The 144,179-nt window shown below is 37.3% G+C and overlaps 4 protein-coding genes and 2 non-coding genes across 14 annotated transcripts; 2 read left to right on the top strand and 4 right to left on the bottom strand.

Annotated features, from left to right (window-relative positions):
- The first annotated feature begins 5,545 nt into the window (after positions 1-5,545).
- On the top strand, positions 5,546-15,271 carry LOC130981638 (pentatricopeptide repeat-containing protein At3g29230-like). 6 transcript variants are annotated; one of them, XM_057905237.1, is made up of 10 exons: positions 5,546-5,900; positions 7,795-7,946; positions 9,051-12,423; positions 12,565-12,721; positions 12,808-13,024; positions 13,233-13,365; positions 13,649-13,850; positions 13,972-14,142; positions 14,765-14,974; positions 15,206-15,271. In XM_057905237.1, the coding sequence occupies exon 3, from the start codon at positions 10,271-10,273 to the stop codon at positions 12,110-12,112; it is 1,842 nt and encodes a 613-aa protein (XP_057761220.1). In that variant the 5' UTR covers positions 5,546-5,900; positions 7,795-7,946; positions 9,051-10,270; the 3' UTR covers positions 12,113-12,423; positions 12,565-12,721; positions 12,808-13,024; positions 13,233-13,365; positions 13,649-13,850; positions 13,972-14,142; positions 14,765-14,974; positions 15,206-15,271. The 6 variants fall into 6 exon arrangements, with proteins under 6 accessions (XP_057761220.1, XP_057761218.1, XP_057761219.1 ...); XM_057905235.1 differs by having other exon boundaries at positions 5,546-5,969; positions 9,968-12,423; XM_057905236.1 differs by having other exon boundaries at positions 5,546-5,969; positions 12,813-13,024.
- Positions 15,272-16,190: 919 nt separating this feature from the next.
- On the bottom strand, positions 16,191-17,396 carry LOC130981287 (F-box protein At5g07610-like). Its single transcript, XM_057904888.1, has 2 exons — positions 16,914-17,396; positions 16,191-16,832 (listed from the first exon to the last, which is right to left on the bottom strand). The coding sequence occupies exons 1-2, from the start codon at positions 17,394-17,396 to the stop codon at positions 16,191-16,193; spliced, it is 1,125 nt and encodes a 374-aa protein (XP_057760871.1).
- Positions 17,397-56,781: 39,385 nt separating this feature from the next.
- On the top strand, positions 56,782-60,136 carry LOC130982360 (2-oxoglutarate-Fe(II) type oxidoreductase hxnY-like). 3 transcript variants are annotated; one of them, XM_057906335.1, is made up of 11 exons: positions 56,782-57,009; positions 57,091-57,236; positions 57,421-57,519; positions 57,724-57,775; positions 58,011-58,132; positions 58,219-58,319; positions 58,401-58,459; positions 58,730-58,786; positions 59,179-59,224; positions 59,354-59,433; positions 59,570-60,136. In XM_057906335.1, the coding sequence occupies exons 2-11, from the start codon at positions 57,221-57,223 to the stop codon at positions 59,667-59,669; spliced, it is 732 nt and encodes a 243-aa protein (XP_057762318.1). In that variant the 5' UTR covers positions 56,782-57,009; positions 57,091-57,220; the 3' UTR covers positions 59,670-60,136. The 3 variants fall into 3 exon arrangements, with proteins under 3 accessions (XP_057762318.1, XP_057762316.1, XP_057762317.1); XM_057906333.1 differs by having other exon boundaries at positions 57,091-57,286; positions 57,418-57,519; XM_057906334.1 differs by having other exon boundaries at positions 56,830-57,009; positions 57,091-57,286.
- A 1,416-nt stretch (positions 60,137-61,552) lies between these two features.
- On the bottom strand, positions 61,553-66,759 carry LOC130982359 (NADP-dependent malic enzyme). 2 transcript variants are annotated; one of them, XM_057906332.1, is made up of 19 exons: positions 66,461-66,746; positions 66,122-66,242; positions 65,515-65,589; positions 65,145-65,296; positions 64,957-65,062; positions 64,725-64,790; positions 64,544-64,639; positions 64,379-64,450; positions 64,209-64,292; positions 64,023-64,121; positions 63,817-63,864; positions 63,650-63,703; positions 63,461-63,559; positions 63,240-63,329; positions 63,069-63,146; positions 62,883-62,957; positions 62,549-62,639; positions 62,328-62,456; positions 61,553-61,909 (listed from the first exon to the last, which is right to left on the bottom strand). In XM_057906332.1, the coding sequence occupies exons 1-19, from the start codon at positions 66,610-66,612 to the stop codon at positions 61,821-61,823; spliced, it is 1,776 nt and encodes a 591-aa protein (XP_057762315.1). In that variant the 5' UTR covers positions 66,613-66,746; the 3' UTR covers positions 61,553-61,820. The 2 variants fall into 2 exon arrangements, 1 of the variants encoding a protein (XP_057762315.1); XR_009087151.1 differs by lacking the exons at positions 61,553-61,909; positions 62,328-62,456 and having other exon boundaries at positions 62,721-62,957; positions 66,461-66,759.
- Positions 66,760-99,553: 32,794 nt separating this feature from the next.
- LOC130983670 (small nucleolar RNA R71) lies at positions 99,554-99,661 on the bottom strand. The gene has a single exon (XR_009087650.1). It is a non-coding gene; the product is annotated as a small nucleolar RNA R71 (small nucleolar RNA).
- Positions 99,662-125,328: 25,667 nt separating this feature from the next.
- LOC130983473 (small nucleolar RNA R71) lies at positions 125,329-125,432 on the bottom strand. Its single transcript, XR_009087460.1, has one exon. It is a non-coding gene; the product is annotated as a small nucleolar RNA R71 (small nucleolar RNA).
- Positions 125,433-144,179: the final 18,747 nt, after the last annotated feature.

Raw genomic sequence — 144,179 nt, 5'->3', positions numbered from 1 at the left:
AAATAAACGTGGAGTAGGTTGTGCCTTTGTGGTGATTGGATAGGGAGGCAACGAAGGTTAGAAGTTACAAAAATTAGGGTTCTCCATCATGAAACTTAAAAATATGTGTGATAAATGTAAAAAAATGATAATTATTATTACACCCCCATATAGGCCATATTCATAAATTATATATTGTGCATATCTAAAAAGCTCAAAAGAGTTGAGCTTATTAAAAAGAGATCCCTAAAATTGGTCCAATAAAGTAAAAAAGCATTTCGCCCCTAACTTACCTCTTAAACATTAATATTAGGATAATCATCCGCACACCTAATAAATTGAACATTTGACATATCTATTGTTCACATTGTTTAGTATTTTTATTGTCTACTTATACTTTTTCTTATTTTATTTTAATACTTAATCTTGGATTAAAATATTTTAAGTTGAATAAATTGATAAAATAATAAAATAAAAAATTAATTTTTAAAAATAAAATAATAAAATATATGTTTTATAAAAATTACAAGTTTAATGATGTTAATTTTTATTTTATAAAATTAAGTTTATTCCACCTCCACGGTCTCTCTTCCACCTCTATGTTAGCATATTGATAGCCACTAGCCACAACTAATTATATAGCAAAATTCGGTACTCATTTCGCATGATTTGGTGCCCATTTCGTGCCTGTCCCCTTTTTTGGTACTTTAAACGGGACATGAAGTCCAAGAAGCAAAAGAGACTACACTGTAACTATGCGGGGTAAAACAACCCCTCTAGTATTATCATCAACAATCATTCTAAGGATACCAAAAGGTAGATCCACAAAATGGTAACCAGGTTCTCTTTCTGTACTTAGCTTAGCTAAGCAGTCAGCCACCTGTCCTCTTTAATTGCCTATTTCGTAGGCACCAGTAGCGTCTTAGCTCCATGGACCCATTTTGTGCTCGCCAAAAAAGAAATGACTTTGTCATGTCAGCACCATTTCGTGGGTGCCATTATTGATTTGGAGGCAAAACTGATTTTGGGGAAGGCTACCTTGAAATGGTTATGCTTATTTTTAGAATACTTTTTTATCCCTGCATATTTAGGGAATAAATATTTTTTTTCATTTATATAAAAAAGCCAATTCTGCTTGGTATGTCTAAAACGAGCTCAACCATTATGTGCTTATTAAATGAGGCACACTTATATAGATCATTAGATTTTATTAAATGAAAATCAAAGGCTAATATAAAACAAGAGTATTGATGGACTCTAATAAATATAGAATATCCTAGTACATAAATAAATGCTTTAAATGGTAATACTTTAATACACAATACTTTAAACGGCAACAAAATCTTTTATTTTTAAATAATTAAATATAAAATATATGAGTATTTTTTATTTATTAAAATTAATTATTGCAAAAAAATTTATAATATTAAAAAATTATATTAAAATAATATTTTAAACTACAACTAACATAAAAATATAAAATAATTAAAATTTTATTTTATATTATTTGACAAATAATTAGATTATTATATTTAAAATTTATTAACTAACTAAGTTTATTAAATATATTATTATATAATATAATTTTTTATAAGAATATTTTAAAAATATAATTTATTTAAAATATTATATATAATACATGAAAATATTAATTTTTTTATTTTTTTTCAATTTATTTAGAAAAACATAATAAATAATATAATTTTAAATACATATCTAAATAAAAAAGTTAATATTTTCATGTATTTTATATAACTTTTTAAATAAATTTTACTTTTACAAATATTTTGATAAAAAATTATATAATATAATAATATATTTAATAAAATATTTAGTTAATAAATTTTAAATATAATAATCTAATTATTTGTCAAGTAATATAAAATAAATTTTAATTATTTTATATTTTTATATTATAGCTTAAAATATCATTTTAATATTATAAAAAAAATTTGCATAATAATTAATCTTAATGAATAAAAAAATTTATATTTTTTAGAACAAAAAGTTTCTACCTTTATTTATATAGTAAAATATGTGATAATCTTCTTAATATATATTAGGGGTGGCAAAACGAGTCGAGTCCGTCGGGCTGACCCGCCGAACTCGCTAAAAAAGGTGGGTCAGACTAGGATTTAAAACCGATCAAATTAAAAGAATTTACCAAACCCACAAAATTTTTATGCAAAGTTTTTTTATAATATTAAAAGATTATATAAAAATGATATTTTAAATAGTTATATTGTAATAGATTTAATATGTTTTCTGATTTCAATATTATTATATGATTATAATTATTTAATATATAAAAAATTATTAAAAAGTATATATATAGGGGTGGTAAACGGGCCTAAAGCTGTCGGGTCGACCCGCGTAACCCGCCAAAAAAGGCGGGTTGGGTTGAAAAATTGGGACCGCCAAATAGCAAAAGTCCGCCTAACCCGCACCGCTTAAACCACGGGCTTTGGCGGGGCGGGGCGGGTTTTCCCGCCGGGCTTATTATTTTTAGCAAGGGGTATTTTTACAATTTTTTTTTGCCAAAATCCAACTTCTCCCAACCTAACTTACAAGAGAATGAAGATGAAATAGAGTGTTTTAGATTATATTTATTTTGTTTTAGAGACAATATTTATAATTATGTTTTAGATTATGTTTATTTTGCTTTGGAAACAATATTTATAATTATGTTTTGTATTAAAACTTGGTTTATATTTATATTTATTAGATATTTATAATTACAAAGACTTTACTGTTTGTGAATATAAAAATTATAATTTGTTTATACTTTTTAAAAATTATAATAGTTAAAAGTAAAAAATAGGAGAGATTTTTTTATGCATTTATATATATTATTTAATAGTTAAAAGTAAAAAAAAAAAGATATATGACGGGCTATGCCCGCCATTAGACGGGGAGAGCTAGGATTTTGGGACTGCCTCACTAGGCGGGGCGGGGCGGGCTTCCCCGCTTGCCACCCCTATATATATATATATATATATATATATATATAGGGGTGGCAATGCAGGCCGACTCTTCCCAACCCTCCACGCCTCACCTAGGCCCGTACCTTAAGCGGGGCGGGCCAGCCCGCCCTGCCAACTAAAGCGGGTACAAAATGCTAGTCGTTTGACTTTGTTTTTTTTTTTGAAAAATAAAATTAATTAAAATTAACTAAAAAATAATAATTAAACAATTAATTACAAATAAAAAATAGTCAAATTATAATATAACTTTTTATTATTATTTTTAAAATTTTTATCTCCAATAATTTTGTTTAAAATAATATTTATCAATAGAACCATCTTTATTTTAAAAAATAAGTAACATAATTTGAACATATATACGAAATTATAAAATAAAATAAATAAAGTCACATAATTAGAAGTTAGAACATATATACATAATTTAGCGAATTTTTTTAATTTGACAGGTTTCAAATTCTAACCCAACCCACATTTTTTAGCGAGTTCGGCGGGTCGGCCCGACGAATTCGACCCGTTTTACCACCCTAATATATATATATAAGAAGATTATCACATATTTTATTATATAAAGATAAAAAATTTTTGTTTGAAAAAATATAAAATATAAATACAAAAAATATAAGTTTTTTTATTCATTAAGATTAATTATTATATACAAATTTTTTTATAATATTAAAATGATGTTTTAAACTACAACATAAAAATATAAAATAAATAAAGTTTATTTTATATTACTTGACAAATAATTAGTTTATTATATTTAAAATTTATCAACTAATTACTTTGTTAAATATAATATTATATAGTATAATTTTTATCAAAATATTTGTAAAAGTAAAATTTATTTAAAACGTTATATATAATACATGAAAATATTAACTTTTTTATTTAGGTATGTATTTAGAATTATATTATTTATTTTATTTTTTTAAATTAAAAAATAAAAAAATAATATTTTCATGTATTATATATAATATTTTAAATAAATTATTTTTTAAAAATATTTATAAAAATTATATTATATAATAATATCTCTAATAAAAGTAGTTAGTTAATAAATTTTGAATATAATAATCTAATTATTTATCAAGTAATATAAAATAAATTTTAATGATTTTATCGTTTTATGTTACTATTTAAAATATTATTTTAATATAATTTTTCAATATTATAAAAAAGTTTTGCATAATAATTAATTTTATTAAATAAAAAATACTCATATATTTTATATTTAGTTATTTAAGAATAAAAGATTTTGTTGCCGTTTAAAGTATTGTGTATTAAAGTATTGCCATTTAAAGCATTTATTTATGTATTATGATATTCTATATTTATTAGAGTCCATCAATGCTCTTGTTTTATATTAGTCTTTGATTTTCATATAATAAAATCTAATGACCTATATAAATGTGGCCCATTCAATAAACACATAATGGTTAAGCTCATTTTAGACATACCCAATCTTTTAGACCATTTACAAAAAAAAGGTTGTTGCTACGTGTCATCGGGTATGTCTAAAATGAGCTCAACACTTATGTGCTTATTGAATGTGCCACATTTATATAGACCATTAGATTTTATTAGATTAAAATAAAAGACTAATATAAAAGAAGAGTATTGATAGACTCTAATTAATATAGAATATCATAGTACATAAATAAATTCTTTAAATGATAATACTTTAATACACAATACTTTAAATGACAACAAAATCTTTTATTTTTAAATAATTAAATATAAAATATATAAATACAAAATATCTGAATATTTTTTATTTATTAAAATTAATTATTATACAAAATTTTTTTATAATATTAAAAAATTATATTAAAATAATATTTAAATTGTAACATAAAAATATAAAATAATTAGAATTTTATTTTATATTACTTGACAAACAACTAAATTATTATATTCAAAATTTATTAATTAATTACTTTTATTAAAAATATTATTATATAATATAATTTTTTATAAAAATATTTTAAAATATAATTTTTTATATTTTTTATGTTATAATTTAAAATATTATTTTAATATAATTTTTTAATATTATAAAAAATTTTGTATAATAGTTAATTTTAATAAATAAAAAATATTTAGATATTTTGTATTTATATATTTTATATTTAATTATTTAAGAATAAAAAATTCTGTTGTCATTTAAAGTATTGTGTATTAAAGTATTGTCATCTAAAATATTTATTTATGTACTATAATATTCTGTATTTATTAGAACCCATCAATATTCTTTTTTTATATTAACTTTTAATTTTAATCTAATAAAATTTAATAATCTATATAAATGTGATATATTTAATAAACACATAAATGTTGAGTTTATTTTATACATAACCGAATTGGAGGGTTGATATGCCTTGGTTTTTGTTGAAATTAGTGAATATTTAAATGGATATAGTGTTTTTTGGAGATTTATTAGATTCTGAAAATCGACCAGTCAAACTACAAAGTACAAATCGATAAGAATCACGGTTCAATCATTGTCAAAACCGCAAAAATAGAAAATTGGAGTTGAACCGTTAAACCGGTGAAAACTGGTCAATTAAACTGAACACCTGACGGGTTTTCTGAATTTGACCAAAAATGCTGCCGTTTTGTGAGCTGATCCCCTAACCCCCTAACCTTACCAAGCCAGCAACCCTAACTCACTACAGCGGAGCAGCAGCAGCACACACTCCCTCCCCCCATCACCCTCGACCTCGTTGTTCCTTTCAACGCAGCGAGCTCACTCCCTTACTTCCGTTCAGCCGCCGGACTGCTCCTTCCGCCGTCGCAAGTTGGAGCTTCGAAGCTCACTCGCTCACTCCTGCTCGTGCAGCTAACGTTTCAGCAGCGGAAGCACAGTCGCTGGGCTCGCCTTCTGCCTCCGTCGCGAAGCTCTGTTCCATCGTCGCTGGCGCCATCTCTGTTCCACTGGTCAGCGCTGCTCCCCCTCTTTCTCAGGATCTGCTCTGCTATGCTCTGTTCTATGCTTCTAGCTTCTAGGTATTTTTTCAAAACAATAATTGTTGAATAATCTGTGAACTTGTTATAGATTGAAAATTGTTAATTAATTTGTGAAGAGGAGAGCGTGAGAGAGAGGGGGTGAGGATTACGCCAGGAGCATTTTTGGTATTCCAGAAAAAAAGAGAGCAAATTAGAGAAGGATAGTGTATTTTGGGTTTCTTTTTGTTCACTGCTTGGAACTTTGTTGCTAGAATTGTACATGTCTAAAGATGTGCCTTCTGATATAATGATTTGCTAAATTGTCTGACAACTGTAACAGTCTAACTACATTGAGTAGCATTATGCTAGACTATCATTTTTTGGTTTCAACTTTCAATTTTTCTTCAAGAGGATTTACTTGAGTGATAATCCTTGTTAATCTTTGAAAAAGTTTGTTAATTTTTGTTAAAATTCTGATTGGTATACTGTGTCCTGAAAATATTACTATCTTTTGTTAAATGATGTTGATTTGTTGAATGTAGTCAGTCTTTTATCAGGGAAAGAACAAATTGGTTAATTCAATGATGACTATTCTGATGAGTTCAATAATAATCAGCCTTGCTGTAAGTTGAATTTATTGCTGAAAATATCATTGAGCATTGTTGATGAAAATTATTAATAGAGTTGAATTTGTTGCTAATTATCATTAGTGGACCTTATATTTGTTGTTGTCTTACTGAAATAATCACTTAGCTAAATTTTTTATTATTGTAAATTATCTTTAGAGCTAAATTTTTTGTTGATGAAAATTAGGATAGTTGAATTTGTTAAAAATTATTAGTAAGTTGAATTTGTTGCTGTAAGTTTAGTATTTGATTCTTAGTATTGATGAAAATGATCATAATTGAATTTGTTTTTAATTCAATAAAAGAATAGATAAATTAAATTAACTCAATTAACTAGATAAATAGATGATTGAATATTTATTATTGGTTTGGTTAATTCAATGAATTTTTTTATTTCTTGTAATGATCTTAATCAGTTCAATAGGGATATAATGATGAATGAGTAATAAATTGTTATTAATTGATAAGATCAAAGGTTATATTAGATTGTGGTTGATGTAATGTTTTAAATTTGGAAGATATTTAAAGTTCATATTAGGCTATAATTATGTTTTAGGATGTTTATTAATAATTTATTTATTATTTTATTATAAAACAGTTTTTTCGGTTAGACTACAATTAAACCGGTTGGACTAATAAACCAATAAATCAGTGATTAGAGTAGTTCGATAATCGGTTCGGTTTTCAGTACCTTGGTTTTGATTAGTGTGTTTTTGTTTTTTGGGTATGCTAGTGGTAGAAGACTTGATATGAGGATTTGGACATCGTAATGAATATTCGTTCTCTGTTCTTAGTTCTGATCAGAGCATTGATTTTTTTGGGAATTCTGCTAGTGCTACTCATATTGAAATTTGAATCATTGAATGGTTAGTTCTTTTTTGGATTGAATGTTTACTGATTAATTGATTCATTTTGGTTCTGTTTTCATTCTTTGTATTGTGCTGTGTTCTTGCTTTGAATAATTAGCATGGTTATGAAAATCGGATCGGACCGGTTAGTCGAATCGGTTTAACCGGGAACCGGCGCTACAAACAATCCGGTCCACTATCTAAAACCATTGAAAGAAAAACCGTTCAAAACCGTTGAACCGGCCAAAAATCGGTCGGTTGGACTTGATCGGTAACCGGCCAGTTCGAATAAAACGACGCCGTTTTCGATTTGTAAAAAAAAAAAAAAGAAACAGATCCTTGAAGTGTGAACCAAACCCCCCCCCCTTATTCCCCCAATTCATTCGTCACTCACTCACACCTGGACTGCAGAACTCTGAACTCTGAAGCAAAGGGACCCTAGCCCTTCTTCGCCGCCGCCGTCCCCAGGTCAGCGCCGCCGCTTCTTCCTCTTCCCCGTGTCCAGAACCCAGTTGCTTGGCACGTCCTCTTCATCTTCGCTGGCTTCTCGGCACAGAACCCAGGTTAGTGGCTTCTCGTCTTCATCTTCACCGAGGGCTCGGTCTTCTTGGTTTGAAGTTCCGAAATTGTTGTTCTTCGGTCTTCTTCTTCGGTATTCTTCAATTTTTGTTCCATTTTTCTTCAATTCTTCTTCTTCGGTCTTGGTTTGAAGTTTGGTTCTGAATGTTTTGTAAATTGTAATTTCCTGTTGTTGATGGATCTGTCTTGTACTCTTGAATTTGCTGGTTGCTGATGGTTGAAATTTTACAAATGTGCAAATTTGTATCGTATGATTTTGAACTTCTGATTGCTCTGTTACTCTGTTAAATCATGTGTATTAAAATAAACTTACTCTGTTATATCATTTGTATCAACCAGAACACCTAATACTTACTCTTTTACTCTGTTTTAGTGTTTTCTAATTGCTCGATGGCTCTGATAGTGTTTTACTGGTTCACCAGTTGCTGATGGCTCCTAATTTTTTTGTTCATATTTGCTCATGGTCTGTGCCTGTGCCTGTTTTTAATTTGTGGCTTAGGCTGTTTTTACTGGTTCATATTTTTTTATTTTTCATTGATTTCTGTGGCTTAGACTGTTTTTACTAGTTCATATTTTTTTATTTTTCATTGTGCTGTGGCTGTTTATAATTTCTGTGGCTTAGGCTGTTTTTACTGGTTCATATTTTTTTATTTTTCATTGTGCTGTGGCTGTTTATAATTGCTCGATGTCTCTGATGGTGTTTTACTGGTTTTGTGCTTCTACTCATTGATTTTGTGCTGCTGCTGTTTTTTCAGTTTCTAAAATTTTTGTTGAAATTTTCTTGCTGTTGCAAAAATTAGAAATCAAATCATTATTGAAATTTTTTTATTTTTGTTTATCTTTATTGATTTCAGGTTTCGTGTGGTTACTTTATGCTTGTTTTATAATGTTTGTTGCTGGATGCTTGATTGTTCTTGATTCTTGGCTCTGTTTAGCCTCTTGTTTTCATGAATCAGCATTTAGTCAAGCAAAGCCACATAACTTTGTGTTAAAAAGCATAATATTCATTACTTTAAAAGTTGTTATTGGTTTGAGATGGAAACTTGATCTTTGTAAACACTCATTAATATGTTTACAACTTATTTCAGATTGCTGCACTAAATCAATTGAGAAATATATTTGGAATTTTGGATTGGACAAACACGAAGCAGAAGCCATTTCACTTGATGTTAGTTTAGAAGAAGTCATTTTGGAGTGAAATCAGTTTTACATCTTATTAGTTTGGTGCTTGTTGACTGTACTAGATTAGTAGGAAAATCTTCGCCAAAAGCTATAATTATATTTTAGGATGTATATTTATAATTTATTTATTATTTTATTCTAAAACGGTTTTTTCGTTGAACCACGGTTAAACCGGTTAGACCAGTAAATCAGTGAACCAGTGACTTAAGCGGTTTGATGACCGGTCCGGTTTTCAGCACCTTGATAATTAGCTTTGCTCATTGCTGTGTACTGTGATGTACTCTGTTTTGTTACTTTTATTGTGTGCTGTGCTGAAAAAAATTGTGCTGAAATTGTCCTCAAAACCTGAAATTTTGATAATCCTTGTTAATCTTTGGAAAAGTTTGTTGCTGCTGCGTAATATTTTATTGTGTTATTGTGTTTTAATTGTTGGTGTTGTTGCTGAGTTACTTTCAATTGTTCCTGTTGGTGTTGTTGCTTTATTTTTAATTTTAATTGGTGGTGTTGTTTTAATTCTAAGTCATTCAATTTTTCTGTTAGGTATTATGCCTCTAGCTTTATTTTATTGTCATTCATCAATGATTAATTGAACTCTAATTCATTTTATTGTCTCTAATTCATTTGTCTTAGTTTAGGGTGGGATATATGAGTTTTTAAATATGGTGATATGGTGAAAAAGTTTTATTTATCTGAGTTTTGGCAAATGTTCCATTATTTATCTGAGTTTTGCAAATACTAGACATTAAAGCTTGAATAATATTTTGATGTTTGTAATTTTTAGGGTGTTTATTTATAATTTATTTTTTATTTTAATATAAAACAGTTTTTCCGGTTGAACCACTATTGGACCAGTAAACCAGTGAACTAGTGACCAGAACGATTCGATGAGCGGTCCGGTTTTCAGAACCTTATTCTTTTCTGTTTTCCCTGTTTCAGTTTTTATAAAATTTCAAATGTAAATAAAACTTTTATGTTAATTTTGTTTTGTGTCTATTATAAAAATATATTAAATTTGTTAATAAATTAATATATTTTTATAATAATAAACCCTGGTGGGCATAATTCGAGGGGTTTTGCGACATTTCATTTCAAAACCCTTTCACTGTAAAGCCACTGTCAGCGACAGATGCAATTGCCTGCTGCGGCGGCGCGTGCGCCCACATGGTTTTCCACGCGCCGCCTTCTCGATGAAAAGCTCTCCGACCTCCACCGCTGCTCAAACCTCAACACCGTGAAGCAAATCCAAGCTCAAGTCTTCAAGAACGACCTCCACCAAGACCCTTACGTCGCACCGAAACTCGTCGCCGCCTTCTCCCTCTCCCGCCACCTCCCCTCCGCCGTCAACGCATTCAACCTCGTAACCAACCCAAACACCCACCTTTACAACACTCTCATCAGAGCTCAGGCCCAAAACAAGGCTCACCCTTCCGTCGCATTTGAAACCTTCTTCCAGATGCAGAGGAATGGTGTTTTTTCAGATAGCTTCACCTACACGTGTCTGTTGAAATCTTTTGACGGTTATAGCTGTTTTCGGATGGTGCAGATGATCCACACGCATGTGGTGAAGTTTGGGTTTTTCGGGAGTGATATATTTGTGCCGAACTCGTTGATAGATTCATATTGTAAATGTGGGGGTGCTGGAATGGATGCGGCAATTCAGTTGTTTTTGGAGATGGAGGAACGGGATGTGGTGACTTGGAACTCTCTGATTGGTGGGTTGGTGAGAGGTGGTGAGTTTGAGAAAGCCTGCAAGGTGTTTGATGAAATGCCTGAGAGGGATGTGGTTAGTTGGAACATCATGTTGGATGGGTATGCTAAGGCTGGGCAGATGGGGAAGGCGTTTGAGATGTTTGAGGGAATGCCCGAGAGGAATGTTGTGTCATGGGCTTCAATGGTTTGGGGTTATTGTAGAGCCGGGGATATGAATATGGCGAGGATGTTGTTCGATAAGTGTCCTGGGAAGAACTTGGTGATTTGGACCACTATGATATCTGGGTATGCTGAGAAGGGGCTTGTTAATGAGGCAACAAAGTTGTATGATAAGATGGAGGGAGTTGGGATGAGGATTGATGATGGGTTTCTGATAAGTATTTTGGCTGCATGTGCCGAGTCTGGAATGTCTGCATTGGGGAAAAGAATTCATGCTTCTGTTGAGAGGCGGAGGTTGAGGTGTAGCACTAAGGTGTTGAACGCATTCATCGATATGTATGCGAAGTGTGGTTGTGTGGATGTTGCCCTTGGTGTCTTTAGTAGGATTGAAAAGAAAGATTTGGTGTCTTGGAATTCCATGATTCAAGGGTTAGGCATACATGGACGTGGTGAGAAAGCACTTGAGCTTTTCACGAGGATGGTACATGAGGGTTTTGAACCGGACAAATATACGTTCATTGGTCTTTTATGTGCTTGCACCCATGCAGGCCTTGTCAATGAAGGGCGTAATTACTTCTATTCAATGGAGAAAGTGCATGGGATTGTTCCTCAAGTTGAGCACTATGGTTGTATGATTGATCTTCTTGGTCGAGGGGGAAACCTGGAGGAAGCTTTTCAGCTTGTGCGCAGCATGCCTATGGAGCCAAATGAAATAGTCTTGGGAACTCTTTTGGGGGCTTGTAGAATGCATAATGATGTAGATCTTGCAAAAGCTGTGTGCGAACACTTGTTTGAGTTGGCACCACTGGATCCTGGAAATTTCAACCTTTTGTCAAACATTTATGCTCAAGCAGGGGATTGGGTGAATGTTGCTAGTGTAAGGTGGCAAATGAAGAACACAGGAAGCCAAAAGCCTTCTGGAGCTAGTTCCATTGAGGTAGAAGAGGAAGTGCATGAATTTACAGCATTTGATCAGTCACACCCTAAATCAGATGATATATATAGAATGATTGACAGATTGATAAAGGACATTAGGCAGGTTGGATATGTTCCAAAGGCTTACGTCAGCCGAAGTGATGCTTATAGTTTTAACTTTTAAGGAATGAATATGATGATTTAATTGTATACGTTGCTGTTGTATTAAAAGTAAGGATGTCATCATATACTTTGCAGCTGCAGCTGCAGCTGCTGGTTTAGCAAAACAGAGAAATTGTATGCAGGGATCAGCTTGTGCTTACAGTGGCAGCAGCACCGTTGTAAAGCCAATGAGAGGGAACAGTTTGTGGTAGTTGTAAAAAAGAAGCTATTCAAATATAATATACTGAGTGGCAATTCCACTCAAATGCACTTGTTAATTCCATTCTTGCTGAGCATTATTGATTTGATTTGAGACATTCACTTGAGCATAAGGTTATTTCTGGAGCTATATGTTATCTCTTATTTTATTTTAGTATGAGCACTTCTTGTATCTGATTCTGCATGTTTTGTAGTTGTGGATATGTGCCTGAGAGAACTCTCACTCAATCCCCTCCCCCCTTCTTTTTGTGTCAGATTTGCAGAGTACTCATGGACTCTGTGAAATCCGGTTATATTCATGAGTGGAACAACTCAATTGAAGGGATTCACTTCAAAGTTTCTTACCCTAGTCCCTGAGTTACAAGCAACTGAAGCTATTGGAATTTTCTAGTTTCAACAAAGTTCCTTACAAGTATATTCTTGCTTCAATTTTCAACTTGTTTCTTTTCCATTCTGATTTTGGAACCAGGTTTTCAGTTTTTTGGTGTCATGTTTTAGATCAGTCACATGTACGAGGAGCATGGACTGCTTGTTGCTCAATCATGTGGAGAGCTTGCACGATTTGTACGGCCTGAGATTCGGGATTCTCTTATTTTATCTATTGTGCACTGGCCAGCAATTAATAGAGGATTCTGCTGTTGTTGTTCGAGAGGCTGCGGCTTGTAATCTGGCTATGCTGCTTCCACTTTTCCCAGACATGGATAAATATTTCAAGGTTAGCTCACTTAATTTGCTTGAGGCAATCATGGAGAAGATTACTGACTTGAGACTTGACTACAATATAAGCTCTAGAACAAGTTGTTAAGGCATGGTCTAGGAATGGAGCCTTCTCCACTTGTCATAATATAAAAAAAAAAATTTAAGTAACTAATAATTAAGACTGAACAGTTGATACAGTTCTCTGTTGTTTTCTTTGTTGATAGGTGGAGGAGTTGATGTTTCAATTGGTATGTGACCCATCAGGAGTGGATGCATGTTGAATGCTTCCCTAATTTTATAGTGCTGGCTTGCATGTTACCACAGAAAGAAGATAATCTTCGGAGCCGAATTTCAAAGGTTACTTTCCTTCTCTTTTTTCAATTGTTTTGAGTGGCTCTTGCTCAAATTGATGTTCAAGTTTCTGCTAATCAGTATTGTGTAAATTCAGTTTCTTTTATCCGTTTCTGAAAGGTTTGGGGATTCGTACATGACATGCATAATGCTACCTGTATTTTTAACAGCAGTTGGGGATAATGCTGATTTGACATATTTTCCTAGTTCCATCCGTTCTTTTAATGGTTCTTGAATCTCCTCTCTAAAGGTTCAAATAATTGTTTTGTATTTGATTATTCGCTTGCAGGTTTGAGACTAAGGTCCGCTGTTGTTGATAGGCTCTCTACGATGTGTGTCTTACCACTTTTGTTGGCTGGTGTTATGGGTGCTCCTGGAAAACAAGAACTGTTAGCAGAATATTTGAGGAAGCTGCTACTAGAAGAAAACCACATGGAAAATCCACCAACAAAGCACACTTCTGAGATTATCAATGCTATCCGTTTCATCTGGTTTGAATACCACCACATACATTATTCAAATATAATTGCACTTTTTCACCCAATGTTCTTATGGAGCTTTCTTTCTATTAATTTTTGTGTATGATAATTATGGAGCTTCTTTATAACGCAGCGTATATGAAGAAAACCATGGTTTGATATTTACTATACGAAGAAAACCATGGTTTGATATTTACTATACTTTGGAAAGCTTGATGCTACTATGGATGAGGTTGTTGCTGCTGCTACTGCTGCTAATGCTCATAACTTTGTTAGGCAGCTCCCTCAGCGATATGAAACCAAGGTAAAATAAAAAAGATGTTTTATATTGATATTTAACTTGCATTTAACAGAACAAATTCACAATTGTGGCTTAAGACAAAACATTTTGAATTTTGTTTAAGGTTATTGTGTTTAGAATCTTTTAATTTATCAGTAATATGACTAATGTGATTTGATAAAAACTGTGATTGTCACTTTAGCACAACTTTTTGTTTAAACTTAAAACTACTAAAAGGAATATGAGATCTTATAATTTAACAAAAAATTTCTATCTATTTTTGGGTTCAGAAAAAAACTGAGACATGAATATCACTCATTTTATTCTCATGATCAACTTTTTAAAAATTATTTATAGTTTTAGGTACTTAACTTTTGATTTTAGGGACACAAGAATTAAAAAAAAAAAAGGCCTAGCAAACTATTTTAGTATTTTTCTATATTCTAAAGGGCCTAAATTTCTAGGCAACAAAATTAAACAGATATATTTACTCTATTTTATCAAAGAATTAATGCTCCCAAATAGTGCAATCCTTTCAAGAGAAATAAATTCGTGTTCCATTACTCAATGGTTCAAACTAGCTCAACTTGGATGCTTTAGCTATACACAATTTTATTGTTGATCTGTATCATTGAGTAACATGCAGATAATAACCTAATTGATGATGGCAAAGTAGATTGGAGAAAGGGGAGCACTTCTTTCAGGAGGACAAAAGCAGCGAATAGCAATTGCAAGAGCCATCATAAAGAATCCAGTGATTCTTCTTCTTGATGAAGCAACCAGTGCTCTTGACTCTGAATCTGAATTACTTGTCCAAAATGCCCTTGATCATGCCTCATTGGGCAGGACTACATTGGTAAGTTCAATAATCCATTTAATACTTAGTCAAAAGACACAATTATTAACACTCATCAAAATTATGCTTGAAACTAGTTGATTAGTTCACACATCAATTTTGTTAGGTGGCATAACATAAGGCATTAGACATTATACATGCTTTTAATGTTTGATATCTTAGCCTTGTTTGATAACAGAGAAATGTTAAGTGACTAACATCTTTGGTTGACAACAACTTCACTTTGATCAGGTTGTTGCACACAAGCTATCAACTGTCCGAAATGCAGATGTCATAGCCGTTGTCAACGCCGGTTCCATCATTGAAATCGGCACGCACAACGAGCTCATAACCCATCCAAACGGCCACTATGCAAAGCTAGCAAAACTCCAGACACAACTCAGCTTTGATGATCAACAAGAAATATCCAATGCTGTTTCTTCTGCAGCAAGAAGCAGTGCTGGTAGAACCAGCACAGCAAGATCAACAAGCCCTGCAATTTTCCAAAAATCACCAATCCCTATTGATGATAACACCATAACCCCAGAATCATCTCTTGTTTCTCACCCTTCACCTTCTTTTCCAAGGCTTCTATCTCTGAATGCACCTGAATGGAAACAATGTTTAATTGGTACTTTTTCCGCAATAGCTTTCGGCTCAGTGCAGCCCATATATGCCTTAACAATTGGTGGCATGATTTCTGCATTTTTCGCGGAAAGCCATAGTGAAATGATTCACAGAATCAGGACTTACTCTTTGATTTTCACTTCTCTTTCTCTTGCTTCCATCACACTCAACCTCTTGCAGCACTACAATTTCGCATACATGGGAGCAAGATTAACAAAAAGGATACGGCAGAGAATGCTTGAGAATATCTTAACATTCGAAACGGCTTGGTTTGATGAAAATAATTCCAGTGCACTTGATGTTCAATCAGAACAAGTTGTGCAAGAAGCATTAGACAGGATCATGGTGGGAAGAACCACCATTGTTGTAGCACATAGGCTCAACACCATCAAAGAACTTGACTCGATTGCATGTCTCAGAGGGTAAGGTTCTTGAGCAAGGAACCTATGCTCAACTTAGGCACAAGAGGTGCCTTCTTCAATCTTGCATGCCATCAAATCCAAAATTAGGTAGCAATAATAATGTAATTATTATAATGAAAATTTACATGTCTTGTAATCCCTAAAATAAGTAATAATCCTATCACTAATCAGTACTTTGAACTTTAAATCTAAAGTTGTACCAAGCTCTCAATATGCTCAAATGATATAGGAGGACTTTCAGCTGATTCGTTCCAGGGCACGTAGCGAGAATAAATCTGTTTAAAGGTGTGGTCTTTTAACCGGAAAACAACAACATTATAGTTTACAACCAACACCAAAGACATGCCGCTGCAATAATCTTCACTATCTTGAATAAGGTGAAGCACTCTGACGCTGGCAATGAAATCATTCGGCCAATACATTGGAGGAAGATCAAGTGTGTGCAGAAGAACCCACCTAGAATAGTCCATAGCCATTTGATACACTCTTATCATGTTGCTTCTCTCAGGAGAACTAAATCCAACCAAATTCAAGTGGCCACATGCAGCTGCAGGAATGTAAAAGTAATCAAGAGTCGGCAAGGGAGGCATGTTATCATCCCTCAACCGCTCTTCTTTAAAGTCAAAACGGAGACTCAGACATCTTCGCATACGAATCCGGATCAACGAAGCCAATCCAGTGCACTGAACCGTTGAAGTAAACTCCGTTATGAAGTTCGAACTTGGCTGGAGCCATGAGAGGGGACCCACACGGCCTCCAAGAACCAGGCTCGGCTTCATCAGTCGAAGAGTATACCATTGTTTCAAAGCGCGAGCGGCTTGAATTTTTAACTGCTTTAAATTTCCATACGCAGATAGCAACGTACGCAGACGACGAAGTTGAGGGATCAAAAGCGAAGTTCATATACAAACCATGGCGATGAAGCATTCAGTGGTTGGGTTACAGACAAAGAACGATTCTATTGGTAAGAATTCTCGATTTTTGTGGTGGTGTAATATTCTGCAAAGTAAGAGGCCATTGAATGATTGCACAATGTAGGCGAGGTCCTTCGGGTGGATTTCGACGGAGTCGAAGGGAGATGATGAGCCGTGACTTCCGTTCTCTAAGGATAACGGCTTGATGTCTTTATGGTTATTGAAGTAACGGTTTTTATTATCATCATCTTCTCCGGGTTCCAAGAAAATGCTAGAGACCTTGGTGATGTTGGCGTGGCGGAAGACATGGCGGTGGCAGAAATAAGGGGAGGAGATTATTGTGGACCATCGCTTGGAGACGCATTTGAATCTGATTAACGTTTTGGCGCCAAGGTGAAACAGGATTTCAGTCAACAAATCCTCGTTCTCTTGGATTTTTTCTGGTGAAGATGATGATTTGGATACTTTTATTCTGCTCATTGCTCTTGTGAGTTAATTACTTAATTTACCCACTATACTTTGCGGCCGGTATATAAATCTTCCCGATGCATCTGTGTTGTACAACTTTCTTTTATATGGTGTGAAAGAACAACAAACTCTAACCAGTGTGTTTGAAAACCCTGGAATTCAATTTCCATTCTGAAAAGAAAAATAAATTAAATTGTTTTAAAAGTAAACTGCTAAAAAATGATATTTAAAAAATATGAAAAAATGACATATTAAATATATTTTTTAAAAAATAATTTTAAATATTAAATTTTGATATAAATTTTTATAATTATTATTTAAAAAATAAGATATTTTTATTCTTAAATTTAATAATTTTGTCAAGTAAATTTTAAAAAAGCAAGCAAAATGATCATTTTTTTAAAGAATAAAAAAAATTTAGAGATTAAATTTTGTTCTTGATTTTTTGTGTACTTTTTAAATATTTATTGAAATATTGTTACAAAATTTTGAAAATTAGAAAAATATGAAGATGAGTAGTTGAATTTATTGCATATGAAAAGAAGATTTAGTAATTTTATGTGTTAGAAATATAGTGAAATTTAGAATTGAATTTATATTATTATTGAGTTGAATTCTAAATTTTTTCTTGATTATATTTTGTTTATTATAACTTGTGGTAGATTATTCAATTTTTTATTGTATAGTAGTGTAATATATTGTTCTATATGTTGTTGTATATATATTGTTGTATATATGTTGAAAATTTTTGCTTGTGATTATATATATATATATATATATATATATATTGTTTTATGTTAACTATTTTATATTTTTATTTATGTGGAATCTGATTAACCGGTTCAATTTATGATTTAATGGTTGAATTAGTAATTTAGTAATTTGATCAGTTTGATCATCAGTTTAATTTTAACAACTATGATTGGGATATGAATGGATGGATGCCCATTTAATAGATTATGACTTTCTTCACAATATTGGGCGGCTAATTTTTTCAATAGAGAAATTTAAATTTTCAAAAAAGACTAAACTTAATGAAGTTTGAAAAAATTTTTTTTTGTAAGTATATAAATAGAAATAGAGTATGAGGCATATGACACAACAACAACAATAAACAATTCTCTTTTTCTTTTACATATACGCTGCCACATACATTAGTGAATATATATATATATATATATATATATTGTATTAAAATAATAATATTAGTAAATATTAGGGTTAAGTACAATTTTTTTTTTAAGGTAGAGGCTGAAAATTTTTTTCGTCCCCAACTTTTTTTTACATACAAAATCATCTCTAAGGTTTGAGTTGATTTTAAAATCGTCTTTCGGACAATTATACTTTTCTCCTTCTTCACCAAAATATACTCAACAACAATAACAAATCAGAAGCAAAATGCCAAAAATAATGAAGCCATCTCTTTTATTTTCTTCTTCAGCAACAACAATAAACAAAAAACAGAAACTGAAGCAACAGAAGCATAAACAAAAATAGAATTAAAAACAAAAACAGAATTGAAAACAAAAGCAAAAGCATCAAAATTAAAAACATCAAAAACAAAAACAGAATCAGAATAAAAAGAAACAAAAGTAGAAGAATAATGAATTAACAAAATAAGATACAGAATCAAAAAATAGAATCAGAAGCATCTTTGCTTCCTTTTCTTCTTTTTCATAACAATGCAAGCAACAACAACAATAAAATTCATGGTTTTAAAACCGGACTGGTCGGTTCAACCGGATTAACCGAGAACCGATCACTTAGTCGGTCCGGATAAAATCAAAAACCGCTTAATAAAAAATCGGTAAAAAATTAGTCGAACCGACAATTAACCGGTGAACTGATAGAACCGTCCAGTTTTTTAGTGGGTATTTGGTTTAAAAATATAACCCTAAACGGCGTCGTTTTGTATCTTAAAAAAAAAAAGAAAGGAAAAAAATAAAATAAAACCACACACCCCACGTCCCTACCCCTATCTCTTCTCTCTCACTCTCACATTCACCGCAATCCCTAATTTAACCAACTAACCCTATCAGAGCCCCCAGCCGCCACCACTCTTCTCTTCCCCATCGTCTTTGTGCTCGTCGCGAAGCCCCACCAGCCACCGTCACCCCCAGCCGCCGCCATTGTTCTCCTCCTCACCGTCTCTGTGCTCGTTGTGAAGCCCGCTTCTGTGATCGTCGTCGTCGGCAGTGACAGAGGGTACCGTCGTCGTCATCCTCCTCGATCCTCTTCTCCTCTACGTCACGAGAATGGTTGCTCAATCCTCTTCAAGTGCGTCCTCTCCTCCGTGAATCTCTGCCCGGAGCCTCGCCGTGGAATCTCTGCTCGGTTCCTCGCCGTCGCAAACTGATCCTCTTCTGAGCTCACTGTCACCGTCGTTCCTCCCTCGCCGTGTCTCCAGTAAGCCGCTGCTTCTTTAGTTTCGATTTCTAGGATTCTGGGTGCTGAGTTTGATTTTTTGTACTAGATTCTGAGTTGGGATTGTGTTCTGGGTTGCGTTGTTGCTTAATGTGATTCTGAATTTAATTTGGATTGTTTCACTTGGTTTTTCTATTTTTGGATTTGGAGATTGAGTTGTCTGTATTCTGAGTTTTTGTTGAAAAGCATTGAATTTGTTGAACCTAGTTAGGGTTTGGTTAGTTATAAGAGGCTTGTTGCACAATAAGAGATTTCATCAATGTGTTATTCAATTGAATTGTATATTAGCAGCCCAAAAAGGGATAATTGAATTGTATAAGAGAATAATTAGCCTTGACTTGACAATGTTTCCTGCAAGATCACTTCTTTGATGCAGCAATAGCCAGTAAAGTCCTAATCTTCACAAACTGAAGTTAAGGTTTCCTCCAAATCTATCCAATATTTATTCTTGAGCAAAGCCTGGAACAGGACGATAGGAATAATAGCCTACCTCAGGGTTGTCTGGAACTGGATCATGGCTTGAGTCTGGAGAGGGAGAAGCGTTGGTTTATTGATCTCTTTTAGGTCCTGGCTGAGCTTCAACAAGATCTGGTGTTAGACGAAGTTTCTTTCTGGTATACACTAATTTTTAGCAGTTTGAGTGGAAATTCTGTCTCAGTTAGTTGTTTTAAAGTCATCAATAAATTTAACTCAATCTGAATAGTGAGTACTATCAATGAACTTTTCATCTTCAATTTTATTATATCTTAAATTTTTAATATACTAATGGATATATTATAGTAACATGTATTATTCCCCAATGGTCATAATCATAATAATATATTCTTTAAAGAACAATATTTAAAATTGTGAAATTATGAACCTCTAATGTCTTTAATATATCGAGTGAAGAAAACTACTAATGTTTAATCTTGAGATATAACACCAGTCTCATGTTGAAGTATAACTTTAAAATTATTTTCATATTAAATTTTTTTACTTAAAAATTAATGAATTTAAATATGTAAAATTATATATTAAATTTGTAATAATTTTATTTAATATTTAATTAAACCGGTTGAACTCCGGTCGAACTATTGAACCAATGAACCAATCACTTTATCGGTTCTTAACCGGTCTGGTTCTCGCAATCTTGATAAAATTAGAAGCACAACCAATGTAATAAACATAACAAATAGAATAAAAAATGCATAGCTCAGAGAATTGATTTTGTTTTCTCAGATATACAAAACTCAGATAAATGAGGTACTGTGCATTGCAGCAGATCAAAGAAATCAGAATACAAAGAGATCAAAAATAAATCAAAAGCATGTGAAATTAGAAGCAGAAGAAATAATGAATAATAAAATCAGAATCAGAAGATCAAACCAGAAACAATACAAATTAGAAGCAGAAGTAGAACGAATCAGAAACAGAATCAGAACCCTAAGAAGGACCAGCAGTGAGGAGTAGCGGCAAGGACGCAAAGCGATGGCGAGGACCAGAAGCATCGGCAGCAGTGGCAAAGCGCGACGGCGACGAGGTACCCTTCTTTCTCTCCCTGGCCATGCGTTTTCTCTCTCTCTTCACGAGCTCTTCGACGGCGGCAAGGCGTGACGAGGACCAGCGGCGAGCGGCGACGAGCAGCAGCGACCGACGAGAGGAGGATGAGCAAAACGACGAAGCTTCCCCTTCCCCCTGGGTGTGATTCCTTTCCCTCGTGCGTGATTCCCTTTTCCTTTCTCACCCGTTTTCTTTTTTTTTATTATTATTATTTAATAATTTTTTTAATGAGGAGTAATTTAGTAATAAAAATTAAAATTTTAGTAAAAAAGACTATTTTAAAATTAACTTAAATTTTAGGGACGATTTTATATGCACAAAAAATTGGAGAAAAAAAATTTTAAATCCCTATCTTAAGGACCAAAATCGTACTTAATCCTAAATATTAATACTAGAATTATTTATTTATATTTTTTTATTTTATATTTATTTTTTATTTATTTATTTTATAACACTTTATGAGTTATGACCTTATTTTTTTTATTTCCATTTTTTTTTCACACCACACCTCCCACGGTCCCGTCCCTTGTTCTTTACCGTTTGTGTAGCACCGATTTCAGGTATTGTCTCTGTAAAAAAAAATCTGTGTTTATTTCTTTTATATTTTAGTTTTTAGTTTTGTGTCTGTCCTATTATAATGTCGTTATCTTTAGTATTTTATATTTTTACTCATATTTTTTATTTTTTATGTCGCAAGATCACACTAAGTAATCCTTAAAAATATTTGTAGGTATTGAAAAAAAATATATATTAAACTGGTCTCTAAAAAATTATAATGCTACACATAAATTCTTTAAAACATGTTCATTGACTTCATTCTTTTCGTAAGTCTTCTATATTATCAGTCAATGCAACACTTCAAGGACTTATTTAATATTTTTTTCGAGAAATTTTTGCCTTATAAAATTTTTTAAAACGCTTATTCAATATATGTGTTTTCCGACTTTTCTCGGAAGCCTATAAATTTATTACGAAATTCTTAAAGAACGTACTTATTTTATTATTTAATTTTTTTATAAATTTAATTTTAATATATTAAAATATATTTACACAATCACACAATTATATTCATTTATTTAAATGACTATTTATATAATCAATATAAACTATAATTATTTTTACTAATATTATATTATATAATTAAATATACATATAAAATTATTTTATATTGATTGTATGCAAAAATTAAATTATTTTTATTTATAATATTTTTAATAAAAACACTTGTCAAAAAATAACTTAAAAAAATAGATTTACTCATAATGAACACCAAGCAATTTTTTAGGTAATGGGCATAAAAAGTTGAAGTTGGATTTTTTAAATTTTAAATTTATACTTTAGAGGGTAAAGTGTGATTTTCTACTCTTGAATGGTTTCTCTCTTATATTTATTTTTGGTCCCAACTATAAAATAAATGGTGAGAGATCATATTTTATTCTCTAAAGTGAAATTCAAATTTTAGAGAATGCAAATTCCAAAAAGTCACCGTTGGTAAAAAAATATAGAAGTAAAACTTCACCCTCGCTCTTGATAATTTTGCAAAATTTTTACTTGTTCTTAAAAAAAAAGAGTATAATGTCATCGCAATCCTTATTCATAATTTTTATTGGACATTCTAGCTCTTATGCGAAACTTTTCAGCAATAAGAGGACGACATTTTTATGTGTCACATAATGTTTCTACATATCGGTAGTAATTTCTTTTGAGATAGTTTGTCCCTTACACAATCAACAAAACTTTTTAGTATGAAAATGGATTAATCACTCCCTCTCCATTACGGAAAGGATTTGAAACCCTAATAAAGAAGAATGAGTTGTACAAAGCAATCATTAGCTTCAAATCGACGTTAATGGTTGACTATCGAAAAGTTGATGCATTATGGAGAAACCAAGGTGAACACCATCGAAACAGAAAAGAATAAGAAATTCGAACACTCACATTGCAATTGTGAAAATTCCATTGTTGTTATTTGGTTTAGGAGGTGTTGGCTTAAATGTTTTTGTAGATACAATTCATTTAGCAACGGGTGTGATACGAAAAAAGCTCAAATAGGACAAACGTGGCTATACAACGGGCTGTTTTGCTCTCTATAGTCTTGTTATTGGTGTGATTCCTACTGGTATTTCATTTTAAGTTATGGAATTGGATTAAGGATTAACATTGGCTTCTTGAACCTGGTAAACAAGTCAAATTAATGACAAATTCCAATTCTTAAATCTATAAACACTATGAGAATAATATATTATATTTCAATACCTCACCTGGTAGTGTAGATTGAGAAACTAGAATATCATATACTCTTTGTTGTGGTAGCTTTGTAATTTTTTTTATTGGTTATTTCTTCTTCTTCTTAGCTTTAGTCTATACGCACAACCAAATTTAAAATTTAGGCTAAAGATGTTTGTAAAGTTTCAAATACAAAATTGAAAAAGTATAGGAAAATAATGATAATTGTAATCAATATGAACAATGGAATAAAAAAACAAAAGAAAATTAAAATTATAAAACAGATTATTAATTAATTATTTTTAATTTCAGATTTTGAAATTTAAAAAAATAAGGAGTAGCAATTAAACCAAATCACAATTGGTACAGTTACTTCTAATATCACGCTAACCTCTCATTCTCTGTTTGCGATCTCCCGTCCACGGCAACTTGCTCGCCACCACAGACTCACCCCGGCGCCGCTGCACCTTCCCCCATCCATTCCAACGCTGCCCAACCTCCCGCCGATGCCGCCGAAGCATCTCCTCGTTCCGCTTGTGCTCCGTAGCAACGTCAGATTGCGTCGCAGCAGCCCCGTGCATCCTCCTTCACACTCCCCTGCCGGTTACTGTGCAGACCCCACCGCAGCCACCACCTTAATTGTCGTAGTTCACCACCACCATCAACAACAACGACGACCACCTCGACACCAACACATTATTCAAAGCCATGCAGAATCTCCATTCTGTTCTCGCCTCCCACACCCTCGATCGCAAGATCAAGGTCACAACGCTGCACAGCATGGTGGTTCTCGCTTCTTCCTTCGTTCCTTCCTCCACCACCTTCGCCATAAACCTCACAATGCTGCACAGCATGGCAGTTCTCGCTTCTTCCTTCCCTCCTTCTTCCACCACCTACGTTGTGAACCTTGTTCCCGTAATGATCGACATTGTTACCTTCTTAGCCAATACTGGTGCTCCCTTCATGACCAACGCTCACCTCGTCTACACTTTCTCAGTAACGTTTTCGGTGTTCATGATCCAAAAGGCTACGTCTACAACAGTATGCTGAACGCGCAGATCGATGCTATGAGAAAGTATGCATCAGAAGTTTTATATATGCATGCAGATGTTTATTTGTCATGCAAATGAGATGTTTATTCTTATTATAAATGGGATGTTTGTTCTTTCTATAAAATGAAATGTTTGCTCTTAACGCAAATAGGATGTTTGTTCTTAATACGGCTCTCGAGGTTGGGGACGGCGGGAGATGACAGCACTTAGGAAGGGATTTGGATTAGAAGGGAGTGTAATTAGGGTTAAAAGGGAGGGAATGGTCAAAATTTTCACATTGGGCTAATAAAAGGTTTTTTTTGAACTTGAGTTGAGGTGTTTTTTTTTTAATCCTCAGTGGGCTAATAAATCAACCCATTATTCACATTGTTCAGATTTTCTATTGTCTACCTAATGAAATTGTACAAAATTATATACAAATAGCACTTACAATAGGATCAATTGTTTCACTCTCTAATGGTGTACCATTTGTCACATCTGGATTAACTTCATTTAGTCTTGGAGCATTATTTGTTGAAGACACATTTTGATGTTACAAAACAGATAAAACAAATACAATTAATTCCTAATTGACTTTATTTTAGACAATTAAATCCCTAGAGATTTTGATAAGGGACTCTTAAATCCCTATCAATTTTATTCAAAGACACTTAAAACCATAAACACTATAAACTTAGGTCTATATAGTATCTACTGTTCAACTGGCTGGACTGATTGCTGTTGTCCTGATGGATTGTCAGTAGCCTTAGTAGTTCTTTTTTTTTCTCTTTTGTTGTCAGTTGGGATCTCTTGGAATTCCTTTACATATTTTGTAATAGTAAAATTTTTTCAGTTGGGATCTCTTGGAATTCCTTTACATATTTTGTAATAGTAAAATTTTTTTTCACATTTACTGTGTGTAACTTGGAATAACCTCTTCATCACTTTTGTGCCATTTTTTTAGCCAATTGGCTCTCAAATACTTTGTCAACTTTTCTTCTTATTAGTTTTCTTCTTAATTTTGGATGTCAGCTCTTTGCTGTTACTATATTGTCACGTTGTCATTCGTCCTTCGTCACAGTAGCTCTCATTGAAAATTTTTTTGCGTAAATTAGGATTTTTTTTTAGAATTTTCTGTAATTATTGATATCAATATAAGGGAGATGAATGAGAAGAATTTGTCTATATAACACTGCTATTGTGAAATGCAATATTTTAACCTCATCAAAATGTCAACGTTTTGCATATTGTATCAGGGGCCAATTTATCTCAAACGAATTGTTCAATGACATATAGAAACATTATCTTACATGTAGGATTGTCTCTATTTTCTACTAACGAAAAATTTGACAGAAGAGTTATAATGTCTAGTAATGACATTATACTTTTTTTTAAGGGGAGGAAAGAAATTTTATGAAATTGTCAGAGGTCAAATGAGATTTTACTCAAAATATAGTATTACAATGAGTAAAGTATCAATTTGCTTTTGTCTTTTTTTATTTTTTATTTTTTGAATGACAATACAATTCCTAATAAAATGATAATCGATTTCGGCTTTTATTTTTATTTTTGTGAGACAACACAGTCCTTCAATCAGTATTACCGTTATCTGTTAACAAAATTTGCTAACATATTATGTTAATATGTTGAGTTAGATATTAAATATCAATATACAATGTTAAATCTAAATTGGTAAGAGACTTCATTAAGAGACTTCATATTAATAGTATTATGAGATTATAATTAAAATTTGAAGTTTCTTGTACTATTTTGTAAAGTTACATAATAATTAATATATTATAAGACATTAAACAAGTGTATTTTTAATGTTTAAAACACAGTAAATTTTTTATTTTTTTTATTATTATTTTTTATGTGAAAAAACTCAAATCTACTAAAAAAATTGTCAAAATTACAAAATAAAAAATTATTAAATGTAACATCAAGTCAACAATATTGACTAACACTCGTTTTGAAAAACGTTAGTCAATTATTAACAATATTATAGTATTTACATATATAAATATATATATATATATTTTAATCTAAATCATTATATATAATTATACATACATACAACTTTTGAAGTTTATTATAAGTGATGACTCCGCCTTAATCATTAGTTATACTATATAAGTAATTGGATTTCAATGTATAAAAAATTTGTCCATATCAAAAGCGCAGTAAAAATATTACAATTTATTATATATGTCATATGTCAAATAATATATTTATTATAACACCTAAGTTTCTAAAAATCAAATAATAAATTAATTATAATTTATTTTTTTATTTAGAAAATTATTTTTTTAAATAATTAAAATAAATTTTATAATATTTTAAATTTAAATTTTATTAAGATTTTTAAATAATTTTTATTATAATAAAATATTTTAAAAAAATATAAAAGAATTATTGTTACTATTATTATTATTATTATTATTATTATTATTATTATTATTATTATTATTATTATTATTATTATTATTATTATATTATTTTTTTCTTGAAATTAAAAAAAGAAAATCTACAACCATGGCTTATATATATATATATATATATATATATATATATAATTGAAACACGTTTATAAGCATATGTACAAATAAATTTATATATATAATCAAGGGAAAAGAAAATGGAAACGTAGTTTTAATACACATAGGTTTATAACTTTGACACCTAATGCAACCTTAACCACCACAAATTTTTGTCTAACACTATCAACCCCTAATCAATCTTTCCTTTTCTTTTCATTCATTACCAAGTGGAGCTTGAAAAGAAAATAAAAGAACGAGAGAGAATCCAAGAGAGAAAAACGTGATTCTACGGCACCTCCGAGCTTCCAAGTTTGATTTCTTGCAATTCGTAACTCTAATAAAAAAATTTAATCCGATAAAGATATTTATATCATCTTTTTTTACACATTAACGTTATTTTTGTTCGATAGAAGTTGACAGTGACGTAGTTTCTTTTTCCTTAAGTTCAGCCAATTAGATTTTTAACAGATATAAACGATTTCTGACGTTTTCCTCTTCAGCAGTTCGGTCAAAAAATTTTTGCAAAATTTTCGTTTACTTTAATTTCGTACGGAGGTAGAGGCTTTATTTTTAAAATTATAAATTTTTATTTCATGAATGCTCAAAAACTTAATGAGTAATTGCAAATAATTTATGATTGTCTGGATTGGTTGGATAATAAATTTTTGTTGAATTTGTAACTGTAAAAATAATTAAATTTGATGAATATGTGTTTGATTTCTTGAATGTTTGAGGATGCTAAAGATTTTGATTTATAGCTGGTTGTGTTGAGAATTGTCGAAACTTTTTCTGTGAATAAATTATATGTATCTTTTGGTAAAATGATGTAAAAATTAAGAATAATGTATGGATTGAGATAAGTTAAGGAATGATAAAAGTGAGGGAGCTGTGAGGGTGGTGAAGTCTATTTTAAGCAGAGGTTCTGCCAAGTTCTTTAAAATATACAAAAAAGTGATTTTATTTTGGAAACTTGATTTACAAACTTATTTTGGAAATGACTCTATGATTAAAAAAGAATTGGTTTACATATTTACTCATATTGAGAACAGAATTTTTGTATTAAGAATTCGATTTATTGGAAATGATCTTTGAGAATTGAAAATGGATTTATAGTATTGAATTTGTTTTGTTTGAATTATCAAGAAGGATTTTGAGAATTGAAAATGGTTTGGTCCATCTTTGAAGGGTGGCAAGGCCCGAATTTTAGAGAAAATACTGTAGAAATTTTTATAAAATTCCGAGACTTGTTTAAAGCGTTATTCAAAAGAAAATTTGGTTTAAGAATTGTATTAATTGATTTCGATTTATTAAGAAAAAGATTCTTGTTTTTAGTTCAATCTATTGAGAAAATATTTTGTTTTAAGTTAGGAATTGAGTTCGATTTATTAAGAAAGTGACTTTTATCTTGATGTTAAAGAAGTTTGGGTATTTGGAAATTAAAGGTTTTAATGCTAAGACTGAAAGTATACCTATGAGGTGATGTGGAGGTAAGAGCGATTGATTATTTGGTGATGCAGAGGTATGTGTAATTAAGCGGTGATACGGAGGGACGTTTAATAATATAAGTGGTGTGGAGGTGTGTGTATGTAATTGGTGATGTAGAGGCATAATAAAGAAGAAGAAAATGAGAAGCCATGTATAAAAGAGATAACTGAAACGGATAATGAATCATGAAAAGTGCTAGTGCGAAAGTGCCCGCCTGACTGATAGCCTAAGATTGCTAATGCGGGAATATCCGTCTAACTGATAGCATATTGTATGTTGAATGGGCTTTTGTGCCAAATTGTTAATACGAAAGTGCCCGCCTAACTAATAGCCTGAGATTGCTAATGCGGGAATGTTCGCCTAATTGATAGCCTGTCTCTTACGTGATGCCAAGATATCTTAACTAACATGGGTTTGCCCATAATGTTAATTTTGCCTAATTGATAGGGTATAGAGATCATATCTGGGGTTCTCCCCGAGTAACGTCGGGTTGCGGATATACAATCGACGCATAAGCCACAAGAAAAAGTAATATTTGTAACAAAAAAAAAATTGTTACAAAAAATCAATGAAACAAAAAGATTTTGTAACAGAAAAAGGGGCCGTTGCAGTATGTTCCGTTACAAAAAATTTTTGTAACAAAAAAGGAACTGTTACAATTTAAAGTAATATTTTATAACAAATTTTCTGATACAGAAAACCAAAAGTCGTTACAAAAGTGATAACAAATCTTGATCTTCAAAATATTTTGTGACAATATATTTTTTCTTATCATAAAATTTTGTTACAAAATGTAACATGATTCTGTAACATTTTTTTCTTTAGTAAAAAAATACTATTTATTTTGTAATAATTTTTTAATACAAATTACTCACATAATTTGCCAAATTATATTAATTTTTAATTAATTAATATATTAACTAATTTACTCAGCAAGTCAACATTTATATAATATATAATAACATAGATAGTTCAAATATCTTTTATTTAACTAAGATTGTTTTATATATCTTCAACATATAAATTTTAAAGTACAAATTAACAAGCCACATTGAAGAACCCTAATGAACTAGATAGATACATATAAACTACTGATTACAAACTCCATCATGTTTATACAGCTCCTTTCTCATGGAGAAGCTTCTAATGAGTGTCACACACCTGAAAAGACCACCAACCAAAAAACACTAGCTTAAAAAACAAGATTTATTTTTCCTTTAAAAATAAACTGAAAAAACAAAAAATTATACTCGTATTATTCAACAATAAATACAAACTCTGAAATTCTTACCATATCCTTTTCCAACTCTTTTTTAGTTGAGCAACATACTCAGCAATTTTTTTGATGGCTTCCACCTATCAATGTAACAATTGAAGAGTAGAGTTTAGACCTTGACAAAACAATTTATTAAAAAAAATCTGCATAATCTCACACTATTTTCTTAAATAACCATAATAATTATGATCATTTATACTAACTATTTCCATATTATGATAGAATATTTTTGCAAGAATCATTTGTCATTGTTTAACATAAGAAACAAGATATAGAAAACAAGATATAAAAAACCAAAACAAAAATTAGAAACAAGATATAACATTAATTATAACTTAGATTTTTTGTCAATAAGAGCACGAAAAAAGATAAATACCTACCAATTTTCAAAAATAGTAAATCATTATGTATCAAGTTGTATAACCTTGGTGATTGTAGAACAAGCCTCTCAACATCTCTAATGTATAAAATGATGGGAGCAGTTTAAAGAAGTTTAAGAAAATCTATGTAACAGAGTAGGTTGTTATCAAATATGAGATAATAGAAATTTAAGGAAATTAAATCACCTTGTAAAGTGACTGAACAAATAACTTTTCATCAAAACACAAGCTACTCATGCGCTTTAAAGGAGCTACAAACAAAATCTGAAATAATAATCATAATATTGCAACACAATAAGAAGCAACACTACTTATATTAGATGCAGTAGAGCCATTCCTAACATTTTTCAAACCTTCAGCACCAACACTTTGTTGATGTAAAGTACATATAAGATCAAAAGATAGTTATAAAATAAAATTAGCAATTAATATCTAGGACAAGATCAATAACAAGATGATGCCAATTAATGCAATTCTAAAAAAATTGTCTAGAAAATTTGAGCTTTACTTTCTCTAGTACCTGTAGTTTCAAATTGTTCAGTCAGCACAAACATGTGAGGAAATCACACAGTCAACATAACCAAACGGTTCAATTCAAATTAAATGAGACCTGCAACATTGGAAACAAGACACTTTGCAGAGCATGGTTCTTCAAGTCCTGTCACTTAAGGTTTGAAGCTCCATGAACAACGGCAGAGTTTTGCCAATATCAACAATCTGCTGAAATTCAAAACCCTATTGCATTACCAACCAAAGGCATAAGCACATGCTCTGCCAATTTCAACAATCTGCTGAAATTCAAAACCTTATTGCATTACCAACCAAAGGCATAAGCACATGCTTATCAAACCATCAATATCCTCATCACAGAAACTATACACCCATCCTAAAATTTTCATTCAACGAAAAAATCAATATACTTGGCAAAGGAACAAAAAAATTTACAGCAATAAAAGATTTAGCTAAGTGATTTTTTAAGCAACACAATAACAAATTCAACTATTCAAGTATTAAACTCAACCCAGTGATGTTATCCAGCAACAAAATTCAACCCATTGATGTTATCCAACAAATAAATTCAACTCAATGATGTTATCCAGCAACAAAAATATTTGCTCAGGTTCATCAATAATTCTAAAATACCAAATACTACAGCAACAACAACAACCACCAGTCCACTATCATAAAATTCTAATTTCAAACCCTAAGATACACTGAAAGTCTGAAAGAACTAGGTCGAAGGGAGCTCACCTAAGAAGCTGAGCAACTGAACTAATGGCAGAAACAAGAAGACCACCACCACCACCACTCAAGGGAGCAGTTGCTGTTAGTGACCACCCAGACGGCGACGCAGCTCAAAACAGAACCAAATAGAGCGAATGACGACGCGCGCTCCATCACTGCGACCGTGAAGCACGACAGCGGTGTCTTCCCTCTCTCAACAGCGTTATTCTCTCCGTCGGCCTTCCTCCATCCACAAGCTTTTCTCTCAGCGAACCCGGGCAGCAGAAACGAAGGAGCTCCATCGTGCTTCTCTCTTGCAAGCTGACAAGAACGACGGTGACACGGATTTCGGCGACGGCTCCATCATCGGCAGTGGCGGTGACTGATGCAATGATGGCTCCTACGGCTGTGCGGCGGAACCTCCTTTCTCTTCCTCGCGAGTTTGTTCCCCTCTCTCTCCCAACGCTCCTGTCGACAACGACGACGATGGTGAGGCATGACGGCAAGCTGGACGCGATGACACGGCAGCAAATCCCGCGGCGCCATTCCTCCCCCTCTCTTCTTCTCCTTCCTCAGTGGAGTTGGAGGCGCAGAGACGAGGTTGAGTGAGGCTCAAAGTAAAAAAGTGATGAATTAGGGTTTTTCTTTTTCTACAGCTTTACATTTTTTTTTACATTTTGGCTTTTGGTTTCTTATTTTTTCTAACTTTTATATTTAATTATTATTGTTTATATTTATAATTTAATGAAATTTTTTAAGTTTCACAAATTAATTTTTAGTTAACATTAAAAATTTTATTATTAATAAAAATTATATATTAATTTTAAAAAAAACATAAAATAATATCTATAATTTTTAAAAATTAATGAATATAAACAATATTTAGAAAATTTTAATTTTTGAAACAAAATAAAAATATTCTGAATAGAATTATATAAATAATTTTTCTTACTCTTAAAGAGTTCAATATTTTAAAATAAATTTTTTTGTTATAAAATATACTTATATTTTGTGATAAGCAAATAATTTGTTACAAACAATATTAAATTTTGTGACAAATTAATTTTTTGTTACAAAATAATTAGAATTTTTGAAACAAAAAGATATTTTGTTACAAAATATTTCGAATTTTTGTAACTACTTTATTTTTTGTTGCAAAATATTATAATATTTTATAACAAAACACCAGTTCGTTACAAAAACTAACATTATTTGTAACAAAAAATATCAGGTTGTTACAAAATATAATAATATTTTGTAACAAAACACCAGTTCATTACAAAAACTAGCATATTATGTAACAACTTATAATGTTACAAAACATTATTCTTCTATAACAATTACCAATTATCATTACAAAAAATCATCTTTTTGTAACAATTTTAAATTTGATACAAAATTTTTGTTACAAATGTTCCATTTTCTTGTAGTGAGCTCATAGTCTGCTTAGAATAGACATGCATCATATTGTTTGTGTATTTGCATTTGGTTGTGTTTTGCTTGTTGTATTTTTTCTGTAATTGTGCTGGTTGTCTTATTCTACCTTGCTTGTGTGTTCAATTGGGTGTATTGAAGTAATTAAGAATTAATGTTGTAAGTGAGTTTTGTTTTAAGTTTAGAAATTTTAAAGAAAGCAAATAATTGTCTAAAGTAAAATTAAAAAGTATTTTCAAAGGCTTGATAAAAGAATAGTTTTACTGAGTAAAGTCAATTATTCGCTTTTCGTTCATTACTTTTACGCCATTCACCTTTTCTATTGAGAACATGCGAGGACGACGTTCTCACCCCCTACAGATCTTCTGTTTCAGCGACAGGTTCAGACATCCCTTGGCAAGGAGCCGCGATTAATCCACAGAATTTTATATACATATGTTCATATTTTTTGGATTCTGGTTTAATCTTAGATTTTATTTTTCCCTCGTCATTCATTGTTCTGAAAAATTTCAGAGGGATAGAACTTGTATTTAAGGATCTTGGAATAAGTCTATGTATATATTGCTATGTGAATATATATATTTTTGTGATTAAGAGATTTAAAGTGAAGACTTTTTGTTTTCCTGATTAAGATTCCGGTTCGTATTCGTAAATGCTCGCTAGTAGTGCTCAAGCTTTTAGTACGATCATGAGGTGCTAAAAGTTAGGGTGTTACATTATAGTATCAGAGCAGTTCATTCCTGTTAGAGCCTTAGGAATAAACTGACTATGCTTCACTGCATACTCTTAGTGTTTGTCATGCGATAGGATTTGTCTTACTGACAAGAGTTTAGATTTTATATGCATGATTGTCTGTTGATTAACGCTGTTAGATTACTATTGCATACCTCATGGTATTAAGTTTGGCCAACTTAATACTAATGATTTATGTATATGGAAATACTAACGGGTTGTCATAGACGAAATTGAAGTAATAAGTAAGCGAACTACGGAATTTGGGAATGTTAGAAGTTACGTTTTAATGATTCGTTTTGAAGTATATCCTTTATTCGTGCTACACGAACTCGTGTCATCTCTTCTTTCATTATTTTCATTGAAATTCTTGCCTTGAATTTTCTAAAAATGTGATCTGATTATTTTCCGATCAAACTTTATTGTCCACATGTACCTTTGTTTACTTACAAACCTAATTGTCTATTTGACTTCTTCCAAATATTATCTTTGATATTCTTGTACTTCTTTTCATGAATCTTATTTTCTTTAGTTTGATTTTAAACTTGTTACAATATAATAATTTTTTAGGGTAAAAATTTTTGTAAGGTGGATAGAATATAACATCCCAAATTTTCAAAAATTAAATAATGAGTTAATTATGATCAATTTTTTATTTAAAAAAATTATTTTTTAAAAAAAATAATTAAATTAAATTTTATGATATTTTAAATTTAAAATCTATTAAAATTTTTAAATAATTTTTATTATAATAAAATATTTTAAAAAATATATAATAATAATAATAATAATAATAATAATAATAATTTATTATATTATTATTATTATTATTATTATTATTATTATTATTATTATTATTATTATATTTTTTTTGGAAACTAAAAGAAAGAAAATCCACAATGGTAGGTGGCTTATATATACATGTACACATATATATATATGAAATTGAAACACGTTTATAAGCATATGTACAAATAAATTTATATATATAATCAAGGGAAAAGAAAATGGAAACGTGGCTTTAATACACATAGGTATATATAACTTTGACACCTAATGCAACCTTAACCACCAAAAATTTTTGTCTAATACTATCATTCCCTAATCAATCTTCCTTTTCTTTTCATTCATTACCAAGTGGAGCCTGAAAAGAAATTAAAAGAAAGAGAGAAAATCTGTAACACCCTACCATACAGAGTCTTATGCTTAAGTTATAATTTAGAGATGGCAAGGTATTACGACCTCTAAAATAAAAATTTAGTACGAATAGTAGTAAGAATGATTGATTATAACTAGGAGCCTTTGTAGAAAAAGGGGTAAACAAAAATTGCAACTCAAAAGCGCAACACTCCGATCGATAACGTAACGAACAAGAATAAACCAGCACGAGATTATATATATACAAAGGAGTGTCAAAAACAGGAATATCAAGACTCAAAATCCGGCTGCGAGATAACTGGTCCGAGCATAGCAATATATACATAAAATAAGGAAAACCCCAAAGAAAACCCAAAGGGACACAAATACAGAAACCTATTCTCCAAAATCTCCCATAAGAGGAGTCATCACAGTTTGTATTATTAATGGAGATAAAAGTATCTAAGCAAAACATATAAACTAAACAGAGCCCCCAAGAACAAAGGATCTCGCTAAACCGAAGTCTCCAGCAGCCTCAGCGAGAACCTCACGTCCTGCATCTGAAAACCACAAAATCCGCATGGGTGAGAACCAGAGGTCCCCAACATGGTAACAGCTTCCACATATAATACATAATATAGAGGAAAGTCGAAGGCAATCCTAGAACTTCCTCCAGAATAATATCAAAGCTTATAAACAAGCTAAACCATAAAGGGCATCTGACTAAGACTTCAGTCTAACTAATACTTTCCTTTCCAATTCCTTCAAACCTCCCAACCACCATCAGGAGTATAATGTAGCAAACACAGTTATATCAAACCAGAAATATACAAATAGGAGCAATTAAGGTATTTAGACAATTAGCAAGTAATATGCAGTCAAATAGGCAATCTCAAACAATTCATATATTATGCATATGATGAATGCCTGTCCCTAGTGGCTGATGATATCATCTGTCGGTTTTAGAGCCAACCCGACAAGTCCTGGTAGCTAACCATTGGACTGTCCCTCTGTCACGCATCCCCAACTCGAGTTATACTCATCATAAGCTTGATCATAATCATGATCTATATCCATCACCTTCACTGGTGAATATTTGCGGGGGCGAGCTCATCCGGGTCTTTCACAGTGCCCGGCCACACTTATGACATAGGGTCAAAAGAGCTTCGAGTCTCAACCTGGAGCACATGGTGGCTAGCCACTGCTTCCTCCCAGGAAAACTCTCATCTCCAACAGTGGAAGTGTAACATTCACAATTCATTCAACAACATATATGCATTTATACATAGCCATAATCATGGCTCCGCCGTAACACGGAAATAATCTAGCCATCCGGCTCACGGTTAAATCCATAACCAGCCATCTCATTAACAATTACGGCCTTTCGGCCCATGGCATAACAAGCACTTCCACCGCCATCCTCCGCCTCTCACATAATCATCTTTGATCCTCAGTGATCATTCATTTTTCCCTTGCTTCACTCGCAAGTTACCACACCCCCTAGCTCCTTTTCTAATAGCTAGGCATATCGTAATGATTTGAGACATAAGTGGTGAGATTGAAGGCTTAGAAGTATGAGATTTGGCTTTTAAAACTCAAAAATCAACTTTGGGATGAAAACAGGGCCACGCGTACGCGCACTTCACGCGTACGCGTGGATAGCCACAAAAACTCATCGACGCATATGCGTCATGCACGCTAACGCGTGGATTGAAAATTAGCCAATCGACGCGCACGCGTCAACCACGCGTACGCGTGGGTGCTCTCGTGCCCCAAGCACAAAACTGGCACAGTTTTGGCACAACTCTCTGGAAAATGGCTGGGCATTGGGTGCAGCACAATCGACGCGCCCGCGCACATCACGCGCACGCCTTGATGGCGCTTCCTGGAAGAACGGCGCGTACGCGCCAAGTGCGCCTACGCGCGGGGGTCATTCTGCTAAAAATTTTCTAAGTTAAAAGCTGCAGAATTCATAGATTCAACCCCCAATCTTCCAACGGACATAACTTTCTCATTTTAAATCGTTTTTCACCCGTTCTTCGAACGGCATGGACATCCCGGATCCAATTTCATTTCTAAATAGATTTGGCACAAAACAGAGATCCGTAGTCCAAGTTATGTCCTGTCAAAGTATGCCCAAAAACCATGTTTTTCATACAAAACCACAAAGTGCCATTTTCAAAACAAGCCATTTTCAACTCTTTTCAAAATCAATCAAAACATACCAATTTCATCCCTTTTCTTTGAAATCAATCAAAATATATCAAATTCAACATCAAGCCTCCTCAACTCACACATTGACACTTTACCACAATTTACAAAATCACTATCCCATCATTTTAACCCACTTCACCCAAGTGGCTCAAACTCAAACCCATTGACATATCATATACTCTTCCTCATACCAATTTTCAACAACACCAATTTCAATAAATCATCATTGTACACAATCAATATCATACTCACCATCAACATGGTTCCACCCACAATTCAACCATAATCAATCATCAAGCATATATCACAACATGCATATTTCTCATATATCATACCATTAAGGCATCAATAATCATCATCACATATATGACCACATCATATATATCAACCATTCAACAACATCAACAATTCAATACCTATCTTAGGGCCTCTAGCCTAAGTATTTCCTACCACATTACATATTAGATACGGGAAACCGAGACCATACCTTAGCCGATTTCCCAAGCTCAACCGGAGCACTTCCAAACCACTTTTCCTCAAGCTCTCAAGGCCTCAACACCTCCAAGAACAGATTTTTTACCACCAAACCCTTTTTAAACTTTTCAATATCACCAATCAAGCTCCAATATTCACATATACACAACCTAAGCCACAATCATCACACCCATACACAACATCTCAAAACTCAGACATCATAAAACCACAAATTACACTAGGGTTGAGAATCTTACCACACCCAAGGTCCAAGGAGACAATACTAACCTTCTCCTTCAAGAGAGTTGGGTCCTATAACATCAAAGAGCCTAAAATCTCAACATTTTTGCTCATGAAACTCGAAAACAAGGCTGGAAATTCGAAGATCAAAACGTAGATTACCTCAAGATTTATTGTATGGGTTTTGTAGAGCTCTCTGCGGTGAACACATGGCCACAAACGGAGCGGCAATCGGAGCTCTAGATCAAAAGTTATGGTTGTTTGAAGATCAAGTGAGAGATAGAAGTTTGTGAGAGTGTTCTTCCCCCATTTCCTCTCTTTTTCAGCGTGTGTGAGTGTTGTGTGAGGAGAGAGAGTGCTGAAAACTAGGGTTTTGGTTTAGTTATGTTGGGCCAAGGGCACACTTTGGGTCCGATTGGCCCGGTTTAGCCCGTTCGGTCCAATCTTGATCCGAATTCTATAAAATTGGTACCGAAATTTTCGTCTCAATCTCCTCTATCACATTTAGCCATAAAAATCACATTTAGGGTTTTCTAGAATAAATTCTCATTTATGGGTTAATTAGCCATTAATTAACCGGGTTTTACATTCTACCCACCTAATTGGGAATTTTGCCCACAAAATTCAAATGCAATTACCTGAGAATAAATGCGGATAATCCGTTCGCATCTCCGACTCAAGTTCCCAAGTGTGTTCCTCAACACTGCCTCGACTCCATGCTACTTTGACTAATGAAACCTCTTTTCCACGCAACCGTTTGATACTAGTATCATCAATTCTTACCGGAGCCACTGGAAGCGTCAAATCTTCTCTTAACTGAACCGATTCAGGTTCCAACACATGGCTAGCATCAGGAGTGTACTTTCGAAGCTGCGACACGTGAAACACGTCGTGCAGGTTCGAAAGATGAGGTGGTAGAGCCATCCGATACGCCACCGGCCCAATCCTCTCCAGGATCTGAAACGGACCAATGTATCGAGGATTCAACTTCTTTGCTTTAATCGCCCTACCTACTCCCGTAGTCGGAGTAACCTTAAGGAAAATATGGTCTCCTTCCTCAAATTCTAAGGGCTTTAGCCTCTGATCGGCATAACTCTTTTGACGACTCTGCGCCGTAAGCATCCTATCTCGGATTTTCTTGACTTGTTCAGTAGTCTCAGCTATCATTTCCGGCCCCAACAAGCCTTTCTCTCCAGCTTCATACCAACATAGTGGAGATTGACATTTTCTCCCATACAAGGCCTCATACGGAGCCATTCAGATGCTCGCATGATAACTATTATTGTATGCAAACTCCACTAATGGCATATACCGATCCCAACTCGCCGGTTGGTCCAAAACATAAGCTCTCAACATATCCTCTAGTGTTTGGATTGTCCTCTCGGATTGACCATCTGTTTGAGGATGGTAAGCCGTGCTCAAGCTTAGTCAGGTTCCAAAAGCCTTTTGAAATGCACCCCAAAACCTTGAAGTGAAACGAGGATCTCTATCAGAGATTATAGTAGCAGGTACACCATGAAGTCTCACAATCTCCTTTATGTATAACCGTGCTAGCTCCTCAAGGGTGTAAGTCATACGAATGGGTAAAAAGTGAGCTGACTTCGTCAGTCGGTCCACAATCACCCAGATAACATCAAAACCAGCCCTAGTCCTTGGCAATCCCGACACGAAGTCCATTGTAATACTTTCCCACTTCCATTGTGGAATCTCTAAAGGTTGCAACATCCCGGAAGGTCTTTGATGTTCAATCTTTACCTTTTGACAAGTTAAGCACTTTGAAACATATTCTGCCACATCATTTTTCATACCCGGCCACCAAAACATCGCTTTTAAATCATGGTACATCTTAGTACTTCCCGGGTGAATGGAGAATCCACTTTTGTGTGCCTCTTTTAAGATATCATGCCTCAAAGTGCCAACATCCGACACAATGATCCTACCCTTGAACCTCCATAACCCATCTTTTTCTTCTGACACTCTCCACTGTTTCCCTTGCTCAATAGCCGGTAACACCTTCCATAATGCTTCATCATTTTGAGGAGCCTTTAGGAGTTCAGACTTAAAGTCACTTGAGATTTCTAATCGGCTCAAACACAAAGTTTCGGATACTTCTCGAGCACCAATTTTCAGACTCTCGAATCCCTTGAGCAACTTCTCCTCTTGAAGCATCATCCAAGCCGCATATAATGACTTCCGACTTAATGCATCCGCCACGACGTTCGCCTTTCCCGGATTGTAATTCAACTCAAAGTCGTAGTCTTTCAATAATTCCATCCACCTTCTCTGCCTCATATTAAGCTCTTTCTGATCAAAGAGGTACTTCAAGCTCTTATGATCAGAGAAAACTTGGAACTTAACCCCATAGAGATAATGCCTCCACACCTTCAAGGCAAACACAACCGCAGCGAGTTCCAAATCGTGCGTAGGGTAACTAACCTCGTGAGGTCTCAACTGTCGTGAGGCATATGCCACCACATTATGGTGCTGCATCAGCACGCACCCTAAACCCTTTAATGAGGCATCACAGTACACCTCAAATGGCTCGTTCGGCTCAGGTAACACTAACACAGGTGCAGTGGTCAACTTTTTCTTCAATGTCTGAAAGCTCTCCTCGCACTCAGGAGTCCAAACAAACGGAGTGTCTTTGCGGGTTAACTTTGTCATTGGCAAAGCTATCTGTGAAAAGTCCTTGATAAACCTTCGGTAATAGCCAGCTAAGCCCAAAAGACTCCTTATCTCTGTTACGGTGGTTGGTTGCTTCCAATCCATCACAGCTTCCACCTTAGTTGGATCTACGGCTATTCCCTTCTTACTCACCACGTGGCCCAAAAACTTCACATCACTCTTCCAAAACTCACATTTAGACAGTTTCGCATAGAGTTTCTTCTCCTTTAGAATCTGCAACACGGTCCTCAAGTGTTCCTGATGTTCTTCTTCAGTCTTTGAATAAATCAGTATGTCATCAATGAAGCAACAACGAATTTATCCAGAAACGGATGGAAAACTCTATTCATGTAATCCATAAACACTGCAGGAGCATTCGTCAATCCAAAGGACATCACAGTGTACTCGTAATGACCATAACGAGTCCTAAAAGCGGTCTTAGGGATATCCTCACCCCTCACCCTTATATGGTGATAACCGGATCACAAATCGATCTTGGAGAAAACCCCAACTCCTTGTAACTGATCCATGAGATCATCAATTCTCGGCAATGGGTACTTATTCTTTATTATAACCTTGTTCAACTGCCTGTAATCCACACAGAGCCGCATACTCCCATCTTTCTTCTTTACCAGTAACACTGGAGCACCCCACGGAGAGACACTTGGTCGTATAAAATTCTTTCCCAACAAATCCTCTAACTGAGACTTTAGCTCGTTCATCTCTAACGGTGACATCCTATAAGGAGCGCTTGAGATTGGTCCCGCCCCGGGCACCAACTCAATAGCAAACTCAACCTCTCGATTAGGTGGAAACTCATCAATATCATCGGGAAACACTTCCGGAAACTCACACACAACCGGAATCTGCTCCAACCTTTGATCATCACCCAAAACACCCGCGGTTAACAATAGGATACCCTGACATTCGATTCCAGAACAATTCACTATCATCGAATTCAAGTAATAATTATTCACCATGACCGGCCCTTCTGTATCTTCCGGCATAAAGTACACCGACTTTGTAGAACAATCAAGCAGGACATGGTTCTTAGATAACCAGTCCAATCCCAAGATAAGATCAAGACCGATCATCGGCAAGCAGATTAAATTATGAACAAAATCGCGCTGCTTGAATCTAAAGGAAACTTTCGGGCATCCTAGCCTAGTTACCCTGGCTTCATGGGTAGCATTATACACTCTTAGATCATAACCTAAGGTTACAATCTTCAACCCTAACTCATGGGCTTTCTCAAATGCAATGAATGAATGCGATGCTCCCGAATCAAATAAAGCATTTAAAGTTTGACCAGCCATTTCACAGTTACCTCGAATAAGTGTCTCAGATCCCTCAGCACCTATAACTGAAGTGGTGAACACCTGACCAGTCTGTTGTGCTTTCCCGCACCTTGTTTCTGCTTCTCTGGACAGCTTGCGGCTTTATGCCCCGCTTTTCCACAATTGTAGCACAAGCCCCATCTGGCCTTGCATGGTGCTCCTGGATGGTGACTCCCACATCTAGTACAAGCTTGATCATTCTGAGGCTGCTTCCCAAATTTTTTCCCTTGGGAGTTGGGCCTCCTGAAAGAGCTTCCCCTCTTGAAAGGCGGACCTCTAGGTGCAAAGCTCTTCCCTCGGTTCTATGGGAATGATCCTTTGTGGCTTCCTTTCTCAGTGCTTGCCCTTTTCACACACTCTTCAGCAACCCTACACTTGTTCACCAATTCGGAGAAAGTCCTGATCTCCATTGGTCCCACTGAACCAAAGATATCACTCCGGAGTCCTCCTTCATACTTAACACACTTCCATTCCTCATATTCTACCGGAGTCCTTTGGCACATACGAGAGAACCTGAACAGCTCCTCAAACTTGTCAGTATACTCTAATATGGACATGGTACCCTGCTTCAGCTGTAACAATTCAAGCTCCTTGGCCGTCCTAGCAGAAGTCGGAAAGTACTTCTTATAGAACTCCTCTTGGAAGACATTCCAGGTGATATAGTCGTCACCCTGCTGCAGAAGACGTCGGATACCTTGCCACCAATGCGATGCTTCACCGGTGAGCATATAAGTAGCAAACTCGACACGCTGTCCTTCAGGCACCACTTGCGCTTGCAGTGCTCGCTCTATAGCCTGAAACCATGTATCAGTCTCAGTCAGGCTAGTAGTTCCCTTGAACTTAGGTGGATTAACCTTCAAAAAGTTTGCCAGTGTCATCGGGCCCTGAACTCCACCTCCATCATTACCATGGTTGTTCATCTGTTGACCAAGAGCCTCAGCAGTGGCTTGCATAGCAGCAGCCATATTCTCCAACGCAGTCATAAAGTTCATCGGGTCATTAGGGTTATCCTCCGGCACACGAGCATTAGTACGACCTCTCACACTACCTCTACCGCGTCCACGAGGCGCCATCTGGTTCCTATACACACCAAACAATCGATATTAAGTTGATCAGTCTCAATATCGGAAGTCTAGTACTTCAAGGTCCCAAATGCATGCTCATGAACATTTATGCCAATTATATCAAGCAGATATACTAATAGCACATAACACACACACACACACAGAGAATGCACAGAAGCATAGTCCGTCCATCCCTTAGGCTCTACAGGAACGAACTGCTCTGATACCATAATGTAACACCCTACAATACAGAGTCTTATGCTTAAGTCATAATTCAGAGATGGCAAGGTATTACGACCTCTAAAATAAAAATTTAGTACGAATAGTAGTAAGAATGATTGATTATAACTAGGAGCCTTTGTAGAAAAAGGGGTAAACAAAAATCGCAACTCAAAAGCGCAACACTCCGATCGATAACGTAACGAACAAGAATAAACCAGCACGAGATTATACATATACAAAGGAGTGTCAAAAACAGGAATATCAAGACTCAAAATCCGGCTGCGAAGATAACTGGTCCGAGCATAGCAATATATACATATGGTAAAATAAGGAAAACCCCAAAGAAAACCCAAAGGGACACAAATACAGAAACCTATTCTCCAAAATCTCCCATAAGAGGAGTCATCACAGTTTGTATTATTTAATGGAGATAAAAGTATCTAAACAAAACATATAAACTAAACAGAGCCCCCAAGAACAAAGGATCTTCGCTAAACCAGAAGTCTCCAGCAGGCCTCAGCGAGAAACCTCACGTCCTGCATCTGAAAACCACAAAATCCGCATGGGTGAGAACCAGAGGTCCCCAGCATGGTAACAGCTTCCACATATATAATACATAATAATAGAGGAAAGCTGAAGGCAATCCTAGAACTTCCTCCAGAATAATATCAAAGCTTATAAACAAGCTAAACCATAAAGGGCATCTGACTAAAGATACTTCAGTCTAACTAATACTTCCCTTTCCAATTCCTTCAAACCTCCCAACCACCATCAGGAGTATAATGTAGCAAACACAGTTATATCAAACCAGAAATATACAAATAGGAGTAATTAAGGCATTTAGATAATTAGCAAGTAGTATGCAGTCAAATAGGCAATCTCAAACAATTCATATAGTATGCATATGATGAATGCCTGTCCCTAGTGGCTGATGATATCATCTGTCGGTTTTAGAGCCAACCCGACAAGTCCTGGTAGCTAACCATTGGACTGTCCCTCTGTCACGCATCCCCAACTCGAGTTATACTCATCATAAGCTTGATCATAATCATGATCTATATCCATCATCTTCACTGGTGAATATTTGCGGGGGCGAGCTCATCCGGGTCTTTCACAGTGCCCGGCCACACTTATGACATAGGGTCAAAAGAGCTTCGAGTCTCAACCTGGAGCACATGGTGGCTAGCCACTGCTTCCTCCCAGGGAAACTCTCATCTCCAACAGTGAAAGTGTAACATTCACAATTCATTCAACAACATATATGCATTTATACATAGCCATAATCATGGCTCCGCCGTAACACGGAAATAATCTAGCCATCTGGCTCACGGTTAAATCCATAACCAGCCATCTTATTAACAATTACGACCTTTCGGCCCATGGCATAACAAGCACTTCCACCGCCATCCTCCGCCTCTCACATAATCATCTTTGATCCTCAGTGATCATTCATTTTTCCCTTGCTTCACTCGCAAGTTACCACACTCCCTAGCTCCTTTTCTAATAGATAGGCATATCATAATGATTTGAGACATAAGTGGTGAGATCGGAGGCTTAGAAGTATGAGATTTGGCTTTTAAAACTCAAAAATCAACTTTGGGATGAAAACAGGGCCACGCGTACGCGCACTTCACACGTACGCGTGGATAGCCACAAAAACTCATCGACGCGTATGCATCATGCACGCTAACGCGTGGATTGAAAATTAGCCAATCGACGCGCACGCGTCAACCACGCGTACGCGTGGGTGCTCTCGTGCCCCAAGCACAAAACTGGCACAGTTCTGGCACAACTCTCTGGAAAATGGCTGGGCATTGGGTGCAGCACAATCGGCGCGCCCGCGCACATCACGCGCACGCGTGGATGGCGCTTCATGGAAGAACGGCGCGTACGCGCCAAGTGCGCCTACGCGCGGGGGTCATTCTGCTAAAAATTTTCTAAGTTAAAAGCTGCAGAATTCACAGATTCAACCCCCAATCTTCCAACGGACATAACTTTCTCATTTTAAATCGTTTTTTACCCGTTCTTCGAACGGCATGGACATCCCGGATCCAATTTCATTTCTAAACAGATTTGGTACAAAACAGAGATCCGTAGTTCAAGTTATGTCCCGTCAAAGTATGCCCAAAAACCATATTTTTCATACAAAACCACAAAGTGCCATTTTCAAAACAAGCCATTTTCAACTCTTTTCAAAATCAATCAAAACATACCAATTTCATCCCTTTTCTTTGAAATCAATCAAAATATATCAAATTCAACATCAAGCCTCCTCAACTCACACATTGTCACTTTACCACAATTTACAAAATCACTATCCCATCATTTTAACCCACTTCACCCAAGTGGCTCAAACTCAAACCCATTGACATATCATATACTCTTCCTCATGCCAATTTTCAACAACACCAATTCCAATAAATCATCATTGTACACAATCAATATCATACTCACCATCAACATGGTTCCACCCACAATTCAACCATAATCAATCATCAAGCATATATCACAACATGCATATTTCTCATACATCATACCATTAAGGCATCAATAATCATCATCACATATATGACCACATCATATATATCAACCATTCAACAACATCAACAATTCAATACCTATCTTAGGGCCTCTAGCCTAAGTATTTCCTACCACATTACATATTAGATACGGGAAACCGAAACCATACCTTAGCCGATTTTCCAAGCTCAACTGGAGCACTTCCAAATCACTTTTCCTCAAGCTCTCAAGGCCTCAACACCTCCAAGAACAGATTTTTCACCACCAAACCCTTTTCAAGCTTTTCAATATCACCAATCAAGCTCCAATATTCACATATACACAACCTAAGCCACAATCATCACACCCATACACAACATCTCAAAACCCAGACATCATAAAACCACAAATTACACTAGGGTTGAGAATTTTACCACACCCAAGGTCCAAGGAGACAAGATTAACCTTCTCCTTCAAGAGAGTTGGGTCATGTAACATCAAAGAGCCCAAAATCTCAACATTTTTGCTCATGAAACTCGAAAACAATGCTGGAAATTCGAAGAGCAAAACGTGGCTTACCTCAAGATTTATTGTATGGGTTTTGTAGAGCTCTCCGCGGTGAATGCGTGGCCGCAAACGGAGCTCTAAATCAAAAGTTATGGTGGTTTGAAGATCAAGTGAGAGATAGAAGTTTGTGAGAGTGTTCTTCCCCCATTTCCTCTCTTTTTCAGCATGTGTGAGTGTTGTGTGAGGAGAGAGAGTGCTGAAAACTAGGGTTTTGGTTTAGTTATGTTGGGCCAAGGGCCCACTTTGGGTCCGATTGGCCCGGTTTGGCCCGTTCGGTCCAATCTTGGTCTGAATTCTATAAAATTAGTACCGAAATTCTCGTCTCAATCTCCTCTATCACATTTAGCCATAAAAATCACATTTAGGATTTTCTAGAATAAATTCTCATTTATGGGTTAATTAGCCGTTAATTAACCGGGTTTTACAGAATCCAAGAGAGAAAAACGTGATTTCATGGCACCTCCGAGCTTCCGAGTTTGATTTTTTACAATTCGTAACTCCAATAAAAAAATCTAATTTATTAAAAATGTTTGTATCCTCTTTCTTTACACGTTGATGTTATTTTTGTCTGGTAAAAATTGATGGTAACGTAGTTCCTCTTCTCCTTGAGTTTAGCCAATTGGAATTCTAACAGACACAGACGATTTCTGACGTTTTTCTCTTCAGCAGCTCCGTCAGAAAACTTCTACAGAATCTTCGTTCACTTTGATTTCGTACAGAAGTAGGGATTCATTTTTAATTCATGAATGCTCAAAGGCTTAATGAGTAATTGTAAATAATTTATGACTGGATTGGTTGTATAATGAATTTTTGTTGAATTTGTGACTGTAAAAATAATTGAATTTGATGAATATATGTTTGATTTCTTGAATGTTTGAGGATACTAAAAATTCTTATTTATAGCTAGTTGTGTTGAGAATTGTCGAAACTGTGGCTATGAATAAATTATGTGTATGATTTGGTGAAATGATGTAAAAATTGAGAATAATGTATGGATTGAGATAAGTTAAGGAATGATAACAGTGAGAAAGCTGTGAGGGTGATGAAGTCTATTTTAAGCAGAGGTTCTGCTAAGTTCTCGTAAAATATACGAAAAAGTGATTTTATTTTGAAAACCTGATTTACAAACTTATTTTGGGAAATGACTTTATGATTGAAAAAGAATTGGTTACATATTTACTCATATTGAGAAAAGGATTTTTGTATTAAGAATTCGATTTATTGGAAATGATCTTTGAGAATTGAAATTGGATTTATAGTATTGAATTTGATTTGTTTGAATTATCAAGAAGGATTTTGAGAATTGAAAATGGTTTGGTAAGGATCTTTGAAGGGTGGCAAAGCCCGAATTTTAGAGAAAATACTGTAAAATTTTTTATAAAACTCCGAGACTTGTTTAAAGCGTTATTCAAAAGAAAATTTGGTTTAAGAATTGTATTAATCGATTTCGATTTATTAAGAAAAGATTCTTGTTTTCAGTTCAACCTATTGAAAAAATATTTTGTTTTAAGTTAGGAATTGAGTTCGATTTATTAAGAAAGTGAGTTTTATCTTGATTAAATGTTAAAGAAGTTTGGGTATTTGGAAATTAAAGGTTTTGATGCTAAGACTGAAAGTATACCTATAAGATGATGTGGAGGTAAGAACGATTGATTATTTGGTGATACAGAGGTATGTGTAATTAAGTGGTCATATGGAGGGACATTTAATAATATAGGTAATGTGGAGGTGTGTGTATGTAATTGGTGATGTGGAGGCATAATAAAGAAGAAGAAAATGAGAAGCCATGTATGAAAGTGATAATTGAAATGGATAATGAATCATGAAAAGTGCTAATGCGGAAGTGCCTGCCTGGTTGATAGCCTGGGATTGCTAATGCGAAAATGTACGCTAACTGATAGCATATTGTATGTTGAATGGGCCTTTGTGCCAAATTGCTAATGCGAAAGTACCCGCTTAACTGATAGTCTGAGATTGCTAATGCGGGAATGTTCGCCTAATTGACAGCCTGTCTCTTACCGTGATGCCAAGATATCCTAACTGACATGGGTTCGCCCATGATGATAATTGTGCCTAATTGACACAGTAAAAAGACCATATTCGGAGTTCTCCCCGAGTAACGTTGGGTTGCAGGTAGACAATCGACGAATGAGCTCATGACCTGCTTAGGACAGACATGCATCATATTGTTTGCGTATTTGTATTTGGCTGTGTTTTGGTTGTTGTATTTTTTCTGTGATTGTGTTGGTTGTCTTATTCTGTCTTATTTGTGTGTTCAATTGGGTCTCTGGTACTATTAGTATTATATATTGAAGTAATTAAGAATTATTGTTGTAAGTGAGTTTGTTTTAAGTTCAGAAATTTTAAAGAAAATAAATAATTATCTAAAGTAAAATTAAAAAGTATTTTCAAAGGTTTGATAAAAGAATAGTTTTATTTAGTAAAGTCAATTATCCACATTTCATTCATTACTTTTACTGCATTCACCTTTCCTACTGAGAACATGTGAGGACGACGTTCTCATCCCCTACAGATCTTCTGTTTCAACGACAGGTTCAGGAAGCCCTTGGCAAGGAGCCGTGACTAATCCACAGAGTTATATATATATATATATTCGTATTTTCTAGATTTTGGTTTAATCTTAAATTTTATTTTTTCCTCCTCAATCATTATTTTGGAAAATTTCAGAGAGATAGAACTTGTATTTGAGGATCTTAAAATAAGTTTATGTATATATTGCTATGTGAATATATATACTTTTGTGATTAAAAGATTTAAAGTGAAGACTTTTCGTTTTCCTGATTAAGATTCCGGTTCGTATTTGTAAAGGCACGCTATTAAATAAAGCTAGTATAAAATAAAAAGGTTTAGAAGTAAGTAGCGTTCGAACTTTTAGTACGATCATGAAATACTAAAAGTTAGGGTGTTACATTTATTAGTTTCTATTTATTATATAAATTATCTAGATCACATTATTAATAATATATTAAAAAATTATTATTTATAAAAAAATATATTATTAATATTTTCAACGTATTATAGTTTTTATTATTTATATATATTTAAGAATTACACTGAAAATTATTTATTTAGTGTCATAATAAATAATTTTTTTAAATTTAAATAATTTATTAATTAGTTTATATTTATTATATCATATATTAAAGAATTTATTAAAAAATATTAATTTAATAAATATTATGACAATAAAAAATTAAATTAAAAAAAAAATATTGTATTAATTTTTTTAAGATAAATAAATTTTTAACAAATAAATTTTTAACTAATTTAATATTAAAACACATTCTTTTATTTGAATGAATATGAATAAATAAATTTGTGACTAATTTAAATTTAAAAATAAATAGGTCACTGACTATTCTATATTGACACTTAACATCCAACTCAATATGTTAATATGACACATCAGTATCTTTCGTTAACAGATAATAGTGATACTGACAAAAGAGTTGCATTGTTGGTGCCATTTGAAAAAAGGAAAAAGTCAGACTGATACTTTACTCTATTACTATTACTTTCATTAAGGCTCCTTCAGACTATGAAGCTATCCAGAACAGGTTACTGAAAACTTGTTGTGACAGTCATGACAAGTTTGATCACCCTCTTCCTTTATGGAAGAATCAAGAGTTCTTCATTAAATTGCCCTTTAAGAAGAATGAAGACATCAACCCTACCAAGGCAACCCATTCGGGAATGAATCCTGAAGATCTGAAGTTAGCAAGAGAAGAATGTGCTTCGTTATTGAAGCAAGGTTTGATTGAACCAACAACTTCCAACTGGGCATGCCAAGCATTCTATGTGGAAAAGAGGTCTGAACAGATCAGAGGAAAGAAGAGATTGGTGATTGATTACAAACCCTTAAACCTCTTCTTACAAGACGACAAGTTTCCACTACCAAGGATCGACGCCATAACTCCTCGGCTTAGTGAGGCTAAACTTTTCAGTAAGTTTGACCTTAAAGCAGGTTTTTGGCAATTGGGTATCCACCCCAGTGACAGATATAAAACGGGCTTTTGCATACCTGATGCACAGTACCAATGGACTGTCATGCCATTTGGACTAAAGGTAGCCCCATCATTATTCCAAAAAACTATGATCAGAATCTTTGAGCTCATACTCCACTCAGCTCTCATCTATGTAGATGACATCCTACTGTTCTCAAAGGACGACCCAACCCATCAGGCCCTTCAGATCCAGTTTACTGAAATTGTGGAAAAATATGGAATAATGCTATCTGAAAAAAAGAGCCTTATTGGTCAGGCCCAAATTGATTTTTTGGGAATGACTTTCAATAATGGTTTCTTCCAGCCTGGAGAGCACATCTCAAAAGAACTGTTAAACTTTCCTGATGATCACCTGACAACAAAACAGGTCCAACAGTTCTTAGGCATCATCAATTACATCCGTGACTTTCTTCCGGATGTGACGAGACACACAAGCCAGTTGTCAAAGTTACTAAAGAAGCGACCCCCACCTTGGGGCCCTGAACAGACAACAGCTGTCAAGCACCTGAAAGAAGTAGCACAAAAACCCCCACCATTGAAGATTCCTAGCAATGGACAACGCATCTTGCAAACTGATGCTAGTGATAACTACTGGGGAGCTGTTCTCCTTGAAGAGATTGATGGAAAGAGACACTACTGTGCGCATGCTAGCGGACAGTTCAAGGAGTCAGAAAAACACTACCATGCTACATACAAGGAGATCCTCGCAGTCAAAAGAGGAATCGAGAAGTTCAGCTTTCACTTGAGTGCATATCATTTCATTGTGGAAATGGACAATACATCCTTTCCATCCATGCTGGACACCAAAGGGAAGATACTACCAAACTCACAGCTTCTAAGATGGAAAGATTGGTTTTCACGATATAAATTCACAGTAAGACACATCAAAGGAAACCACAACACCATAGCTGACTACCTTTCCAGACCAACCAAAGAACTTCCCCCCAAAGTTCTTCACATCCTAGCCATGAATAGGGTTTCACCACCAACCTTCCCTCTTTCAGACTGCCCTCAAGACCACAAGTTCTATAGAAGAGAACCTGGACCTTTTCCTTTTTCCCTTCGACTTAGGACTGCTGCTGAGGTCAAGACCCTAGCTGAAGAATGCCTGTTTTACTGGTTACACAGGCTCCTCCTTGTTACCCAAATCACAGCAAAACCTCAACATTTTCACCCGAAAACACCTTATCATATCATACCCACCATTAAAGGTGAAATTCCTGAAGAAATGCTGTGGTTCATGTGGGCGCTCTCTGCTCAGTATGATTGCGCCATCATAGTTCCTGGAATTGCTATGTACAGATTCCTCTGTGACAAAAGCTTCTCAGGAACAAATCTTGAGAAACTTCTCAAGATGTTTGCACCTATTCCATTTTGGAGAGGAAAACTTTTCAGTGCGCTAACAAACCATGACGTTTGGAACATTTCTGATAAGCTGAGACACAGGTTTTACTATGCCTTTGTCTTAAGAAGGCTATTTGCTTCCCGTCAAGGGGTCCTTTACACCAGAAACAACATCAACATTGTTGGTTATTCAAAGATATGGCCAACAGATGAGAAACACTGTCTCAACAATCTGGCCAAACATCTCACCCTCCACAACAATCCCAACGTTGATGTACTCACAGGAGCCATTGAAGGACTCTCACTTTCATCAGAAGAGGAAGCTTCCTCCTCCAGAACTGTACAGGAAGAATTAAGAGAATTCCAAGCCAACTTTCTTGCTTCATCTGTAATTTATCCTACACCGCCACTCTACCAGGATGAACACCCATGGAATTCTCCTCTGGCCACTTATGGCTATGGAAATATTGAAGATGAGGAACCAGGATCAAGGGTCTATCCAATACCGCCAAGTCCAACATATGTGGATGCTGGTATTGAAGACGATGATACTGAGGATCAATACACAGAAGGACCACATGACCTTGTGGATGACATTGATGAACATGAGCCCATTACGAAATACAATCCGTGAAGAATGGGACCCAGCAATAATCATAATGTCCAGAAGTAATTATGATATTTTGTCTTTTATAATCATGTTAAATATGGTGTGACATAAAGTAAGTTTGTCTTTTATAATCATAAAGAAGAGTGATGTGAGATAAAGTTGTCATAATGTAATCAGAGATAAGATTCCTTCTTATCTCTTAGTAGTGTGGTCCACGTGTCTGTATTTAAGTAGTTTGCTTAAAGTTATTTGTCTTGTTGTAATGATGGATAAGATTCTTTCTTATCCTCCACTATCTAAGAGCCTCTATATATAGAGGGCTCTCCCATTGTAAAAAACCAGAAGTTGATCTTTCAATATAACCATTGTAAGATATTCACCATGAATACTCTCTAAATCTCTCTCTCTCTGAAATCTTGAGTCTCCAATATGCTTATCTTTGCTTACTAGTTTCACGTATGCTCTAGGCTTGCCTCATTTTTGAGGATCCTGCCTATCAGAAATGAAACTGATCCGATCCATGAGAAGTTCCAGTATTGGAAAGAAAGAACATATCGGCATCCATGACGATCTTGTCATAAGGTCCCTTGAATCCCCAATTGAGATGAGTTTAGTGGGAAATCGGGATAGAGATGACAGGATGTATTGGTCCCTTGGTATGTTCTTTCAGAAGTACGTCTGGATGCACCTCTTGGTATCAGAGCCTAATGAACTAAAGCAAAGAGAAGGTATATTGGAGATAATGGAGAGTAAGAGAGAATTTGACATATTCATGACACATAGTACCACTAAATCATTCAACCTTTCTCTGTACTTGTGAGGAGGAAGGTTATCGAAGGTGAAGTAGTGGTTGCCTGCTTTTGTCTGAGTGGACGTAGTCTGTGGAGGATTATCATCTTCTTCTTCTACGACTATTCCATCTCCTTCTTCTTCTGAGGTTGGATTGGCCTGATTAACCATTGCTATTGCAGAGAGATCTGCAATTTGTTCTTCCTCAGATGATTCTTCAACCGAAAAGTCTGATGAGTCAGACGTTACTTCTTCAAACGAATCACTTGAAGTAATGCCTGCATTAAGCATTCCGATTGTGTCCTTTTCGGGTGCCTGTTCTTCTTTTCCCTTGGAAGTTGTCTCAGTTTTTTCTCCAGAGATTTCTCCTCTGAGAAATTCTCTTTCTGACCATGATGGGTTATGCGTCCTTTTTTGTGAAGGTCCTGTAGGTTGAACTGGATGTGGCTTAGGCTTTGTGTGAAGTCTTCGGGCAAGATGGTAATGGGTCTTGAAGATGTTGTCATAGTCAGGTTCATTTATGGTTGGCTGTGGTGGAGGAATGTAAGTGGGTGTATACATGGGATACTGTGGTGGATATAAGGCTAATGGATCTATAGCCAAAGCTTGTGGCTTGGGTTGTCTGGCTTGGTCTTGTTCGATTTGTCTGATCTGGGCTTTAATACGAGTAAGCTCTTGGTCTTTCTTTTGGAAATCTGGGCCAAAGTAATGGGTTTGGATGTAAGCTTTTAGGTCTTGGTCAAGTTTTTGGGCTTGTATGGTCAGTCTACTTTTTAGCTCATCAACTTGGGTTTGAACTGAGTACACTTGTGAGGACAGATTGTCTGTCTTATCAACTAATGTTTCCAAGGTGTGATCGATTCTCAACAGGACTTTGTTTTGGCTAACATCATTCTCTGTTTGCCAATTCAGGACTTCATCTTGAGGTGAAGTGGACTGAACTCCTTGTGGAGTTACTCCTTTTGGGACTATGTATGGCCTTCGAGTAATCCTTTGACTGTCAGTGGAAACCTGTAGAGGAGGAAACTCCTGCTCATAAGGTTTGAGGGTTGCTATGCATGGCACAGCAATAGGATCTAAGAATTGAGGCCTGAGGGTCTTCTTTTTCTTCTTCTTTAGGTAAAACCTTGGTGATTCTTCAGGTTTATCTGGGGGATAGAACTTTGGAGGAGCAGTACAGCTCTGCTTCCTGTTCTTCTTGGACTTCTTCTTTTTGTAGTAGTCCTCATCTTCTGATTCTCCCCAAGCATCACAGTCGCAGTCGCAATCTGAATCACACATACTGTGATCAACATCCCATATGAAATGGCCATTGACATGTGAGACATAGACTGGCTTTCCTTCTTCATAGTAGTGAATTGGGGGGTCATCTTGATCACTGGTATGTTGAACAGTGAGAGGAGAGATCATATAGATTCTCCTGGAAGATGACTGTCTAGAAAAGGATGCTCGTCCTTCTGTTCCTGGCCTTTGAAAAACCATTCTGACTGTTCCGTCAGTTTCTCGTGTGACTACTGGTGGTGCTGTTGTTTGGACATCAAGAGTGCTTTGTGGAAAAGCTCTCTCATAGTTAGTGATCCATTCTAGTGGTACTATGGCCGCAAGCTCTTCTGGAGGAATCATCCTTGGAATGTTCACTATGGCCGGACCATGGTTCTTGTCAGTGAACATCAAAAGCGCATCATGGGTGGTGTTTGGAAGATTCAGATCCAAAGCGTGATCTTGGATTCTGTACAACACCTGGTGATGGAGTGTTGCTTGTTCAGCACTGACGTCTTGTGTAACACCAATCAACTGGATCTGTATCCGGATCCTTTGGGAAAGGGTCGGATCTGTAAGCCGGATAGTGAAATCTGGCGAGATTGTAAGAATCACACTTCCATTAGTGAGAGTGGATACAAGTGCTCCAATAAGCGCATGTTGGTATTCCTTGAAGGTGGTATCTAAAAGTGCGATCTTTGCGGTGACAGGCAGTCCTTTTCTGCCATGTAAAGTCAGAATCAACCTTATGGCTCCAAGGTGCAGGTGAGTATATCCTTGTGACAAGTATTCACGAATGAGTTCTTGAGGGATCTCAATCGTAACATACTGTTCTGCAGAGGTGGCTTGAAGACCACACTGTTGCAAACGGGAAGTTTGAATCACTTCCTTAACAGGAGGTGATGATCTCCTTCTTATGAGGTGGCGAATACTAAATTGCTTTTGCCGGTGGTAGAAAGTGTATGGATTTATGAGAGGTTGTTGAGTAGCAGGGATCTTTGAATCTTCTGGAACATGGGTGATTTCAACAAGGTTTTCTATCTTGTTGGATAGGGTTTTATGAACAGATGGTGGTAAATGATCAAGAGAAAGTTCTGTATTATGAAAGATAGGTTGGCTAGATTCAGGATGTGTCATGAATATGTCAAATTCACTCTGAAAAAATATGGAATAATGCTATCTGAAAAAAAGAGCCTTATTGGTCAGGCCCAAATTGATTTTTTGGGAATGACTTTCAATAATGGTTTCTTCCAGTCTGGAGAGCACATCTCAAAAGAACTGTTAAACTTTCCTGATGATCACCTGACAACAAAACAGGTCCAACAGTTCTTAGGCATCATCAATTACATCCGTGACTTTCTTCCGGATGTGACGAGACACACAAGCCAGTTGTCAAAGTTACTAAAGAAGAAGTCCAAGAAGAACAGGAAGCAGAGCTGTACTGCTCCTCCAAAGTTCTATCCCCCAGATAAACCTGAAGAATCACCAAGGTTTTACCTAAAGAAGAAGAAAAAGAAGACCCTCAGGCCTCAATTCTTAGATCCTATTGCTGTGCCATGCATAGCAACCCTCAAACCTGTAGAGGAGGAAATAAAACACATAAAATAAAAATAAAAAATTAATATTTTTATATTTTATTTTATGATAAATTAAATAATAAAATAAATTATAAAAATTCAATTAATTTTTATTATTTTTATATAAAAAATAATAGAAATAATAAAAAATATATTATATTTTTTATTAATATATTTTATTTTTCATAAAAAAAATTATAAAATATATTAATTTAATATCTTTAAATATAATATCTGTATTTATATTTTAATTATTAAATATAATTTTATAATTTTATATTCCTATCTCAGTACCCCTTGTAATTAAGCATCCATGTTAGTGTTGGACATGTTTAATTTTGATTCTGTAGTCAGAAAATGCCTACCCGTAGCACTCCACTCTGATCTGTCCATCGTTCGCGGAAGCATCTACATTTTGTCTTGCTTGTACTTGTTGCAACTTGCAAGGAGGTTTCGTCCCTCTCTTCACTTTCTTGTACTTATTAAGTTTTTATAGAAGAGTTTAATAATAAGATTATTATTAATAAAAATGTTAAACTTTTATTTGATAAATACACGATAAATGAAGAATATAGTTTTTTGGTAAGAAAAGCATGCAGTAACAAAGAAGATGCATATTCAAACCACATTTATAGTAATTTGTCAACAAACTATAATTTAAATAACATAATTTTCTCATACTCACTTAAAAATTGTAAATTTGAGTCTCATTCTTAATTTTAGAAAAAAAAAAACACCAAAAATAAAAAAAGGGGGAAAAAATATACACATGCTCAAAATAAGTTAGATTAGATACGATGATATAGCAATGTAAAAAGTGATGCGTGATTCTGTGATTCTGGTCTAAATCTTATTTGAGAACCTTGAAATCTAATATTAATTATTTTTTACGAAAAATGCATGGATTAGTTTGCTTAAGTAGCAATATTACACAATAATTGTACCACCCCACCCAAAAAAACTAAAAGAATTTCCCAACCAAGAGATGTGAATTTCTAAATAAGCAATAAAAAAATATTTAATTAAATAAAGAAAAAAACTATGGCTGCTGATGAGTGGTGGTGGCAACGGTTTGTGGACATTGTGGTCTTCTGCTAATATATATAAAACAAAGTGCAATTCACTTTTTTCTTTTTCTGCATAGCAAAAACCATTGAAAAACAAAAACTTAGAGGTTGTCCTTCATTTTTCTACGTCTTCTTTGTTCCAAGTTCCAGCATGGTTAACGCAGATTCTCTCACCTCTTCCCTCAGTTGTGTCGACCTCTCCAACCCTGACATAAACCAATCCGTTAATTCGCTCAAACAGGTTTGGTTCTTCCTCCATGATCATCAAGGTTCTATTTTCTTTTATTTCAATCCCTTTAACCATTTTGTTTGTTGATAATAGGCATGCTTGGATTCTGGTTTCTTCTACGTTGTGAATCATGGAATAAGCCAGGAATTCATGGACGAGGTTTTTGCAGAGAGCAAGAGATTCTTCTCTCTTCCACATAAGGAGAAGATGAAGCTCCTCAGGAATGAGAAGCATAGGGGGTATACTCCTGTTCTTGATGAACTACTTGATCCTGAAAACCAAGTTCATGGTATATAATTATATATGCCTCTGTGTTGCATGTTTGGCTCTTGTTCTTCAACTATGTTTTGTTAGTATTATTGTTGTTCTTGTTTGTGTTGAAGCTTGATATGCTTTGTTTTATGTTCCTGGTGGATTAAGTAGGAGATTACAAAGAGGGATATTATATTGGAGTTGAAGTAGCTGAAGATGATCCAAAATCACATAAACCTTTCTATGGACCAAATCGATGGCCTTCGTCAGGTAAAAATCAGTAGCTGAAAATGTTATTATGCTAATAAAGTAAAATCTTTTTGTCAATTTCCATTCCAGTAAAGAGAAAACAACAGAAATGAAAATAGGAAACAAAAACAGAAACCAAATAGACTAAAACCCAGCAAAAGTGTCCATTTCATTGGCTTTTATATGCTGCTTCTTTTTTAAAAAATTATTTTTGATGTCATGCAGGTATTCTGCCAAAATGGAGGGAGACTATGGAAAAATACCATGAACAAGCATTGTAAGTTTCAATTGAAGTTATTCAGTTATACTAAGATACAATTATACCACTTTCTTTTGTTTATTTGTGCTGCATATGGAGCTACCTAATGTTACATTGTTACAAACTTTTCTGTATTTTTGTGGTGAAACATGTGACTTTTATGTGGAATATATGTTTGCCTTATAACAAAAAGTGCCTTCTTCTATTAACTTCTTCATCTTTTGCTCCAATTTATGTTGTTGGGGGAATGCAGAGAAGTTGGAAAAAAAGTTGCAAGGATAATTGCCCTTGCTCTTGGTTTGGATGCCAATTTCTTTGATCAGCCGAAAATGCTCGGAGAGCCAATTGCAGTTCTGCGTTTGCTGCACTATGAAGGTTTTGAATCATTATTATTCTGTCTTATACTCATGTTGCTTTTGTTTAATTACTCATGTTGCTGTGATCTTCCTTGTTCAATAAAGGTAGAATATCAGATCCCACAAAAGGATTATTTGGAGCTGGAGCTCATACTGATTATGGGTTAATTACACTATTGGCGACGGATGAGATCTCAGGTCTTCAAGTAAGTAGGCAACGGATGTTTCTTTTGATGTTCCATATATGTTTGGTACTTAATAATGAACTTAAATATTCTTTATTGCAGATATGTAAAGATAGGGATGCTAAGCCTCAGAAATGGGAGGATGTGCCGCCAATGAAGGGGTTAGTTTCTACACCCTTTTAGCTTTTACAGGTTAAGAACAAGAATGATCTGTGCATTATGAAACAATTCAACCAAAACAAAATAGTAATTATCTTCCAGAACTAGTATATTTGTATACCTTAAAATTCATTTTGAGCTGCATGTTATCAAACACAAAACATCATTGGCTGAAAAGGCATGAAGATCTGCAATGTGTTAAAACATGATGATTTTTTGCATGCCCTTCTCATGAACTATTTACATTATTTTTCTGCTTGTTTTTGTTGCAGAGCATTCATAGTGAATATCGGTGACATGCTGGAGCGCTGGAGCAACTGTGTTTTCAAGTAAGAAACTTTAGCATTTTTGAACTCGATGCAATGCATATTAATTCTGCCTGCAAACTTATTTCATTCACCTTATTCACTTAAAACGATTGAAATTGCGTTTGCCGATGGTTGATCACTAGTATATACACAAGGGTACAAGAATTTTGAAACCTTATGTGACATCCTGTGTCTTCTATAGCTGCTAGAATGAAATTCACAAGCTTAAATTGAAGCAGAGATCACATGCTTAAGAACTTGATTAGTACTTTTTATGTGCACTTAAGGGACTTTAAACCACAACTAAGCAAATAAAGTGATTTTGGCCTCGGTGTATCTTTGTAGTATGTCATTTTTTAGTTGAATTTTCGACATCATATATTCAACAAGTTGCTTTGCATTTTCTTGATCAGGTCTACACTGCACAGAGTTCTGGGAAATGGTAAAGAGAGATATTCTGTAAGCCTCAGCTCTTTGTTCTTGTTCAACTTCTTTATTTTGCATTTCCTCTCATTTTTTAATGGCGACTATATAAATCGTTATGAATCATTTCCAATTTGCTTACGCCAATGTTGTTTTTGTTTACAGATTCCATTCTTTTTGGAGCCTAGTCATGAATGTCTAGTGGAATGCTTGCCAACATGCAAATCTGCCACAAATCCTGCCAAGTGAGTGAAAAATGCCATTTAACTTGACACTAACATTGTTTTCTTAGAAACTTAGGATATGATCATATGAACCAAATGCTACCTAAATAAATCATAAATGTCATACATCCCTTCATTCTTTTCTCTCTTGTTACAGGTTTCCTCCTATCCTATGCCAGGACTACCTGAGCCAACGATACAACGATACTCACGCCAATCTTACTATTTACAAGAAACAGCAAAATCTTCAATACTAAAATCCTTTGGACCCAAGAACAGTACTACTCATGCAGAATTGGACATTTCAATGTAAGCTTAAAATCTTAAGTATCAAATCTTTTGGAGGTATGAATCCTAAAGAGAATGGAAATTGCTGTTTTGTTAACCTACAAGCATAGTGCATTAGCTACCTTATATGTATAGATTTAGTTTTTACATGGTAGGTAGTTGGTTTGATGTTTACTAAAGCTAAAGGGGAAAAAGAAACATATATATGAAATTAACAGTTGTATTTTATTTTATTTTTTTGTTTGGTTCAAGCTCAAATTTAGGAATTATAGGAGGAAGGATAGTAGGATTTGCTTCCACTTCCATTGTGCTTTTCAAACTTTTAGCACATTCAATTTCTAATGTAGGACTTGCAAGTGAAATTTATCTTCTATATTTTTCATTTATCATTAGATAATTATTTTCGGTATACAATGGTAGGCTTTATTTGTGATTACTTTGTGTTCTTGTGTTTCATTCAACACTATTCTTTTAGCTTTATGATGTGGTAGTAGTCAAATGACGTGAGAATATAGAATTCAAGTTATTCAACAAAGTATTTTTTTTTTTGTTATTCTTTTCCCTCAAAGTGTTTCTCTATTTAGTGGGTCTATATTCTAAGTAACAATACTCCACCTCTATTGAATGTTAAAGCACTAGTGGGAAAAAAAGAAGAAAAGGAAATATATTGATTTAGTAGCAATATTATGTTCATTTTTATTTATTATTTTTAGAATAAAAGCTCAAGATAGATTTATCATAAAAATATAAATAATTATAGAAAAACTAATTTTTAATTAGTTAATATTAATTTATTTTTAAAAATTGTAAAAATGTTCATTTTTAAGAATTTAAAATTTAGAATTAAAATTTTAAGATTTAAAAATTAGAATTTAGTATAAAAATAGATAATTTTAAAAAAAGTAATTGATATTGATGGGAAAAAAGTTAGCTCCCTGTGTTCTAAAATATTCACAAGCCTATTGAGTATAGCTAGGTGATGTGGACGAGTGATAACAAGTTGTTATAGAAGCTGGATGCCCAACATGGCAAGTTGGCAACATAACCATTCTAATAACATTTGGGATTAAGTACGATTTTGGTTTCGATTAAGTACGATTTTGGTTTCTAACGTATAGGACGAAAATACTTTTTATTTTTAACCTTTTTGCATACAAAATCGTCCATAAGATTTAACTTGTTTTAAAATCGTCCTTACTTTATGGACCAAAATCATACGGAAGTAGCGACAAAAACGGAGATAGAGTTGGATTGTTGACAGCTTTTTATTCTTTTTTCTTTTTCCATCTTCTTTTTTCCTTTTTCTTGCTTTGCAAGAACAAAAACGCTCTCTTCTTATTTTTATTTTATAATTTTTATTACAGGTAATTTGGTCTAAAATTTTAGTATTTAAGTAAAAATGACAATTTTGTTGCCAAGAAAAGAAAGAAAAACAAAACATACAAAAAAAATAGTAGTACTAACTACATCCTCTTAATCTAAAGGAACCAAAACTATCAAAAGACAAAGTTTGTAAGATGTATGAGGGGAGCAACTCGAAAGTATGGAGGTCAAAAGGTAAATCATGACCTTTCTTTGCTAGAATTAGCTTCTCGAAAAAGTATGGTTCCAAATTTCCAATGAACCAGATGGATACAATTTACCATATTATAAATATCTTCAAGGAGAGTAGCACACGGATGGTGGAGAGGTGAGCCATCTTTGATGAAATTTATGGCCATCAATGAATTTGATTCAATGATGATTTTGTATTGTATGAAAAAAAAGGTTGGAGACAAAAATAGCATATATCTTAAAACCAAAATCATACTTCTAACGTTTTATAGAGATTGAATGTATTATCATAAATCAATGGAAAAATTCTTGCATAAGCACAAGATTTATATATTATATATTTTGCAATTTGCATTGACATTACATTACATGAGATGAAACAAGGATGTGTAACCAAGAATACAAGGCACTTATTTGTTCATGACTTCATGCTAAAACCATACAAACCCTTACTCTTGCTTAAGCTACATCAAACAACACATATAGCCAGACATATTATGTTTATTAATTAATTAATATTTGTGATTCTTACCACCAAGGTCAATATATAGTAACTTGGGCCATGATCACCTGTAGTTGCGGTATGTTGGGGTATACATGCAGCTCTCTGCATACTTCACAAGATTCTCAGGACGAGGAAGGCGTGTTGCCAACCCTATTAAAACAACGACTTATTAATAATTAATAAAATTCTGAAAACCAAATCGGTATTTGAATTGGTGAATTTATCAGAAGTCTACAAATTTAACTAAAGTATTCTTTTTAAACAATTCATTTATTTTTAAAACTAACTTTTCCTAAAAAAAAATATTGATTTAATAAAAATATTGTGTATATCAAAAATCAGTCATTATGTATTTATGTATAAATACATATATTGTTTAATTGTACTTCAATATATATTCTATATAGATAACTGATTTTTCTGTCATATCATAGTTTGTTGATTCAATTGGTTCACCTATTTTCAAGTAAGTGATCGATTTTTGGTTAACTCGGTTTACATTTAATTAGATATTGAAGTGAAATGATGCATGAATAATAAGAGTGTTCTTTTTTTTTTGAAGGCATACCTAGTTCATATGCCTTGGCAGCAACATTTGCAGCTATATTAGCCGAAATTGTTCTTATGTTAGAAAATGGCGGGTAAATCAAACCCTTCTTGTAGTCCTCCTCTGCCACTAGTTTAGCCAACGCTTCCGCTGAACACAAGAATGTAAATCATTCATCATCAAATTATTTCACATGATTTGATCCTTAACCATTCATTCTTTTCAACGTGACTACTACTTACATGCTGCCAGAAGCATATCATCATGTACTCGGATCGCTCCGGAGATCACCAACCCCAAACCAAAGCCAGGGAAGATGTAAGCATTGTTCGCCTAATTTGACAAAACCCAAGAATTGAATCAGATATGATGTTGTGTTATGTTGTGTTGTTTAACCAAGAGGAAGAGGATTACAAAATTCAAAGGTGAGGACTTAGATGCAGCCGTTTTCATATGAAATTGATAGTTCAAAACTGTTAGATGAGAATTTAGACAAATATATTAAATTATTTGACCATTCTCAACTAACAACTTCACGTGAAGACAACTACACGTGAGTTTTCACCAATTCAACACCTGGCCGGAGTAGTAAACTTTTCCTTCGTACTCAAAAGGATCAAATGGACTCCCACTAGCAAAAATCGCACGGCCCTGTGTAGAAGACGAATCAAAGAATTAAGACTAGACATTGAAGCAAAGGGCTTTCAAGTTTCAACCACATAAGAAACGGATAGATGTGGTTATCAATCATTTTGTTTTTACCTCACTCCATTGGTAAGCCTCTTCGGCTGTGCACTCGGATTGCGAAGTTGGATTCGAGAGGGCCATAACAAGAGGTTTCTGCAGGCCAAGCATGATAGAGACTCAATTGATAAATAAGATTGTATATCTATGTAAACAAGTACAAGAGAAGGAGGGAAAAAAAGAGTTTACTTCATTGATTGAAGACACAGCTTCAATGACTTCCTTTGTGAATGTTTTTCCAACTCCTGATGATCCAATCAAAACTGTAGGCTTGATTACCTGAACATGTGAACCAATCAAGGTTAGAGACATTTGTTTTACACAATCATTTTATTGTCTGATCTAATGAGGCCTTACAATGTTAGACCAAATTGATTTTGGTAACATGTTTAACAGACATATTCCGATACCTTAACAGCTTCTAAGAGAGTTCCAACTGGCTCATGATCATGAGCCCAAGGCTTCTTGAAGTGTTGAAGCGAGTTCTGTCTTGAACCAACAATTAATCCCTGAAAAAGAGAAAAAGAAATGAAACAGTTTGTTATTAAAGAAGGAAAATTAAACTAAAAAGTAGAGTATTATCATGGTTTTTCAACTACCTTTGAGTCTACAAGCCATATCTTCTTGCGAGTTTCCTCTATCGGTTTCTTTGTCTGCACAAAGAAATAGAATAGCCCCATAGATTGTAATTTAAAATTCACTCCATAAATCAATATAAGACTACTGTGTCAGCAATGAAGATTGAAGTCTTTATTATTATTATCACCTGCTTTGACATCTCAAGAGCTATAAGTTCTGCTATTCCAGTTCCTGCCTGAAATCATGGCAAAAACATAAGATGAATTAACTAGTCAAGTGCAAATATATACATATATAAAGGATATTTTAAAAGTAGAAAATAGAAATAGTATCTGTTTTCACTCTTTTTCCCCCCAGATACCAAGCAAGCTTTTATGATTGTCAATTTATTACCTCGCCGGCACCGAGGAACAGGAAAGTGTGGTCGGCCAAAGTTCCACCAATCAGCTTCAATGCTGCCACGACCCCGGCAAGAACAACAGATGCAGTCCCCTGAGATAGATTATAAAACATTCATGATTTGAAATTTTGAACCGAACAATCTTCATGGTATAGATGCTAAGATGCTACTTATAGTACCTGAATATCATCATTGAAGACTAGATGAGATGTGCCGTATTTCGCAAGCAACTCGAAAGCATTGTGATTTGCAAAATCTTCAAACTGCAGAAAAAACATTTAAGATAACAGAAACTCAATTGAGTGATTCAGGTTCATAACATCATAAAAACTTGTTTAAAATTCACAACCTGTACAAGAACTTTTTCGCCATAGTTTTGTTTTACAGCAGCCATGAACTCACTCAGAAGTTCAGAATATGCCTATATAGAAACCAGATATCATCAAAATCACTTCATATCAATGCAAATGAAAGTGATATGCAGATATCAAGGCATGTATGTAATTACACCAACCTGCCCAGTTGCTCTTTTCTGTCGAAGTCCGATGTAACACTCGTCGTTCAGCAAATTCTCATTGTTTGTCCCAACATCAATTGTGATAGGCAAACACTAACCGAACATAAACAGAGGAAATGAGACATATACAATGGTATAATGAGAAGAAAAAAGTTAGTAGAAGATTGAAAATGCATACTGCTGATGGACGAAGGCCTCCTAGTGCTGTGTACAAAGCCAATTTTCCAACAGGAATTCCCATTCCCTGAAATGAAACACATCTTACATAAACTATATGAAGCCTAAGTTACCTATTTTACTATACATCATGTTTTCATTGAATTAATGTATCTATATACTAAAAAGTAACAGCTTCAGATAAAACAGAATGATAGGAGTCTAGTAGTTATAGTAAATCAAGGAACGAATACCTGACATCCAAGGTCTCCGAGTCCTAAAATTCGCTCGCCATCTGTGACAACAATAACTTGAATACTCCTCTCAGGCCAATTTTTCAGTACCTCAAGGATCTTGCCCCTGAAAGAAAGCCAAAAGCTCTTATGATGATATGATACTGAATCAAACACAGTACAAAGTTGCATACAAGAAAGAAATATACTTCTCTTTCAAACTTATGTAAAGACCCTGAGGACGCTTGAAGATGCTCCCATATTTCTGGCAAGCCTCGCCGACGGTGGGAGTATACACAATTGGGAGCAGTTCCTCTACATTGTCAACAAGAAGCTTGTAAAACAGCCTTTCATTTGTTTCCTGCAACATGAAGATTTTTTTTTTGTCAGTTCAATAATAAGATTCAAGTTTTCATTTGGTCTTTCTTAAGTAGTGCTTTCGGTATCAAATATTTGCAATTATATATCACTTTCATTCATCCCAGGAAACAACCTTAATAGCATGAACTTAAAAAGTTAAAAACACAAATATACTATCTCATGCTGTGTAATTTAAACATGATGAGTTGAAAAACCTACCTGAAGTTCCATCATAGCCATGTATTTTTGTAAAGGGACCTGATATTGTCTGATGTTGTTCATCAGCTGTTTCCCCTGTGATCAAAAGTAGAAGAAATAATTAAAAAAAAAGAGAGAGAGAGAGAAAAGGAAAGAGTAAAAGTATACACTAACCACCTTAGAAAATTTAAGTTATATAAGACTTGTATTTCAAAACAAATTAAGCAGTGTTGCATGCAGTGATCATTGTAAATCACTCGGTTTGTGTAGTTCTACTGAATTTTTAATTAGATTTTTATAATTTAAAAATTTATAATTTAATCTTTATATTAAATAAAATTTTGTAATTTAATATTTATAATTGCTATTTTTTAGGAAAACAAAATAAGTCTAGAATATTTTTAAAAAAAATTACTAATTCATCTTATATCAAACACAAAAATTAATATTTAAAAAAATTATATATTTTTAAAAAAAAATATAGTTAAAAGGATTTAATTGAAAGTTTTATTTATTATAAATACTCAATTATAAATATTTAAATTATAAAAACTTAATTAAAATTATGATAAAACTATAAAAACCAATAGAGCAATTAATCCTTATATAACGATGATTGAGTTCAAACCTGAAGTTGCTGGGAGACAACTGTAGGAGGCAAGAGTCCACGGAGATAATGTGCATCCCTCTCTTTCTCAGTGAAAGCAAGTCCTTTGTTGTATTGTGGATCCCTCAGCAAAGTGTATCCACTATAATTTCATATCACAAATAAATACAGTTAATTAAAAAAGGAATAGTTATTAGCTAACTAAGAATCAAAATAAAAAACTTGATTTCATTCATGCAACTATTAGTAGTCACTTATAATTGTGCTATGTTTATAACTAATAATAGAAGCTATGAAGGTAAAATAAAAAAAGCAGAGAAAGCATACAAAGTTAGTTAATAACCGTTTTTTGAGACTGACCTGGCTACTGAGAAAGACCATGGGGTGACAAGCTGGTCCTCGGTGGCACGATCCTCGCCGTAGACATCCTCAACGCCGCCACTAACGGTGGATCTTGGGCTGAGATCAAGCACTGACTCACCCTCTCTCAAGGCCTTCAGTGTACTCTCCATGAATAATGATCTTCTTCCAACCACACAAAAAAAAGGTTGAGATATTTCTTTTTGCTCTCTAAAACAATGGCAATGTTTCACTGATTGTAATCACAACGCTTTTATAGTGATAAGACTGCACCACAATGAAAATCAATCATGGCTTGGTGATCAAAGTCAAGGGGAAGAAAATTCAACAAGTGGTTGTGTTTGTTTTATTAGTGTCGTTTTTTATTTGAAAAAGAAACATGTAACCATGTGAGTGACAGAGAATTAAAGGATATATAGTGTGAATAACATGCTAGTAGTACTTTTGTTACCTTAATAGATTAATCATCTTTTTTTCTCCCCCTTTTTTGTTGCTTTTGCATTATTTTATATGATAGTGGAGTTAGTCTTTTAATAATTATTTGTTATTGTACCAATTTTTGTTGTTTTTGGTATATACCATATATATTTGTTTTTTGGTATATATATATATATATATATATATATATATAGATATATATATATCTACATTAAAGCCATTGCTTATAAGATTTTTCAAGGTCTTTCAATTTTCATCTCTAATTGTTTTGACTGCCAGTATAGAAATTTTGTACATGAATCTCAACAGACATACCAATTATGAAATAAGTCATTGGCAACATCTTTTTTTTTTTAATTGGTTAATTATTAATATCAATGAACTTTTTTAAATTATTTTTTATTATAAATTCTAACCTCGAAATCCTAAATCCTTTTGAAAAACACAGTTAAAAAAATATTTTGTCAATAAAAAATAAAAAGTTAACTAATTAAAAATTAATTTTTTATACTTATCTTTTTTTTATTATACCATAAAAATCATATTACAGTTTATTTTTCTAATAACTAAAATTGTGCATCCATCTTATTTATAAGACATTTTTACAAAACCATATTTGAGGAGAATAAAAGGAGTATTACTAGAGTGAAGATAATTAAATTGCATATCATCAAGGGAAGAGGGAGATTGTAAAAGAAAGAGGGTTTTGTCTATCTGTATTCAACATTGGAGGGAAAATAAACAATTGAAGGACATGATTATTTGTCAACAAAATGCTTTAGCTACCTACTATGGTAAAAATTAAGCATGATCCATCGTTTATGGATAGCTAGTCATCATTGTCAAAATCAATAGGGATAAAATTTGGTTGAAAATGTTTAAAAAAAGGTTCATTCCAAAAGGAAACAAAAAAAAGCTTTATTTATAAACATAAAAAAATAGGAAAAAAAAAAAAGAAAAGGGGTTTGGTATTCTCTTGTTGGATGACCATTCTTTAAGAGGAAAAATTTATGATAAAAAGAGGTTTTTATGCAGAAAGAATTAAAAATTATATTTTATTTTAAAAAAAATAATAAAATTAAAAAGATATATATGCACTTCTTTAGAAACAATAAAACACGTGTTTTTCAAGTTAAACTCTATTTTAATTTTTGAAATTGATAAATTGTATTGATTTAGTTCTTAAAATTTTAATTGCATTAAATTAATTTTTCAGACAAAAAAAATGCACCAAGTTAATCCCTCTCCCATTTTTCGTCTCCGGAGCACTAACGCTATTAATGACATAACCAATTCTTACTATATTAGACATAATAGTAATTAGATGACATGGCATAAAAGTGTATTAGCTCTAATTTGGTACTTATTCTTTTTTATAACCCAAATTTTTTCTTCTACTTCTTTCTCTTTTTTTTCTTCTCATTTTTTTAGTTCTTCTTCTTTGTTATGCACTTTTCCAATTTTGGGATTATGCTTGCAACTGAAAATCAAAGTTCCATGCAATCAAACACAAAAATCTTCGGTCGAAATAGAGCATTGAGAGTTTCAAAATGGTCTGGGTGTGACTGCCATCCTATTTTTTAGTGGTCAACACTAGAGTTCAACCTTAACAAACCATTCTTTGGGAATGATTTTGTTTCAATGTGTTTAGAATTGATGTATAATAGAAGAAAAAAAATATCATTGTCAAATATTCAAGTTGTTAGTCCTGTTATAAACATAAAGTAAATTCTTTTTTTCAAATTGTTAGTTTTTAGGTTAATTAGAGGAGTTTTGCTAATATGTTATGCATTAGGAGCTTGATTAGGGTTAGAGTTGAATGTGGTAGAGGGTTTATTGTTGTGGGACAGGGGTTATTATCTCCAGGATTTGTTGATTTTATGTTGTTAGAAGATGAGGTATTATTGACAAAGACCGTGGGCTTATTATTAGGTTAATTGGGATTAGAGTTGGATGTGGTAGTAGGTTCATTGTGTTGGTTATTAGTACCAATATTTTTTTTTCTCCTCACTAACTTCTATGACGAAACAAAAGATTCTTACAGTGACAAACGAACTCTCTAGACGAGTGTATGATCTACGCATGTTCTAATAGTTTCCTAAAATCCTATTGTAACTACGAGTCATTAATTTCTGTCACTCATAGAGGAGAGAATTTTTTTTCTACATCACTGATGCAGAAGTTGAAGATGAAGAAAAGAGACCAAAGAGGAATAACGTTTTATTTCTCATCAAAGACAAACAATATTGTTTCAAGAAGTGTTTTACGTCAAATTATAAACGACATCATTTTTTTACGTTCAGCATGAGAAGAATTGGCCACGTTATTAATAGCGTCAATACTCTAGTGATAAAAAATAAGAGAAAAATTAATATGGTACATTTTCTAAAATTTGTAAGACTAATTTAGTATAATTAGGATCTCGAAAACTAAATTAATGCAATTTACTAATCTTGAAAATTAAAATGGGTTTAATTCCATATTTTCCACGTGTTAGTTAAAGGTTCATGCACTTGAAAAAAAAATGATTAGAAAGGAAAGTGGGACAGGGCTGCCAAATGAAATGAAACTAATTTAAAATATAAAAGGGATATTTAATTTCCATAATTAACAATGATGTAATTGGACCGTCATCATATGTAGAGGTGAACGTGAATCGGATCAAATCAGATATGGCCAAAATTTCAATCTAATCTGCACTAAAATCATTAGATCGATCAATATCCGTAGTTTTTAAGCTTGATCCGATCCAATCCGCACATTTACAGATCGGATCGAATCGGATAGCGAATATATCCGCAAACCACAAAAATATTTTTAAAAGATTATTTTTATTAAAAAATATCAATAAATTTTTTTTATTCTTTTAAATAAGTTTACTCTTAAAATAATATTAAATATATTTTTCTTAAAAAATAAACTAAAATAATACAACATATATGATAATTATTAGTTGAAATAAAACATAAAAAGAATATTTACTTATTAATTTCTTTATATTTGCGGATATGCGGATATGTGAATCGGATATTCGGGTACCTACACAAAATTCGCAATCCGATTCTATATTAGTGTGCAGATTTGATCTGATTCGATCTAATAGTCTTACAAATCAGATCTATATCTATAATTTTCAGATTGAATAGATAAATACCGCAGATTTACAGATCGAATATGATCCATGAACACCCCTAATCATAGAGACTTTGGGAGTGCGTTAACTTTAATCTCAATTTAAAAGGAAACTTTAGGGTAAGCCAAAAGATGATAGATGCTTATTAATTTTTTTTTCTTTTTAAAACAATAATACATGAAAACTTTCCCCGGCTGTTAATGAAATAAATATATTTTATATTTTATATCATATAAATTATCGTATTATGATATCATGACGGAGGGAGCATTTAGTTGAAATTTGATATAATTTTAATTTGTACCTCCAATATTATTGATCTTTCAGTGATTAATTTTAATTTAATATTAATTTTTTCAATGATTATTAAAGTTAATCTTACATAATATTTAATTAGTTGGTACGACCACACATGACAGCTGTGTATCGGATATTTTGGTGCAAAAGAATACTATTTTGTTTGTTTATGATATTGTTATGACATCCTTTTTGGTCCGCATCAATCAAGAACTTTGATACTATGTATCATGACTCATGAGCTTATCATCATAGATATATTGGATAAAAAAAAAACTGGTAGACAATAATTGTTGACGGTGTCCCATATCTTTATGCAAAACTATAGCCGATGTAACTTTTAATTAAACAAAAACTATAGCTCCTAAATTTTTTTAATAAAATCTTTAGTAAGAAGATGATATAGAATATGATAGAGTTTAGTTGGCTACAGTTCTAAATACCATACTAAGTGTGCTGTATTCAAGTCTTAGCTCTTCTATATTTACTATTTTTCTTTAAATAATTGATAAGACTAATGGACTATCATACTATTTTTTTTTTTTTAATTGAGTGGACTAATGTACTAATTAGAATGGACTTTTGTAAAGTAATCGACACAATAAAACTCATCATCATTATCATTATAACAATTAGTTTATTTTTTAATACTATTTATGTCTTATTAATTTTATTTTAATTTTTTTATACAACAATATTAAAATATTCTTTAACTATTGGCGTCATTTTATTGATGTAGACTAATAGAAAATTTTTACAAGTTTGCAAAGTCTTACTCTTTTAAACTGTTTTAAGTAATTATATTTTTTCATACCATCTTTAAAAAATTGAATAATTCTCTTATATTTAATTAATTTAGTATTATTTTATGCTTTGTTAGTTTCTTAATTAAATTTTTTCTAAAAAAAATATTCAATATTCAATAAATATTATAATTTTTAATATCTATCATATTGACTATAAAAACTTTAGTTTTAATTTAATTATTGAATATTTCAAATCATTCCAGACCCAAAAAATACCATTCTAAAATATTTTAAAATATTTATCTATAAAATTATTTATTTATTATCATCTTAGTTATAAACTCTAAAAAAAGTTATATTTATAAAATTTGTTTTTTATATAAATATTATTATGTATTTTTTATGTTGTTTTAGCCTCCTCAAAAATATTTTTAAAACTCTAACACTAAGTTGGATTTAGTTTGAAAATTACTTGATCACCTAATTTTATTGTTTTAACTAATAACATTACAATTTTTTCTAAATTTTCAGCTTAAGAAATATTGTTTTAACCAATAACATTACAAGTTTTTCTAAATTTTCAGTTAATTTCTTAAGCTACAAAAATAATATGGCATGTACATTTAGTTGGGTCAACTACAAATTTAGACATGTTATATTCCTATCATATCATAGTATCACACATCCTATAATAATGCATAGAAGTTAAGAAGGTTTGAGGGTCATAAGAATTTCATTAATTAATTATTAATATTTAAAAATAGGAATAAAATATATTGTTAAATTAATAAACTAACAGTTTGTTTAAAAACTTTTAATGATACATAATTGAATGAATTCTATTAAAAATTGAATTTCAATCATAATTAAATTAAATTTTGGTGTTTAAAGTGAATGAATAAAATCACATAATTAAATTGAACTCCAATGTTCGAAATATTTATTGAATGAATTAAAGTTTTATACTGGACAACTTTACGTACTCTTCGTTAACATAACATTATATTTAAATAATAAATATATTTATTTATTAAATTATATGACATAATTAAAAAGATTATATTTTTAATTAATTTTTTCAATTAAAAATTGATCATCTCTTTCAAAAAAAATAAAAATTGGATTAATCTAAAAGCATTCATTTAAAAACAAAGTTATTAACCGAACAAAATAAATCATAATTGTCATAACTGAACTGATAATTGAACCGGTCAGGTTATTGATTTACTGGTTGAACTAACAGAACCGGTCTTACGTAAATAAAAAATAAAAATAATCACAAATCTAAAATTAAAATTTAAAATACATATTTTTACTATTATTTTAAAAAGAATCAAATTTCAACAAATTATTGTAACACCTTACTACACAGAGTTGTACGCTTAAGTCGTAGAAAAGAGGTAGTGTGGTGTTACGGACCTCTAATCATAAAATACATACGTATAATAGTGGAAAAATATAATATACTGGGAGTCTTGAAAAACGGGTAAAGCAAAATCGCAAAATAAAAAGCGCAACACTCAAGAAACGGAATAACTTGCGCGCTAAAAAACCTAAAGATCGTAGATATAAATAAGCGAAGAGTGGATAGATAGTCAAGAATACAACATAACTAGCTCCTAACTCAGCCTGCGAAGCCAAGGTTGGCTGGAGAATATTTACATACATATACAAGTATCCCAAAATACCCAAAATACAAAAATACAACCTTAACTCTCCTTTAACCTCTATGAGGGATAAAATAATCAAGTTTCTTGGAGAGAAAGCTAAGTACATATATATACAAACTGATAATCAAAAGAACCCAGGGACTACTCCGCTTCAAGAATCCAGACACCTAGCGAGGAGCCTCTCGACCTGCATCTGAGAACAACAACACAGTATGGGGTGAGAATCGGAGGTTCTCAGCATGGTAAATGTGCCACACATATAACATATAAGGTATTGGGAATGCCAGAGGCAATCCTAGAACGCCAGAGGCAATCCTAGAACGCCATCACTCAATCATAAAGCTTATATCTAAACGGAATCCATGAAAAGGGTAGGTATTCTAAGGAATTCTAAACTTATCTACTTAAACTTAACTATAACACCGAACCGATCCACCTTTCCTCCGCTCCTCCATCACCAATGATTTAGCAGAGACAAACAACCAAACAATTTCAAACACAAGTAGTAAACAGGTAGTGCAGGTAACAAATATAACAGTTAGCATATTATATATTCAGTTAGGCAATCCCAAGTAATGCATAACAGACAAAACAAACAGAATGCACATGATGTATGTCTGTCCTATAGCTGATGAGGCTCATTTATCGGTTATATATCCAGCCAACCCGATAAGTTCGAAAACCTTAGATTGTCCTTCGTCGCGCATCCCCATGAGTCTATGCATAGATTTCTCATTTATTCATCATTTATACAATCATTCATTTATTTATATCTTACTCAATGGGGGATATCAATTCCCAAGAATTTATACGTGCCCGGTCACCCTTACGACGTAAGGTCAACAGAGTATCGAGTTTCAACCTGAAACACGTGGTGGCAAGCCATGGTTCTGTTACCCAGGAAAACTCGTATCTCATATATCATTAAATTTATAAGCCGCATAATATTCAAACCATTCACATTCATCATAGAATCATTCATCTTAGCCATAGCAACATGTATTCATTTAGCTTTCACATCATTCTCTTATAATTCATCACGTTTACCCTTTTCTTTATCCCCAAGTTACCTCAATTTCCTAGCTTCAACTAATTACTAAGCTTACTAATAAGGTCTAGGGTTAAAAGGGTAAAAATAGAGGCTTAGAGGTTCGAAACCATGTTTGAATAATAAAAATACAAGTGCTGGAAAAACAAAGTGTGTACGTGCGCACAATTTGTGAAAAGCAGAGCGTGTGCGTACGCACGAAGGTGTATATGTGCACACTAGCCAGGAACTACAAGGTGTGCGTGCGCCTCACATGTGTAAGCGCTACCAGCAGTATGCGTGCCCCTGTGTGTGCGTGCGCACCATGGCGTGCGTATGCACATTTTCTGTAAAATACCAGGTGTGCATACGTACGCACAAGTTGTTGCTACTGCTGGGTGCATGCGCACATCAGTGTGCGTAGACACACACCAGAAATCCTGATTCTGCTGCACTTTAAAAATTTTTAGTTTTGTGCACAAGATTTTCGGCGTCCATAACTTTCTCTACAAAATTCAGTTTTCTACAAAATTTATACTATTCTCAAGCTTATAAAACCCTATTTGATTTGAAACAAATCCATCTTCATCTAAAATTATAGATTCGAGTTATGGACCACCAAAATTCATTAAAATTAATTTTTTCCAAAAATTACCAAACTCCTATTTTTACCAAAACCTCATTCCATATCTGAACATTTCACAACCAAAGCATTACCAATACACAACTCCACACCTTCCATTCATTTTACAACACACCACATCCAATATTCTCAATCATTCAATAACTCCCTGCAAATACACATACACCTTCACAATTCCTCAACCCAAATCAATGACAAATATACTCACGTATATACATAGTTCTCTTGTCACACATACCAACATATACACTTAACCCTTTTATTCAATAATTACCAACAATAAATACTCCACACCACTCTCATGAATGGCTTAACATTTACATCAAGAATTGCTAATTTATATCAAATACACTAAGTCAACTTCCATCAAACTCAATTGAATTCATCATCAAACACCAACACCACACTTTCAACAAAATCATCAATCACTACTCATTCTCAATATCATTTAATAAATCCATCAAAGTTACTAAACATCAACATAAATACACATTTCAACTTAGCCTAGGGTCGTCTAGCCTAAGTTTTTACAGAGCATTACATATTAAACACGCGAAACCTAAACCATATCTTGGCTGATTTCCGTGTTGGTCCAAGGCAACACTTAAGTCATACACACAGCCCCACAATTCACAAAACCACCAAGACCTTGACGCCAATCCTTCACCAAACCTTCAAATGTCCACAATTCAATCCCAATACTTGTATATATACACCTAGTTCACACCTATCATACATATATGATTCAAAATTCAGAATTCACCTACTCAAAACCAAGAATTGGCCAAGGCAAGAATCCTCAACCGTACCCACGGACCAAGAGAGCTAAAACCCACAAGCTCTACAAGCTAATTTAAACCTATGATGAGTTTGGAAAACTCCAAATTCAATTTGATGATGATCAAATAATATTAAAACAATTAACTACAAAATTATTAAGTAGATTTTCAAGTTATATTTGCTTATTAATAATTTTGTTATTTTGCAGATGATGTATATTGGGCATAAAAGCAAATCAAAGCCAAATTATGCTAAGAAAATATAATCAACATTGTGCAAAATTGTTATGTTGAGTGGCTGAATTATTTACTGGGCTAGGAAAACCAATTTGAAGCCAACAAGGTGGTTGGTCCGAAACCAAAAAGAAAATGGGGCACAATGTTTTCATTACTCATTTAACACAATGAAATTCATTTCTTTAATTAAATTATTGCATGCTTCAACGGATCCCACTATCATCATTTGATGGATTTCAAATTTTGATTTAACGCACTTAATGCAGACATTGGAAATAGGAAAGAGAAAATGCAAAGTGATTTGATGGCATCAAGTGTAGCTTACATGCTACTATACTAGAAGCATGGGGAGTTAATCTTAATTGATTTCTTTTGATAACACTCATTACTCCCATAGCTTTGCTTTTCTTTCTACTCTCTTCTCTCTCCTCAGACTCGGTCACTTCAATCAGGAAAACATGGAAGCATTTGCAAGTTATCAGAGGCAAGAAGAAGAAGCTAGAAGCCATTGTGATGATGGCGGTAAGAAAAAGAAAATCTGAAGTATGGTGTGGCTGAGATCCTTCCACTAATGGTAAGAAGTGGTGAGAAAATCTCAAACTTTCCATACCCGAAAATGGAAGAAGATCCATTCGGTCAGAGAAAAAAGATCCTTAGAGGCATGGCTCGTCTCTACTTTTGATCAACCACCACAGGAGGTAGCTACTGTAGCTACGTGGAGGAAGAGGCAGAAGTTAGAGCAGATAGAGCTGTCATCATCAAGAACTCATCAAGGGCTAGGAATCCTTCTTGGAGTGCAAGTCAAGATGGAAGGCCCGGATTGATGAAGATTGGTGATAAAGGAATACTCAGAGGTAATTGCATGTTGAATTTTACATTCGGTTATCTCTCCTCTCTTTCTGGGCGAACCAGTTTTTGCATGAAGAAGAAGAAGTTTAGCTTGGTTCAAGAGTTTCAACCTTAGAGACTTCCCCTTCTATAAATAAGGGAGAACAGCCAGGGCTTGAGGCAAGGAGAAAAGGAAAAGAGTGAAAGCACAGTGTTCTCATAGCTACCTAAGCTAACAGAAGTTCTTCTCCTTCAATGTTCTTTATTTTGTATTTTTCTGTTTAGTTTTGTCTGTCTTGAGTCTCATGGAAAAAAGGCAAACAGTGAGGTTTGTATGAAAAATCTATAGAGAGGAAAAAAGCAGAGTGTACAAAATTAAAAGAAAAAGTCATAGATGTCCTTAGAGGTCCTTTGTACATCTGTGTTGTGTTTCATGATTCTGTGGGAATCCTCTTGCAAGTTGGGTTAGCACTTAGCAGTTGAAAGCTTGGTAGGTGACCAAGTCAAGTTCAGGATTGGGTTAGATTCTGGACTTGTCCCAGATAGGAAGGGTAGTTCCTAGGGAGAATTGGTGTTTGTAATCAAGATGATTATAGTGAAATTCCATCATTGTTGTGATGGAGACTGGATGTAGGCTGCATGGCACTTGGCAACTGAACCAGGATACTTCTTGGTGTGATTCTCTCTCTCTCTCTCTTCTACTCCATTTCTGTTTCTACTACATAGGAGATAAAACTGAAAAAGATCTCTTGCCTGGTTATGGGACAAAAAGAAAAAATCTCGTGGCTAGATACGAGACAAAAAGCAAAAAGTCTCCTGAAGTTATTTCAAAGGCCAGCAAGAGTTGTTAAGCAAAAAAGGGGGCTAAGATTCAACCCCCCTTCTCTTAGCCATTGATAACCATCAATTGGTATCAGAGCTTAGTCTCAAAGAGATCAAGCTTTGCAGCTTGGAGAAAAGATCCAGATGGCAGAGAACAGTGGCTCAAGCCTGGTGTCCTACAATCTAACAGAAGGACAGTCAAGCAACAGACCTCCTCTTTTCAATGGGAAAAACTACACCTATTGGAAGGAGAGAATGAAGATTTTTGTGCAAGCAGTAGATTACAGACTGTGGAAGATCATCGTAGAGGGTCCTCAATTTCCAACCACCACAAGTGCTGAAGGAGTAGTCTCTCTTAAAGCCGAAGCCAGTTGGATCGAAGAAGACAGAAAGAAGGTGGAGCTCAATGTCAAGGCTATCAACCTGCTCAACTATGCAATCAGCTTCGAGGAATACCGATGGGTATCACGATGCACAACGACAAAGGAAATCTGGGACAAACTTCAAGTAACTCATGAAGGAACCACCATTGTGAAAAAGACCAAGATAGATATGCTGAACAGAGAGTATGAAATATTCACAATGAATGAAGGAGAATCTATTGATGAATTGTTTGAAAGATTCAACATCATCATTGTTGGCTTGGATGCTATGGGGATCAAGTATCCTGAATCTGTGCTTGTGAGAAGAGTGTTGAGATGTCTCAAAAAAGAGTGAAAAACTAAGGCATTAATAATATCTGAGAGCAGTAGTCTTGATTCTATGACATATGATGATCTGAGAGGAAATCTACTTCCTTTTGAAAACACTTATTTAAAAAAAGATTCAAAAAGAAAATGAATAGCTCTTACATCTGTTTCTAACTCCCTGGATGATGAATCCAGTGACAGTTCTTCTGAAAATGAATTTGTTTTGTTTGCAAAAAAAAATTCAGAAAAATGGTGAAGCTCAAGGAAAGAAGCAAGGGAAGCAGCTCAAGAAAACAGAAGAAAAACTTCAACAAGGTGACATGCTATAACTGCAAAGAGACCGGGCATTTCAAATCATATTGCCCTAAGTTGAAGAAAGAGGAGAAGCCAAAGAAGGGAAAGAAGAAAGGACTGATGGGTTCCTGGAAGGACTTGGAAAACGACTCAGAAGATGATGATGAATCAGAAACCAAGTCCTAACCATGTCTCATGGCAGATCACGTTGAATAGGTAGTATTTCATAACCTTGACACTGAAGATCTTCATCTTATGATAGACCACCTTTCTGAAAAAAATTAGATGATTCTTACTTGATAACCAAGATCTTGAACAATAAATCACCATTCTTAAAGCTGAAAATGGCTTTCTCAAGGAAAAATTAAGGGAGGTTGAAGCTGTTGTTGAACTTGTTGAAGAAAATAAGCAGTTAAAAGCCCAACTTAAAAGCTGTGAAAGCAATCATTCTGTTGTTGCATATGTAAAATGTTTTAAAGAAAATGAAGAGTTGCTTAAAGAGGTTAAAAGGCTTAAAGAAGACCTAGCCAAGTTCACTTACAGTTCTAAAAATCTAAATCAAATCTTGGCTAGTCATAAACCTCTCTATGATAAAGCTGGTCTGGGTTTTCATAAAACTTCCAAATCTGTTGAAAAACCTTTTTTGAAAATGTGGCTTCATCTTCTAATGATACAAGATTTCAAAACCCAACAAGCTTTAGCAAAACAGCAACTCCAAGATTTTGTAGACTATGCAATAGGAATGGCCATTTTCCCATTCAATGTTTCTTTGGTAAAAGAATGATTGGTAACAAAGTTTTCAAAGTTGTTTTTTTACTACAATAGATTGGGACATATAAGATGGTTTAACGTGAAAGGATCCAAGAAGATTTGGATACCTAAGGTCACTTGAGCTCATTTTGTAGGTATGCCTAGCATCCAAGTGAAAGGACAATATGTGGTACATGGACAGCGGATGCTTGATGAGCAGATAATTTATCCGCTTTTTGGCATTGTTTTTAGTATGTTTTTAGTATGTTTTAGTTAGTTTTTAGTATATTTTTATTAATTTTTAGTTAAAATTCACTTTTCTGGACTTTACTATGAGTTTTTGTGTTTTTCTGTGATTTCAAGTATTTTCTGGCTGAAATTGAGGGTCCTGAGCAAAAATCTGATTCAGAGGCTGAAAAGGACTGCAGATGCTGTTGGATTCTGACCTCCCTGCACTCGAAGTGAATTTTCTGGAGCTACAAAAGCCCAATTGGCGCGCTCTCAATGGCTTTGGAAAGTAGACATTCTGGGCTTTCCAGCAATGTATAATAGTTCATACTTTGCCCGAGATTTGATGGCCCAAACCGGCATTGCAAATCAGCTTCAGAATTCCCAGCGTTTAACGCCGGAACTGGCATAAAAATTGGAGTTAAACGCCCAAACTGGCATAAAAGCTGGCGTTTAACTCCAGAAAAAGTCTCTACACATGAAAGCTTCAATGCTCAGCCCAAGCACACACTAAGTGGACCCCGGAAGTGGATTTTTACGTCATTTACTCATTTATGTATACCCTAGGTTACTAGTTCACTATTAATAGGATCTTTTGACATTGTATCTACACCTTATGACACTTTACACGTTTCTCATTGTATCTTCTACGGCATGAGTCTCTAAACCCCATGGTTGGGGGTGAGGAGCTCTGCTGTGTCTTGATGGATTAATGCAATTATTATTGTTTTTAATTCAATCATGCTTGCTTCCATTCTAAGATATCACTTGTTCTTAAACCTGATGAATGTGATGATCCGTGACACTCATCATCATTCTCAACTATGAACGTGTGCTTGACAACCACCTCCGTTCTACCTTAGATTGAGTAGATATCTCTTGGATTCTTTAATCGGAATCTTCGTGGTATAAGCTAGAATTGATGGCGGCATTCAAGAGAATCCGGAAGGTCTAAACCTTGTCTATGGTATTCTGAGTAGGATTCAAGGATTGAATGACTGTGACAAGCTTCAAACTCCTGAGGGCTGGGTGTTAGTGACAGACGCAAAAGAATCACTGGATTCTATTCCAACCCGATTGAGAACCGACAGATGATTAGCCGTGCTGTGACAGAGCGCGTTGAACATTTTCACTGAGAGGATGGGAGGTAGCCATTGACAACGGTGAAACCCTACATACAGCTTGCCATGGAAGGAGCCTTGCGTGTTTGAAGAAGAAGACAGTAGGAAAGCAGAGGTTCAGAAGACAGAGCATCTCCAAAACCTCAACCTGTTCCCCATTACTGCAAAACAAGTACTTATTTCATGTTCTTTTGCTTTTTACAATCAACCCTGATAATTATTGATATCCTGACTAAGAGTTACAAGATAACTATAGCTTGCTTCAAGCCGACAATCTCCGTGGGATCGACCCTTACTCACGTAAGGTATTACTTGGACGACCCAGTGCACTTGCTGTTAGTTGTGCGGGATTGCAAAAGTATGATTGCAATTTCGTGCACCAAGTTTTTGGCGCCGTTGCCGGGGATTGTTGAGTTTGGACAACTGACGGTCTATCTTGTTGCTTAGATTAGGACTGTTTTATTTTTGTTGGTTTAGAGTCTTTTAATTGAGTTTAGTTTCATATTTTAAGTTTGGTGTCAATTGCATGCTTTTGTTTTCCTTTTAATTTTTCGAATTTGCATGTTCTTAGTCCTTTCTTGTTCTTTAAAAATTCTAAGTTTGGTGTCTACTTTGTGTTTTTCCTTTAAAATTTTCGAAAATTTGTGTTTGATTTTCTAAAAATTTTAAGTTTGGTGTCATTTTGTTGTTTTTCTCTTTCCTCTTTTCATAAATCAAATCTTTTTCAAAATAATTTTCAATCATATATTTTCAATTGCTAATTCCAAAATCTTTTTAATTAACTAATTGATTTGGTTCTCATTTGCTTTGATCTTATTTTCTTTTAATTTTCGAAATTTTATTTTCCATTTATTTTATTTTATTTTTTTTCGGTCACTTTTAGTAAAAAAAAAAATATACTTTACTTGTGAATCCATATCATATTCCCTTTCTCCATTATGGACCTAAGTGGAATTGAATAGTCCAGAAGGACTCTGGGGTCATATGCTAACCCCATTACAGCTGCATATGGGAGTAGCATCTGTATACCTCCCATCAAAGCAAGCAGCTTTGAGCTAAATCCTCAACTCATTATCATGGTGCAGCAAAATTGCCAGTATTCCGGTCTTCCACAGGATGAACCTACTGAGTTTCTGGCACAGTTCTTACAAATTGCTGACACAGTACGTGATAAAGAGGTGGATCAGGATGTCTACAGACTATTACTGTTTCCATTTGCTGTAAAAGATCAAGCTAAGAGGTGGTTGAATAACCAACCTACAGCAAGCATAAAAACATGGAGACAGTTATCAGACAAATTTCTGAATCAATTTTACCCTCCAAAAAGGATGACACAGCTAAGGCTGGACATCCAAGGCTTTAAACAAGAGGATAATGAATCCCTTTATAATGCCTGGGAGAGGTATAGAGGTATGCTAAGAAAATGCCCCTCTGAAATGTTTTCAGAGTGGGTACAGTTAGACATCTTCTACTATGGGCTTACAGAAAAAGCTCAGATGTCTCTAGACCACTCAGCTGTTGGATCTATACATATGAGGAAGACGATTGAAGAGGCTCAAGAGCTTATAGATACTGTTGCTAGAAATCAACATTTGTACTCTAGCAATGAGTTCTATACAAAAGAAGAAGTTATGGCAGTAGCCACTGATCCTAATCCTCAAGAACAGATGATTGAGCTTAATCAGCAATTACACCTGATGACAAAATAGTTAGCAGAATTTAAAGAGATGCTCCAAGAAACTAAAATTGCTAACAAGAACATAGAATCACAGTTGAATCAGGCAAAACAGCAGCTATCTAAACAGATAACAGAAGAATGCCAAGCAGTTCAACTGAGGAGTGGAAAGACATTGAATAACACTGTTCAAAGTAGCAAAAAGCCAATAAAGGAACAATTGACAGAGGATAGCCAAACCACTATCCAAAATCCCTCTGAGGACAGTAAGAGCCCAGAGAGGAATACTCTTGGCGTTCAAACGCCAGAAGAGGGGGGAAAGCTGGCGTTAAACGCCCATTCCCTGCCCAGTTCTGGCGTTCAAACGCCAGAAAAGGGGGAAAAGTTGGCGTTAAACGCCCATTTTCCACCCAATCCTGGCGTTCAAACGCCAATGGGGAATCAGACACCTGAGAGTGCTGATAGTAACCCCTCTAAAAAGGCTTCTCCAACCACTTCTGTAAGGAATAAACCTGCAGCAACTAAGGTTGAAGAATATAAAGCCAAGATGCCTTATCCTCAGAAACTCCGCCAAGCGGAGCAGGATAAGCAATTTGCCCGCTTTGCAGACTACCTAAGGACTCTTGAAATAAAGATTCCGTTTGCAGAGGCACTTGAGCAAATACCTTCTTATGCTAAGTTCATGAAAGAGATCTTAAGTCATAAGAAGGATTGGAGAGAAACTGAAAAAGTATTTCTCACTGAAGAATGCAGTGCAGTCATTCTGAAAAGCTTACCAGAAAAGCTTCAAGATCCAGGAAGCTTTATGATACCATGCACATTAGAAGGTGCTTGCACCAAGACAGCCCTGTGTGACCTTGGAGCAAGCATCAATCTAATACCTGCATCCACTATCAGAAAGCTTGGGTTGACTGAAGAAGTCAAACCAACCCAGATATGCCTCCAACTTGCTGATGGCTCCATTAAATATCCATCAGGCATAATTGAGGACATGATTGTCAAGGTTGGGCCATTCGCCTTTCCAACTGACTTTGTAGTACTAGAAATGGAGGAGCATAAGAGTGCAGCTCTCATTCTAGGAAGACCTTTCCTAGCAACTGGACGAACTCTCATTGATGTACAAAAAGGGGAAGTAACCCTGAGAGTCAATGAGGATGAGTTCAAGTTGAATGCTGTAAAAGCTATGCAGCATCCAGACACATCAAATGACTGTATGGGCGCTGACATTATTGACTCTTTGGTGGAAGAGATCAATATGACTGAGAGTCTCGAATCAGAGCTAGAGGACATCTTTAAAGATGTTCAGCCTAATTTGGAGGAATCAGAGAGAATAATAGAACCTCTGAAAATCCCTCAGGAAGAGGAGAAACCTCCCAAACCCGAGCTCAAACCATTACCACCATCCCTGAAATATGCATTTCTGGGAGAAGGTGATACCTTTCCTGTAATCATAAGCTCTGCTTTAAATCCACAGGAAGAGGAAGCACTGATTCAAGTGCTAAGGACACACAAGACAGCTCTTGGGTTGTCCATAAGTGATCTTAAAGGCATTAGCCCAGCAAGATGCATGCACAAGATCCTATTGGAGGATAATGCCAAACCAGTGGTCCAACCACAAAGGCGGCTAAATCCAGCCATGAAGGAGGTAGTGCAGAAAGAGGTCACTAAATTACTAGAGGCTGGGATTATTTATCCTATTTCTGATAGCCCCTGGGTGAGCCCTGTCCAAGTTGTCCTCAAGAAGGGAGGCATGACAGTAGTTCATAATGAAAAAAATGAACTGGTTCCTACAAGAACAGTCACAGGGTGGCGTATGTGTATTGACTACAGAAGGCTCAATACAGCCACCAGAAAGGATCATTTTCCTTTACCATTCATAGACCAAATGCTAGAAAGACTAGCTGTTCATGATTATTACTGCTTTTTGGATGGCTATTCAGGTTACAACCAAATTGCAGTAGATCCTCAAGACCAAGAGAAAACAGCATTTACTTGCCCTTCTGGCGTGTTTGCCTATAGGAGGATGCCTTTTGGTCTATGTAATGCTCCTGCAACCTTTCAGAGATGCATGCTATCCATCTTCTCTGATATGGTGGAGAAATTCCTGGAAGTCTTCATGGATGACTTCTCAGTATATGGAGACTCATTCAGCTCCTGTCTTAACCACCTAGCACTTGTCCTGAAAAGGTGCCAAGAGACTAACCTGGTTTTAAACTGGGAGAAATGTCACTTTATGGTGACTGAAGAAATTGTCCTTGGGCACAAAATTTCAAGCAAGGGAATAGAGGTGGATAAGGCAAAGGTAGAGGTAATTGAAAAATTACCACCACCTGCCAATGTTAAGGCAATCAGAAGCTTTCTGGGGCATGCAGGATTCTACAGAAGGTTTATAAAGGATTTTTTGAAAATTGCAAAACCTTTGAGCAACCTGCTAGCTGCTGACACACCATTTGTGTTTGACACACAGTGTCTGCAGGCATTTGAGACCCTGAAAGCCAAGCTGGTCACAGCACCAGTCATCTCTGCACCAGACTGGACATTGCCATTCGAACTAATGTGTGATGCCAGTGACCATGCCATTGGTGCAGTGTTGGGACAGAGGCATAACAAGCTTTTGCACGTCATTTATTATGCCAGCCGTGTTCTAAATGATTCACAGAAGAACTACACAACCACAGAAAAAGAGTTACTTGCAGTGGTCTATGCCATTGACAAGTTTAGATCCTATCTAGTGGGATCAAAGGTGATTGTGTACACTGACCATGCTGCTCTTAAGTACTTACTCACAAAGCATGATTCAAAACCCAGGCTTATAAGATGGGTGTTGCTTCTGCAAGAGTTTGATATAGAAATAAGAGACAGAAAAGGGACAGAGAACCAAGTAGCTGGTCATCTGTCCCGAATAGAACCAGTAGCCGGGGCGTCCCTCCCTTCTACTGAGATCTCTGAGACTTTCCCAGATGAGCAACTCTTTGCCATTCAGGAAGCTCCATGGTTTGCAGATATTGCAAATTATAAAGCTGTGAGGTTCATACCACAGGAGTACAGCAGGGTGCAAAGAAAGAAATTAATTTCAGACGCCAAGTACTACCTATGGGATGAGCCATATCTCTTTAAGAGATGTGCAGACGGAATGATCCGCAGATGTGTACCCAGAGAAGAAGCACAAAGGATCCTGTGGCATTGCCATGGATCACAGTATGGGGGACATTTCGGAAGTGAGCGAACAGCCACTAAAGTCCTCCAATGTGGCTTCTACCGGCCTACTCTCTATAGAGATGCCCGGGAGTTTGTGCGTAACTGTGACAGTTGCCAAAGAGCTGGTAACCTGCCTCATGGATACGCCATGCCTCAACAAGGGATCCTAGAGATTGAATTGTTTGATGTATGGGGAATTGACTTTATGGGTCCATTCCCACCATCATACTCAAACACTTATATTCTGGTGGCAGTGAACTATGTATCTAAATGGGTAGAAGCAATTGCTACACCCACTAATGATACTAAGACCGTGCTGAAATTCCTCCAGAAATACATCTTCAGCAGGTTTGGTGTTCCCAGAGTACTAATCAGTGATGGGGGTACTCATTTCTGCAATAAACAGCTGTACTCTGCTATGGTCCGATATGGAATTAGCCACAAAGTGGTAACCCCGTATCATCCACAGACAAATGGGCAAGCTGAAGTCTCTAACAGAGAGCTAAAAAGAATCCTAGAACGGACTGTAATTGCCCGTAGAAAGGATTGGGCAAAGAGCTTGGATGATGCTCTGTGGGCATACAGGACAGCATTCAAAACTCCAATAGGAACCTCTCCATACCAACTTGTGTATGGCAAGGCCTGTCATCTGCCCGTGGAACTGGAACATAAAGCCTACTGGGCAACCAGATTCCTAAACCTGGATGCTAAGTTAGCTGGTGAAAAAAGATTGCTCCAGCTAAATGAGCTAGATGAATTTAGACTCAGTGCCTTTGAAAATGCTAAAATTTATAAGGAAAAGGCAAAGAAGTGGCATGACAAGAAGTTGTCATCCAGAGTCTTTGAGCCAGGACAAAAAGTTCTGCTCTTCAACTCTAGGCTCAGATTGTTCCCAGGAAAACTTAAATCCCGCTGGAGGGGTCCGTATGTGATTACAGGAGTATCACCATATGGATATGTTGAGCTTCAGGATACTGATTCTGACAAGAAGTTCATTGTTAATGGACAGAGGATCAAGCATTATCTTGAAAGCAATTTTGAGCAAGAATGCTCAAAACTGAGACTTGAGTGATTCTCAGTGAAGGTCCAGCTAAAGACAATAAAGAAGCGCTTGCTGGGAGGCAACCCAGTGATTAGCAGGTTATCTGTTTTGTTTAATCAAGGTTCAATCCATATTCTCAAAGGGCAAATATCAAAATTGAAGGAATTCACAGAGTTACAGAAGGATTCAATACAAAAAGCAGAGAAAAAGAGCTTGCTGGCGAAAAAACGCCAGTAAAGGGTACTTTGGGCGTTAAACGCCAGAATGGGCACCATTCTAGGCGTTTAACGCTAGTAAAGGTGCCATTTTGGGCATTAAACGCCAGAATGGGCACCATTCTGGGCGTTTAACGCTAGGTGTGCAGCATCCTGGGCGTTTAACGCCAGCCAGGGTACCTGGCTGGGCGTTAAACGACCACAATGGCCAACAATTGGGCGTTAAACGCCAGAATGGATGCCATTCTGTGCGTTTAACGCCAGAAAGGTGGGGGACAGGGATTTTGCTTTCTGATTAAATTTTTTTCAAACTTTCCTTTTTTTGATCCATAATTTTCTACATAAACACATTTCAAACTTTCATCATTCACCTTCAAATTTTCAAAAATTAAAATCATTCTTCAAATCTCCCTCAAATCCTTTCCAAATCTTCTTCAAAAACTCAAATATTTCTCAAATTCTCTCCATATCTTCTCAAATCTCCTTCAAAATTTTTGAAATCTCTCCCCCTCCCTTATAAATACATGTTCGGCCACCCCTTTCTCCCCACCATTTGAATTTGCTCTCCTCCTCTCTCCCCTCTTTCCTTTATTTTGCTTGAGGGCAAGCAAACCTCTAAGTTTGGTGTGCTTTTCTGTGATCACTAAGCCAAGATTCATCAAGATCATGGCTCCTAAGGGAAAACAAACCAATTTAAGAGGCAAGAAAGAGAATAATCCAAAGAGTCTTTGGAATCAAGAGAAGTTTTTAACCAAAGAACATGAAGACCATTATCACAAAATAATGGGTCTGAGGTCAGTGATCCCGGAAGTCAAATTCGATCTAAAAGAAGATGAATATCCGGGGATCCAAGAGCAAATTCGAAACAGAGGATGGGAAGTTCTAACCAATCCTGAGACAAAGGTTGGAAGAAATATGGTTCAGGAATTCTACTCAAATCTGTGGCTGACAGATAAGCAGAGAATGATTGGAACTGCTTTCCATGCTTACACAACCATGGTCAGAGGGAAAGTTATTTACTTCCATCTGGACAAAATAAGAGAGGTCTTCAAATTGCCTCAACTGCAAGATGATCCTGAATCCTTTAATAGGAGAATGGTGAGAGCAGATAAGGGGTTGGATCAAGTTCTAGAGGACATTTGCCTCCCTGGAACTAAGTGGATAACCAATTCAAAAGGTGTCCCAAACCAACTCAAGAGGGGAGACCTCAAACCAATTGCAAGAGGCTGGCTAGACTTTATTGGGCGTTCCATATTGCCCACTAGCAACCGTTTTGAGGTCACTATCAAGAGAGCAGTGATGATTCATTGCATTATTCTTGGAAAAGAAGTGGAGGTTCATCATCTGATTGCTTGTGAGATCTACACAATTGCAAATAAGAATTCCACTGAAGCCAAACTAGCTTACCCAAGCTTGATCTCCTTGCTCTGTAAAGAGGCTGGGGTGAAAATGGGAGTAGATGAATTCATACCCATTGAACATCCAATCACCAAGAAGTCAATGGAAGGACAAATGCAAGACAACTCTATCAAAAAGAGGGCGCAGGAGTTCCTCCCTGAATTTCCTGAAATTGACTACTGGGCCAGCCTAGAAGCATCTATCACCAAGTTGCAAGAAACTATGGAGTAACTTAAGGAAGAACAGCAGAATCAGAACTGCATGCTCTGCAAATTGCTGAAGGAACAAGAGAAGCAGGGGCGTGAACTTCAAGAGTTGAAACGCCAAAAGCTCTCCCCTCAAGTTGAGGGAGCATCCACTTCTCATAATCAAGGTTGTTGAGTCCTAACTCTGTGATAACCTCTATCATTAGGAGCCTATTTAAATTTTTGTTTTCTATTACTACTAGTCTTATCTTATATCTATTTTTGAGTCTTGTTCTTAATTCATGATTAATAAAATTTAAAGTTCATATCTTAAAGTTATGAATGTCCTATGAATCCATCACCTCTCTTAAATGAAAAGTGCTTTAATCACAAAAGAACAAGAAGTACAGGATTTCGAATTCATCTTTGAAACTAGTTGAATTAGTTTGATGTGGTGACAATACTTTTTATTTTCTGAATGAATGCTTGAACAGTGCATATGTCTTTTGAATTTGTTGTTTTAAGAATGTTAAAATTGTTGGCTCTTGAAAGAATGATGGAAAAGGAGAACTGTTATTGAGGATCTGAAAAATTATCAAATTGATTCTTGAAGCAAGAAAAAGCAGTGAATACAAAAAAAAAACGAAAAAGAAAAGAAAGAGAAAAAGAAAAAGAAAGAAATAAAGTTGCGATCCAAGGCAAAAAGAGTGTGCTTAAGAACCCTGGACACCTCTAATTGGGGACTCTAGCAAAGCTGAGTCACAATCTGAAAAGGTTCACCCAATTATGTATCTGTGGCATGTATGTATCCGGTGGTAATACTGGAAGACAGAGTGCTTTGGGCCACAGCCAAGACTCATAAAGTAGCTATGTTTAAGAATCATCATACTTAACTAGGAGAATCAATAACACTATCTGAGTTCTGAGTTCCTATGGATGCCAATCATTCTAAACTTCAAAGGATAAAGTGAGATGCCAAAACTGTTCAGAAGCAAAAAGCTACTAGTCCCGCTCATCTAATTGGAGCTAAGTTTCTTTGATATTTTGGAGTCTATAGTATATTCTCTTCTTTTTATTCTATTTTGATTTTCAGTTGCTTGGGGACAAGCAACAATTTAAGTTTGGTGTTGTGATGAGCGGATAATTTATACGCTTTTTGGCATTATTTTTAGTATGTTTTTAGTATGTTTTAGTTATTTTTTAGTATATTTTTATTAGTTTTTAGTTAAAATTCACTTTTCTGGACTTTACTATGAGTTTGTGTGTTTTTCTATGATTTCAGGTATTTTCTGGCTGAAATTGAGGGTCCTGAGCAAAAATCTGATTCAGAGGCTGAAAAGGACTGCAGATGCTGTTGGATTCTGACCTTCCTGCACTCGAAGTAAATTTTATGGAGCTACAGAAGCCCAATTGGCGCGCTCTCAACGGCGTTGGAAAGTAGACATCCTGGGCTTTCCAGAAATGTATAATAGTCCATACTTTGCCCGAGATTTGATAGCCCAAACCGGCGTTGTAAATCAGCTTCAGAATTCCCAGCGTTTAACGCCGGAACTGGCATAAAAATTGGAGTTAAACGCCCAAACTGGCATAAAAGCTGGCATTTAACTCCAAAAAAAGTCTCTACACATGAAAGCTTCAATGCTCAGCCCAAGCACACACTAAGTGGACCCCGGAAGTGGATTTTTACGTCATTTACTCATTTATGTATACCCTAGGTTACTAGTTCACTATTAATAGGATCTTTTGACATTGTATCTACACCTTATGACACTTTACACGTTTCTCATTGTATCTTCTACGGCATGAGTCTCCAAACCCTATGGTTGGGGGTGAGGAGCTCTGCTGTGTCTTGATGGATTAATGCAATTACTATTGTTTTTCATTCAATCATGCTTGCTTCCATTCTAAGATATCACTTGTTCTTAAACCTGATGAATGTGATGATCCGTGACACTCATCATCATTCTCAACTATGAACGTGTGCCTGACAACCACCTCCGTTCTACCTTAGATTGAGTAGATATCTCTTGGATTCTTTAATCAGAATCTTCGTGGTATAAGCTAGAATTGATGGCGGCATTCAAGAGAATCCGGAAGGTCTAAACCTTATCTGTGGTATTCTGAGTAGGATTCAAGGATTGAATGACTGTGACAAGCTTCAAACTCCTGAGGGCTAGGCGTTAGTGACAGACGCAAAAGAATCACTGGATTCTATTCCAACCCGATTGAGAACCGACAGATGATTAGCCGTGCTGTGACAGAGCGCGTTGAACATTTTCACTGAGAGGATGGGAGGTAGCCATTGACAACGGTGAAACCCTACATACAGCTTGCCATGGAAGGAGCCTTGCGTGTTTGAAGAAGAAGACAGTAGGAAAGCAGAGGTTCAGAAGACAGAGCATCTCCAAAACCTCAACCTGTTCCCCATTACTGCAAAACAAGTACTTATTTCATGTTCTTTTGCTTTTTATAATCAACCCTGATAATTATTGATATCCTAACTAAGAGTTACAAGATAACCATAGCTTGCTTCAAGCCGACAATTTTCGTGAGATCGACCCTTACTCACGTAAGGTATTACTTGGACGACCCAGTGCACTTACTGGTTAGTTGTGCGGGATTGCAAAAGTGTGATTGCAATTTCGTGCACCAATGCTCTAGGCATATGACCGGAAAGGCAACCTTCTTCATTAAGCTTGATAAGTATGATGGATGGTTTGTTACTTTCGGTGATGATGGTAAAGGAAAAATAGTGGCCATTGGAAAAGTTGGTAAAAGTTTCTCTTCTTCTATAAATGATGTTCTTCTTCTTGATGGTTTGAAACACAATTTACTAAGTGTTAGCTAATTATGTGATCTTGGATATGAAGTTATTTTTAGAAAATTGGTGTGCTTAGTTATTTGTGAAAAATCTGGGGATATTTTGTTTGAGGCTAAAAGGTGCAATAATGTGTATGCATTGACTCTTGAGGATTTGAAAGATCAAAAAGTGACATGTTTTACATCTCTTGAATCTGAAAAATGGATTTGGCATAAGAAATTGGGTCATGCTAGCATGTACCAAATTTCTAAGCTAGTCAAGAAAAACTTGGTTAGAGGAATTCCATATATTAAATTTGATAAGGATCTTACTTGTGATGCTTGTCAATTAGGCAAACAAGTAAAATCCTCTTTTAAACCAAAAGATGGAATTTCAACTAAGAGGCCATTAGAAATGTTACATATTGATCTTTTTGGTCCAACAAGAACTCAAAATTTAGGAGGTAAATACTATGGGTTAGTGGTGGTGGATGATTACTCTAGATTTGATTGGGTACTTTTTCTTGCTCATAAGAATGATGCTTTTAATGCCTTCTCAATCCTTTGCAAAAGAATTCAAAATGAAAAAGATTTGAAAATAGCCCACTTGAGAAGTGATCACGGGAAAGAATTTGAAAATTAAGACTTTGAAAAATTTTGTGATGATTTTGGAATTGCTCATAACTTTTCACGCCCTAGAACCCCTCAACAAAATGGGGTGGTTGAGAGAAGGAATAGAAGCCTTCAAGAAATGACTAGGAATATGCTATGTAAAAATGAGGTTCCAAAATTTCTATGGGCTGAAGCTGTAAATACAGCTTGTTACATTTTGAATAGGAATATCATTAGAAAAGAGTTAAAGAAAACTCCTTATGAGCTATGGAAAGGAACCCCTCCTAATCTTAAGTATTTCCATGTTTTTGGATGCAAATGTTTTGTACTTAACAATAAAGAAAATCTTGGTAAGTTTGATCCAAAATCCTATGAGGGGATGTTTGTTGGATACTCCACCACTAGCAAGGCTTATAGAATTTACCTCAAAGAACATAGAACCATAGAGGAATCTTGATAAACCACTATTTTATGGTTTATATTGTGTTTAATTGTGTGGTTTTATCATGATCCTTACCCACTTATTCATTAATTTAGCATGCATTTATATTTCCTTCCTGAAATTATTACATGATTGAAAAACCGCTTCCTCGAGACTTTTAATTATGCATTTTAATTCTCCTCTATTCCATTCGATGCCGTAATCTGTGTATTAAGTGTTTCAGGCTTTATAGGCATGAATGAGATGGAGATTGGAAAGGAAGCTAGCAAAAATGGAAGGAACTCGAGAAATTGAGAAGATAACCAGCGAGAAGTGACGTGGCCGCATGGCTCACGCGTTCACGCGAAAGAGGAGAAATCGCAATGACGCGGCCGCATGGCTCACGTGACCGCGCGGATTGGGAAAGCACAAGTGACGCGGAAGCGTAGACGACGCGAACGCGTGGCAGGAAAAAACGCGAATGACGCGTTCGCATGGATGACGCGATCGCGCGACGTGCGCGATCTGCATAATTTGCAAAATTTGCTGGGGGCGATTTTCGACCCTATTTTGACCCAGTTTTCGGCCCAGAATAGCAGGCTAGAGCCAGAGAACATGCAGAAACTGGGGACAACAATTCATTCTAGACAGTTTTAGTTTGAGATCTAGTTTTTACTCCTCCTCTAGGTTTTTCTCTCTACACATTCATAGTTCTTAGGATTTTATTTTTCTACCACTTTTTGCATTGGGATACTGAGAAGAGTTATTACCTCATCAAGACTTCGTCATTCTAGTTCGTTTTCTTTACTTGGCTTTACTCTTTGATGAGCGGATAATTTATACGCTTTTTGGCATTGTTTTTAGTATGTTTTTAGTATCTTTTAGTTAGTTTTTAATATATTTTTAGTAGTTTTTAGTTAAAATTCACTTTTCTGGACTTTACTATGAGTTTGTGTGTTTTTCTGTGATTTCAGGTATTTTCTGACTGAAATTGAAGGTTCTGAGCAAAAATCTGATTCAGAGACTGAAAAGGACTGCAGATGCTGTTGGATTCTGACCTCCCTGCACTCGAAGTGGATTTTTTGGAGCTACAGAAGCCCAATTGGCGCGCTCTCAACGGCATTGGAAAGTAGACATCCTGGGCTTTCCAGAAATATATAATAGTCCATACTTTGCCCAAGATCTGATGGCCCAAACCGGCGTAGCAATTCGGCCTCAGGAATTCCAGCGTTAAACGCCGGAACTGGCATAAAACTTGGAGTTAAACGCCCAAACTGGCATAAAAGCTGGCGTTTAACTCCAGAAAAGGTCTCTACACGAAAATGCTTCATTGCTCAGCCCAAGCACACACCAAGTGGGCCCGGAAGTGGATTTTTCTGTCATTTACTCATTTCTGTAAACCTTAGGATACTAGTTTACTATTAATAGGACCTTTTGACATTGTATCTGCACCTCATGACACTTTACACGTTTCTTTGTGTATTTTCCACGGCATGAGTCTCTAAACCCCATGGTTGGGGGTGAGGAGCTCTGCTGTGTCTTGATGGATTAATGCAATTACTACTGTTTCTTATTCAATCATGCTTGCTTCCATTCTAAGATATCACTTGTTCTTAACCCGGATGAATGTGATGATCCGTGACACTCATCATATTCTCAATTATGAACGTGTGCCTGACAACCACCTCCGTTCTACCTTAGATTGAGTAGATATCTCTTGGATTCCTTAACCAGAATCTTCGTGGTATAAGCTAGAACTGATGGCGGCATTCAAGAGAATCCGGAAGGTCTAAACCTTGTCTGTGGTATTCTGAGTAGGATTCAATGACTGAATGACTGTGACGTGCTTCAAACTCCTAGCAGGCGGGGCGTTAGTGACAGACGCAAAAGGATCGATGGATTCTATTCCGGCCTGACCGAGAACCGACAGCTGATTAGCCATGCTGTGACAGAGCATAGGAACATTTTCACTGAGAGGATGGGAGGTAGCCACTGACAACGGTGAAACCCTACATACAGCTTGCCATGGAAGGAGCCTTGCGTGTTTGATGAAGAAGACAGTAGGAAAGCAGAGATTCAGAAGATGGAGCATCTCCATAGCCTCAACCTATTCTCCATTACTGCTGAACAAGTAACCATTTCATGTTCTTTTGCTTTTCACAATCAATCCTGATAATTTCTGATATCCTGACTAAGATTTACAAGATAACCATAGCTTGCTTCAAGCCGACAATCTCCGTGGGATCGACCCTTGCTCACGCAAGGTATTACTTGGACGACCCAGTGCACTTGCTGGTTAGTTGTGCGGGATTGCAAAAGTGTTATTGCAATTTCGTGCACCAAGTTTTTGGCGCCGTTGCCGGGGATTGTTCGAGTTTGGACAACTGACGGCTTATCTTGTTGCTTAGATTAGGACTGTTTTGTTTTTATTGGTTTAGAGTCTTTTAGTTGAGTCTAGTTCATATTCTAAGTTTGGTGTCAATTGCATGCTTTGTTTTTTTTCTTTCAATTTTCGATTTTTGCATGTTCTTAGTTCCTTTTTGATTCATAAAAATTCTAAGTTTGGTGTCCTCTTTGTGTTTTTCTTTTAAAATTTTCGAAAATTAGTGTTTGATTTTCTAAAAATTTTAAGTTTGGTGTCTTTTTGTTGTTTTTCTCTTTCCTCTTTTCAAAAATCAAATCTTTTTCATAAAAATTTTTCAATCATATCTTTTTAATTGCTGTTTTCAAAATCTTTCCAATTAACTAATTGATTCAGTTCTCAATTTGCTTTGATCTTATTTTCTTTTTGATTTTCGAAATTTTTATTTCCTTTTGTTTTTATTTTGATTTTCGTTTAATTCAAAAAAAAAAAAACAAAATTTATCTATTTGCAATCATTATCATTTCCCTTTTGTCCATTATGGACCTAAGAGGGATTGATCAGTCCAAAAAGACTCTGGGGTCATATGCTAACCCCATTACAGCTGCATATGGGAGTAGCATCTGTACACCTCCCATCAAAGCAAGCAGCTTTGAGCTAAATCCTCAACTCATTATCATAGTGCAGCAAAATTGCCAGTATTCCGGTCTTCCACAGGAAGAACCTACAGAGTTTCTGGCACAGTTCTTACAAATTGCTGACACAGTACATGATAAAGAGGTAGATCAGGATGTCTACAGACTATTACTGTTTCCATTTGCTGTAAAAGATCAAGCTAAAAGGTGGTTGAATAACCAACCTACAGCAAGCATAAAGACATAGAAACAGTTGTCAGACAAATTCCTGAATCATTTTTACCCTCCAAAGAGGATGACACAGCTAAGGCTGGACATCCAAGGCTTTAAACAAGAGGATAATGAATCCCTTTACAATGCCTGGGAGAGGTATAGAGGTATGCTTAGAAAATGCCCCTCTGAAATGTTTTCAGAGTGGGTACAGTTAGACATCTTCTACTATGGGCTCACAGAGAAAGCTCAGATGTCTTTAGACCACTCAGCTGGTGGATCCATACACATGAGGAAGACAATTGAAGAAGCTCAAGAACTTATAGACACTGTTGCTAGAAACCAATACTTATATTCTAGCAATGAGTTCGTTCCAAAGAAGGAAGTCATGGCATTAGTCACTGATCCTAATCCTCAAGAACAGATGAATGAGCTTAATCAACAATTGCTCCTGATGACAGAACAGTTAGCAGAATTTAAAGAAATGCTCCATGATACTAAGGTTGCTAACAAGAGCATAGAACTGCAGTTGAATCAAGCAAAACAGCAAATATCTAAGCAGATAACAGAGGAATGCCAAGCAGTTCAACTGAGGAGTGGGAAGACACTGAATAACACTGCTCAAAAGAGCAAAAAGTCAAACAAGGAACAATTGACAGAGGATAACCAACCCACTGTTCAAAATCCCTCTGAGGACAGTAAGAGCCCAGAGAGGAATGTTATTGGCGTTCAAACGCCAGAAAGGGAAGGAAAGTGATGAGCGGATAATTTGTACGCTTTTTGGCATTGTTTTTAGTATGTTTTTAGTGTGATCTAGTTAGTTTTTAGTATATTTTTATTAGTTTTTAATTAAAATTCACTTTTCTAGACTTTACTATGAGTTTGTGTGTTTTTCTATGATTTCAGGTATTTTCTGGCTGAAATTGAGGGACCTGAGCAAAAATCTGATCCAGAGACTCAAAAGGACTGCAGATGCTGTTGGATTCTGACCTCCCTGCACTCGAAGTGGATTTTCTGGAGCTACAGAAGCCCAATTGGCGCGCTCTCAACGGCGTTGGAAAGTAGACATTCTGGGCTTTCCAGCAATATATGATAGTCCATACTTTGCCCAAGATTTGATGGCCCAAACCGGCGTTCAAAGTCACCTCAAGAAATTCCAGCGTTAAACGCCGGAACTGGCACCTAAATGGGAGTTAAACGCCCAAACTGGCATAAAAGCTGGCGTTTAACTCCAAGAGGAGTCTCTACACGAAAATGCTTCATTGCTCAAGCCCAAGCACACACCAAGTGGGCCCGGAAGTGGATTTTTATGTCATTTACTCATCTTTGTACACCTTAGGCTACTAGTTTTCTATAAGTAGGACCTTTTGCTATTGTATTTGACATCTTGGTAGCTATCTTTGAATTTCATGCTATCTTAGATCACTGAGAGGCTGGCCTCACGGCCATGCCTAGACCTTGTTCTTATGTATTTTCAACGGTGGAGTTTCTACACACCATAGATTAAGGTGTGGAGCTCTGCTGTACCTCGAGTATTAATGCAATTACTATTGTTCTTCTATTCAATTCCACTTGTTCTTTGTCCAAGATATCACTTGTTCTTCAACTTGATGAAGGTGATGATTGTCACGGATCATCACCATTCTCACTCATGAACAAAGTGACTGACAACCACTCTTGTTCTACAAGCAATCAAGGCTTAGTGAATATCTCTTGGATTCCTGATACACGATGCATGGTTGATCGCCTGACAACCGAGTGCTCGCCTGACAAACGAGCCAGCCATTCCGTGAGATCAGAGTCTTCGTGGTATAGGCAAGAACTGATGGCGACATTCAAGAGAATCCGGAAGGTCTAACCTTGTCTGTGGTATTCTGAGTAGGATTCAATGATTGAATGACTGTGACGTGCTTCAAACTCCTAGCAGGCGGGGCGTTAGTGACAGACGCAAAAGGATCGATGGATTTTATTCCGGCCTGACCGAGAACCGACAGCTGATTAGCCATATGCTGTGACAGAGCATGGGAACATTTTCACTGAGAGGATGGGAGGTAGCCACTGACAACGGTGAAACCCTACACGAGCTTACCATGGAAAGGAGTAAGAAGGATTGGATGAAGACAGTAGGAAAGCAGAGAGACGGAAGGGAAGGCATCTTCATACGCTTATCTGAAGCTCTCACCAATGATATACATAAGTATCTCTATCTTTATCTTTATGCTTTATTCGTTTATCACTATACCCATTTGAGTCTACCTGACTGAGATTTACAAGGTGACCATAGCTTGCTTCATAGCAACAATCTCCGTGGGATCGACCCTTACTCGCGTAAGGTTTATTACTTGGACGACCCAGTGCACTTGCTGGTTAGTTGTGCGAAGTTGTGTTTATGCCATGGTATTGAGCACCAAGTCTTTGGAGCCATTACCGGGGATTATTTGAATATGGACAAAGTAGTGATCACAATTTCGTGCACCAAGTTTTTGGCGCCGTTGCCGGGGATTGTTCGTGTATGGACAACTGACGGTTCATCTTGTTGCTTAGATTAGGTATTTTTTTTTTCGAAATTCTTGAAGATGAATTCTAGAGTTTCATGATGATTTGTTGAAATCTGGCTGGCTGAGAAGCCATGTCTAATCTCATTGGACCGAGGTTTCAACTTATCATCACAGAAGCTTGTTGATTTTTTATCAATCTTGCTTTTGGAGTAGTGATCTGCTAAGGCTTGGCTGGCCATTGGCCATGTCTAGTGTTTTGGACCGAAGCTTTCTTTGAAAGCTTGGCTGGCTGTGAAGCCATGTCTAATTCCTGGACCGGAGTCTTAGACTAGCATTGCACTGATTTCTGGAATTCTCATTAAGAATTTTGATATCTTTTTCCACTTAATTTTCGAAAATCACAAAAAAAAATTCACAAAATCATAAAAACCAAAAATATTTGATGTTTCTCGCTTGAGTCTAGTGTCTCATCTTAAGTTTGGTGTCAATTGCATGCATTCATTCATGTGTCTTAAGGGTCTTCAAGTAATTCTTGATGATTTCTCACTCTGATCTTTGAATTCTTTTGACTTGAATGTTTATGTGTCTCATATAGTGTCAGTAGTATACAAACTGCTAAGTTTGGTGTCTTGCATGCATTGTTATTTGATTCTTGTTGCATTTTGACTATTAAAAAATCCAAAAATATTTTCAATTTGTGTCTTTTCAAGTCAATAATACATAGAATTGAAGAATCAGAACATACTGCAGAGGAATTACACAGAAAAAGCTGAGCATTCAAAAATGCCCAGTGAAGAAGACAGACTGGCGTTTAAACGCCAGCCAGGGTACCTGGTTGGGCGTTTAACGCCCAAAGAGGTAGTATTTTGGGCGTTAAACGCCAGAATGGATACCATTCTGGGCGTTTAACGCCAGGATGGTGCTAGGGGGAAGATTTTGTTTTCAAATCAATTTTTTTTCAAGTTTTCAAAGTTTTTCAAAATCAAATCTTTTACAAATCATATCTTTTCAATCAAAAGTTTTCAAAATCAATTTCTTTCTTTTTTTAAAGATACTTACTAACAATTAATGATTTGATTGAACATCTCAAGTTTGTTACCTTTTCTGCTGAGAAAGGTTTAATGTTTGAATCATATCTTTTCTTGTTAGGCAAGTCATTAATTTTCAAAATCAAATCTTTTAAAAATTGTTTTCAAAACATATCTTTTAAAATTGTTTTCAAATCAAATCTTTTCAATCATATCTTTTTAATCACATCTTTTTCAAAATAAGTTTTCAATCAAATCTTTTTAACTTCTAATTTCAAAATCTTTTTCAAAAATCACTTGATTTCTTTTCCACTTTGAATTTTCGAAAATTATCAATCAATTTTTCAAAATGTTTTTGACATCTTTTTAATTAATTTTCGAAAATTCTCTTTTCTTCCTCCCACATCCTTCTATTTATGGAGTACTACTCCTTCTAAATGCACAATTCGAACTCTATCTAATCAAGTTCGAATTCTCCTACCTCCTTCTTCTATTTTTCTTTTCCTCTGACACCTCAAGGAATCTCTATAACTGTGACATAGATGATTCCACATTTTCTTGTTCTCTTCTCTTTCATATGAGCAGGAACAAAGACAAAGGCATTCTTGTTGAAGCTGACCCCGAACCTGAAAGGACCTTGAAGCGAAAGCTAAGAGAAGCTAAGGCACAACTCTCTGTAGAGGACCTAACCGAATTCTTCAAAGAAGAAGAAGACATGGCAGCCGAAAACAACAACAATGCCAACAATGCAAGGAAGGTGGGTGACTTTACTGCACCTACTCCCAATTTCTATGGGAGAAGCATCTCTATCCCTGCCATTGGAGCAAACAACTTTGAGCTTAAGCCTCAATTAGTTTCTCTAATGCAACAGAATTGCAAGTTCCATGGACTTCCAATGGAAGATCCTTATCAGTTTTTAGCTGAGTTCTTGCAAATCTGACACAGTCAAGACTAATGGGGTTGACCCTGAGGTCTACAGACTGATGCTATTCCCTTTTGCTGTAAGAGACGAGCTAGAATATGGTTGGACTCACAACCTAAGAAAGCCTGGACTCTTGGGAAAAGCTATTCAATGCCTTCTTGGCAAAGTTCTTTCCACCCCAAAAATGGAGTAAGCTTAGAGTGGAAGTCCAAACCTTCAGACAGAAGGATGGAGAATCCCTCTATGAAGCTTGGGAAAGATACAAACAATTAATCAGAAAATGTCCCTCAGACATGCTTTCTGAATGGAGCATCATAGGTATTTTCTATGATGGTCTCTCTGAACTATCCAAGATGTCTTTGGATAGCTCTGCTGGAGGATCTCTTCATCTGAAAAAGACGCCTACAGAAGCTCAAGAGCTCATTGAAATGGTTGCAAATAACCAATTCATGTACACTTCTGAAAGGAATCCTGTGAACAATGGGACAAGTCAGAAGAAAGGAGTTCTTGAGATTGATGCTCTGAATGCCATTCTGGCTCAGAATAAGATATTGACTCAACAAGTCAATTTGATTTCTCAAAGTCTGTTTGGAATGCAAAATGCACCTGGCAGTACTAAGGATGCTTCATCTGAGGAAGAAGCTTATGATCCTGAGAACCCTTCAATGGAAGAGGTGAATTACCTAGGAGAACCCTATGGAAACACCTATAATTCTTCATGGAGAAATCACCCAAATCTCTCATGGAAGAATCAAGAGAGACCTCAACAAGGTTTCAACAACAACAATGGTGGAAGAAACAGGTTTAGCAATAGCAAGCCTTTTCCATCATCTTCTCAGCAACAGACAGAGAATTCTAAGCAGAACCCCTCTGACTTAGCAACCATGGTCTCTGATCTAATCAAAACCACTCAAAGTTTCATGACTGAAACAAGGTCTTCCATTAGGAATTTGGAAGCACAAGTGGGACAGCTGAGCAAGAAAGTTACTGAACTCCCTCCTAGTACTCTCCCAAGTAATACTGAAGAAAACCCAAAAGGAGAGTGCAAAGCCATAACCATGGCCGAAACTGGAGAGGAAAGAGAGGAAGTGAACACCACTGAGGAAGACCTCAATGGGCGTGCACTAACCTCCAATGAGTTCCCCAATGAGGAACCATGGGAATCTGAGGCTCAAAATGAGACCATAGAGATTCCATTGGACTTACTTCTGCCTTTCATGAGCTCTGATGAGTATTCCTCCTCTGAAGAGGATGAGTATGTCACTGAAGAGCAAGTTGCTAAATACCTTAAAGCAATCATGAAGCTAACTGACAAGTTATTTGGAAATGAGACTTGGGAGGATGAACCCCCTTTGCTCACCAAAGAATTGGATGACTTGTCTAGGCAGAAATTACCTCAAAAGAGACAAGATCCTGGGAAGTTTTCAATACCTTGTACCATAGGCACCATGACCTTCAAGAAGGCTCTGTGTGATTTAGGGTCAAGTGTGAACCTCATGCCTCTCTCTGTAATGGAGAAGCTAGGGATCTTTGAGGTACAAGCTGCAAGAATCTCATTGGAGATGGCAGACAACTCAAGAAAACAAGCTCATGGACTTGTAGAGAATGTTTTGGTAAAGGTTGAAGACCATTACATTCCACGATTTCATAGTCCTAGAGACTGGGAAGTGCATGGATGAATCCATCATCCTTGGCAGACCCTTCCTAGCCACAGCAAAGGCTGATTGATGTTGATGGAGGTGAACTGATCATTCAAGTGAATGAAAAATCCTATGGTTTAAGGCTCAAGGATATCCCCTGTCACCATGGAGAAGAAGCTGAAGAGCTTCTCTCAATTCAGAGTCAAACAGAGCCCCCACAGTCAAACTCTAAGTTTGGTGTGGGAGGCCACAACCAAACTCTAAGTTTGTGTTGAACCCCCACATTCAAACTCTAAGTTTGGTGTGGGAGGTTCCAACATTGCTCTGAGTATCTGTGAGGCTCCATAAGAGCCCTCTGTCAAGCTACTGACATTAAAGAAGCGCTTGTTGGGAGGCAACCCAATGATTATATTTATATATTTCTTTTGTTATTTTATGTTTTTTGTAGGTTGATGATCATAAGAAGTCACAAAATCCATTGAAAAAGCAAAAACAGAATGAAAAACAGGAAGAAAAACAGCCACCCTGGAGGAAGAATTCACTGGCTTTAAACGCCAGTGAGGCTAGCAGATGGGCGTTTAACGCCCAGTCTGGCACCATTCTGGGCGTTTAACGCCAGAAAGGGGCACCAGACTGGCGTTAAACGCCAGAAAAGGGCAAGAACCTGGCGTTAAACGCCAGGAATGGGCACCAGCCCGGCGTTTAACGCCAGAAATGGCTCAAAACGTGATTTTGATGCCATTTGGTGCAGGGTGACTTTTCCTTGACACCACAGGATCTGTGGACCCCACAGGATCCCCACCAACCCCACCACCACTCTCTCTCTTCTTCCCCCATTCACCAATCACCTCATACCTCTTCCCCAAAACCCCTCACCTATCAAATCCCATCTTTCTTCACATCACTCCATCCTTCATAAAACCCCACCAACCTCACCTTTCAAATTCAAACCACTTTCCCTCCCAAAACCACCCATAATGGCCGAACCCCATTCCCCCCTCTCCTATAAATACCCTTCTTCAATCCTTCATTTACACACAACCTAAACACCACTTCCCCCCTCCTGGCCGAAAACATAAGCCATCTCCTTCTTCTCATTTCTTCTTCTTCTACTCTCTTCTTCTTCTTTTGCTCGGGACGAGCAAACCTTTTAAGTTTGTGTGGTAAAAGCGTTGCTTTTTCGTTTTCCATAACCATTTATGGCATCCAAGGCCGGAGAAACCTCTAGAAAAAGGAAAGGGAAAGCAAAAGCTTCCACCTCGAGTCATGGAGATGGATAGATTCATCTCAAGGGTGCATCAAGACCACTTCTATGATGTTGTGGCCTTGAAGAAGGTGATCCCCGGGTCCCTTTTCACTCAAAAAGGTGAATATCCGGAGATCCGCCATGAGATCCGAAGAAGAGGTGGGAAGTGCTTACCAACCCATTCAACAAGTCGGAATCTTGATGGTTCAAGAGTTCTATGCCAATGCATGGATCACCAAGAACCATGATCAAGTGTAAACCCGGATCCAAAGAATTATCTTACTATGGTTCGGGGAAAATACTTGGATTTTAGTCCGGAAAATGTAAGGTTAGCATTCAACTTGCCATGATGCAAGGAGATGAACATCCTTACACTAGAAGGGTCAACTTTGATCAAAGGTTGGACCAAGTCCTCACAGTCATATGTGAAGAGGGCGCACAATGGAAGAGATTCAAGAGGCAAGCCGGTTCATTGAGAAGGCATGACCTCAAACCCGTGGCTAGAAGATGGTTGGAGTTCATCCAACGCTCAATCATTCCCACTAGCAACCGGTCCGAAGTTACTCTAGACCGGGCCATCATGGTTCATAGCATCATGATTGGAGAAGAAGTGGAAGTTCATGAGGTTATAGCCCAAGAACTCTATAAAGTGGCGGACAAGTCTTCCACCTTGGCAAGGCTAGCCTTTCCTCATCTCATTTGTCACCTCTGTTATTCAGTTGGAGTTGACATAGAAGGAGATACCCCCATTGATGAGGACAAGCCCATCACCAAGAAAAGGATGGAGCAAACAAGAGACCCCTCTCATCATGAGATCCCTGATTTACCTCAAGGGATGCACTTTCCTCCACAAGACTATTGGGAGCAAGTAAACACCTCCCTAGGAGAATTGAGTTCCAACATGGGACAACTAAGGGTGGAGCACCAAGAGCACTCCATTCTCCTCCATGGAATTAGAGAAAATCAAAGAATCATGAGAGAGGAGCAACAAAGACAAGGAAGAGACATTGAGGAGCTCAAGCACTCCATAAGACCTTCAAGAAGAAGAACAAGCCGCCATCACTAAGGTGGACCCGTTCTTTAATCTCCTTGTTCTTTGCTTTTCTGTTTTTCGAAAATTATGCTTTATGTTTATCCATGTTTGTGTCTTATGATCATTAGTGTCTTAGTGTCTATGCCTTAAAGTTATGAATGTCCTATGAATCCATCACATCTCTTGAATAAACAATGTTCTTAATTGAAAAAGAAAAGAATTGCATGAATTTTGAATTTTATAACAGTTTAATTATTTTGATGTGGTGGCAACACTTTTGTTCTATGAATGTATGCTTGAACAGTGCATATGTCTTTTGAATTTGTGATTCATGAATGTTGGCTCTTGAAAGAATGATGAAAAAGGAGACATGTTACTGAGGATCTGAAAAATCATAAAAATGATTCTTGAAGCAAGAAAAAGCAGTGAATACAAAAAAAAAAAGAGAGAGAAAGCAAGCGAAAAAAAAAACCGAGAAAAAAAAGGGGGAAAAGAAAAGAAAAGAAAGAAAGAAATAAAGTTGTGATCCAAGGCAATAAGAGTGTGCTTAAGAACCCTGGACACCTCTAATTGGGGACTCTAGCAAAGCTGAGTCACAATCTGAAAAGGTTCACCCAATTATGTGTCTGTGGCATGTATGTATCCGGTGGTAATACTGGAAGAGACAGAGTGCTTTGGGCCACGGCCAAGACTCATAAAGTAGCTGTGTTCAAGAATCATCATACTTAACTAGGAGAATCAATAACACTATCTGGATTCTGAGTTCCTAAAGAAGCCAATCATTCTGAATTCCAAAGGATAAAGTGAGATGCCAAAACTATTCAGAGGCAAAAAGCTAAAAGCCCCGCTCATCTAATTAATACTGATCTTCATAGATGTTTTTGGAGTTCATTGCATACTCTCTTCTTTTTATCTTATTTGATCTTCAGTTGATTGGGGACAAGCAACAATTTAAGTTTGGTGTTGTGATGAGCGGATAATTTACACGCTTTTTGGCATTGTTTTTAGTATGTTTTTGGTAGTTTTAGTTGAGTTTTTATTATATTTTTATTAGTTTTTAGTTAAAATTCACTTTTCTGGACTTTACTATGAGTTTGTGTGTTTTTCTGTGATTTCAGGTATTTTCTGGCTGAAATTGAGGGATCTGAGCAAAAATCTGATTCAGAGACTCAAAAGGACTGCAGATGCTGTTGGATTCTGACCTCCCTGCACTCGAAGTGGATTTTCAGGAGCTACAGAAGCCCAATTGGCGCGCTCTCAACGACGTTGGAAAGTAGACATCCTGGGCTTTCCAGCAATATATGATAGTCCATACTTTGCCCAAGATTTGATGGCCCAAACCGGCGTTCAAAGTCACCTACAGAAATTCCAGCGTTAAACGCTGGAACTGGCACCTAAATGGGAGTTAAACGCCCAAACTGGCACCAAAGCTGGTGTTTAACTCCAAGAAGAGTCTCTACATGAAAATGCTTCAATGCTCAGCCCAAGCACACACCAAGTGGGCCCGGAAGTGGATTTTTATGTCATTTACTCATCTCTGTACACCCTAGGCTACTAGTTTTCTATAAGTAGGACCTTTTACTATTGTATTAGAGAGCCTGTTGATCATGTTTTTATGATTGAACTCACTTTGGGAGGCTGGCCATTCGGCCACGCCTAGACCTTGTTCTTATGTATTTTCAACGGTGGAGTTTCTACACACCATAGATTAAGGTGTGGAGCTCTGCTGTACCTCGAGTATTAATGCAATTACTATTTTTCTTCTATTCAATTCCGCTTGTTCTTTATCCAAGATATCACTTGTTCTTCAACTTGATGAATGTGATGATCCGTGACACTCATCATCATTCTCACTCATGAACAAAGTGACTGACAACCACTCTTGTTCTACAAGCATACGAGGCTCTAGTGAATATCTCTTGGATTCCTGATACACGATGCATGGTTGATCGCCTGACAACCGAGTGCTCGCCTGACAAACGAGCCAGCCATTCCGTGAGATCAGAATCTTCGTGGTATAGGCGAGAACTGATGGCGGCATTCAAGAGAATCCGGAAGGTCTAACCTTGTCTGTGGTATTCTGAGTAGGATTCAATGATTGAATGACTGTGACGTGCTTCAAACTCCTAGCAGGCGGGGCATTAGTGACAGACGCAAAAGAATCGATGGATTTTATTCCGGCCTGACCGAGAACCGACAGCTGATTAGCCATATGCTGTGACAGAGCATGGGAACATTTTCACTGAGAGGATGGGAGGTAGCCACTGACAACGGTGAAACCCTACACGAGCTTGCCATGGAAAGGAGTAAGAAGGATTGGATGAAGACAGTAGGAAAGCAGAGAGACAGAAGGGAAGGCATCTTCATACGCTTATCTGAAGCTCTCACCAATGATATACATAAGTATCTCTATCTTTATCTTTATGCTTTATTCGTTTATCACTATACCCATTTGAGTCTACCTGACTGAGATTTACAAGGTGACCATAGCTTGCTTCATAGCAACAATCTCCGTGGGATCGACCCTTACTCGCGTAAGGTTTATTACTTGGACGACCCAGTGCACTTGCTGGTTAGTTGTGCGAAGTTGTGTTTATGCCATGGTATTGAGCACCAAGTCTTTGGAGCCATTACCGGGGATTATTTGAATATGGACAAAGTAGTGATCACAATTTCGTGCACCAGAAAGCTGGCGTTAAACGCCCATTCCTTGCCCAGTTCTGGCGTTCAAACGCCAGAAAAGGGGGAAAAGTTGGCGTTAAACGCCCATTTTCCACCCAATCCTGGCGTTCATACGCCAAGGGAAGATCAGACACCTGTGAGTGCTGACAGTATTCCCTCTAACAAGGCTTCTTCAACCACTTCTGTAAGGAATAAACCTGCAGCATCTAAGGTTGAAGAATATCAAGCCAAGATGCCTTATCCTCAGAAACTCCGCAAAGCGGAACAGGATAAGCAATTTGCCCGCTTTGCAGACTATCTAAGGACTCTTGAAATAAAGATTCCGTTTGCAGAGGCACTTGAGCAAATACCTTCTTATGCTAAGTTCATGAAAGAGATCTTAAGTCATAAGAAGGATTGGAGAGAAACTGAAAAAGTGTTTCTCACTGAAGAATGCAGTGCAGTCATTCTGAAAAGCTTACCAGAAAAGCTTCAAGATCCTGGAAGCTTTATGATACCATGCACATTAGAAGGTGCTTGCACCAAGACAGCTCTATGTGATCTTGGAGCAAGCATCAATCTAATACCTGCATCCACTATCAGAAAGCTTGGGTTGGCTGGAGAAGTCAAACCAACCAGGATATGCCTCCAACTTGCTGATGGCTCCATTAAACACCCATCAGGCATAATAGAGGACATGATTGTCAAGGTTGGGCCATTTGCCTTTCCAATTGACTTTGTGGTGCTGGAAATGGAGGAGCACAAGAGTGCAACTCTCATTCTGGGAAGACCTTTCCTAGCAACTGGACGAACTCTCATTGATGTACAAAGAGGGGAAGTAACCCTGAGAGTCAATGAGGATGAGTTCAAGTTGAATGCTGTAAAAGCTATGCAGTATCCAGACACACCAAATGACTGCATGGGCGCTGACATTATTGACTCTCTGGTAGAAGAGATCAATATGGCTGAAAGCCTAGAATCAGAGCTTGAGGACATCTTCAAAAATGCTCAACCTGATCAAGAAGAACTAGAGAAAGCAAAGGAATTTTCGAAAATTCCTCAGGAGGAGAATAAACCTCCCAAACCTGAACTCAAACCTCTACCACCATCCCTGAAGTATGCATTTCTGGGAGAGGGTGACACTTTTCCAGTGATTATAAGCTCTGCTTTAAATCCACAGGAAGAGGAAGCACTGATCCAAGTGCTGAGGACACACAAGACAGCTCTTGGGTGGTCCATAAGTGATCTTAAGGGCATTAGCCCAGCTAGATGCATGCACAAGATCCTGTTGGAGGATAATGCCAAACCAGTGGTCCAACCACAAAGGAGGCTAAATCCAGCCATGAAGGAGGTGGTGCAGAAAGAGGTCACTAAGTTACTGGAGGCTGGGATTATTTATCCTATTTCTGATAGCCCCTGGGTGAGCCCTGTCCAAGTTGTCCCTAAAAAGGGAGGCATGACAGTGGTTCATAATGAAAAAAATGAACTGGTTCCTACAAGAACAGTCACAGGGTGGCGCATGTGTATTGACTACAGAAGGCTCAATACAGCCACCAGAAAGGATCATTTTCCTTTACCATTCATAGACCAAATGCTAGAAAGACTAGCTGGTCATGATTACTACTGCTTTTTGGATGGTTATTCAGGTTACAACCAAATTGCAGTAGATCCTCAGGACCAAGAGAAAACAGCATTTACTTGCCCTTCTGGCGTGTTTGCCTACAGAAGGATGCCTTTTGGTCTGTGCAATGCACCTGCAACCTTTCAGAGGTGCATGCTCTCTATCTTCTCAGATATGGTAGAGAAATTTCTGGAAGTCTTCATGGATGACTTCTCAGTATATGGAGACTCATTCAGCTCCTGTCTGAACCACCTATCACTTGTCCTGAAAAGATGCCAAGAGACTAACCTGGTTTTAAACTGGGAGAAATGTCACTTTATGGTGACTGAGGGAATTGTCCTTGGGCACAAAATTTCAAGCAGGGGAATAGAGGTGGATAAGGCAAAGGTAGAGGTAATTGAAAAATTACCACCACCTGCCAATGTTAAGGCAATCAGAAGCTTTCTGGGGCATGCAGGATTCTACAGAAGGTTCATAAAGGATTTTTCGAAAATTGCAAAACCTTTAAGTAACCTGCTAGCTGCTGACACACCATTTGTGTTTGACACACAGTGTCTGCAGGCATTTGAGACCCTGAAAGCTAAACTGGTCACAGCACCAGTCATCTCTGCACCAGATTGGGCATTACCATTTGAATTAATGTGTGATGCCAGTGACCATGCCATTGGTGCAGTGTTGGGACAGAGGCATATCAAACTTCTGCACGTCATTTACTATGCTAGCCGTGTTCTAAATGATGCACAGAAGAATTACACAACCACAGAAAAAGAATTACTTGCAGTGGTTTATGCCATTGACAAGTTTAGATCTTATCTTGTGGGATCCAAGGTGATTGTGTACACTGACCATGCTGCTCTTAAATACTTACTCACAAAGCAGGATTCAAAACCCAGGCTTATCAGATGGGTGTTGCTTCTGCAAGAGTTTGATATAGAAATAAGAGACAGAAAAGGGACAGAGAACCAAGTAGCTGATCATCTGTCCCGAATAGAACCAGTAGCTGGGGCGTCCCTCCCTTCTACTGAGATCTCTGAGACTTTCCCAGATGAGCAACTCTTTGCCATTCAGGAAGCTCCATGGTTTGTAGATATGGCAAACTATAAAGCGGTGAGGTTCATACCCAAGGAGTACAGCAATGTACAAAGAAAGAAATTAATTTCAGATGCCAAGTACTACCTCTGGGATGAACCATATCTCTTTAAGAGATATGCTGACGGAGTGATCCGCAGATGCGTACCCAGAGAAGAAGCACAAAGGATCCTATGGCACTGCCATGGATCACAATATGGAGGACATTTTGGAAGTGAGCGAACAGCCACTAAAGTCCTCCAGTGTGGCTTCTACTGGCCTACTCTCTATAAAGATTCTCGAGAGTTTGTGCGTAACTGTGACAGTTGCCAAAGAGCTGGTAACCTGCCTCACGGATATGCCATGCCTCAACAAGGGATATTAAAGATAGAATTGTTTGATGTATGGGGAATTGACTTCATGGGGCCATTTCCACCATCATACTCAAACACTTACATTCTGGTGGCGGTGGACTATGTATCTAAGTGGGTAGAAGCAATTGCTACACCCACTAATGATACCAAGACCGTGCTAAAATTCCTCCAGAAACACATCTTCAGCAGATTTGGTGTTCCCAGAGTACTAATCAGTGATGGGGGCTCTCATTTCTACAACAAACAGCTATACTCTGCTATGGTTAGATATGGAATTAGCCATAAAGTGGCGACTCCGTATCATCCACAGACAAATGGGCAAGCTGAAGTCTCTAACAGAGAGCTAAAAAGAATCCTAGAACGGACTGTGATAGCCCGAAGAAAGGATTGGGCAAAGAGCTTGGATGATGCTCTGTGGGCATACAGAACAGCATTCAAGACTCCTATAGGAACCTCTCCATACCAACTGGTGTATGGGAAGGTCTGTCATTTGCCTGTGGAACTGGAACATAAAGCCTACTGGGCAACCAGATTCCTAAACATGGATGCTCAGTTAGCTGGTGAAAAAAGATTGCTCCAGTTAAATGAGCTAGAGGAGTTCAGACTCAATGCCTTTGAAAATGCAAAAATTTATAAGGAAAAAGGCAAAGAAGTGGCATGACAAGAATTGTCAACCAGAGTCTTTGAGCCAGGACAAAAGTTCTGCTCTTCAACTCCAGGCTCAAATTGTTCCCAGGAAAACTCAAATCCCGGTGGAGGGGTCCGTATGTGATCACAGGAGTGTCACCATATGGATATGTTGAGCTTCAGGATATTGATTCTGACAGAAAGTTCATTGTTAACGGACAGAGAATCAAGCATTATCTTGAAGGCAATTTTGAGCAGGAGTGCTCAAAACTGAGACTTGAGTGATTCTCAGTGAAGGTCCAGCTAAAGATAGTAAAGAAGCGCTTGCTGGGAGGCAACCCAGTCATTAGGAGGTTATATGATTTGTTCTTACAGAGGCAAGTATCAAAGATGAAGGAATTCACAGAGTTACAGAAGGATTCAGCTCAAAAAGCAGAGAAAATGAGCTTACTGGCGAAAAAATGCCAATAAGGGGCATTTTGGGCGTTAAACGCCAGAATGGGTACCATTCTGGGCGTTTAACGCCAGGAATGGTGCCATTTTGGGCGTTAAACGCCAGAATGGGCACCATTCTGGGCGTTTAACGCCAGGTGTGCAGCATCCTGGGCGTTTTGGAAAAACGCCCAGTGATAAAGGATTTCTGGCGTTTAACGCCAGCCAGGGCACCTGGCTGGGCGTTAAACGCCCAAAAGGGGCATCAATTGGGCGTTAAACGCCAGAATGGGTGCCATTCTGGGCGTTTAACGCCAGAAAGGTGGGGGGGACCACAATTTCGTTTTCAACTCAAATTTTTTCAAACTTTCCTTTTCTTAACCATACTCTTCTACATAAATGCACTGCAACCTCTCATCATTCACTTTCAAATCTTCACAAATCAAAACCATTCTTCAAATCTATTTCAAATTAATCCCAAATCTTCTTCAAAAACTCACCCTTTTCTCAAATCCTTTCCATATCTTCTCAAATTTTCCTTCAAATTCTTATTTTTTTTTTCGAAATTTCTTCTCCCCACCCTTATAAATACACGTTTGTTCCCCCTCATTCCACCACACCATTCGAATTTCCTCTTCCTCCCCCTCTCTTCTCTCTTTTCTTTTGCTTGAGGACAAGCAAACCTCTAAGTTTGGTGTGCTTTTCCGTGATCACTAAGCCAAGATTCATCAATATCATGGCTCCCAAGGGAAAACAAACCAATTTAAGAGGAAAGAAAGAGACTAATCCAAAGAATCTTTGGAATCAAGAGAAGTTCTTAACTAAAGAACATGAAGACCATTATCACAAAATAATGGGTCTGAGGTCAGTGATCCCGGAAGTTAAATTTGATCTGAAAGAAGATGAATATCCGGGGATCCAAGAGCAAATTCGAAACAGAGGATGGGAAGTTCTAACCAATCCTGAGACAAAGGTTGGAAGGAACATGGTTCAGGAATTCTACTCAAATCTGTGGCTGACAGATAAGCAGAGAATGACTGGAACCGCTTACCATACCTATAGAACCATGGTCAGAGGGAAAGTTATGTACTTCCATCTGGACAAAATAAGAGAAATCTTCAAGTTACCTCAACTGCAAGATGATCCTGACTCCTTTAATAGGAGAATGGTGAGAGTAGATAAAGGGTTGGATCAAGTTCTAGAGGACATATGCCTCCCTGGAACTAAGTGGATAACCAATTCTAAGGGTGTCCCAAACCAACTCAAGAGGGGAGACCTCAAACCAATTGCAAGAGGTTGGCTAGACTTTATTGGGCGTTCCATATTGCCCACTAGCAACCGTTCAGAGGTCACCATCAAGAGAGCAGTGATGATTCATTGCATTATGCTTGGAAAAGAAGTGGAGGTTCATCATGTGATTGCTTGTGAGATCTACACAATTGCAAATAAAAATTCCACTGAAGCCAAACTGGCTTACCCAAGCTTAATCTCCTTGCTCTGTAAAGAGGCTGGGGTGAAGATGGGAGTAGATGAATTCATACCCATTGAACATCCAATCACCAAGAAGTCAATGGAAGGACAAGTGCAAGAGAACTCTATCAAAAGGAGGGCGCAGGAGTTCCTCCCTGAATTTCCTGAAATTGGCTACTGGGCCAGCCTAGAAGCATCTATCACCAAGTTGCAAGAGACTATGGAGCAACTTAAGGAAGAACAGCAGAATCAGAACTGCATGCTCTGCAAATTGCTGAAGGAACAAGAGAAGCAGGGGCGTGAAATCCAAGAGATGAAACGCCAAAAGCTCTCCTCTCAAGCTGAGGGAGCATCCACTTCTCAAAATCAAGGTTGTTGAGTCCTAACTCTGTGAAAACCTCTATCATTAGGAGCCTATGTTTTGCGTTTTTTTTGTTTTCTATTTTTAGTTTCATCTTATATTTTGAGTCTTGTTCTTAATTCATAATTAATAAAATTTATGCCTTAAAGCTATGAATGTCCTATGAATCCATCACCTCTCTTAAATGAAAAATGCTTTAATCACAAAAGAACAAGAAGTACAGGATTTCGAAATTTATCTCTGAAACTAGTTGAATTAGTTTGATGTGGTGACAATACTTTTTGTTTTCTGAATGAATGCTTGAACAGTGCATATGTCTCTTGAATTTGTTGTTTTAAGAATGTTAAAGATTGTTGGCTCTTGAAAGAATGATGAGAAAGAGAACTGTTATTGAGGATCTGAAAAATCATAAAAATGATTCTTGAAGCAAGAAAAAGCAGTGAAAAAAAAAAGAAAGAAAAAAAAAACAAAATTTTCAAAAAAAAAAGAGAAGAAAAGAAAAGAAAAAGAAAGAAATAAAGTTGTGATCCAAGGCAAAAAGAGTGTGCTTAAGAACCTTGGACACCTCTAATTGGGGACTTTAGCAAAGCTGAGTCACAATCTAAAAAGGTTCACCCAATTATGTGTCTGTGGCATGTATGTATCCGGTGGTAATACTGGAAGACAGAGTGCTTTGGGCCACAGCCAAGACTCATACACTAGCTATGTTCAAGAATCATCATACTTAACTAGGAGAATCAATAACACTATTTGAGTTCTGAGTTCTCATAGATGCCAATCATTCTGAACTTCAAAGGATAGAGTGAGATGCCAAAACTGTTCGGAGGCAAAAAGCTACTAGTCCCACTCATCTAATTGGAACTATGTTTCTTTGATATTTTGGAGTCTATAGTATATTCTCTTTTTTTTATCCTATTTTGATTTTCAGTTGCTTGGGGACAAGCAACAATTTAAGTTTGGTGTTGTGATGAGCGGATAATTTATACGCTTTTTGGCATTGTTTTTAGTATGTTTTTAGTATCTTTTAGTTAGTTTTTAATATATTTTTAGTAGTTTTTAGTTAAAATTCACTTTTCTGGACTTTACTATGAGTTTGTGTGTTTTTCTGTGATTTCAGGTATTTTCTGACTGAAATTGAAGGTTCTGAGCAAAAATCTGATTCAGAGACTGAAAAGGACTGCAGATGCTGTTGGATTCTGACCTCCCTACACTCGAAGTGGATTTTTTGGAGCTACAGAAGCCCAATTGGCGCGCTCTCAACGGCATTGGAAAGTAGACATCCTGGGCTTTCCAGCAATATATAATAGTCCATACTTTGCTCAAGATCTGATGGCCCAAACCGGCGTAGCAATTCGGCCTCAGGAATTCCAGCGTTAAACGCCGGAACTGGCATAAAACTTGGAGTTAAACGCCCAAACTGGCATAAAAGCTGGCGTTTAACTCCAGAAAAGGTCTCTACACGAAAATGCTTCATTGCTCAGCCCAAGAACACACCAAGTGGGCCCGGAAGTGGATTTTTCTGTCATTTACTCATTTCTGTAAACCTTAGGATACTAGTTTACTATTAATAGGACCTTTTGACATTGTATCTGCACCTCATGACACTTTACACGTTTCTTTGTGTATTTTCCACGGCATGAGTCTCTAAACCCCATGGTTGGGGGTGAGGAGCTCTGCTGTGTCTTGATGGATTAATGCAATTACTACTGTTTCTTATTCAATCATGCTTGCTTCCATTCTAAGATATCACTTGTTCTTAACCCGGATGAATATGATGATCCGTGACACTCATCATATTCTCAATTATGAACGTGTGCCTGACAACCACCTCCGTTCTACCTTAGATTGAGTAGATATCTCTTGGATTCCTTAACCAGAATCTTCGTGGTATAAGCTAGAACTGATGGCGGCATTCAAGAGAATCCGGAAGGTCTAAACCTTGTCTGTGGTATTCTGAGTAGGATTCAATGACTGAATGACTGTGACGTGCTTCAAACTCCTAGCAGGCGGGGCGTTAGTGACAGACGCAAAAGGATCGATGGATTCTATTCCGGCCTGACCGAGAACCGACAGCTGATTAGCCATGCTGTGACAGAGCATAGGAACATTTTCACTGAGAGGATGGGAGGTAGCCACTGACAACGGTGAAACCCTACATACAGCTTGCCATGGAAGGAGCCTTGCGTGTTTGATGAAGAAGACAGTAGGAAAGCAGAGATTCAGAAGATGGAGCATCTCCATAGCCTCAACCTATTCTCCATTACTGCTGAACAAGTAACCATTTCATGTTCTTTTGCTTTTCACAATCAATCCTGATAATTTCTGATATCCTGACTAAGATTTACAAGATAACCATAGCTTGCTTCAAGCCGACAATCTCCGTGGGATCGACCCTTGCTCACGCAAGGTATTACTTGGACGACCCAGTGCACTTGCTGGTTAGTTGTGTGGGATTGCAAAAGTGTTATTGCAATTTCGTGCACCACTCTTCCATGCCCTTTGCTTTGTTTAATTTTACCATTGGAATATTTTTATGATTATTTAATACAAGGATTACTTTTATTTTTAATTGATTATTTTGATTTTTATTTACAATGTCTTTCTTTAATTCCTTTTCATATGTTATGAATTTTACATTCACAATGAGCGAGTAGTTCCCTAACTTGATGGGGAGTTGATTGAAAGGAACCCTTGAGTTGGAAAGCTTAAAAGAAAGATTGTAATTGGGTTTATTGTTGGATTGCCCTCTAGTCACTAACACCAATCCCTTTTAATTAAGTGGGTTGCAACTTGTGAACGGACGTAGCATTCCAACTTGTTTGACTTTCCCTTACCTAGTAAGAGATAACTAAACAGGATAACCTTTAATTATCAATTAATCTAGAGAGTAATCCAACAATAATGGGGCTTCCAACTAATCAACTCCTAGTCAAGGCTTTTATTTACATTATTCAAATTCTCCAATTTAATTTCCTGTTTACTCAACTCAAACCTTTTTGAAAACATCTGCTTAATAAAATAGCACACTTTTCTGCAACTCGTTGGGAGACGACCTGGGATTCATACTCCCAGTATTTTAATTTTAAATTTCTGTGACACCTTTCTAAATTGATAAGTGGATTTCTGGCGAGTTAAGAACTAAACTTGCAACGTATATATTTTAATAATTTTTAATTCGCCAATTTCTGCCCGCATCAAATCCATACACGTTTTTTTTGTGATACTAATTCAATTTCCAGTGCTGTGATAAAAGATGATACAGATTGTGAAGATGCTGTCAACAAGGAAGCCAGTGAAGAAAATCCTAAGTCTGTCTAAAATGAAGAATCTGTTCATCCAATTTTGTCTCATCAGGATGGAGGAGACATTTATGTTTTGTCTCCTGAGCCAGCAAGAGAATCTGGAACAGAATAACCCGCTGAAGCTCATCAAAGCTCAACATCTTTCTAGAAACCAAGAGAATGGAAGTCCATGAGGGGTTATCCTCATGACTTTATTATTGGTGATCCCTAACAAGGTGTAACAACAAGATCCTCAACCAAAAAGTCAACCGAACAAAACAATCTTGCTTTCTTGTTCCAAATGGAGCCTCACAATGTGAAGCAAGCTCTTGAAGATCCCTCTTGGGTCAAAGCCATGCAAGAAGAGCTAGCCCAATTTGACAAGAATGAGGTTTGGACACTAGTACCTCATCCGGATGGTAAGAAGGTAACAGGTACTAAGTGGGTTTTCAAAAATAAATTAGGTGGGGATGGAAAGAGTTCCGGGGGTTACCTGAAAATGTAGGTCGATCTCAGACGAGATCTTCTGTGTGGGTCAGAGCTGTTGTGTCCGACTTGTTGGACTTGGTAATGGTGCTGATCCTTCGTCCCCGGAGGGTGGGGGATACCTGCAAGGGACTCCGATGCTTAAGTTAGCAAGGATATTAAGCAGGTAATGAGTAGAATCAGAGTATGAGTTATACCTAGGTGCTCCAACATATTTATAATGGTGTAGAGTGACCTCTTTAGATGAGATAAGTTAGTTATCTTATCTTTATCTTTATCTTATCTTTGACTGGGGTCCTCGTATCTTCAAGGGAACCACTTTTATCTCTACGGGCTTGGGCTGCCCTTGGATTTAGGACGTGTTCCTCTATTTGGGCCCTTTGTTGGGCTTTCTTGTGACTTGGCCGAGCTCTTTGAGAAGAGGTCGGGTCATCCTGACCTGAAGAGGTCGGTCGCTTTGTCTGTAGAACATCCCGGGTCGGACAGCTCGACCCAGGATATGAACAGTGCCCCTGCTCGAGCTCGGTCTTCCTTTTTGAGGTTGAGTCTTTAGTTTTAGGACTTTGATCCTTCTTTGGTGAAGCCGAACTCGAGCATTTTGTCGATTTCTTTTTTGTAGAGTTCTCCTTTTTTGAATGCGGAACGTTTCTGTTCCGTTTCCTCTGAAAGCGCGCGCTTTTGCGTTAGTGCCCTGGCCTTGGGAATGCGCGAGGGTTTTTAATGCCCCCATTAATTAATTGGTTTTCAATGCCCCGTTTCTCTTGCTTCTTTTATTTTGAACTTCACACACGGAGACGGTTTTTTCTCCTTTATGTAACTTCCCCTTTTCTTTCTCACTTTTGTTGTTTTCGTCTGTCGTCTGCCCTTTCGCATTTTTCTTTGGGACATTGTTTGGCAATCGTGGGTGCTCTTATTTCGACGGCAACTCCTGATCTCTTCGTCTTCGCTCTCCGTGCGCTTCTCCTTTTTCAGGTTGGTTCATCTTCTCTTTTTTGCTTGCATTGTTCTACTTCCTGGTACAGTAGGGTTTTTGTTTGAGTGTATATTTGGGAAAGTTTGAACTTTTACGCTTTTCTGTATTTTTTGTTGCTGCGATTTCTGGCTTTTTATTCTCTGATGTTCCCTTGGCAGTTGAAGCTTCCTAAGGCTTTTGCATGTTATTGCCTGATTCATTTTTCTTTTTGAAGAAAAGATTGTGCCTTTATCTATTTTTCTGTTTGGCATGTTCTTGCTGTTGGGTGGACTGAGGTTGTAATTTCTATCAACGCTTATTTTGATGACTTTATTTGCTTTTTGTTGGAACGTGTAAAGATGTAGGCTTGTAGGCTTCCCTGAATCTTTTTTCTGCCTCCAAAGGATGCCCCTGGAACCTTTTGGATTGGGTCCTGGGGTTTCCTTTTGTTGCTTTACCTGGTTTCTTTGACACCTATATGCTTTAGTTTTGTGAGTTGCCTCTGTTTATGCCCGAGTTGTTCAATTAATGTTCCGAGGTGTTTTTTGAGTAATCCAATCTTCTTTTCTTCTTGTAGGACTAGTTAACCATGTCTTCTCGCAAAAATATTGTTGAAACGTCTTCCCAGGTCCCTGAGGGCATGGCCGATTGGGTGGATTCTATGGTCCTCTTATGCGTCTCGTTGGTTGACTCCGAGTTTTGTCAACAACTTAGGCAGTTTCATAGGATTTGTAGCAACAGTAGTGACGAGAAGAATTATGAGCTCGTATCTCCGACTTCTGATGAAAGGGTTTGCTTTTCTACCCGGATTGCTGGAGAGTGCCCCTTTTTCTATGCATATGACTTCTTTTTTAGTCAAATGAATATTACTCTTCCTTTTACCCCTTTTGAAACCAACCTGTTATGGTCCTATAATGTAGCTCCATCCCAACTTCACCCCAATTCCTAGGGTTTTATAAAAATATTTCAGTTGCTGTGTCGTGAATTTGGCATCCCTGTTTCGCAATCTCTTTTCTTTTGTCTCTTTGTTTTGACAAAGCCTGGTGTAGTGAAGAAGAAAGCCGCTTGGGTTTCTTTCCGAGCTTCACATGGAAAAAAGGTTTTCTCCATGTTTGATGAGTCTTTTTGCGATTTCAAAAATTACTTTTTTAGGGTTTGAGTTGTTGAAGGAGCTCGGCCCTTTTTTCTGGATGAGAATGATGAGCCCACCTTTCCTTTAGAGTGGCAAAAGAATGTAGTGGTATCGAGATACTCGTGGGAGATGTTAGATGAGGCTGAACAAGCTTTTGTGACTATGCTGGAAGAAAACTGTGGGGAGCCTCCTCATCTTGACACAAAGAAATTTTTAGCTAACCCCTCTCTCCTCCGAGCTGAGCTGGGTAGTGGTCAATTTTTTCTATTGGTTTGCTTGTTGTGTTTGTCTCCTGTAAGATCTTTTTCTGACTCATAGCTTGGCTTCCTGTTTGTGATGTTTGTTTGCAGAGATGATTAAGAACAATGAGTCCATGAAGGCCTTTAAGAGGGCAAGGAAGGCTACTGCGGCTCAGAATGTTTCGGCCAAGGCGGCCGGGGAGGGAACTTCTCAGGTTTCGTCTAAGCCTTTAGTTACAAGTTCTCTTGGGCCGAGGAAGGTTATCCCCACTCCTCGAGTTCGTTTGATTGATCCTTCTGCTAGTACTTCCTCTCCTTCTGCCGCTCCTCCTTCAAAAAGACCTCGGACTGTCGAGCCGTTTAATCTTGGTGCTCCTGACTTTGATGCTGTTGGGTTTGTAGATCAACAGATTGCTCCCTATGGTGTCATGCCTACCGACGATGTATCCATTCTTCGTCATTTGGATTTTATTACTCGGAGTGGTATTACACTAGCACACATGGGAGCGGCTTTATATCGAACTGCTCAAGATCTTCCTATCCATGCTACCAAGGCTTTTATGGAGGAGGCAAAATCAGAGTTTGACCGAATTAAGGGTTTGAAGGAGGATCTCGAGGTGAAAGTGACCGAGCTGGAGAAGGAGTTGAAGGGGGAAAAGGTCCGGGCTGTTGGTCTGGCGGCTGCCGCGCAACTGGCCGAGGATACGGCGCTAAAACATAAGGATAGCTATGTTACTACTTATAGAGAGATGATGGAGCTCAGGAGTAGGTTGGAATCTATTCAGACTGATTACATCGAACTTCAAGGTCAACTTGTAGGTAGTGTTACTACGGCTTATGAGAATCTGAAAGAGCAATTTCGAGATCTTGCGCCAGATCTCAACATTTCCCTTATTAGTCTGGACAATGTTGTTAAGGATGGTAAGATTGTCCATGACGATCCCGATGATGATGATGATGATCGTCCTTCACTGCCTGCTACCAAGACTTCTACTGTGCCAACTTCTCCGACTTCTACTACTGGGATCAATCGCCCAGAAGGGGAACCGGATTGCCAAGTCTTGAACCGAGATGATGGGACGGTAGATGCGGTGCCTCTTCAGACTCGTCCTCCTTCACCCCGAGTTGATGCTGCTGAGAAGTCTTCTGATGTTGTCTGAGTTTTCTCCCTTTTTAATGTAGATAGCTCGGCTTGTGGGCTTTTGAACTCTTAATCTTGTAACTGGTGTTTTGGTGACTGTTGATACTTTTTTGGTTGCTTGTTTAGCAACTTTATTTTGAAAAACAAAGTAGTTTTCGAGCTTCCGGGGCTGATCTTGATGGCCTCTGGAGCTTGCTATTATCATAACTTAGTAGTTTTTATATCATGTCTGCTTGCACTCATCTTGGAACCTTCGTAGGCTGGAATTTTGTCCGACATGATCAGCTTGATTATTTGGCTTGGTTTTGTTTGTAATCCTCCTTTTTGGACCTCGTTTAGATCTCTTTTGGGGACTATTTTTGTAATTTCTGTGTCTTGGGCCTGACTTCATCATGTCGGGTCCTGTCGAGTTTGCTTGGTAATCCTCTTTCTTGGACCTTGTTCAGGTCTCTTTTGGGGATTACCTTTTGTAGCTTTACGTCTTTCTGGGCCGATTTCATCACGTCGGGCCCCGTCGAGTTACTTGATGATCCTCTTTCTTGGACTTTGTTCAGGTCTCTTTCAGGGATTATCTTTGTAACTTATCTTTCTGGGCCGACTTCGTCAGGTCGGGCCCTATCGTGTTTTCTTGGTAATCCTCTTTCTTGGACCTTGTTCAGGTCTCTTTTGGGGATTACCTTTTGTAGCTTTACATCTTTCTGGGCCGACTTCGTCATGTCGGGCTTTGTCGAGTTACTTGATAATCCTCTTTCTTGGACCTTGTTCAGGTCTCTTTCAGGGATTTATCTTTTGTAACTTTATCTTTCCGGGCCGACTTTGTCACATCGGGCCCTGTCGAGTTACTTGATAATTCTCTTTCTTGGACCTTGTTCAGGTTTCTTTCAGGGATTATCTTTTGTAACTTTTTTTTCCGGGCCGACTTTGTCACGTCAGGCCCTGTCGAGTTACTTGATAATCCTCTTTCTTGGACCTTGTTCAGGTCTCTTTCAGGGATTATATTTTGTAACTTTTTGTAGGAGTTCGACTTCGTCATGTCGGGATCTTCGAAGTTATAGTAAATCTCTTTTATAGGGTTGGCCAGACCTCTTTCCAGGGCTTTACTTATAACTTGAGTTGTTGTGGCTGGTCCGACTTTTTGTGCCGGCCAGTCTTTAAGTTATTTTATAGCAATCCATTTTATTAGGACCTTGTCATGTCCTTTCTATGGATCACTTTCTATAACTTCTTGCATTATTCTGTTTTCATCTTTGCCGATTTTTGTAGAATTTGGGTTTTTAGCCCTCATTTTTATTGTGATCGCGTAGTGAATTTGGTTTTCAATTTCTGTCGATCTGTAGCTTTACAATCGGGCGATGAATGTTTTTAGAATAATACGACTTGAGCGTTTGTAGAGAATCTGAACAAATTTTATTAAAAGAGAATGCAAATATACATGAGGAGTTAATTTCCTAAGTCGGGTGATTTGTAGGTCTTGGCGGGGCGCCTCGTTAAAAAACCTTTTTCAGGAAAAAGAGTGCGCCTTGTCCAAGATCTTTTATCATCCCTAGCTATAGTATCTTCTTAGGTTTCAGGCGTGCCATGATCTAGGAAGCTCTCGCCTGTTGAGTTCGAAAAGCTTGTAGTAGCCCTTTCCCAGTACTTCTATGACTCGGAAGGGTCCTTTCCAGTTTGCTGCCAGCTTTCCTTCTCCTGGTCGAGTTGTTCCTATGTCGTTTTGGATTAGGATGAGTTCGTCTTCAGCAAAGGCCCGTTGTATTACTTTTTGGTTGTATCTGGAGGTCATTCGTCGTTTCAACGCCTCTTCCCTTATCCGAGCTTTTTCTCGGATTTCTGGAAGTAAGTCGAGCTCTTCCCTTTGAAGTTGAGAATTGGCTTTTTTGCTAAAATGGATTACTCGGGTGATCCTTCTTCGACCTCTACTGGGATCATTGCCTCTATTCCGTAAGTTAATCGGAAGGGTGACTCCTTTGTCGTGGAATGTGGAATCGTTCGGTACGCCCATAGGACTTGTGGGAGCTCCTCAACCCAGGCTCCCTTTGCATCCTATAATCTCCATTTTAACCCTGCTAATATAACTTTGTTAGCAGCTTCAGCTTGCCCATTGGCTTGGGGGTGCTCAACAGAGGTGAATTTTTGTTTTATATTCAGGTCGGCCGCTAGTTTTCTGAAGCCTGCATCTGTGAACTGGGTACCATTGTCTGTAGTGATGGAGTATGAAACTCCGAACCTTGTGACAATGTTTCTATACAGGAATTTCCGACTTCTTTGAGCTGTGGCATTGGCTAGGGGTTCTGCCTCGATCCATTTTATGAAGTAGTCTATTCCTACTATGAGGATTTTGACTTGTCCTGATCCTTGAGAAAAAGGTCCGAGTAGATCGAGTCCCCATTTTGCGAATGGTGATGAGCGGATAATTTACACGCTTTTTGGCATTGTTTTTAGTATGTTTTTGGTAGTTTTAGTTGAGTTTTTATTATATTTTTATTAGTTTTTAGTTAAAATTCACTTTTCTGGACTTTACTATGAGTTTGTGTATTTTTCTGTGATTTCAGGTATTTTCTGGCTGAAATTGAGGGATCTGAGCAAAAATCTGATTCAGAGACTCAAAAGGACTGCAGATGCTGTTGGATTCTGACCTCCCTGCACTCGAAGTAGATTTTCAGGAGCTACAGAAGCCCAATTGGCGCGATCTCAACGACGTTGGAAAGTAGACATTCTGGGCTTTCCATCAATATATGATAGTCCATACTTTGCCCAAGATTTGATGGCCCAAACCGGCGTTCAAAGTCACCTACAGAAATTCCAGCGTTAAACGCTGGAACTGGCACCTAAATGGGAGTTAAACGCCCAAACTGGCACCAAAGCTGGCGTTTAACTCCAAGAAGAGTCTCTACACGAAAATGCTTCAATGCTCAGCCCAAGCACACACCAAGTGGGCCCGGAAGTGTATTTTTATGTCATTTACTCATCTCTGTACACCCTAGGCTACTAGTTTTCTAAAAGTGGGACCTTTTACTATTGTATTAGAGAGCCTGTTGATCATGTTTTTATGATTGAACTCACTTTGGGAGGCTGGCCATTCGGCCACGCCTAGACCTTGTTCTTATGTATTTTCAACGGTGGAGTTTCTACACACCATAGATTAAGGTGTGGAGCTCTGCTGTACCTCGAGTATTAATGCAATTACTATTGTTCTTCTATTCAATTCCGCTTGTTCTTTATCCAAGATATCACTTGTTCTTCAACTTGATGAATGTGATGATCCGTGACACTCATCATCATTCTCACTCATGAACAAAGTGACTGACAACCACTCTTGTTCTACAAGCATACGAGGCTCTAGTGAATATCTCTTGGATTCCTGATACACGATGCATGGTTGATCGCCTGACAACCGAGTGCTCGCCTGACAAACGAGCCAGCCATTCCGTGAGATCAGAATCTTTGTGGTATAGGCGAGAACTGATGGCGGCATTCAAGAGAATCCGGAAGGTCTAACCTTGTCTGTGGTATTCTGAGTAGGATTCAATGATTGAATGACTGTGACGTGCTTCAAACTCCTAGCAGGCGGGGCGTTAGTGACAGACGCAAAAGAATCGATGAATTTTATTCCGGCCTGACCGAGAACCGACAGCTGATTACCCCATGCTGTGACAGAGCATAGGCAAACGTTTTCACTGAGAGGATGGGAGGTAGCCACTGACAACGGTGAAACCCTTGCATAAGCTTGCCATGGAAAGGAGTAAGAAGGATTGGATGAAGACAGTAGGAAAGCAGAGAGACGGAAGGGAAGGCATCTTCATACGCTTATCTGAAGCTCTCACCAATGATATACATAAGTACCTCTATCTTTATCTTTATGCTTTATTCGTTTATCACTATACCCATTTGAGTCTGCCTGACTGAGATTTACAAGGTGACCATAGCTTGCTTCATACCAACAATCTCCGTGGGATCGACCCTTACTCGCGTAAGGTATTACTTGGACGACCCAGTGCACTTGCTGGTTAGTTGTGCGAAGTTGTGTTTATGCCATGGTATTGAGCACCAAGTCTTTGGAGCCATTACCGGGGATTGTTCTATGTATTAAAAAGTAGTGATCACAATTTCGTGCACCAAGTTTTTGGCGCCGTTGCCGGGGATTGTTCTGTGTATTAAAAAGTAGTGACCACAATTTCGTGCACCAAGTTTTTGGCGCCGTTGCCGGGGATTGTTCTTGAGTATGGACAACTGACGGTTCATCTTGTTGCTTAGATTAGGTATTTTTCTTCAGAGTTCTTGAGAATAAATTCTAGTGTTTCATGATGATCTATTGAAGTCTGGCTGGCTGAGAAGCCATGTCTAATTTTATTGGACCGAGGTTTCAACTGATCATCACCATAGCTTGTTGATTTCTATCAATCTTGCTATTGGAGCAATGATCTGCTAAGGCTTGGCTGGCCATTGGCCATGTCTAGTGTTTTGGACCGAAGCTTTCTTTGAAAGCTTGGCTGGCTATGAAGCCATGTCTAATTCCTGGACCGGAGTCTTAGACTAGCATTGCAATGATTCCTGGAATCCAAATTAAGAATTCTGAAACTTTATTTTCTATTTCCATATAATTTTCGAAAAAAAGCACAAAAAAATTATAAAAACCATAAAAACCACAAAAATTTTTATGTTTCTCGTTTGAGTCTAGTGTTTAATTTTAAGTTTGGTGTCTTGCATGCCTTGTTTATTTGATCTTGGTTCTATTTTCAAGTCAATAGTACAGGAAACTGAAGATTCAGAACATGCAGCAGAGGAATTACACAGAAAAGCTGGGCGTTCAAAACGCCCATTGAAGAAGGACAGACTGGCGTTTAAACGCCAGCCAGGGTACCTGGTTGGGCGTTTAATGCCCAAGAAGGTAGCATTTTGGGCGTTAAACGCCAGAATGGATACCATTCTGGGCGTTTAACGCCAGGATGGCACAAGGGGGAAGATTTTGTTTTTCAAATCAATTTTTTTTCAAGTTTTCAAAGTTTTTCAAAATCAAATCTTTTTCAAATCATATCTTTTCAATCAAATGTTTTCAAAATTAATTTCTTTCCTTTTTCAAAGATACTTACTAACAATTAATGATTTGATTGAACATCTCAAGTTTGTTGCCTTTTCTGTTGAGAAAGGTTTAATGTTTGAATCATATCTTTTCTTGTTAGGCAAGTCATTAATTTTTAAAATCATATCTTTTAAAATTGTTTTCAAATCAAATCTTTTTTTTTAAAAAAATATTTTTCAAATCATATCTTCTCAATCACATTTCTTTAAAACCAATCATATCTTCTTAACCACATATTTTTCAAATTAGTTTTCAATCAAATCTTTTTAATTTCTAATTTCAAAATCTTTTTCAAAAATCACTTGATTTCTTGCCCACTCTTGTTTTCGAAAATCAAATTAAAGTTTTTCAAAATGTTTTCAAACTTTTTCACTTAATTCTCGAAAATTTCCTTCCCCTCTTCTCACATCCTTCTATTTATGGAGTATCACTCCTTCTTAATGCACAATTCGAACTTTATCTGATCAAGTTCGAATTCTCCTTCTTCTTTCTTCTATTTTTCTTTTCCTCTGACACCTCAAGGAATCTCTATACTGTGACATAGAGGATTCCACATTTTCTTGTTCTCTTCTCTTTCATATGAGCAGGAACAAAGACAAAGGCATTCTTGTTGAAGCTGACCCTGAACCTGAAAGGACCTTGAAGCGAAAGCTAAGAGAAGCTAAGGCACAACTCTCTGTAGAGGACCTAACCGAATTCTTCAAAGAAGAAGAAGACATGGCAGCCGAAAACAACAACAATGCCAACAATGCAAGGAAGGTGCTGGGTGACTTTACTGCACCTACTCCCAATTTCTATGGGAGAAGCATCTCTATCCCTGTCATTGGAGCAAACAACTTTGAGCTTAAGCCTCAATTAGTTTCTCTAATGCAACAGAATTGCAAGTTCCATGGACTTCCGTTGGAAGATCCTCATCAGTTTTTAGCTGAGTTCTTGCAAATCTGTGACACAGTCAAGACTAATGGGGTTGACCCTGAGGTCTACAGACTGATGCTATTCCCTTTTGCTGTAAGAGACAGAGCTAGAATATGGTTGGACTCACAACCTAAAGAAAGCCTGGACTCTTAGGAAAAGCTAGTCAATGCCTTCTTGGCAAAGTTCTTTCCACCCCAAAAATGGAGTAAGCTTAGAGTGGAAGTCCAAACCTTCAGACAGAAGGATGGAGAATCCCTCTATGAAGCTTGGGAAAGATACAAACAATTAATCAGAAAATGTCCATCTGACATGCTTTCTGAATGGAGCATCATAGGTATTTTCTATGATGGTCTCTCTGAACTGTCCAAGATGTCTTTGGATAGCTCTGCTGGAGGATCTCTTCATCTGAAGAAGACGCCTACAGAAGCTCAAGAGCTCATTGAAATGGTTGCAAATAACCAATTCATGTACACTTCTGAAAGGAATCCTGTGAACAATAGGACAAGTCAGAAGAAAGGAGTTCTTGAGATTGATGCTCTGAATGCCATACTGGCTCAGAACAAGATATTGACTCAACAAGTCAATTTGATTTCTCAAAGTCTGTCTGGAATGCAAAATGCACCAAGCAGTACTAAGGATGCTTCATCTGAAGAAGAAGCTTATGATCCTGAGAACCCTTCAATGGAAGAGGTGAATTACCTAGGAGAACCCTATGGAAACACCTATAATTCTTCATGGAGAAATCACCCAAATTTCTCATGGAAGAATCAAGAGAGACCTCAACAAGGTTTCAATAACAATAATGGTGGAAGAAACAGGTTTAGCAATGGCAAGCCTTTTCCATCATCTTCTCAGCAACAGACAGAGAACTCTAAGCAGAACCCCTCTGACTTAGCAACCATGGTCTCTGATCTAATCAAAATCACTCAAAGTTTCATGACTGAAACAAGGTCCTCCATTAGGAATTTGGAGGCACAAGTGGAACAGCTGAGCAAGAAAGTTACTGAACTCCCCCCTAGTACTCTCCCAAGCAATACAGAAGAAAATCCAAAAGGAGAGTGCAAGGCCATAAACATGGCCGAATCTGGAGAGGAAAGAGAGGAAGTGGACGCCACTGAGGAAGACCTCAATGGGCGTGCACTAGCCACCACAGAGTTCCCTAATGAGGAACCATGGGAATCTGAGGCTCAAAATGAGACCATAGAGATTCCACTGGATTTACTTCTGCCATTCATGAGCTCTGATGAGTATTCTTCCTCTGAAGAGGATGAGTATGTCACTGAAGAGCAAGTTGCTAAATACCTTGGAGCAATCATGAAGCTAAATGTCAAGTTATTTGGAAATGAGACTTGGGAGACTGAACCTCCTTTGCTCACCAAAGAACTGGATGACTTGTCTAGGCAGAAATTACCTCAAAAGAGACAAGATCCTGGAAAGTTTTCCATACCTTGCACCATAGGCACCATGACCTTCAAGAAGGCTCTGTGTGACTTAGGGTCAAGTGTAAACCTCATGCCTCTCTCTGTAATGGAGAAGCTAGGGATCTTTGAGGTACAAGCTGCAAGAATCTCACTAGAGATGGCAGACAATTCAAGAAAACAAGCTTATGGACTTGTAGAGAATGTTTTGGTTAAGATTGAAGACTATTACATCCCTACTGATTTCATAGTCCTAGAGACTGGGAAGTGCATGGATGAATCCATCATCCTTGGCAGACCCTTCCTAGCCACAGCAAAGGCTGTGATTGATGTTGATGGAGGAGAACTGATCATTCAAGTGAATGAAGAATCCTTTGTGTTTAAGGCTCAAGGATATCCCTTTGTCACCATGGAGAGGAAGCATGAAGAGCTTCTCTCAAATCAGAGTCAAACAGAGCCCCCACAGTCAAACTCTAAGTTTGGTGTTGGGAGGCCACAACCAAACTCTAAGTTTGGTATTGAACCCCCACATTCAAACTCTAAGTTTGGTGTTGGGAGGTTCCAACATTGCTCTGAGTACCTGTGAGGCTCCATGAGAGCCCTCTGTCAAGCTACTGACATTAAAGAAGCGCTTGTTGGGAGGCAACCCAATGTTATATTTTATCTATCTCTCTTTTGTTATTTTATGTTTTTTGTAGGTTGATGATCATAAGAAGTCACAAAATCAATTGAAAAAGCAAAAACAAAATGAAAAACAGGAAGAAAAACAGCACACCCTGGAGGAAGAATTCATTGGCGTTTAAACGCCAGTGAGGCTAGCAGTTGGGCGTTTAACGCCCAGTCTGGCACCATTCTGGGCGTTTAACGCCAGAAAGGGGCACCAGACTGGCGTTAAACGCCAGAAAAGGGCAAGAACCTGGCGTTAAACGCCAGGAATGGGCACTAGCCCGGCGTTTAACGCCAGAAATGGCTCAAAACGTGATTTTGAATGCCATTTGGTGCAGGGATGACTTTTCCTTGACACCACAGGATCTGTGGACCCCGCAGGATCCCCACCAACCCCACCACTCTCTCTTTTCTTCACCCATTCACCAATCACCTCAATACCTCTTCCCCAAAAAACCCTTCACCTATCAAATCCCATCTTTCTCTTCACCACTCACATAAATCCTTCATAAAACCTCACCAACCTCACCCTTCAAATTCAAACCACTCTCCCTCCCAAACCCACCCATAATGGCCGAACCATATCACCCCCTCTCTCCTATAAATACCCTTCTTCACTCCTTCATTTTCACACAACCTAAACACCACTTCTCCCCCTCCTTGGCCGAATACACCACCATTCCCTTCTTCCTCATTTCTTCTTCTTCTACTCTCTTCTTTCTTCTTTTGCTCGAGGACGAGCAAACCTTTTAAGTTTGGTGTGGTAAAAGCGTTGCTTTTTCGTTTTTCCATAACCATTTATGGCATCCAAGGCCGGAGAAACCTCTAGAAAGAGGAAAGGGAAGGCAAAAGCTTCCACCTCCGAGTCATGGGAGATGGATAGATTCATCTCAAGGGTGCATCAAGACCACTTCTATGATGTTGTGGCCTTGAAGAAGGTGATCCCCGAGGTCCCCTTTTCACTCAAAAAGGGTGAATATCCGGAGATCCGCCATGAGATCCGAAGAAGAGGTTGGGAAGTGCTTACCAACCCCATTCAACAAGTCGGAATCTTGATGGTTCAAGAGTTCTATGCCAATGCATGGATCACCAAGAACCATGACCAAAGTGTTAACCCGGATCCAAAGAATTATCTTACTATGGTTCGGGGGAAATACTTGGATTTTAGTCCGGAAAATGTAAGGTTAGCATTCAACTTGCCTATGATGCAAGGAGATGAACATCCTTACACTAGAAGGTCAACTTTAATCAAAGGTTGGACCAAGTCCTCACAGTCATATGTGAAGAGGGCGCACAATGGAAGAGAGATTCAAGAGGGAAGCCGGTTCAATTAAGAAGGCATGACCTCAAGCCCGTGGCTAGAGGATGGTTGGAGTTTATCCAACGCTCAATCATTCCCACTAGCAACCGGTCCGAAGTTACTCTAGACCGGGCCATCATGATTCATAGCATCATGATTGGAGAAGAAGTGGAAGTTCATGAGGTCATAGCCCAAGAATCTATAAAGTGGCGGACAAGTCTTCCACCTTGGCAAGGCTAGCCTTTCCTCACCTCATTTGTCACCTCTGTTATTCAGTGGGAGTTGACATAGAGGGAGACGCCCTTATTGATGAGGACAAGCCCATCACCAAGAAAAGGATGGAGCAAACAAGAGACCCCTCTCATCATGAGATCCCTGAGATACCTCAAGGGATGCACTTTCCTCCACAAGACTATTGGGAGCAAATTAACACCTCCCTAGGAGAATTAAGTTCCAACATGGGACAACTAAGGGCGGAGCATCAAGAACACTCCATCATCCTCCATGAAATTAGAGAAGATCAAAGGATCATGAGAGAGGAGCAACAAAGACAAGGAAGAGACATTGAGGAGCTCAAGCACTCCATAGGACCTTCAAGAGGAAAAACAAGCCGCCATCACTAAGGTGGACCCGTTCTTTAATCTCCTTGTTCTTTATTTCCTTGTTTTTCGAAAATTATGCTTTATGTTTATCTATGTTTGTGTCTTATGATCATTAGTGTCTTAGTGTCTATGCCTTAAAGTTATGAATGTCCTATGAATCCATCACATCTCTTGAATAAACAATGTTCTTAATTGAAAAAGAAAAGAATTGCATGAATTTTGAATTTTATAACAGTTTAATTATTTTGATGTGGTGGCAACACTTTTGTTCTATGAATGTATGCTTGAACAGTGCATATGTCTTTTGAATTTGTGATTCATGAATGTTGGCTCTTGAAAGAATGATGAAAAAGGAGACATGTTACTGAGGATCTGAAAAATCATAAAAATGATTCTTGAAGCAAGAAAAAGCAGTGAATACAAAAAAAAAAAAAGAGAGAGAAAGCAAGCGAAAAAAAAAACCGAGAAAAAAAAGGGGGAAAAGAAAAGAAAAGAAAGAAAGAAATAAAGTTGTGATCCAAGGCAATAAAGTGTGCTTAAGAACCCTGGACACCTCTATTGGGACTCTAGCAAAGCTGAGTCACAATCTGAAAGGTTCACCCAATTATGTGTCTGTGGCATGTATCCGGTGGTAATACTGGAAGACAGAGTGCTTTGGGCCACGGCCAAGACTCATAAAGCTGTGTTCAAGAATCATCATACTTAACTAGGAGAATAACACTATCTGGATTCTGAGTTCCTAAAGAAGCCAATCATTCTGAATTCCAAAGGATAAAGTGAAATGCCAAAACTATTCAGAGGCAAAAAGCTAAAGCCCCGCTCATCTAATTAATACTGATCTTCATAGATGTTTTTGGAGTTCATTGCAACTCTCTTCTTTTATCTTATTTGATCTTCAGTTGCTTGGGGACAAGCAACAATTTAAGTTTGGTGTTGTGATGAGCGGATAATTTACACGCTTTTTGCATTGTTTTTAGTATGTTTTGGTAGTTTAGTTGAGTTTTTATTATATTTTTATTAGTTTTTTAGTTAAAATTCACTTTTCTGGACTTTACTATGAGTTTGTGTGTTTTTCTGTGATTTCAGGTATTTTCTGGCTGAAATTGAGGGATCTGAGCAAAATCTATTCAGAGACTCAAAAGGACTGCAGATGCTGTTGGATTCTGACCTCCTGCACTCGAAGTGGATTTTCAGGAGCTACAGAAGCCCAATTGGCGCTCTCTCAACGACGTTGGAAAGTAGACATCCTGGGCTTTCCAGCAATATATGATAGTCCATACTTTGCCCAAGATTTGATGGCCCAAACCGGCGTTCAAAGTCACCTACAGAAATTCCAGCGTTAAACGCTGGAACTGGCACCTAAATGGGAGTTAAACGCCCAACTGGCACCAAAGCTGGTGTTTAACTCCAAGAAGAGTCTCTACACGAAAATGCTTCAATGCTCAGCCCAAGCACACACCAAGTGGGCCGGAAGTGGATTTTATGTCATTTACTCATCTCTGTACACCCTAGGCTACTAGTTTTCTATAAGTAGGACCTTTACTATGTATTAGAGAGCCTGTTGATCATGTTTTTTATGATTGAATCACTTTGGGAGGCTGGCCATTCGGCCACGCCTAGACCTTGTTCTTATGTATTTTCAACGGTGGAGTTTCTACACACCATAGATTAAGGTGTGGAGCTCTGCTGTACCTCGAGTTTAATGCAATTACTATTGTTCTTCTATTCAATTCCGCTTGTTCTTTATCCAAGATATCACTTGTTCTTCAACTTGATGAATGTGATGATCCGTGACACTCATCATCATTCTCACTCATGAACAAAGTGACTGACCACTCTTGTTCTACAAGCATACGAGGCTCTAGTGAATATCTCTTGGATTCCTGATACACGATGCATGGTTGATCGCCTGACAACCGAGTGCTCGCCTGACAAACGAGCCAGCCATTCCGTGAGATCAGAATCTTCGTGGTATAGGCGAGAACTGATGGCGGCATTCAAGAGAATCCGGAAGGTCTAACCTTGTCTGTGGTATTCTGAGTAGGATTCAATGATTGAATGACTGTGACGTGCTTCAAACCCTAGCAGGCGGGGCGTTAGTGACAGACGCAAAAGAATCGATGGATTTTATTCCGGCCTGACCGAGAACCGACAGCTGATTACCCCATGCTGTGACAGAGCATAGGCAAACGTTTTCACTGAGAGGATGGGAGGTAGCCACTGACAACGGTGAAACCCTTGCATAAGCTTGCCATGGAAAGGAGTAAGAAGGATTGGATGAAGACAGTAGGAAAGCAGAGAGACAAGGGAAGGCATCTTCATACGCTTATCTGAAGCTCTCACCAATGATATACATAAGTACCTCTATCTTTATCTTTATGCTTTATTCGTTTATCACTATACCCATTTGAGTCTGCCTGACTGAGATTTACAAGGTGACCATAGCTTGCTTCATACCAAGAATCTCCGTGGGATCGACCCTTACTCGCGTAAGGTATTACTTGGACGACCCAGTGCACTTGCTGGTTAGTTGTGCGAAGTTGTGTTTATGCCATGGTATTGAGCACCAAGTCTTTGGAGCCATTACCGGGGATTGTTCTGTGTATTAAAAAGTAGTGATCACAATTTCGTGCACCAAGTTTTTGGCGCCGTTGCCAGGGATTGTTCTGTGTATTAAAAAGTAGTGATCACAATTTCGTGCACCAAATGGCCAAGGTGAGGTTACGCTGATAAGTTCCTCTGGTGGAGCGGTGTGGAAGTTGGCATGCTTTTGACATGGCAAACATGTCCTTACAAATTCCGTGGCTTCTTTTTGTAGAGTTGGCCAACAGAATCCTGCCCGAAGTACTTTTTTGGCGAGTGCTTGCGCTCCGAGATGATTGCCACAAATGTCACTGTGTACTTCTTCTAGGATATCTTTAGTGTTGGAAGTCAGCACGCATTTTAGCAATGGTGTTAAAATCCCTCTTTTGTATAAAGTATTATTTATGATGGTGTAGTATTGTGCTTCCCGTTTTAACCTCTTTGCCTCTTTCTCATCTGTAGGGAGGACTTCTGTTGTGAGGTAATTAATTATGGGGGTCATCCATCCCTGATCGTGACCTGTTATGGCTAGGACCCCCATAATTAATTACCTCACAACAGACGCCCTCCCTACAGATGAAAAAGACGCAAAGAAGTTAAAACGAGAAGCACAACAATATACCATCATAAATAACACTTTATACAAAAGAGCGATTTCAACACCATTGCTAAAATGTGTGCCAACTTACAATACTAAGGACATCTTAGAAGAAGTACACAGTGGCATTTGTGGCAATCACCTCGGAGCACAAGCACTCGCCAAAAAAGTACTACGGGCCGGATTCTATTGGCCAACCCTACAAAAAGAAGCCACAGACTTCGTAAAGACATGTTCGCCATGTCAGAAGCATTCCAACTTCTACACCGCCCCGCCTGAGGAACTCATCAGCGTAACCTCACCATGGCCATTCGCAAAATGGGGACTCGATCTCCTCGGACCCTTTCCCCAAGAATCCGGACAGGTCAAATTCCTCATAGTAGGAATAGACTACTTCACAAAATGAATCGAGGCAGAACCCCTAGCCAATGCCACAGCTTAAAGAAGTCAGAAATTCCTGTATCGAAATATCGTCACAAGGTTCGGAGTTCCATACTCCATCACCATAGACAATGGTACCCAATTCACAGACGCAGGCTTCAGAAAACTAGCGGCCGACCTGAATATAAAACAACAATTCACCTCTGTTGAGCATCCCCAAGCCAATGGGCAAGTCGAAACTGCCAACAAAGTTATATTAGCAGGGATAAAATAGAGATTACAGGATGTAAAGGGAGCCTGCGCTGAGGAGCTCCCACAAGTCCTATGGGCATATCGAATGACCCTACATTCCACAACAAGGGAATCACCTTTCCGATTAGCTTACGGAATGGAGGCTATAATCCCAGTAGAGGTTGAAGAAAGATCCCCTAGAGTGATCTACTACAGTGAAGAAGCCAATCCCCAACTCCAAAGGGAAGAGCTCGAATTACTCCCAGAAGTCCGAGAAAGAGCTCGAATAAGGGAAGAAGCATTGAAACGACGAATGGCTTTCAGATATAATCAAAAAGTAATACAGCGGACCTTCATGAAGAATGACCTCATTCTAATCGAAAATGACATTGGGACAACTCAACCCGGAGAAGAAAAACTGGCTGCAAATTGGAAAGGACCCTACCGAGTCATAGACGTGCTAGGAAAGGGCTACTACAGACTTTCCGAACTCGACGGGCGAGAGCTGCCAAGGTCATGGCACGCCTGCAACTTAAGAAGGTACTATAGTTAGGGAGGAAAAGGGACCTTGGGATAAGGCACACTCTTTTTCCTGAAAAGTTTTTTTAACGAGATGCCAGGCCCAAGACCTACAAACTAACCCCCACGTGTATATATTTGCATTTCTCTTAATAAAATTTTTTCAGATTTTCTACAAACGTTCAAGTCGTATTATTCTAAAAACAATCATCGTCCGATTATAAAGCTACAGATCGACAGAAAGTGAAAACCAAATTTACTGCGCGATCACGATAAAAACAAGGGTTAAAACCCAAAATTCTACAAAATCGGCAAAGATTAAAATAGAATAATACAAGAAGCTATAGAAAGTGATCCATAGAAAGGACCTGACGAGGTCCTAATAAAACGGATTATTATAAAATAGCTTAAAGGCTGGCCGACACCTAAAGTCGACCAGCCCCAACAAACCAAGTTATAAGTAAAGCCCTGGAAAGAGGTCTGGCCAACCCTATAAAAGAGAATTACTATAACTTCGAAGAGCCCGACATGACGAAGTCGGACTCCTACAAAAGGTTACAAAAGGTAATCCCTGAAAGAGACCTGAACAATGTCCAAGAAAGAGGATTATCAAGTAACTCGACAGTGTCCGACATGACCAAGTCGGCCCAAAAAAATAAAGTTACAGAGATAATCCCTGAAAGAGACCTGAACAAGGTCCAAGAAAGAAGATTATCAAGTAACTTGACAGAGCCCGACGTGACAAAGTCGGCTCGAAAAGATAAAGTTACAAAGATAATCCCTGAAAGAGACCTAAACAAGGTCCAAGAAAGAGGATTATCAAGTAACTCGACAAGGCCCAACATAACAAAGTCGGCCTGGGCAGATAAAGCCACAAAAGATAAATCCCTGAAAGAGACCTGAACAAGGTCCAAGAAAGAGGATTAACAAAGAACTCGACAAAGCCCGACATGACGAAGTCGGCCCGGAAAAGATAAAAGGTACAAAAGAGATCTGAACAAAGATCCAAAAGAATTACCAAGTAACGAAAAAGGGATCGACGTGAGAAAGTCAAACTAAAGCTACAAAAAATTATAAAAAGTAATCCCAAGGAGTTGCTAGAAATAACTCAAGAAAAAATCAACTGAGGAAATCAACCAACAAAAAGGAGATGGCTCGACCCGATAGACCTCGACCTCGCCAAAAGCAATCAAAAGAGGATGAATAAAAAACAACTTTGGAAGATTCCAGAAAGCTGCAAGCAAGCATATCGTAAAAAACAAGGCAGTTACCATAAAACAAAGACTCAAGAGGCCGCTCGAAGCCAACCCCAAGAGCAAGAGAAACTATTTTGTTTTTCAAAATAAAGTTGCTAAAATAAGCAACTATCAACTGTCAACAAAACACCATTTACAAAAAAGTTCAAACGCCCACAGACCGGGCTAGGCACAAATTTATCAAGAATAATCAAAGAGAGTCCAAAGGCTTCCCAGTAGCAACATCAATAGGAGGTGAAGGAGGACGAGTCTAGAGAGGCATCACATCCACTGTCCCGTCGCCTCGATTCAAGATCTGACAGTCAGAATCTGGCTCAACTACGGTCGAGGGGGCTGAAGAAACCGGCATGGTAGAAGCTTTCAGAGGAGGCACAGGAGGTGGTTCAATATCATCATCAGGGTCATCCGGGACAATCTTGCCATCCTTTACTACGTTATCAAGACTAACGAGAGTCAAATCGGCACCAGGGGCAACAATCCGGAACTGCTCTATCAGGTTCTCATAGGCGGCAGTCACGCTACCCACAAGATGACCTTGAAGCTCAGCATAATCAACCCGAGCAGTTTCCAAGTCATCTCAGAGACGCACCAACTCCCTATAAGTTGAGACATAGCTATCCTTGTGCTTCAATGCCATGTCCTCAGCCAACTTCAAAGAAGCCGCCAAGGCGATAGAGCTAGCCTTCTCACCATCTAGTTCCTTTTCTACTTTCACCAACTTCACCTCTAATTCCTCCTTCAGACCCTTAATCTGATCAAACTCTAATTTAGCCTCCTCCATGAAAGATTTAGTAGCATGAATCGGGATACCCTGAACAGTCCGGAAAATGGCCGCACCCATATGTGCCATCTTCACACTATTTTTGGTAATGAAATCTAGGTGCTAAAGAAGGGACACATCATCCATAGAAAGCCCACCATAAGGAGCAATCTGCTGGTCGACAAACTCAATAGCATCGAAATCCGGGGCATCCAGGTTAAAGGGCTCAAATGTTTTCTACTTTTTCAAAGGAAGAGCATCAGAAGCAGTAGCGGAAGATTGTGGGAGATCTACCAAACGAACCCGAGGAGTAGGGATCACCCTCCTCGGGCCAGGGGAACTCAGCACAGGCGGCTTCGTGATGGTTTGGGAGGACCCCTCCGCAGCCGCCTTGACTGAGATGTTTTGGGCAGCGGCTGCCTTCTTGGCCTTTTTAAAAGCCTTCATAGAGTCGTTGTTCTTTGACATTTCTGAAAAACAGGAAAGACAGAATCAACAAACAAAGTCATGGAGCACAGGAAAAAATAGAATAAACTAAAAACACGTCAGACAATACCCAACACATTTCGGACTAAAGATGGATCCCCCAGAAATTTCTTAGTATCCAGATACGGGGGCTCCCCCCAAATATCCTCCAACACACTCACAAAGGCCTGTTCGACCTTGTCCAACATCTCCCAAGTATACCGGGACACCATGACATTCTTTTGCCACTCAAGAGGAAACGCGAGTTCATCATTTTCATCAAGAAAAAAGGGGCGAACACCCTCAACAGCTCAAACTTTAAAAAATTGTTTTTGAAGTCCTTAAAAGACTCGTCATACATGGCAAAGAGTTTGTGCCCCTGAGAAGATCTAAAAGAAACCCAAGAAGCTTTCTTTTTTGAAGAGGCCCCAGACTTGGCCGAAACAAACAAATAGAGGAAAAGAGTTAGAGAAGGCTTGATGCCAAACTCTTGACACAGCAGCTGAAAAATCTTTATAAAACCCCATGAATTGGGATGAAGATGGGATGGAGCAATGTTACATGACTACAACAAGTCGGTCTCAAAGGCAGAAAAAGGAAAAGTAACGTTCAACTGACTAAAGAAATACTCGTAAGCATAGAAGAAGGGACGATCCCCCTCGAGAGAAGTAGGAAAACAGACTCTCTCGTCAGAACCAGGCGCTACAAGCTCGTAATCCCTCTCCTGGGCATCACTACCACAAACCCTATGATGCTTTTGTAGCTCTATAAAAAAATCTGAGTCCACCACAGAAATACACAGAAAAACCATAGAATCCACCCAATCAGCCATGCCCTCAGGGACTTGGGAAGATGTCTCAACAATATTTTTGCAAGAAGGCATGAGGCCAACTAGTCCTACAATAAAGAAAAGAATATTGGATTACCAAAACACATCTCGGGCAACAGCAAGACAACTTGGCTACACAATCAAGCATGGTATAAGGAACAAAAGGAGACCCAGGACCTACACGAAAGATCCAGGGGCGTCCTTTGGGGGCAACCACAGAACAAGAACTCAAGGGACCTACGAGTTTACACCCCAGCAACGACCCTTCATTCTTAACGAGAAACCATCAAAGAAATCACCATCTCCGTCAAAAGAAAAACTATCGACAAAACAAAGCCACCAAAAGAGCAACCTTTTTTCAAAATGCAGCAACTTGCAAAACCCTAAAAGGCACTAAACCACCAGGAAATCCAGTCGAAAGCATACAGAAAGACGAAAAGAAAATCAGAAACATACATCATAGCGACAGTCAAGCATAGTGGTACGAAAAGATTCAAGCTTTCCAACAACAACTCAGGCAAAATCAAAACTTTATTGAAGAATCACACTCAAAAATAAAGACAAAAACAAAGAAAAGGTTCGAGCCTTCCAAGCATGCAAAATCAAGGTGTCATCAAAAGGATCAAAAGCAAAAGTAGCAGAAATAAAAAGGTGAGGAAGAAAGCAAAACTAACCTGGAAGAAGGAAGAAAACTTTGAAAAGCGAGTAGCAGAGAAACGATCACAAAGCAGAAGCACCAAAGCGAAGGCCAAAGCTTCACAGAGAGATGAGAAGTACAGAATGAGAAACGGCGAAAGAAAAAGGGAAGTTACAGGGAAAGGAAAACCGTCTCTTGGATACAAAAATTTGAAAATAGAAAAACAAGAGAAACGGAACAAATTAATGGGGGCCTTAAAAACCCTCGCGCATTCCCAAGGAAAACGCTAAAAGGCAAAAGCGCGCGCTTTCAAAAGAAACGGAACAGAAACCTTCCACATTCAAAGAAAGAGCTCTATAAAAAGATAAAGCGACAAAATACTCGAGTTCGGCTTCATCCGAGAAGGCTTGAAGTCCTAAAAACCAAGACTTGGCCTCCAGATAAAGACCGAGCTCGAGCAGGGACACTGTTCATACCCTGGGTCAAGCTGTCCGACCCGAGATGTTCTACAGACAAAGCGACCGACCTCTTTAGGTCAGGACAACCCGATCTCTTCTCAAAAAGCTCGGCCAAGTCACAGACAGCCCAAACAAAGGGCCCAAAATAGAGGAACACGTCCCAAATCCAAGGGCGACCCAAGCCCGTAGAGATAAAGGCGGTTCCCTTGAAGATAAGAGGACCCCAGTCAAAGATAAGATAAAGATAAGATAAGATAACTAACTTATCTTATCTAAGAAAGTCACTCTACGCCATTATAATACACTGGAGCACCAAGGTATAACTCATACTCTGATTCTACATAAAAACCTACTTAATACCCTTGCTAACTTAAGCATCGGAGTCCCTTACAGGTACCACCACCCTCCGGTGACAAAGGATCAGTAGCATTGTCAGTCCAGCAAACCAGACACATCATCTCCGATCAGCACAGAAGATCTCGTCCAAGATCGACCTACAGTTTCAGGTAACCCTCGGAACAGGTGGGTACATTGGGATTTGGTTATATCCCGAGTATGCATCCATGAAGGAGAGGTATTTATATCCGAAGGAGGCATCTACCAGAGCGTCGATGTTTGGGAGTGGATAAGGATCTTTCGGGCAGGCTTTGTTGAGATCGGTATAGTCAGTGCACATTCTCCACTTCCCGTTTGACTTTTTTACCAATACGACATTAGCAAGCCATAGCGGGTATTTGACTTCTCTTATGAAACCTGCCTCTAGTAGAGCTCGTACCTGTTCTTCCACAGCTTGAGAGTATTCTGGTCCTTGCTTTCTACGCCTTTGTTGTACCGGCCGAGATCCTGGATAGACTGCTAGCTTGTGGCGCATTAGTTCAGGATCTATGCCTGGCATGTCTGCGGCCTTCCATGCAAAGAGGTCGGCGTTGTCTTGTAGAAATTGTATGAGTGATTCTTTTATGTCTCCTTTTAGGAGTGTGCCAATATTGGTTGTTTGGTCCAGGGTATCCCCGATCTGGATTTTCTCTATTTCTCCTTCAGGTTGTGGGCGGAGCTCTTCCCGCCTCTGAACTCTACCGAGCTCAATTGTGTGGAATTCTTGTCCTCTGCCTCTAAGATTTAGACTTTCGTTGTAACAGCGGCACGCCATCTTCTGATCTGCCTTTATCGTGGCTATTTCTCCTGTAGTTTGGAACTTCATGCATAGATGCGAAGTCGAGACTATTGCGCCAAGCTGATTTAACGTTGTCCGACCTATTAGGGCATTGTAAGCGGAACTTACGTCGACTACGTTGTAATCTATTCTGAGTGTTCTTGACTGACTTCCTTTTCCGAAAGTTGTGTGAAGCGAGATGTACCCCATTGGTTGAACTGGGGTATCTCCTAGCCCGAACAGGCTGTCCGGATATGCTCTGAGTTCTTTTTCTTCCAAGCCGAGTTTGTCGAAAGCAGTTTTGAATAAGATATCGACAGAGCTCTCCTGGTCTATTAACGTGCGGTGAAGATTTGCATTTTCCAGTATAATAGTAATGACCATGGGATCGTCATGCCCTGATGCAACGCCGGATGCGTCTTCCTTGGTAAAAGTGATCGCCGGGATGTCGGGTGCTTCCTCCTTTTCTACGACGTGATATACATCTTTGAGATGTCTTTTACGAGATGATTTGGAGATTCCTCCCCCGGAAAATCCGCCGTGTATCATGTGGACATGTCTTTCTGGCGTTCGAGATGATCGCGCGGTTGGTCCGACATCTTCTGCTCTTCTTCTTTTTCTTTGTTCATCATCATGGGTAGCCAGATATCGATCTAGCTTTCCTTCTCGTACGAGTTTTGCTATGACATTTTTTAAGTCGAAACATTCATTGGTGGAGTGCCCGCGGATCCGATGGTATTCACAATATTCAACCCGGTTTCCTCCTCCTTTTTTGCCTTTGAGTGGTCGAGCTGGAGGTATTTTTTCCGTGTTGCAAACCTCTCTGTAGACATCCACAAGAGACACTCGAAGAGGGGTGTAATTGTGGTATTTTTTATTTTCTCTCCATGGCGATCTTCCTTCTTTCTGGAATCTTTGTCTTTATCCCGAGAGGTGAACCCGGCCTTTGAGGTCTCTCCTAATCGGAAGTTTTCTTCCATGTTGATGTACTTTTCCGCTCGTTCCTGCACCTCGTTCAGAGACGTGGGGTACTTTTTTGATATAGATTGACTAAAGGGCCCTTATCGCAAGCCATTAATGAGGCCCATGATAGCGGCTTCTGTTGGCAGGTTTTGTATATCCAGGCATGTCTTGTTGAATCTCTCCATGTAGTTGCGCAGGGTTTCCCTTTCTCCTTGTCTGATTTCCAGTAAGCTCGGCGCATGTTTAGCTTTGTCCTTTTGGATGGAGAATCTGGCCAGGAATTTCTTGGCCATGTCATCGAAACTCGAGATGGATCTAGGAGGGAGGTTGTCGAACCATCTAATTGCTGTTTTTGTTAAAGTAGTTGGAAAGGCTTTGCAACGAACTGCATCTGAGGCGTCGGTGAGATACATTCTGCTCTTGAAGTTGCTGAGATGATGGCTGGGATCCATAGTGCCGTCGTACAAGGTCATGTCTGGGAGTTTAAAGTCTTTTGGGATTCTTGTCTTCATGATCTCCTTGGTGAATGGATCTTGCTCCTTGCGGGTGCTATCTTCGGGAGTGGATCGGCTGGCTTTAGTCTTAGCATCGGCTTCAAGTTTTAGGAGTTTGTTTTCCAATTCCTGGCGTCGCCTTATTTCTCTTTGCAGGTCATTCTCAGCCTCTTGTTGACGTAGAGCTTCTTCCTCAAGTTGTTTTAACCGATCTTGAAACGTATCCAGGGCTCCCTCGTTTGTGGAGTTCTTTTTATTGTTGATTTGGGGAGTATCTTTTGGTGTAGTATCTGCATTTTTGTGCGGCGTTCTATCCTCTAGATCTGAGTCGTGGTTGTTGTCATGATCGTTCGCCATGGTGCTGGGATGACTTCCGGAAATCCCCGATAACGACGCCAATGTTTTGGGGGTTACCTGAAACTGTAGGTCGATCTCGAACGAGATCTTCTGTGTGGGTCGGAACTGTTGTGTCCGACTTGTTGGACTTGGTAATGGTGCTGATCCTTCGTCCCCGGAGGGTGGGGGGTACCTGCAAGGGACTCCGATGCTTAAATTAGCAAGGGTATTAAGCAGGTATTGAGTAGAATCAGAGTATGAGTTATACCTGGGTGCTCCAGCGTATTTATAATGGTGTAGAGTGACCTCTTTAGATGAGATAAGTTAGTTATCTTATCTTTATCTTTATCTTATCTTTGACTGGGGTCTTTGTATCTTCAAAGGAACCGCCTTTATCTCTACGGGCTTAGGCTGCCCTTGGTTTTGGGACGTGGTCCTCTATTTGGGCCCTTTGTGGGGCTTTCCTGTGACTTGGCCAATCTCTTTGAGAAGAGGTCGGGTCATCCTGACCTAAAGAGGTTGGTCGCTTTGTCTGTAGAACATCCCGGGTCGGACAGCTCGACCCAGGGTATGAACAGAAAGGTTGTTCGTAACAAGGCTAGATTAGTGGGCCAAGGTTACGATCAAGAAGAGGGTATAGATTTTGATGAGTCTTTTGCTCTAGTAGCAAGAATGGAAGCAATTAGGTTGCTTCTTGCCTATGCTGCCCATAAAGGTTTTAAAATGTTCCAAATGGATGTCAAATGTGCTTTCCTTAATGCTTTATTGATAGAGAAGTATTTGTGGCACAACCCCCCGATTTTGAAGATAAAGAATTTTCAAATTATGTTTTCAAACTTTCAAATGCTCTTTATGGCCTTAGACAAGCTCCAAGAGCTTGGTATGAAAGGCTAAGTGCTTTCTTTTTGGAAAATCAATTTCAAAGGGTGATGAGCGGATAATTTATACACTTTTTGGCATTGTTTTTAGTATGTTTTTAGTATGATTTAGTTAGTTTTTAGTATATTTTTATTAGTTTTTAGTTAAAATTCACTTTTCTGGACTTTACTATGAGTTTGTGTGTTTTTCTGTGATTTCAGGTATTTTCTGGCTGAAATTGAGGGTCCTGAGCAAAAATCTGATTCAGAGACCAAAAAGGACTGCAGATGCTGTTGGATTCTGACCTCCCTACACTCGAAGTGGATTTTCTGGAGCTACAGAAGCCCAATTGGCGCGCTCTCAACGGCATTGGAAAGTAGACATCCTGGGCTTTCCAGCAATATATGATAGTCCATACTTTGCCCAAGATTTGATGGCCCAAACCGGCGTAGCAATTCGGCCTCAGAAATTCCAGCGTTAAACGCCGGAACTGGCATAAAACTTGGAGTTAAACGCCCAAACTGGCATGAAAGCTGGCGTTTAACTCCAGAAAAGGTCTCTACACGAAAATGCTTCATTGCTCAGCCCAAGCACACACCAAGTGGACCCAGAAGTGGATTTTTACGTCATTTACTCATTTCTGTACACCCTAGGTTACTAGTTTACTATTAATAGGATCTTTTGACATGGTACCTGTACCTCATGACACTTTACACGTTTTCTTTGTGTACCTTCCACAGCATGAGTCTCTAAACCCCATGGTTGGGGGTGAGGAGCTCTGCTGTGTCTTGATGGATTAATGCAATTACTACTGTTTCTCATTCAATCATGCTTGCTTCCATTCTAAGATAATACTTGTTCTTAATCCGGATGAATGTGATGATCCGTGACAATCATCATCATTCTCAACCATGAACGTGTGCCTGACAACCACCTCCGTTCTACCTTAGATTGAGTAGTTATCTCTTGGATTCATTAATCGGAATCTTCGTGGTATAAGCTAGAACTGATGGCGGCATTCAAGAGAATCCGGAAGGTCTAAACCTTGTCTGTGGTATTCTGAGTAGGATTCAATGACTGAATGACTGTGACGTGCTTCAAACTCCTAGCAGGCGGGGCGTTAGTGACAGACGCAAAAGTATCGATGGATATTATTCCGGCCTGACCGAGAACCGACAGCTGAATTCCGCTATGCTGTGACAGAGCATATGCAATCGCTTTCACTGAGAGGATGGGAGGTAGTCACTGACAACGGTGAAACCCTACATACAGCTTGCCATGGAAGGAGCCTTGCGTGTTTGATGAAGAAGACAGTAGGAAAGCAGAGATTCAGAAGATGGAGCATCTCTAAAACCCCAACCTATTCTCCATTACTGCAATACAAGTAACTATTTCATGTTCTTTTGCTATTTACAATCAATCCTGATAATTTCTGATATCCTGACTAAGATTTACAAGATAACCATAGCTTGCTTCAAGCCGACAATCTCCGTGGGATCGACCCTTGCTCACGCAAGGTATTACTTGGATGACCCAGTGCACTTGCTGGTTAGTTGTGCGGGATTGCAAAAGTGTGATTGCAATTTCGTGCACCAAGTTTTTGGCGCCGTTGCCGGGGATTGTTCGAGTTTGGACAACTGACGGCTTATCTTGTTGCTTAGATTAGGACTGTTTATTTTTGTTGGTTTAGAGTCTTTTAGTTGAGTCTAGTTTCATATTTTAAGTTTGGTGTCAATTGCATGCTTTTGTTTTTCTTTTAATTTTCGATTTTGCATGTTCTTAGTCCCTTTTTGATTCATAAAAATTCTAAGTTTGGTGTCCTCTTTGTGTTTTTCTTTTAAAATTTTCGAAAATTAGTGTTTGATTTTCTAAAAATTTTAAGTTTGGTGTCTTTTTGTTGTTTTTCTCTTTCCTCTTTTCAAAAATCAAATCTTTTTCAAAAAAAATTTTCAATCATATCTTTTTAATTGCTGTTTTGAAAATCTTTTCAATTAACTAATTGATTCAGTTCTCAATTTACTTTGATCTTATTTTATTTTTAATTTTCGAATTTTTATTTTAGTATTCTTTAGTTTTATTTTATTTTATTTTATTTTTGGTTAATTCAAAAAAAAAAAAAACAAGATTTATCTCTTTGCAATCATTATCATTTCCCTCTTGTCCATTATGGACATAAGTGGGATTGATCAGTCCAAAAGGACTCTGGGGTCATATGCTAACCCCATTACAGCTGCATATGGGAGTAGCATCTGTACACCTCCCATCAAAGCAAGCAGCTTTGAGCTAAACCCTCAACTCATTATCATAGTGCAGCAAAATTGTCAATATTCCGGTCTTCCACAGGAAGAACCTACTGAGTTTCTGGCATAGTTCTTACAAATTGCTGACACAGTACATGATAAAGAGGTGGATCAGGATGTCTACAGACTATTACTGTTTCCATTTGCTGTAAAAGATCAAGCTAAAAGGTGGTTAAATAACCAACCTACAGCAAGCATAAAGACATGGAAACAGTTGTCAGACAAATTCCTGAATCATTTTTACCCTCCAA

This window comes from Arachis stenosperma, chromosome 5 (assembly GCF_014773155.1).
Source record: "Arachis stenosperma cultivar V10309 chromosome 5, arast.V10309.gnm1.PFL2, whole genome shotgun sequence".
Classification (NCBI taxonomy): domain Eukaryota; kingdom Viridiplantae; phylum Streptophyta; class Magnoliopsida; order Fabales; family Fabaceae; genus Arachis; species Arachis stenosperma.
The sequence above is the reverse complement of the archived record's forward strand: the minus strand, read 5'-3'. Positions and strand labels throughout refer to the sequence as shown.

What these genes read in the sequence shown, in the direction of transcription:
- LOC130982359 (XM_057906332.1), bottom strand. Translation starts at nt 66,612, where the DNA reads ATGGAGAGTACACTGAAGGCCTTGAGAGAGGGTGAGTCAGTGCTTGAT. An exon ending in CTCTCTTAGAAGCTGTTAAG is followed by an intron (nt 63,330 to 63,460) that starts GTATCGGAATAT and finishes TCACATGTTCAG; the next exon opens with GTAATCAAGCCTACAGTTTT. An exon ending in TGCCAAGGCATATGAACTAG is followed by an intron (nt 61,910 to 62,327) that starts GTATGCCTTCAA and finishes TTGTTTTAATAG; the next exon opens with GGTTGGCAACACGCCTTCCT.
- LOC130981287 (XM_057904888.1), bottom strand. Translation starts at nt 17,396, where the DNA reads ATGAGCAGAATAAAAGTATCCAAATCATCATCTTCACCAGAAAAAATC. An exon ending in CTGAATGCTTCATCGCCATG is followed by an intron (nt 16,833 to 16,913) that starts GTTTGTATATGA and finishes AATTTAAAGCAG; the next exon opens with TTAAAAATTCAAGCCGCTCG.
- LOC130982360 (XM_057906333.1), top strand. Translation starts at nt 56,920, where the DNA reads ATGGTTAACGCAGATTCTCTCACCTCTTCCCTCAGTTGTGTCGACCTC. An exon ending in AAATCGATGGCCTTCGTCAG is followed by an intron (nt 57,520 to 57,723) that starts GTAAAAATCAGT and finishes GATGTCATGCAG; the next exon opens with GTATTCTGCCAAAATGGAGG. An exon ending in ATGGTAAAGAGAGATATTCT is followed by an intron (nt 59,225 to 59,353) that starts GTAAGCCTCAGC and finishes TTTTGTTTACAG; the next exon opens with ATTCCATTCTTTTTGGAGCC.
- LOC130981638 (XM_057905237.1), top strand. Translation starts at nt 10,271, where the DNA reads ATGCAATTGCCTGCTGCGGCGGCGCGTGCGCCCACATGGTTTTCCACG.